The sequence below is a fragment of the Caretta caretta genome, chromosome 3 (genome assembly GCF_965140235.1).
Source record: "Caretta caretta isolate rCarCar2 chromosome 3, rCarCar1.hap1, whole genome shotgun sequence".
Classification (NCBI taxonomy): domain Eukaryota; kingdom Metazoa; phylum Chordata; order Testudines; family Cheloniidae; genus Caretta; species Caretta caretta.
In genome coordinates, this window is record NC_134208.1 from 185,712,696 (window position 1) to 185,856,874 (window position 144,179).

The window sequence follows — 144,179 nt, forward strand, 5'->3', positions numbered from 1 at the left end:
GCAGGACCTCTATGCCTAAACTGAGCTGGCCTAACCATTGGAACCCTTACTTCAACCGGCCTATGCATAGAACCCTAACCCTAACGCCAAGTGGCCTACCCGTAAGAATCCTAATGCTAGGGTGGGAATCCCTTCCCAGAGCAAGCCTATTTCAGCGTGGCTAACCCATAGGACCCATAACCCAACTCCCCTTGGTCTAGCAATGGGAACCCTACCCCTTAGTCCAAAGGGCCTAGCTAGGGAAACCCAACTAACGCTGACGCCAAGTGGGCTAAGGAGCCCTAACGCCTATCCCTAACTCCAACTGACCTACTCAGAGGAACTTTAACCCAATTGGCGGGGAGCCCTACCTTTTGCAAGCCTAACGCTCCCCAAAATTAGCAAATTTCTCCTGCAATCATCCTCCAAATGTAATTCCGATGCACTGCTGGCCATTTGGGAGAGATCCCTTCTTGAAAAATGCTCTCCATGAGACATTAGTTCCAGATAACAGCAAGGCACGAATGTCTCCAGGGATCGTTCTCTAAATGCTATCACGATGCACCGCTGGTGATTTGGCAGAGATCCGTTCCTGACAAGTCCTAGGCTTGAGACATTCACTCCAGATCACAGCTAGCTACTCATTGCTCCTCAAATCATCTTTCAAAATGCATTCGGATGAAAGCCTGGCATTACCGTTAATGAAAAATGCTGTTCATTTGACATTCCTTCCAGGTTACTGCTAGGGACGAAATTCTCGGGAATCTTCCTCAAGAAGTCGTAGGGATGCACTGCCGGCTACCTGGCAGAGAGCCCTTTAAGAAAATTGCTACAAATGAAAAATGCATTCCAGATCACAGCTAGGTGCAAATTTCTCCTGCAATCATCCTCCAAATGTCATTCGGCGGCTCTGCTGGTCATTTGGCAGAGATCCGTTCGTGAAAATAGCTCAAGATGAAACATTCCAGAGCAAAGCTTGGCACCAATGTCTCCAGGAATCGTCCCCCAAATGTCATTCGGAAGCCCTGCAGGTCATTTGGCAGCGATCCGTTCGTGAAAATATCATGTCGAAAAGCATTCCATGTCCCTGCTCGGGATGACTTTGCCCAAGGCAACTCGGACGCCTTGCTGCGCATTTGGGAGAGATCCATTCATGACAATTGCTAAACATGAGCCACTAACTCCAGATCCCTACTTGGCACATATTTCTTCTGGAATCGTACTCCAAATGGCTTTCGGGTGCACCACGGGCCATTTGGCAGAGATCCGTTCGTGAAAATAGCTAAACATGAGACAATCATTCTGGAGCTCAGCTAGGACTAATTTCTCCTGGAATCGTCCTCCAAATGCCGTTCGGATGCAGTGCTGGGAAGTTGGCAGCGAACCCTTCTTGAACGTTGCTAAACATGAGCTATTCCGTCCAGATCACTGCTTGGCAGGAATTTCTCATGGAACCGTCCTCCAAATGTCGTTACGATGCACTGCGTACCGTTTCCAGAGATCCAGCCAGGACAATTCCTAAAAATGAAATATTCAGTCCAGGTCACAGCTAGACACGAATATGCCCTGGCATCGTCCTCCAAGAGCCAGTCGGATACGCTGCTGGGCATCTGGCAGCTATCCATTCCTGAAAAATATTATTCATGTAGAAAAGCATTCCATGTCCCTGCTAGGGACGACTTTGTCCTAGAATCGACCTCCAAGTGCAAATCGGAGGCATTGCTGGTATTTGGCAGAGACCCTTCCTGAAAATTGCTAAACATGAGACATTCACTTCACATCACTGCTAGCCACCAATTTCTCCCGGAATCAGTCTCCAAATGCCGTTCGGATGCACTGCTTGCCATTTGGCAGAGCAGTAAAGAGTTTCGCTTGCTTAATCTAGTTCGAGGACCGACCACTTCTAAATAATCAGGATAGTAGCCCAATGGCGCTCATATGAAGAGTCCATGACAATTTGTCACAAGCACGGGTCACTAACGATTTTCTCTTTCTTTGTAAGTTCCACGGAACCGATCTTTCCCTAATGCTCAGGACCGTATCCTAACTGTTTTAAAATGAAAATGCTCCGAGAAACGAGTCACCCGCGGGGATCACTAACGAGTTTTGTTTTGTTTGTAACGTTCATGATGCCCTCTCTTCCAAATGACCAAGGGAAACCTAGTGGCTTTTAGATGACGAGTCCGTGACAAAGTTTGTCTCAAGTGCTGGTCAATAATGACTTTCTCTCTAGTTCTAATTTTCCCTAACCGCTCTACTGCAAATGACAGTAAGGACAGACTCCTAAATGCTTCAAAAAAGGAGGCTTTCAGAAGTATTTGCCAAACCCCTCGTGGTCAAGAATGAGTTTAACCTTTCTTTAGGACAGGATCCTAAAAGCTGTAATGTGAAGATTCCGCGACAAATTTATCCCCCGCTATGGTGAGCGAAGCGTTTTGCTTTGTTATTCATCTGCACGGAGCGAGCCTTCCAAATGAGGCTCCAGACTCCAAACTGTCTTAAGTTGAAGAGTCCATAAGAAATGTGTCACAAGCACCGATCAGTAAAGAGCTTCGCTTTCTTTTCAATGTCACCATGCGCTCCCTTCCAGATGATCTGGATAGACTCATAATGGCTTGAAGACTTGGATTCCGTGAGAAATTTCACAAAGCACTGGTCACTACTGACTTTCTCTTGGTTTATCACTTTCACTGACCGATAAAGCCCATCTCTTCAGGACCCTCTCGTAACGCCTTTTAAATGAAGAGTCACAGATAACTTTTCCTCCAGCAAGGATAAGTAATCAGGTTCTCTTTCTTTGCAGCTTTCTATGCCGAAGAATCAGGATAGTAGTATGATGGCTTTAAGATGAAGGCTGCATGAAACATTTGAGGATGAGAAAAGAGTTTTGCTTTCTCTGTCATTCTCACCAGCCGATCTCTTCTTAACGATGAGGACAGACTCTCAAGGGCTGTAAGGTGACGATTCCATGAGAAATTTGTCATAAGCATTCAGTAATAATTCCCTTCCCTTTGTTTCTAATTTTCTCCAACCGATCAAGCCCAAAAGCTCAGGACAGGATCCGAACAGCTTGAAAATTAAGATTCCATGAGAATTTTGTGCCCAGCCTTGATTAGGGCTGAGTTTTCCTTTCTTTGTACTTTTTACGAGCCCACGTCTTCTAGTGGCACAAGACAGTTGGAGTTAAGCTGTGGGTAGGACGCCACGTCCTCAGGGTTATTCCTGACCAAGTGTGGTTCCTGTGTGCAGGCCACATGCAGTTAGAGTTAGGGAAGGGCAGAGCTCCCAGCCCGCGGTTAGTGTTCTCAGCGCTAGGGTTAGGGTTCATACGGGTAGGAATCCCGATCCTAGTGTTTCCTCGACCACAGGAAACGTAAGCCTCCGTGCAAGTGGCCTTCCCGTGGGAACCCTAAGGCCCTAGGGTTCGGGCCTTACCCATAGCCACCCTAAGGCAAGGATACCCATCTGCAGGACCTCTATGCCTAAACTGAGCTGGCCTAACCATTGGAACCCTTACTTCAACTGGCCTATGCATAGAACCCTAACCCTAACGCCAAGTGGCCTACCCGTAAGAATCCTAATGCTAGGGTGGGAATCCCTTCCCAGAGCAAGCCTATTTCAGCGTGGCTAACCCATAGGACCCATAACCCAACTCCCCTTGGTCTAGCAATGGGAACCCTACCCCTTAGTCCAAAGGGCCTAGCTAGGGAAACCCAACTAACGCTGACGCCAAGTGGGCTAAGGAGCCCTAACGCCTATCCCTAACTCCAACTGACCTACTCAGAGGAACTTTAACCCAATTGGCGGGGAGCCCTACCTTTTGCAAGCCTAACGCTCCCCAAAATTAGCAAATTTCTCCTGCAATCATCCTCCAAATGTAATTCCGATGCACTGCTGGCCATTTGGGAGAGATCCCTTCTTGAAAAATGCTCTCCATGAGACATTAGTTCCAGATAACAGCAAGGCACGAATGTCTCCAGGGATCGTTCTCTAAATGCTATCACGATGCACCGCTGGTGATTTGGCAGAGATCCGTTCCTGACAAGTCCTAGGCTTGAGACATTCACTCCAGATCACAGCTAGCTACTCATTGCTCCTCAAATCATCTTTCAAAATGCATTCGGATGAAAGCCTGGCATTACCGTTAATGAAAAATGCTGTTCATTTGACATTCCTTCCAGGTTACTGCTAGGGACGAAATTCTCGGGAATCTTCCTCAAGAAGTCGTAGGGATGCACTGCCGGCTACCTGGCAGAGAGCCCTTTAAGAAAATTGCTACAAATGAAAAATGCATTCCAGATCACAGCTAGGTGCAAATTTCTCCTGCAATCATCCTCCAAATGTCATTCGGCGGCTCTGCTGGTCATTTGGCAGAGATCCGTTCGTGAAAATAGCTCAAGATGAAACATTCCAGAGCAAAGCTTGGCACCAATGTCTCCAGGAATCGTCCCCCAAATGTCATTCGGAAGCCCTGCAGGTCATTTGGCAGTGATCCGTTCGTGAAAATATCATGTCGAAAAGCATTCCATGTCCCTGCTCGGGATGACTTTGCCCAAGGCAACTCGGACGCCTTGCTGCGCATTTGGGAGAGATCCATTCATGACAATTGCTAAACATGAGCCACTAACTCCAGATCCCTACTTGGCACATATTTCTTCTGGAATCGTACTCCAAATGGCTTTCGGGTGCACCACGGGCCATTTGGCAGAGATCCGTTCGTGAAAATAGCTAAACATGAGACAATCATTCTGGAGCTCAGCTAGGACTAATTTCTCCTGGAATCGTCCTCCAAATGCCGTTCGGATGCAGTGCTGGGAAGTTGGCAGCGAACCCTTCTTGAACGTTGCTAAACATGAGCTATTCCGTCCAGATCACTGCTTGGCAGGAATTTCTCATGGAACCGTCCTCCAAATGTCGTTACGATGCACTGCGTACCGTTTCCAGAGATCCAGCCAGGACAATTCCTAAAAATGAAATATTCAGTCCAGGTCACAGCTAGACACGAATATGCCCTGGCATCGTCCTCCAAGAGCCAGTCGGATACGCTGCTGGGCATCTGGCAGCTATCCATTCCTGAAAAATATTATTCATGTAGAAAAGCATTCCATGTCCCTGCTAGGGACGACTTTGTCCTAGAATCGACCTCCAAGTGCAAATCGGAGGCATTGCTGGTATTTGGCAGAGACCCTTCCTGAAAATTGCTAAACATGAGACATTCACTTCACATCACTGCTAGCCACCAATTTCTCCTGGAATCATTCTCCAAATGCCGTTCGGATGCACTGCTTGCCATTTGGCAGAGCAGTAAAGAGTTTCGCTTGCTTAATCTAGTTCGAGGACCGACCACTTCTAAATAATCAGGATAGTAGCCCAATGGCGCTCATATGAAGAGTCCATGACAATTTGTCACAAGCACGGGTCACTAACGATTTTCTCTTTCTTTGTAAGTTCCACGGAACCAATCTTTCCCTAATGCTCAGGACCGTATCCTAACTGTTTTAAAATGAAAATGCTCCGAGAAACGAGTCACCCGCGGGGATCACTAACGAGTTTTGTTTTGTTTGTAACGTTCATGATGCCCTCTCTTCCAAATGACCAAGGGAAACCTAGTGGCTTTTAGATGACGAGTCCGTGACAAAGTTTGTCTCAAGTGCTGGTCAATAATGACTTTCTCTCTAGTTCTAATTTTCCCTAACCGCTCTACTGCAAATGACAGTAAGGACAGACTCCTAAATGCTTCAAAAAAGGAGGCTTTCAGAAGTATTTGCCAAACCCCTCGTGGTCAAGAATGAGTTTAACCTTTCTTTAGGACAGGATCCTAAAAGCTGTAATGTGAAGATTCCGCGACAAATTTATCCCCCGCTATGGTGAGCGAAGCGTTTTGCTTTGTTATTCATCTGCACGGAGCGAGCCTTCCAAATGAGGCTCCAGACTCCAAACTGTCTTAAGTTGAAGAGTCCATAAGAAATGTGTCACAAGCACCGATCAGTAAAGAGCTTCGCTTTCTTTTCAATGTCACCATGCGCTCCCTTCCAGATGATCTGGATAGACTCATAATGGCTTGAAGACTTGGATTCCGTGAGAAATTTCACAAAGCACTGGTCACTACTGACTTTCTCTTGGTTTATCACTTTCACTGACCGATAAAGCCCATCTCTTCAGGACCCTCTCGTAACGCCTTTTAAATGAAGAGTCACAGATAACTTTTCCTCCAGCAAGGATAAGTAATCAGGTTCTCTTTCTTTGCAGCTTTCTATGCCGAAGAATCAGGATAGTAGTATGATGGCTTTAAGATGAAGGCTGCATGAAACATTTGAGGATGAGAAAAGAGTTTTGCTTTCTCTGTCATTCTCACCAGCCGATCTCTTCTTAACGATGAGGACAGACTCTCAAGGGCTGTAAGGTGACGATTCCATGAGAAATTTGTCATAAGCATTCAGTAATAATTCCCTTCCCTTTGTTTCTAATTTTCTCCAACCGATCAAGCCCAAAAGCTCAGGACAGGATCCGAACAGCTTGAAAATTAAGATTCCATGAGAATTTTGTGCCCAGCCTTGATTAGGGCTGAGTTTTCCTTTCTTTGTACTTTTTACGAGCCCACGTCTTCTAGTGGCACAAGACAGTTGGAGTTAAGCTGTGGGTAGGACGCCACGTCCTCAGGGTTATTCCTGACCAAGTGTGGTTCCTGTGTGCAGGCCACATGCAGTTAGAGTTAGGGAAGGGCAGAGCTCCCAGCCCGCGGTTAGTGTTCTCAGCGCTAGGGTTAGGGTTCATACGGGTAGGAATCCCGATCCTAGTGTTTCCTCGACCACAGGAAACGTAAGCCTCCGTGCAAGTGGCCTTCCCGTGGGAACCCTAAGGCCCTAGGGTTCGGGCCTTACCCATAGCCACCCTAAGGCAAGGATACCCATCTGCAGGACCTCTATGCCTAAACTGAGCTGGCCTAACCATTGGAACCCTTACTTCAACCGGCCTATGCATAGAACCCTAACCCTAACGCCAAGTGGCCTACCCGTAAGAATCCTAATGCTAGGGTGGGAATCCCTTCCCAGAGCAAGCCTATTTCAGCGTGGCTAACCCATAGGACCCATAACCCAACTCCCCTTGGTCTAGCAATGGGAACCCTACCCCTTAGTCCAAAGGGCCTAGCTAGGGAAACCCAACTAACGCTGACGCCAAGTGGGCTAAGGAGCCCTAACGCCTATCCCTAACTCCAACTGACCTACTCAGAGGAACTTTAACCCAATTGGCGGGGAGCCCTACCTTTTGCAAGCCTAACGCTCCCCAAAATTAGCAAATTTCTCCTGCAATCATCCTCCAAATGTAATTCCGATGCACTGCTGGCCATTTGGAAGAGATCCCTTCTTGAAAAATGCTCTCCATGAGACATTAGTTCCAGATAACAGCAAGGCACGAATGTCTCCAGGGATCGTTCTCTAAATGCTATCACGATGCACCGCTGGTGATTTGGCAGAGATCCGTTCCTGACAAGTCCTAGGCTTGAGACATTCACTCCAGATCACAGCTAGCTACTCATTGCTCCTCAAATCATCTTTCAAAATGCATTCGGATGAAAGCCTGGCATTACCGTTAATGAAAAATGCTGTTCATTTGACATTCCTTCCAGGTTACTGCTAGGGACGAAATTCTCGGGAATCTTCCTCAAGAAGTCGTAGGGATGCACTGCCGGCTACCTGGCAGAGAGCCCTTTAAGAAAATTGCTACAAATGAAAAATGCATTCCAGATCACAGCTAGGTGCAAATTTCTCCTGCAATCATCCTCCAAATGTCATTCGGCGGCTCTGCTGGTCATTTGGCAGAGATCCGTTCGTGAAAATAGCTCAAGATGAAACATTCCAGAGCAAAGCTTGGCACCAATGTCTCCAGGAATCGTCCCCCAAATGTCATTCGGAAGCCCTGCAGGTCATTTGGCAGTGATCCGTTCGTGAAAATATCATGTCGAAAAGCATTCCATGTCCCTGCTCGGGATGACTTTGCCCAAGGCAACTCGGACGCCTTGCTGCGCATTTGGGAGAGATCCATTCATGACAATTGCTAAACATGAGCCACTAACTCCAGATCCCTACTTGGCACATATTTCTTCTGGAATCGTACTCCAAATGGCTTTCGGGTGCACCACGGGCCATTTGGCAGAGATCCGTTCGTGAAAATAGCTAAACATGAGACAATCATTCTGGAGCTCAGCTAGGACTAATTTCTCCTGGAATCGTCCTCCAAATGCCGTTCGGATGCAGTGCTGGGAAGTTGGCAGCGAACCCTTCTTGAACGTTGCTAAACATGAGCTATTCCGTCCAGATCACTGCTTGGCAGGAATTTCTCATGGAACCGTCCTCCAAATGTCGTTACGATGCACTGCGTACCGTTTCCAGAGATCCAGCCAGGACAATTCCTAAAAATGAAATATTCAGTCCAGGTCACAGCTAGACACGAATATGCCCTGGCATCGTCCTCCAAGAGCCAGTCGGATACGCTGCTGGGCATCTGGCAGCTATCCATTCCTGAAAAATATTATTCATGTAGAAAAGCATTCCATGTCCCTGCTAGGGACGACTTTGTCCTAGAATCGACCTCCAAGTGCAAATCGGAGGCATTGCTGGTATTTGGCAGAGACCCTTCCTGAAAATTGCTAAACATGAGACATTCACTTCACATCACTGCTAGCCACCAATTTCTCCCGGAATCAGTCTCCAAATGCCGTTCGGATGCACTGCTTGCCATTTGGCAGAGCAGTAAAGAGTTTCGCTTGCTTAATCTAGTTCGAGGACCGACCACTTCTAAATAATCAGGATAGTAGCCCAATGGCGCTCATATGAAGAGTCCATGACAATTTGTCACAAGCACGGGTCACTAACGATTTTCTCTTTCTTTGTAAGTTCCACGGAACCGATCTTTCCCTAATGCTCAGGACCGTATCCTAACTGTTTTAAAATGAAAATGCTCCGAGAAACGAGTCACCCGCGGGGATCACTAACGAGTTTTGTTTTGTTTGTAACGTTCATGATGCCCTCTCTTCCAAATGACCAAGGGAAACCTAGTGGCTTTTAGATGACGAGTCCGTGACAAAGTTTGTCTCAAGTGCTGGTCAATAATGACTTTCTCTCTAGTTCTAATTTTCCCTAACCGCTCTACTGCAAATGACAGTAAGGACAGACTCCTAAATGCTTCAAAAAAGGAGGCTTTCAGAAGTATTTGCCAAACCCCTCGTGGTCAAGAATGAGTTTAACCTTTCTTTAGGACAGGATCCTAAAAGCTGTAATGTGAAGATTCCGCGACAAATTTATCCCCCGCTACGGTGAGCGAAGCGTTTTGCTTTGTTATTCATCTGCACGGAGCGAGCCTTCCAAATGAGGCTCCAGACTCCAAACTGTCTTAAGTTGAAGAGTCCATAAGAAATGTGTCACAAGCACCGATCAGTAAAGAGCTTCGCTTTCTTTTCAATGTCACCATGCGCTCCCTTCCAGATGATCTGGATAGACTCATAATGGCTTGAAGACTTGGATTCCGTGAGAAATTTCACAAAGCACTGGTCACTACTGACTTTCTCTTGGTTTATCACTTTCACTGACCGATAAAGCCCATCTCTTCAGGACCCTCTCGTAACGCCTTTTAAATGAAGAGTCACAGATAACTTTTCCTCCAGCAAGGATAAGTAATCAGGTTCTCTTTCTTTGCAGCTTTCTATGCCGAAGAATCAGGATAGTAGTATGATGGCTTTAAGATGAAGGCTGCATGAAACATTTGAGGATGAGAAAAGAGTTTTGCTTTCTCTGTCATTCTCACCAGCCGATCTCTTCTTAACGATGAGGACAGACTCTCAAGGGCTGTAAGGTGACGATTCCATGAGAAATTTGTCATAAGCATTCAGTAATAATTCCCTTCCCTTTGTTTCTAATTTTCTCCAACCGATCAAGCCCAAAAGCTCAGGACAGGATCCGAACAGCTTGAAAATTAAGATTCCATGAGAATTTTGTGCCCAGCCTTGATTAGGGCTGAGTTTTCCTTTCTTTGTACTTTTTACGAGCCCACGTCTTCTAGTGGCACAAGACAGTTGGAGTTAAGCTGTGGGTAGGACGCCACGTCCTCAGGGTTATTCCTGACCAAGTGTGGTTCCTGTGTGCAGGCCACATGCAGTTAGAGTTAGGGAAGGGCAGAGCTCCCAGCCCGCGGTTAGTGTTCTCAGCGCTAGGGTTAGGGTTCATACGGGTAGGAATCCCGATCCTAGTGTTTCCTCGACCACAGGAAACGTAAGCCTCCGTGCAAGTGGCCTTCCCGTGGGAACCCTAAGGCCCTAGGGTTCGGGCCTTACCCATAGCCACCCTAAGGCAAGGATACCCATCTGCAGGACCTCTATGCCTAAACTGAGCTGGCCTAACCATTGGAACCCTTACTTCAACCGGCCTATGCATAGAACCCTAACCCTAACGCCAAGTGGCCTACCCGTAAGAATCCTAATGCTAGGGTGGGAATCCCTTCCCAGAGCAAGCCTATTTCAGCGTGGCTAACCCATAGGACCCATAACCCAACTCCCCTTGGTCTAGCAATGGGAACCCTACCCCTTAGTCCAAAGGGCCTAGCTAGGGAAACCCAACTAACGCTGACGCCAAGTGGGCTAAGGAGCCCTAACGCCTATCCCTAACTCCAACTGACCTACTCAGAGGAACTTTAACCCAATTGGCGGGGAGCCCTACCTTTTGCAAGCCTAACGCTCCCCAAAATTAGCAAATTTCTCCTGCAATCATCCTCCAAATGTAATTCCGATGCACTGCTGGCCATTTGGGAGAGATCCCTTCTTGAAAAATGCTCTCCATGAGACATTAGTTCCAGATAACAGCAAGGCACGAATGTCTCCAGGGATCGTTCTCTAAATGCTATCACGATGCACCGCTGGTGATTTGGCAGAGATCCGTTCCTGACAAGTCCTAGGCTTGAGACATTCACTCCAGATCACAGCTAGCTACTCATTGCTCCTCAAATCATCTTTCAAAATGCATTCGGATGAAAGCCTGGCATTACCGTTAATGAAAAATGCTGTTCATTTGACATTCCTTCCAGGTTACTGCTAGGGACGAAATTCTCGGGAATCTTCCTCAAGAAGTCGTAGGGATGCACTGCCGGCTACCTGGCAGAGAGCCCTTTAAGAAAATTGCTACAAATGAAAAATGCATTCCAGATCACAGCTAGGTGCAAATTTCTCCTGCAATCATCCTCCAAATGTCATTCGGCGGCTCTGCTGGTCATTTGGCAGAGATCCGTTCGTGAAAATAGCTCAAGATGAAACATTCCAGAGCAAAGCTTGGCACCAATGTCTCCAGGAATCGTCCCCCAAATGTCATTCGGAAGCCCTGCAGGTCATTTGGCAGTGATCCGTTCGTGAAAATATCATGTCGAAAAGCATTCCATGTCCCTGCTCGGGATGACTTTGCCCAAGGCAACTCGGACGCCTTGCTGCGCATTTGGGAGAGATCCATTCATGACAATTGCTAAACATGAGCCACTAACTCCAGATCCCTACTTGGCACATATTTCTTCTGGAATCGTACTCCAAATGGCTTTCGGGTGCACCACGGGCCATTTGGCAGAGATCCGTTCGTGAAAATAGCTAAACATGAGACAATCATTCTGGAGCTCAGCTAGGACTAATTTCTCCTGGAATCGTCCTCCAAATGCCGTTCGGATGCAGTGCTGGGAAGTTGGCAGCGAACCCTTCTTGAACGTTGCTAAACATGAGCTATTCCGTCCAGATCACTGCTTGGCAGGAATTTCTCATGGAACCGTCCTCCAAATGTCGTTACGATGCACTGCGTACCGTTTCCAGAGATCCAGCCAGGACAATTCCTAAAAATGAAATATTCAGTCCAGGTCACAGCTAGACACGAATATGCCCTGGCATCGTCCTCCAAGAGCCAGTCGGATACGCTGCTGGGCATCTGGCAGCTATCCATTCCTGAAAAATATTATTCATGTAGAAAAGCATTCCATGTCCCTGCTAGGGACGACTTTGTCCTAGAATCGACCTCCAAGTGCAAATCGGAGGCATTGCTGGTATTTGGCAGAGACCCTTCCTGAAAATTGCTAAACATGAGACATTCACTTCACATCACTGCTAGCCACCAATTTCTCCCGGAATCATTCTCCAAATGCCGTTCGGATGCACTGCTTGCCATTTGGCAGAGCAGTAAAGAGTTTCGCTTGCTTAATCTAGTTCGAGGACCGACCACTTCTAAATAATCAGGATAGTAGCCCAATGGCGCTCATATGAAGAGTCCATGACAATTTGTCACAAGCACGGGTCACTAACGATTTTCTCTTTCTTTGTAAGTTCCACGGAACCGATCTTTCCCTAATGCTCAGGACCGTATCCTAACTGTTTTAAAATGAAAATGCTCCGAGAAACGAGTCACCCGCGGGGATCACTAACGAGTTTTGTTTTGTTTGTAACGTTCATGATGCCCTCTCTTCCAAATGACCAAGGGAAACCTAGTGGCTTTTAGATGACGAGTCCGTGACAAAGTTTGTCTCAAGTGCTGGTCAATAATGACTTTCTCTCTAGTTCTAATTTTCCCTAACCGCTCTACTGCAAATGACAGTAAGGACAGACTCCTAAATGCTTCAAAAAAGGAGGCTTTCAGAAGTATTTGCCAAACCCCTCGTGGTCAAGAATGAGTTTAACCTTTCTTTAGGACAGGATCCTAAAAGCTGTAATGTGAAGATTCCGCGACAAATTTATCCCCCGCTATGGTGAGCGAAGCGTTTTGCTTTGTTATTCATCTGCACGGAGCGAGCCTTCCAAATGAGGCTCCAGACTCCAAACTGTCTTAAGTTGAAGAGTCCATAAGAAATGTGTCACAAGCACCGATCAGTAAAGAGCTTCGCTTTCTTTTCAATGTCACCATGCGCTCCCTTCCAGATGATCTGGATAGACTCATAATGGCTTGAAGACTTGGATTCCGTGAGAAATTTCACAAAGCACTGGTCACTACTGACTTTCTCTTGGTTTATCACTTTCACTGACCGATAAAGCCCATCTCTTCAGGACCCTCTCGTAACGCCTTTTAAATGAAGAGTCACAGATAACTTTTCCTCCAGCAAGGATAAGTAATCAGGTTCTCTTTCTTTGCAGCTTTCTATGCCGAAGAATCAGGATAGTAGTATGATGGCTTTAAGATGAAGGCTGCATGAAACATTTGAGGATGAGAAAAGAGTTTTGCTTTCTCTGTCATTCTCACCAGCCGATCTCTTCTTAACGATGAGGACAGACTCTCAAGGGCTGTAAGGTGACGATTCCATGAGAAATTTGTCATAAGCATTCAGTAATAATTCCCTTCCCTTTGTTTCTAATTTTCTCCAACCGATCAAGCCCAAAAGCTCAGGACAGGATCCGAACAGCTTGAAAATTAAGATTCCATGAGAATTTTGTGCCCAGCCTTGATTAGGGCTGAGTTTTCCTTTCTTTGTACTTTTTACGAGCCCACGTCTTCTAGTGGCACAAGACAGTTGGAGTTAAGCTGTGGGTAGGACGCCACGTCCTCAGGGTTATTCCTGACCAAGTGTGGTTCCTGTGTGCAGGCCACATGCAGTTAGAGTTAGGGAAGGGCAGAGCTCCCAGCCCGCGGTTAGTGTTCTCAGCGCTAGGGTTAGGGTTCATACGGGTAGGAATCCCGATCCTAGTGTTTCCTCGACCACAGGAAACGTAAGCCTCCGTGCAAGTGGCCTTCCCGTGGGAACCCTAAGGCCCTAGGGTTCGGGCCTTACCCATAGCCACCCTAAGGCAAGGATACCCATCTGCAGGACCTCTATGCCTAAACTGAGCTGGCCTAACCATTGGAACCCTTACTTCAACCGGCCTATGCATAGAACCCTAACCCTAACGCCAAGTGGCCTACCCGTAAGAATCCTAATGCTAGGGTGGGAATCCCTTCCCAGAGCAAGCCTATTTCAGCGTGGCTAACCCATAGGACCCATAACCCAACTCCCCTTGGTCTAGCAATGGGAACCCTACCCCTTAGTCCAAAGGGCCTAGCTAGGGAAACCCAACTAACGCTGACGCCAAGTGGGCTAAGGAGCCCTAACGCCTATCCCTAACTCCAACTGACCTACTCAGAGGAACTTTAACCCAATTGGCGGGGAGCCCTACCTTTTGCAAGCCTAACGCTCCCCAAAATTAGCAAATTTCTCCTGCAATCATCCTCCAAATGTAATTCCGATGCACTGCTGGCCATTTGGAAGAGATCCCTTCTTGAAAAATGCTCTCCATGAGACATTAGTTCCAGATAACAGCAAGGCACGAATGTCTCCAGGGATCGTTCTCTAAATGCTATCACGATGCACCGCTGGTGATTTGGCAGAGATCCGTTCCTGACAAGTCCTAGGCTTGAGACATTCACTCCAGATCACAGCTAGCTACTCATTGCTCCTCAAATCATCTTTCAAAATGCATTCGGATGAAAGCCTGGCATTACCGTTAATGAAAAATGCTGTTCATTTGACATTCCTTCCAGGTTACTGCTAGGGACGAAATTCTCGGGAATCTTCCTCAAGAAGTCGTAGGGATGCACTGCCGGCTACCTGGCAGAGAGCCCTTTAAGAAAATTGCTACAAATGAAAAATGCATTCCAGATCACAGCTAGGTGCAAATTTCTCCTGCAATCATCCTCCAAATGTCATTCGGCGGCTCTGCTGGTCATTTGGCAGAGATCCGTTCGTGAAAATAGCTCAAGATGAAACATTCCAGAGCAAAGCTTGGCACCAATGTCTCCAGGAATCGTCCCCCAAATGTCATTCGGAAGCCCTGCAGGTCATTTGGCAGCGATCCGTTCGTGAAAATATCATGTCGAAAAGCATTCCATGTCCCTGCTCGGGATGACTTTGCCCAAGGCAACTCGGACGCCTTGCTGCGCATTTGGGAGAGATCCATTCATGACAATTGCTAAACATGAGCCACTAACTCCAGATCCCTACTTGGCACATATTTCTTCTGGAATCGTACTCCAAATGGCTTTCGGGTGCACCACGGGCCATTTGGCAGAGATCCGTTCGTGAAAATAGCTAAACATGAGACAATCATTCTGGAGCTCAGCTAGGACTAATTTCTCCTGGAATCGTCCTCCAAATGCCGTTCGGATGCAGTGCTGGGAAGTTGGCAGCGAACCCTTCTTGAACGTTGCTAAACATGAGCTATTCCGTCCAGATCACTGCTTGGCAGGAATTTCTCATGGAACCGTCCTCCAAATGTCGTTACGATGCACTGCGTACCCTTTCCAGAGATCCAGCCAGGACAATTCCTAAAAATGAAATATTCAGTCCAGGTCACAGCTAGACACGAATATGCCCTGGCATCGTCCTCCAAGAGCCAGTCGGATACGCTGCTGGGCATCTGGCAGCTATCCATTCCTGAAAAATATTATTCATGTAGAAAAGCATTCCATGTCCCTGCTAGGGACGACTTTGTCCTAGAATCGACCTCCAAGTGCAAATCGGAGGCATTGCTGGTATTTGGCAGAGACCCTTCCTGAAAATTGCTAAACATGAGACATTCACTTCACATCACTGCTAGCCACCAATTTCTCCTGGAATCATTCTCCAAATGCCGTTCGGATGCACTGCTTGCCATTTGGCAGAGCAGTAAAGAGTTTCGCTTGCTTAATCTAGTTCGAGGACCGACCACTTCTAAATAATCAGGATAGTAGCCCAATGGCGCTCATATGAAGAGTCCATGACAATTTGTCACAAGCACGGGTCACTAACGATTTTCTCTTTCTTTGTAAGTTCCACGGAACCGATCTTTCCCTAATGCTCAGGACCGTATCCTAACTGTTTTAAAATGAAAATGCTCCGAGAAACGAGTCACCCGCGGGGATCACTAACGAGTTTTGTTTTGTTTGTAACGTTCATGATGCCCTCTCTTCCAAATGACCAAGGGAAACCTAGTGGCTTTTAGAGGACGAGTCCGTGACAAAGTTTGTCTCAAGTGCTGGTCAATAATGACTTTCTCTCTAGTTCTAATTTTCCCTAACCGCTCTACTGCAAATGACAGTAAGGACAGACTCCTAAATGCTTCAAAAAAGGAGGCTTTCAGAAGTATTTGCCAAACCCCTCGTGGTCAAGAATGAGTTTAACCTTTCTTTAGGACAGGATCCTAAAAGCTGTAATGTGAAGATTCCGCGACAAATTTATCCCCCGCTATGGTGAGCGAAGCGTTTTGCTTTGTTATTCATCTGCACGGAGCGAGCCTTCCAAATGAGGCTCCAGACTCCAAACTGTCTTAAGTTGAAGAGTCCATAAGAAATGTGTCACAAGCACCGATCAGTAAAGAGCTTCGCTTTCTTTTCAATGTCACCATGCGCTCCCTTCCAGATGATCTGGATAGACTCATAATGGCTTGAAGACTTGGATTCCGTGAGAAATTTCACAAAGCACTGGTCACTACTGACTTTCTCTTGGTTTATCACTTTCACTGACCGATAAAGCCCATCTCTTCAGGACCCTCTCGTAACGCCTTTTAAATGAAGAGTCACAGATAACTTTTCCTCCAGCAAGGATAAGTAATCAGGTTCTCTTTCTTTGCAGCTTTCTATGCCGAAGAATCAGGATAGTAGTATGATGGCTTTAAGATGAAGGCTGCATGAAACATTTGAGGATGAGAAAAGAGTTTTGCTTTCTCTGTCATTCTCACCAGCCGATCTCTTCTTAACGATGAGGACAGACTCTCAAGGGCTGTAAGGTGACGATTCCATGAGAAATTTGTCATAAGCATTCAGTAATAATTCCCTTCCCTTTGTTTCTAATTTTCTCCAACCGATCAAGCCCAAAAGCTCAGGACAGGATCCGAACAGCTTGAAAATTAAGATTCCATGAGAATTTTGTGCCCAGCCTTGATTAGGGCTGAGTTTTCCTTTCTTTGTACTTTTTACGAGCCCACGTCTTCTAGTGGCACAAGACAGTTGGAGTTAAGCTGTGGGTAGGACGCCACGTCCTCAGGGTTATTCCTGACCAAGTGTGGTTCCTGTGTGCAGGCCACATGCAGTTAGAGTTAGGGAAGGGCAGAGCTCCCAGCCCGCGGTTAGTGTTCTCAGCGCTAGGGTTAGGGTTCATACGGGTAGGAATCCCGATCCTAGTGTTTCCTCGACCACAGGAAACGTAAGCCTCCGTGCAAGTGGCCTTCCCGTGGGAACCCTAAGGCCCTAGGGTTCGGGCCTTACCCATAGCCACCCTAAGGCAAGGATACCCATCTGCAGGACCTCTATGCCTAAACTGAGCTGGCCTAACCATTGGAACCCTTACTTCAACCGGCCTATGCATAGAACCCTAACCCTAACGCCAAGTGGCCTACCCGTAAGAATCCTAATGCTAGGGTGGGAATCCCTTCCCAGAGCAAGCCTATTTCAGCGTGGCTAACCCATAGGACCCATAACCCAACTCCCCTTGGTCTAGCAATGGGAACCCTACCCCTTAGTCCAAAGGGCCTAGCTAGGGAAACCCAACTAACGCTGACGCCAAGTGGGCTAAGGAGCCCTAACGCCTATCCCTAACTCCAACTGACCTACTCAGAGGAACTTTAACCCAATTGGCGGGGAGCCCTACCTTTTGCAAGCCTAACGCTCCCCAAAATTAGCAAATTTCTCCTGCAATCATCCTCCAAATGTAATTCCGATGCACTGCTGGCCATTTGGAAGAGATCCCTTCTTGAAAAATGCTCTCCATGAGACATTAGTTCCAGATAACAGCAAGGCACGAATGTCTCCAGGGATCGTTCTCTAAATGCTATCACGATGCACCGCTGGTGATTTGGCAGAGATCCGTTCCTGACAAGTCCTAGGCTTGAGACATTCACTCCAGATCACAGCTAGCTACTCATTGCTCCTCAAATCATCTTTCAAAATGCATTCGGATGAAAGCCTGGCATTACCGTTAATGAAAAATGCTGTTCATTTGACATTCCTTCCAGGTTACTGCTAGGGACGAAATTCTCGGGAATCTTCCTCAAGAAGTCGTAGGGATGCACTGCCGGCTACCTGGCAGAGAGCCCTTTAAGAAAATTGCTACAAATGAAAAATGCATTCCAGATCACAGCTAGGTGCAAATTTCTCCTGCAATCATCCTCCAAATGTCATTCGGCGGCTCTGCTGGTCATTTGGCAGAGATCCGTTCGTGAAAATAGCTCAAGATGAAACATTCCAGAGCAAAGCTTGGCACCAATGTCTCCAGGAATCGTCCCCCAAATGTCATTCGGAAGCCCTGCAGGTCATTTGGCAGCGATCCGTTCGTGAAAATATCATGTCGAAAAGCATTCCATGTCCCTGCTAGGGATGACTTTGCCCAAGGCAACTCGGACGCCTTGCTGCGCATTTGGGAGAGATCCATTCATGACAATTGCTAAACATGAGCCACTAACTCCAGATCCCTACTTGGCACATATTTCTTCTGGAATCGTACTCCAAATGGCTTTCGGGTGCACCACGGGCCATTTGGCAGAGATCCGTTCGTGAAAATAGCTAAACATGAGACAATCATTCTGGAGCTCAGCTAGGACTAATTTCTCCTGGAATCGTCCTCCAAATGCCGTTCGGATGCAGTGCTGGGAAGTTGGCAGCGAACCCTTCTTGAACATTGCTAAACATGAGCTATTCCGTCCAGATCACTGCTTGGCAGGAATTTCTCATGGAACCGTCCTCCAAATGTCGTTACGATGCACTGCGTACCCTTTCCAGAGATCCAGCCAGGACAATTCCTAAAAATGAAATATTCAGTCCAGGTCACAGCTAGACACGAATATGCCCTGGCATCGTCCTCCAAGAGCCAGTCGGATACGCTGCTGGGCATCTGGCAGCTATCCATTCCTGAAAAATATTATTCATGTAGAAAAGCATTCCATGTCCCTGCTAGGGACGACTTTGTCCTAGAATCGACCTCCAAGTGCAAATCGGAGGCATTGCTGGTATTTGGCAGAGACCCTTCCTGAAAATTGCTAAACATGAGACATTCACTTCACATCACTGCTAGCCACCAATTTCTCCTGGAATCATTCTCCAAATGCCGTTCGGATGCACTGCTTGCCATTTGGCAGAGCAGTAAAGAGTTTCGCTTGCTTAATCTAGTTCGAGGACCGACCACTTCTAAATAATCAGGATAGTAGCCCAATGGCGCTCATATGAAGAGTCCATGACAATTTGTCACAAGCACGGGTCACTAACGATTTTCTCTTTCTTTGTAAGTTCCACGGAACCGATCTTTCCCTAATGCTCAGGACCGTATCCTAACTGTTTTAAAATGAAAATGCTCCGAGAAACGAGTCACCCGCGGGGATCACTAACGAGTTTTGTTTTGTTTGTAACGTTCATGATGCCCTCTCTTCCAAATGACCAAGGGAAACCTAGTGGCTTTTAGAGGACGAGTCCGTGACAAAGTTTGTCTCAAGTGCTGGTCAATAATGACTTTCTCTCTAGTTCTAATTTTCCCTAACCGCTCTACTGCAAATGACAGTAAGGACAGACTCCTAAATGCTTCAAAAAAGGAGGCTTTCAGAAGTATTTGCCAAACCCCTCGTGGTCAAGAATGAGTTTAACCTTTCTTTAGGACAGGATCCTAAAAGCTGTAATGTGAAGATTCCGCGACAAATTTATCCCCCGCTATGGTGAGCGAAGCGTTTTGCTTTGTTATTCATCTGCACGGAGCGAGCCTTCCAAATGAGGCTCCAGACTCCAAACTGTCTTAAGTTGAAGAGTCCATAAGAAATGTGTCACAAGCACCGATCAGTAAAGAGCTTCGCTTTCTTTTCAATGTCACCATGCGCTCCCTTCCAGATGATCTGGATAGACTCATAATGGCTTGAAGACTTGGATTCCGTGAGAAATTTCACAAAGCACTGGTCACTACTGACTTTCTCTTGGTTTATCACTTTCACTGACCGATAAAGCCCATCTCTTCAGGACCCTCTCGTAACGCCTTTTAAATGAAGAGTCACAGATAACTTTTCCTCCAGCAAGGATAAGTAATCAGGTTCTCTTTCTTTGCAGCTTTCTATGCCGAAGAATCAGGATAGTAGTATGATGGCTTTAAGATGAAGGCTGCATGAAACATTTGAGGATGAGAAAAGAGTTTTGCTTTCTCTGTCATTCTCACCAGCCGATCTCTTCTTAACGATGAGGACAGACTCTCAAGGGCTGTAAGGTGACGATTCCATGAGAAATTTGTCATAAGCATTCAGTAATAATTCCCTTCCCTTTGTTTCTAATTTTCTCCAACCGATCAAGCCCAAAAGCTCAGGACAGGATCCGAACAGCTTGAAAATTAAGATTCCATGAGAATTTTGTGCCCAGCCTTGATTAGGGCTGAGTTTTCCTTTCTTTGTACTTTTTACGAGCCCACGTCTTCTAGTGGCACAAGACAGTTGGAGTTAAGCTGTGGGTAGGACGCCACGTCCTCAGGGTTATTCCTGACCAAGTGTGGTTCCTGTGTGCAGGCCACATGCAGTTAGAGTTAGGGAAGGGCAGAGCTCCCAGCCCGCGGTTAGTGTTCTCAGCGCTAGGGTTAGGGTTCATACGGGTAGGAATCCCGATCCTAGTGTTTCCTCGACCACAGGAAACGTAAGCCTCCGTGCAAGTGGCCTTCCCGTGGGAACCCTAAGGCCCTAGGGTTCGGGCCTTACCCATAGCCACCCTAAGGCAAGGATACCCATCTGCAGGACCTCTATGCCTAAACTGAGCTGGCCTAACCATTGGAACCCTTACTTCAACCGGCCTATGCATAGAACCCTAACCCTAACGCCAAGTGGCCTACCCGTAAGAATCCTAATGCTAGGGTGGGAATCCCTTCCCAGAGCAAGCCTATTTCAGCGTGGCTAACCCATAGGACCCATAACCCAACTCCCCTTGGTCTAGCAATGGGAACCCTACCCCTTAGTCCAAAGGGCCTAGCTAGGGAAACCCAACTAACGCTGACGCCAAGTGGGCTAAGGAGCCCTAACGCCTATCCCTAACTCCAACTGACCTACTCAGAGGAACTTTAACCCAATTGGCGGGGAGCCCTACCTTTTGCAAGCCTAACGCTCCCCAAAATTAGCAAATTTCTCCTGCAATCATCCTCCAAATGTAATTCCGATGCACTGCTGGCCATTTGGAAGAGATCCCTTCTTGAAAAATGCTCTCCATGAGACATTAGTTCCAGATAACAGCAAGGCACGAATGTCTCCAGGGATCGTTCTCTAAATGCTATCACGATGCACCGCTGGTGATTTGGCAGAGATCCGTTCCTGACAAGTCCTAGGCTTGAGACATTCACTCCAGATCACAGCTAGCTACTCATTGCTCCTCAAATCATCTTTCAAAATGCATTCGGATGAAAGCCTGGCATTACCGTTAATGAAAAATGCTGTTCATTTGACATTCCTTCCAGGTTACTGCTAGGGACGAAATTCTCGGGAATCTTCCTCAAGAAGTCGTAGGGATGCACTGCCGGCTACCTGGCAGAGAGCCCTTTAAGAAAATTGCTACAAATGAAAAATGCATTCCAGATCACAGCTAGGTGCAAATTTCTCCTGCAATCATCCTCCAAATGTCATTCGGCGGCTCTGCTGGTCATTTGGCAGAGATCCGTTCGTGAAAATAGCTCAAGATGAAACATTCCAGAGCAAAGCTTGGCACCAATGTCTCCAGGAATCGTCCCCCAAATGTCATTCGGAAGCCCTGCAGGTCATTTGGCAGCGATCCGTTCGTGAAAATATCATGTCGAAAAGCATTCCATGTCCCTGCTAGGGATGACTTTGCCCAAGGCAACTCGGACGCCTTGCTGCGCATTTGGGAGAGATCCATTCATGACAATTGCTAAACATGAGCCACTAACTCCAGATCCCTACTTGGCACATATTTCTTCTGGAATCGTACTCCAAATGGCTTTCGGGTGCACCACGGGCCATTTGGCAGAGATCCGTTCGTGAAAATAGCTAAACATGAGACAATCATTCTGGAGCTCAGCTAGGACTAATTTCTCCTGGAATCGTCCTCCAAATGCCGTTCGGATGCAGTGCTGGGAAGTTGGCAGCGAACCCTTCTTGAACGTTGCTAAACATGAGCTATTCCGTCCAGATCACTGCTTGGCAGGAATTTCTCATGGAACCGTCCTCCAAATGTCGTTACGATGCACTGCGTACCCTTTCCAGAGATCCAGCCAGGACAATTCCTAAAAATGAAATATTCAGTCCAGGTCACAGCTAGACACGAATATGCCCTGGCATCGTCCTCCAAGAGCCAGTCGGATACGCTGCTGGGCATCTGGCAGCTATCCATTCCTGAAAAATATTATTCATGTAGAAAAGCATTCCATGTCCCTGCTAGGGACGACTTTGTCCTAGAATCGACCTCCAAGTGCAAATCGGAGGCATTGCTGGTATTTGGCAGAGACCCTTCCTGAAAATTGCTAAACATGAGACATTCACTTCACATCACTGCTAGCCACCAATTTCTCCTGGAATCATTCTCCAAATGCCGTTCGGATGCACTGCTTGCCATTTGGCAGAGCAGTAAAGAGTTTCGCTTGCTTAATCTAGTTCGAGGACCGACCACTTCTAAATAATCAGGATAGTAGCCCAATGGCGCTCATATGAAGAGTCCATGACAATTTGTCACAAGCACGGGTCACTAACGATTTTCTCTTTCTTTGTAAGTTCCACGGAACCGATCTTTCCCTAATGCTCAGGACCGTATCCTAACTGTTTTAAAATGAAAATGCTCCGAGAAACGAGTCACCCGCGGGGATCACTAACGAGTTTTGTTTTGTTTGTAACGTTCATGATGCCCTCTCTTCCAAATGACCAAGGGAAACCTAGTGGCTTTTAGATGACGAGTCCGTGACAAAGTTTGTCTCAAGTGCTGGTCAATAATGACTTTCTCTCTAGTTCTAATTTTCCCTAACCGCTCTACTGCAAATGACAGTAAGGACAGACTCCTAAATGCTTCAAAAAAGGAGGCTTTCAGAAGTATTTGCCAAACCCCTCGTGGTCAAGAATGAGTTTAACCTTTCTTTAGGACAGGATCCTAAAAGCTGTAATGTGAAGATTCCGCGACAAATTTATCCCCCGCTATGGTGAGCGAAGCGTTTTGCTTTGTTATTCATCTGCACGGAGCGAGCCTTCCAAATGAGGCTCCAGACTCCAAACTGTCTTAAGTTGAAGAGTCCATAAGAAATGTGTCACAAGCACCGATCAGTAAAGAGCTTCGCTTTCTTTTCAATGTCACCATGCGCTCCCTTCCAGATGATCTGGATAGACTCATAATGGCTTGAAGACTTGGATTCCGTGAGAAATTTCACAAAGCACTGGTCACTACTGACTTTCTCTTGGTTTATCACTTTCACTGACCGATAAAGCCCATCTCTTCAGGACCCTCTCGTAACGCCTTTTAAAGGAAGAGTCACAGATAACTTTTCCTCCAGCAAGGATAAGTAATCAGGTTCTCTTTCTTTGCAGCTTTCTATGCCGAAGAATCAGGATAGTAGTATGATGGCTTTAAGATGAAGGCTGCATGAAACATTTGAGGATGAGAAAAGAGTTTTGCTTTCTCTGTCATTCTCACCAGCCGATCTCTTCTTAACGATGAGGACAGACTCTCAAGGGCTGTAAGGTGACGATTCCATGAGAAATTTGTCATAAGCATTCAGTAATAATTCCCTTCCCTTTGTTTCTAATTTTCTCCAACCGATCAAGCCCAAAAGCTCAGGACAGGATCCGAACAGCTTGAAAATTAAGATTCCATGAGAATTTTGTGCCCAGCCTTGATTAGGGCTGAGTTTTCCTTTCTTTGTACTTTTTACGAGCCCACGTCTTCTAGTGGCACAAGACAGTTGGAGTTAAGCTGTGGGTAGGACGCCACGTCCTCAGGGTTATTCCTGACCAAGTGTGGTTCCTGTGTGCAGGCCACATGCAGTTAGAGTTAGGGAAGGGCAGAGCTCCCAGCCCGCGGTTAGTGTTCTCAGCGCTAGGGTTAGGGTTCATACGGGTAGGAATCCCGATCCTAGTGTTTCCTCGACCACAGGAAACGTAAGCCTCCGTGCAAGTGGCCTTCCCGTGGGAACCCTAAGGCCCTAGGGTTCGGGCCTTACCCATAGCCACCCTAAGGCAAGGATACCCATCTGCAGGACCTCTATGCCTAAACTGAGCTGGCCTAACCATTGGAACCCTTACTTCAACCGGCCTATGCATAGAACCCTAACCCTAACGCCAAGTGGCCTACCCGTAAGAATCCTAATGCTAGGGTGGGAATCCCTTCCCAGAGCAAGCCTATTTCAGCGTGGCTAACCCATAGGACCCATAACCCAACTCCCCTTGGTCTAGCAATGGGAACCCTACCCCTTAGTCCAAAGGGCCTAGCTAGGGAAACCCAACTAACGCTGACGCCAAGTGGGCTAAGGAGCCCTAACGCCTATCCCTAACTCCAACTGACCTACTCAGAGGAACTTTAACCCAATTGGCGGGGAGCCCTACCTTTTGCAAGCCTAACGCTCCCCAAAATTAGCAAATTTCTCCTGCAATCATCCTCCAAATGTAATTCCGATGCACTGCTGGCCATTTGGAAGAGATCCCTTCTTGAAAAATGCTCTCCATGAGACATTAGTTCCAGATAACAGCAAGGCACGAATGTCTCCAGGGATCGTTCTCTAAATGCTATCACGATGCACCGCTGGTGATTTGGCAGAGATCCGTTCCTGACAAGTCCTAGGCTTGAGACATTCACTCCAGATCACAGCTAGCTACTCATTGCTCCTCAAATCATCTTTCAAAATGCATTCGGATGAAAGCCTGGCATTACCGTTAATGAAAAATGCTGTTCATTTGACATTCCTTCCAGGTTACTGCTAGGGACGAAATTCTCGGGAATCTTCCTCAAGAAGTCGTAGGGATGCACTGCCGGCTACCTGGCAGAGAGCCCTTTAAGAAAATTGCTACAAATGAAAAATGCATTCCAGATCACAGCTAGGTGCAAATTTCTCCTGCAATCATCCTCCAAATGTCATTCGGCGGCTCTGCTGGTCATTTGGCAGAGATCCGTTCGTGAAAATAGCTCAAGATGAAACATTCCAGAGCAAAGCTTGGCACCAATGTCTCCAGGAATCGTCCCCCAAATGTCATTCGGAAGCCCTGCAGGTCATTTGGCAGCGATCCGTTCGTGAAAATATCATGTCGAAAAGCATTCCATGTCCCTGCTAGGGATGACTTTGCCCAAGGCAACTCGGACGCCTTGCTGCGCATTTGGGAGAGATCCATTCATGACAATTGCTAAACATGAGCCACTAACTCCAGATCCCTACTTGGCACATATTTCTTCTGGAATCGTACTCCAAATGGCTTTCGGGTGCACCACGGGCCATTTGGCAGAGATCCGTTCGTGAAAATAGCTAAACATGAGACAATCATTCTGGAGCTCAGCTAGGACTAATTTCTCCTGGAATCGTCCTCCAAATGCCGTTCGGATGCAGTGCTGGGAAGTTGGCAGCGAACCCTTCTTGAACGTTGCTAAACATGAGCTATTCCGTCCAGATCACTGCTTGGCAGGAATTTCTCATGGAACCGTCCTCCAAATGTCGTTACGATGCACTGCGTACCGTTTCCAGAGATCCAGCCAGGACAATTCCTAAAAATGAAATATTCAGTCCAGGTCACAGCTAGACACGAATATGCCCTGGCATCGTCCTCCAAGAGCCAGTCGGATACGCTGCTGGGCATCTGGCAGCTATCCATTCCTGAAAAATATTATTCATGTAGAAAAGCATTCCATGTCCCTGCTAGGGACGACTTTGTCCTAGAATCGACCTCCAAGTGCAAATCGGAGGCATTGCTGGTATTTGGCAGAGACCCTTCCTGAAAATTGCTAAACATGAGACATTCACTTCACATCACTGCTAGCCACCAATTTCTCCTGGAATCATTCTCCAAATGCCGTTCGGATGCACTGCTTGCCATTTGGCAGAGCAGTAAAGAGTTTCGCTTGCTTAATCTAGTTCGAGGACCGACCACTTCTAAATAATCAGGATAGTAGCCCAATGGCGCTCATATGAAGAGTCCATGACAATTTGTCACAAGCACGGGTCACTAACGATTTTCTCTTTCTTTGTAAGTTCCACGGAACCGATCTTTCCCTAATGCTCAGGACCGTATCCTAACTGTTTTAAAATGAAAATGCTCCGAGAAACGAGTCACCCGCGGGGATCACTAACGAGTTTTGTTTTGTTTGTAACGTTCATGATGCCCTCTCTTCCAAATGACCAAGGGAAACCTAGTGGCTTTTAGAGGACGAGTCCGTGACAAAGTTTGTCTCAAGTGCTGGTCAATAATGACTTTCTCTCTAGTTCTAATTTTCCCTAACCGCTCTACTGCAAATGACAGTAAGGACAGACTCCTAAATGCTTCAAAAAAGGAGGCTTTCAGAAGTATTTGCCAAACCCCTCGTGGTCAAGAATGAGTTTAACCTTTCTTTAGGACAGGATCCTAAAAGCTGTAATGTGAAGATTCCGCGACAAATTTATCCCCCGCTATGGTGAGCGAAGCGTTTTGCTTTGTTATTCATCTGCACGGAGCGAGCCTTCCAAATGAGGCTCCAGACTCCAAACTGTCTTAAGTTGAAGAGTCCATAAGAAATGTGTCACAAGCACCGATCAGTAAAGAGCTTCGCTTTCTTTTCAATGTCACCATGCGCTCCCTTCCAGATGATCTGGATAGACTCATAATGGCTTGAAGACTTGGATTCCGTGAGAAATTTCACAAAGCACTGGTCACTACTGACTTTCTCTTGGTTTATCACTTTCACTGACCGATAAAGCCCATCTCTTCAGGACCCTCTCGTAACGCCTTTTAAAGGAAGAGTCACAGATAACTTTTCCTCCAGCAATGATAAGTAATCAGGTTCTCTTTCTTTGCAGCTTTCTATGCCGAAGAATCAGGATAGTAGTATGATGGCTTTAAGATGAAGGCTGCATGAAACATTTGAGGATGAGAAAAGAGTTTTGCTTTCTCTGTCATTCTCACCAGCCGATCTCTTCTTAACGATGAGGACAGACTCTCAAGGGCTGTAAGGTGACGATTCCATGAGAAATTTGTCATAAGCATTCAGTAATAATTCCCTTCCCTTTGTTTCTAATTTTCTCCAACCGATCAAGCCCAAAAGCTCAGGACAGGATCCGAACAGCTTGAAAATTAAGATTCCATGAGAATTTTGTGCCCAGCCTTGATTAGGGCTGAGTTTTCCTTTCTTTGTACTTTTTACGAGCCCACGTCTTCTAGTGGCACAAGACAGTTGGAGTTAAGCTGTGGGTAGGACGCCACGTCCTCAGGGTTATTCCTGACCAAGTGTGGTTCCTGTGTGCAGGCCACATGCAGTTAGAGTTAGGGAAGGGCAGAGCTCCCAGCCCGCGGTTAGTGTTCTCAGCGCTAGGGTTAGGGTTCATACGGGTAGGAATCCCGATCCTAGTGTTTCCTCGACCACAGGAAACGTAAGCCTCCGTGCAAGTGGCCTTCCCGTGGGAACCCTAAGGCCCTAGGGTTCGGGCCTTACCCATAGCCACCCTAAGGCAAGGATACCCATCTGCAGGACCTCTATGCCTAAACTGAGCTGGCCTAACCATTGGAACCCTTACTTCAACCGGCCTATGCATAGAACCCTAACCCTAACGCCAAGTGGCCTACCCGTAAGAATCCTAATGCTAGGGTGGGAATCCCTTCCCAGAGCAAGCCTATTTCAGCGTGGCTAACCCATAGGACCCATAACCCAACTCCCCTTGGTCTAGCAATGGGAACCCTACCCCTTAGTCCAAAGGGCCTAGCTAGGGAAACCCAACTAACGCTGACGCCAAGTGGGCTAAGGAGCCCTAACGCCTATCCCTAACTCCAACTGACCTACTCAGAGGAACTTTAACCCAATTGGCGGGGAGCCCTACCTTTTGCAAGCCTAACGCTCCCCAAAATTAGCAAATTTCTCCTGCAATCATCCTCCAAATGTAATTCCGATGCACTGCTGGCCATTTGGAAGAGATCCCTTCTTGAAAAATGCTCTCCATGAGACATTAGTTCCAGATAACAGCAAGGCACGAATGTCTCCAGGGATCGTTCTCTAAATGCTATCACGATGCACCGCTGGTGATTTGGCAGAGATCCGTTCCTGACAAGTCCTAGGCTTGAGACATTCACTCCAGATCCCAGCTAGCTACTCATTGCTCCTCAAATCATCTTTCAAAATGCATTCGGATGAAAGCCTGGCATTACCGTTAATGAAAAATGCTGTTCATTTGACATTCCTTCCAGGTTACTGCTAGGGACGAAATTCTCGGGAATCTTCCTCAAGAAGTCGTAGGGATGCACTGCCGGCTACCTGGCAGAGAGCCCTTTAAGAAAATTGCTACAAATGAAAAATGCATTCCAGATCACAGCTAGGTGCAAATTTCTCCTGCAATCATCCTCCAAATGTCATTCGGCGGCTCTGCTGGTCATTTGGCAGAGATCCGTTCGTGAAAATAGCTCAAGATGAAACATTCCAGAGCAAAGCTTGGCACCAATGTCTCCAGGAATCGTCCCCCAAATGTCATTCGGAAGCCCTGCAGGTCATTTGGCAGCGATCCGTTCGTGAAAATATCATGTCGAAAAGCATTCCATGTCCCTGCTCGGGATGACTTTGCCCAAGGCAACTCGGACGCCTTGCTGCGCATTTGGGAGAGATCCATTCATGACAATTGCTAAACATGAGCCACTAACTCCAGATCCCTACTTGGCACATATTTCTTCTGGAATCGTACTCCAAATGGCTTTCGGGTGCACCACGGGCCATTTGGCAGAGATCCGTTCGTGAAAATAGCTAAACATGAGACAATCATTCTGGAGCTCAGCTAGGACTAATTTCTCCTGGAATCGTCCTCCAAATGCCGTTCGGATGCAGTGCTGGGAAGTTGGCAGCGAACCCTTCTTGAACGTTGCTAAACATGAGCTATTCCGTCCAGATCACTGCTTGGCAGGAATTTCTCATGGAACCGTCCTCCAAATGTCGTTACGATGCACTGCGTACCGTTTCCAGAGATCCAGCCAGGACAATTCCTAAAAATGAAATATTCAGTCCAGGTCACAGCTAGACACGAATATGCCCTGGCATCGTCCTCCAAGAGCCAGTCGGATACGCTGCTGGGCATCTGGCAGCTATCCATTCCTGAAAAATATTATTCATGTAGAAAAGCATTCCATGTCCCTGCTAGGGACGACTTTGTCCTAGAATCGACCTCCAAGTGCAAATCGGAGGCATTGCTGGTATTTGGCAGAGACCCTTCCTGAAAATTGCTAAACATGAGACATTCACTTCACATCACTGCTAGCCACCAATTTCTCCTGGAATCATTCTCCAAATGCCGTTCGGATGCACTGCTTGCCATTTGGCAGAGCAGTAAAGAGTTTCGCTTGCTTAATCTAGTTCGAGGACCGACCACTTCTAAATAATCAGGATAGTAGCCCAATGGCGCTCATATGAAGAGTCCATGACAATTTGTCACAAGCACGGGTCACTAACGATTTTCTCTTTCTTTGTAAGTTCCACGGAACCAATCTTTCCCTAATGCTCAGGACCGTATCCTAACTGTTTTAAAATGAAAATGCTCCGAGAAACGAGTCACCCGCGGGGATCACTAACGAGTTTTGTTTTGTTTGTAACGTTCATGATGCCCTCTCTTCCAAATGACCAAGGGAAACCTAGTGGCTTTTAGATGACGAGTCCGTGACAAAGTTTGTCTCAAGTGCTGGTCAATAATGACTTTCTCTCTAGTTCTAATTTTCCCTAACCGCTCTACTGCAAATGACAGTAAGGACAGACTCCTAAATGCTTCAAAAAAGGAGGCTTTCAGAAGTATTTGCCAAACCCCTCGTGGTCAAGAATGAGTTTAACCTTTCTTTAGGACAGGATCCTAAAAGCTGTAATGTGAAGATTCCGCGACAAATTTATCCCCCGCTATGGTGAGCGAAGCGTTTTGCTTTGTTATTCATCTGCACGGAGCGAGCCTTCCAAATGAGGCTCCAGACTCCAAACTGTCTTAAGTTGAAGAGTCCATAAGAAATGTGTCACAAGCACCGATCAGTAAAGAGCTTCGCTTTCTTTTCAATGTCACCATGCGCTCCCTTCCAGATGATCTGGATAGACTCATAATGGCTTGAAGACTTGGATTCCGTGAGAAATTTCACAAAGCACTGGTCACTACTGACTTTCTCTTGGTTTATCACTTTCACTGACCGATAAAGCCCATCTCTTCAGGACCCTCTCGTAACGCCTTTTAAAGGAAGAGTCACAGATAACTTTTCCTCCAGCAAGGATAAGTAATCAGGTTCTCTTTCTTTGCAGCTTTCTATGCCGAAGAATCAGGATAGTAGTATGATGGCTTTAAGATGAAGGCTGCATGAAACATTTGAGGATGAGAAAAGAGTTTTGCTTTCTCTGTCATTCTCACCAGCCGATCTCTTCTTAACGATGAGGACAGACTCTCAAGGGCTGTAAGGTGACGATTCCATGAGAAATTTGTCATAAGCATTCAGTAATAATTCCCTTCCCTTTGTTTCTAATTTTCTCCATCCGATCAAGCCCAAAAGCTCAGGACAGGATCCGAACAGCTTGAAAATTAAGATTCCATGAGAATTTTGTGCCCAGCCTTGATTAGGGCTAGGTTTTCCTTTCTTTGTACTTTTTACGAGCCCACGTCTTCTAGTGGCACAAGACAGTTGGAGTTAAGCTGTGGGTAGGACGCCACGTCCTCAGGGTTATTCCTGACCAAGTGTGGTTCCTGTGTGCAGGCCACATGCAGTTAGAGTTAGGGAAGGGCAGAGCTCCCAGCCCGCGGTTAGTGTTCTCAGCGCTAGGGTTAGGGTTCATACGGGTAGGAATCCCGATCCTAGTGTTTCCTCGACCACAGGAAACGTAAGCCTCCGTGCAAGTGGCCTTCCCGTGGGAACCCTAAGGCCCTAGGGTTCGGGCCTTACCCATAGCCACCCTAAGGCAAGGATACCCATCTGCAGGACCTCTATGCCTAAACTGAGCTGGCCTAACCATTGGAACCCTTACTTCAACCGGCCTATGCATAGAACCCTAACCCTAACGCCAAGTGGCCTACCCGTAAGAATCCTAATGCTAGGGTGGGAATCCCTTCCCAGAGCAAGCCTATTTCAGCGTGGCTAACCCATAGGACCCATAACCCAACTCCCCTTGGTCTAGCAATGGGAACCCTACCCCTTAGTCCAAAGGGCCTAGCTAGGGAAACCCAACTAACGCTGACGCCAAGTGGGCTAAGGAGCCCTAACGCCTATCCCTAACTCCAACTGACCTACTCAGAGGAACTTTAACCCAATTGGCGGGGAGCCCTACCTTTTGCAAGCCTAACGCTCCCCAAAATTAGCAAATTTCTCCTGCAATCATCCTCCAAATGTAATTCCGATGCACTGCTGGCCATTTGGGAGAGATCCCTTCTTGAAAAATGCTCTCCATGAGACATTAGTTCCAGATAACAGCAAGGCACGAATGTCTCCAGGGATCGTTCTCTAAATGCTATCACGATGCACCGCTGGTGATTTGGCAGAGATCCGTTCCTGACAAGTCCTAGGCTTGAGACATTCACTCCAGATCCCAGCTAGCTACTCATTGCTCCTCAAATCATCTTTCAAAATGCATTCGGATGAAAGCCTGGCATTACCGTTAATGAAAAATGCTGTTCATTTGACATTCCTTCCAGGTTACTGCTAGGGACGAAATTCTCGGGAATCTTCCTCAAGAAGTCGTAGGGATGCACTGCCGGCTACCTGGCAGAGAGCCCTTTAAGAAAATTGCTACAAATGAAAAATGCATTCCAGATCACAGCTAGGTGCAAATTTCTCCTGCAATCATCCTCCAAATGTCATTCGGCGGCTCTGCTGGTCATTTGGCAGAGATCCGTTCGTGAAAATAGCTCAAGATGAAACATTCCAGAGCAAAGCTTGGCACCAATGTCTCCAGGAATCGTCCCCCAAATGTCATTCGGAAGCCCTGCAGGTCATTTGGCAGCGATCCGTTCGTGAAAATATCATGTCGAAAAGCATTCCATGTCCCTGCTAGGGATGACTTTGCCCAAGGCAACTCGGACGCCTTGCTGCGCATTTGGGAGAGATCCATTCATGACAATTGCTAAACATGAGCCACTAACTCCAGATCCCTACTTGGCACATATTTCTTCTGGAATCGTACTCCAAATGGCTTTCGGGTGCACCACGGGCCATTTGGCAGAGATCCGTTCGTGAAAATAGCTAAACATGAGACAATCATTCTGGAGCTCAGCTAGGACTAATTTCTCCTGGAATCGTCCTCCAAATGCCGTTCGGATGCAGTGCTGGGAAGTTGGCAGCGAACCCTTCTTGAACGTTGCTAAACATGAGCTATTCCGTCCAGATCACTGCTTGGCAGGAATTTCTCATGGAACCGTCCTCCAAATGTCGTTACGATGCACTGCGTACCGTTTCCAGAGATCCAGCCAGGACAATTCCTAAAAATGAAATATTCAGTCCAGGTCACAGCTAGACACGAATATGCCCTGGCATCGTCCTCCAAGAGCCAGTCGGATACGCTGCTGGGCATCTGGCAGCTATCCATTCCTGAAAAATATTATTCATGTAGAAAAGCATTCCATGTCCCTGCTAGGGACGACTTTGTCCTAGAATCGACCTCCAAGTGCAAATCGGAGGCATTGCTGGTATTTGGCAGAGACCCTTCCTGAAAATTGCTAAACATGAGACATTCACTTCACATCACTGCTAGCCACCAATTTCTCCTGGAATCATTCTCCAAATGCCGTTCGGATGCACTGCTTGCCATTTGGCAGAGCAGTAAAGAGTTTCGCTTGCTTAATCTAGTTCGAGGACCGACCACTTCTAAATAATCAGGATAGTAGCCCAATGGCGCTCATATGAAGAGTCCATGACAATTTGTCACAAGCACGGGTCACTAACGATTTTCTCTTTCTTTGTAAGTTCCACGGAACCGATCTTTCCCTAATGCTCAGGACCGTATCCTAACTGTTTTAAAATGAAAATGCTCCGAGAAACGAGTCACCCGCGGGGATCACTAACGAGTTTTGTTTTGTTTGTAACGTTCATGATGCCCTCTCTTCCAAATGACCAAGGGAAACCTAGTGGCTTTTAGAGGACGAGTCCGTGACAAAGTTTGTCTCAAGTGCTGGTCAATAATGACTTTCTCTCTAGTTCTAATTTTCCCTAACCGCTCTACTGCAAATGACAGTAAGGACAGACTCCTAAATGCTTCAAAAAAGGAGGCTTTCAGAAGTATTTGCCAAACCCCTCGTGGTCAAGAATGAGTTTAACCTTTCTTTAGGACAGGATCCTAAAAGCTGTAATGTGAAGATTCCGCGACAAATTTATCCCCCGCTATGGTGAGCGAAGCGTTTTGCTTTGTTATTCATCTGCACGGAGCGAGCCTTCCAAATGAGGCTCCAGACTCCAAACTGTCTTAAGTTGAAGAGTCCATAAGAAATGTGTCACAAGCACCGATCAGTAAAGAGCTTCGCTTTCTTTTCAATGTCACCATGCGCTCCCTTCCAGATGATCTGGATAGACTCATAATGGCTTGAAGACTTGGATTCCGTGAGAAATTTCACAAAGCACTGGTCACTACTGACTTTCTCTTGGTTTATCACTTTCACTGACCGATAAAGCCCATCTCTTCAGGACCCTCTCGTAACGCCTTTTAAAGGAAGAGTCACAGATAACTTTTCCTCCAGCAAGGATAAGTAATCAGGTTCTCTTTCTTTGCAGCTTTCTATGCCGAAGAATCAGGATAGTAGTATGATGGCTTTAAGATGAAGGCTGCATGAAACATTTGAGGATGAGAAAAGAGTTTTGCTTTCTCTGTCATTCTCACCAGCCGATCTCTTCTTAACGATGAGGACAGACTCTCAAGGGCTGTAAGGTGACGATTCCATGAGAAATTTGTCATAAGCATTCAGTAATAATTCCCTTCCCTTTGTTTCTAATTTTCTCCAACCGATCAAGCCCAAAAGCTCAGGACAGGATCCGAACAGCTTGAAAATTAAGATTCCATGAGAATTTTGTGCCCAGCCTTGATTAGGGCTGAGTTTTCCTTTCTTTGTACTTTTTACGAGCCCACGTCTTCTAGTGGCACAAGACAGTTGGAGTTAAGCTGTGGGTAGGACGCCACGTCCTCAGGGTTATTCCTGACCAAGTGTGGTTCCTGTGTGCAGGCCACATGCAGTTAGAGTTAGGGAAGGGCAGAGCTCCCAGCCCGCGGTTAGTGTTCTCAGCGCTAGGGTTAGGGTTCATACGGGTAGGAATCCCGATCCTAGTGTTTCCTCGACCACAGGAAACGTAAGCCTCCGTGCAAGTGGCCTTCCCGTGGGAACCCTAAGGCCCTAGGGTTCGGGCCTTACCCATAGCCACCCTAAGGCAAGGATACCCATCTGCAGGACCTCTATGCCTAAACTGAGCTGGCCTAACCATTGGAACCCTTACTTCAACCGGCCTATGCATAGAACCCTAACCCTAACGCCAAGTGGCCTACCCGTAAGAATCCTAATGCTAGGGTGGGAATCCCTTCCCAGAGCAAGCCTATTTCAGCGTGGCTAACCCATAGGACCCATAACCCAACTCCCCTTGGTCTAGCAATGGGAACCCTACCCCTTAGTCCAAAGGGCCTAGCTAGGGAAACCCAACTAACGCTGACGCCAAGTGGGCTAAGGAGCCCTAACGCCTATCCCTAACTCCAACTGACCTACTCAGAGGAACTTTAACCCAATTGGCGGGGAGCCCTACCTTTTGCAAGCCTAACGCTCCCCAAAATTAGCAAATTTCTCCTGCAATCATCCTCCAAATGTAATTCCGATGCACTGCTGGCCATTTGGGAGAGATCCCTTCTTGAAAAATGCTCTCCATGAGACATTAGTTCCAGATAACAGCAAGGCACGAATGTCTCCAGGGATCGTTCTCTAAATGCTATCACGATGCACCGCTGGTGATTTGGCAGAGATCCGTTCCTGACAAGTCCTAGGCTTGAGACATTCACTCCGGATCCCAGCTAGCTACTCATTGCTCCTCAAATCATCTTTCAAAATGCATTCGGATGAAAGCCTGGCATTACCGTTAATGAAAAATGCTGTTCATTTGACATTCCTTCCAGGTTACTGCTAGGGACGAAATTCTCGGGAATCTTCCTCAAGAAGTCGTAGGGATGCACTGCCGGCTACCTGGCAGAGAGCCCTTTAAGAAAATTGCTACAAATGAAAAATGCATTCCAGATCACAGCTAGGTGCAAATTTCTCCTGCAATCATCCTCCAAATGTCATTCGGCGGCTCTGCTGGTCATTTGGCAGAGATCCGTTCGTGAAAATAGCTCAAGATGAAACATTCCAGAGCAAAGCTTGGCACCAATGTCTCCAGGAATCGTCCCCCAAATGTCATTCGGAAGCCCTGCAGGTCATTTGGCAGCGATCCGTTCGTGAAAATATCATGTCGAAAAGCATTCCATGTCCCTGCTAGGGATGACTTTGCCCAAGGCAACTCGGACGCCTTGCTGCGCATTTGGGAGAGATCCATTCATGACAATTGCTAAACATGAGCCACTAACTCCAGATCCCTACTTGGCACATATTTCTTCTGGAATCGTACTCCAAATGGCTTTCGGGTGCACCACGGGCCATTTGGCAGAGATCCGTTCGTGAAAATAGCTAAACATGAGACAATCATTCTGGAGCTCAGCTAGGACTAATTTCTCCTGGAATCGTCCTCCAAATGCCGTTCGGATGCAGTGCTGGGAAGTTGGCAGCGAACCCTTCTTGAACGTTGCTAAACATGAGCTATTCCGTCCAGATCACTGCTTGGCAGGAATTTCTCATGGAACCGTCCTCCAAATGTCGTTACGATGCACTGCGTACCGTTTCCAGAGATCCAGCCAGGACAATTCCTAAAAATGAAATATTCAGTCCAGGTCACAGCTAGACACGAATATGCCCTGGCATCGTCCTCCAAGAGCCAGTCGGATACGCTGCTGGGCATCTGGCAGCTATCCATTCCTGAAAAATATTATTCATGTAGAAAAGCATTCCATGTCCCTGCTAGGGACGACTTTGTCCTAGAATCGACCTCCAAGTGCAAATCGGAGGCATTGCTGGTATTTGGCAGAGACCCTTCCTGAAAATTGCTAAACATGAGACATTCACTTCACATCACTGCTAGCCACCAATTTCTCCTGGAATCATTCTCCAAATGCCGTTCGGATGCACTGCTTGCCATTTGGCAGAGCAGTAAAGAGTTTCGCTTGCTTAATCTAGTTCGAGGACCGACCACTTCTAAATAATCAGGATAGTAGCCCAATGGCGCTCATATGAAGAGTCCATGACAATTTGTCACAAGCACGGGTCACTAACGATTTTCTCTTTCTTTGTAAGTTCCACGGAACCAATCTTTCCCTAATGCTCAGGACCGTATCCTAACTGTTTTAAAATGAAAATGCTCCGAGAAACGAGTCACCCGCGGGGATCACTAACGAGTTTTGTTTTGTTTGTAACGTTCATGATGCCCTCTCTTCCAAATGACCAAGGGAAACCTAGTGGCTTTTAGAGGACGAGTCCGTGACAAAGTTTGTCTCAAGTGCTGGTCAATAATGACTTTCTCTCTAGTTCTAATTTTCCCTAACCGCTCTACTGCAAATGACAATAAGGACAGACTCCTAAATGCTTCAAAAAAGGAGGCTTTCAGAAGTATTTGCCAAACCCCTCGTGGTCAAGAATGAGTTTAACCTTTCTTTAGGACAGGATCCTAAAAGCTGTAATGTGAAGATTCCGCGACAAATTTATCCCCCGCTATGGTGAGCGAAGCGTTTTGCTTTGTTATTCATCTGCACGGAGCGAGCCTTCCAAATGAGGCTCCAGACTCCAAACTGTCTTAAGTTGAAGAGTCCATAAGAAATGTGTCACAAGCACCGATCAGTAAAGAGCTTCGCTTTCTTTTCAATGTCACCATGCGCTCCCTTCCAGATGATCTGGATAGACTCATAATGGCTTGAAGACTTGGATTCCGTGAGAAATTTCACAAAGCACTGGTCACTACTGACTTTCTCTTGGTTTATCACTTTCACTGACCGATAAAGCCCATCTCTTCAGGACCCTCTCGTAACGCCTTTTAAAGGAAGAGTCACAGATAACTTTTCCTCCAGCAAGGATAAGTAATCAGGTTCTCTTTCTTTGCAGCTTTCTATGCTGAAGAATCAGGATAGTAGTATGATGGCTTTAAGATGAAGGCTGCATGAAACATTTGAGGATGAGAAAAGAGTTTTGCTTTCTCTGTCATTCTCACCAGCCGATCTCTTCTTAACGATGAGGACAGACTCTCAAGGGCTGTAAGGTGACGATTCCATGAGAAATTTGTCATAAGCATTCAGTAATAATTCCCTTCCCTTTGTTTCTAATTTTCTCCAACCGATCAAGCCCAAAAGCTCAGGACAGGATCCGAACAGCTTGAAAATTAAGATTCCATGAGAATTTTGTGCCCAGCCTTGATTAGGGCTGAGTTTTCCTTTCTTTGTACTTTTTACGAGCCCACGTCTTCTAGTGGCACAAGACAGTTGGAGTTAAGCTGTGGGTAGGACGCCACGTCCTCAGGGTTATTCCTGACCAAGTGTGGTTCCTGTGTGCAGGCCACATGCAGTTAGAGTTAGGGAAGGGCAGAGCTCCCAGCCCGCGGTTAGTGTTCTCAGCGCTAGGGTTAGGGTTCATACGGGTAGGAATCCCGATCCTAGTGTTTCCTCGACCACAGGAAACGTAAGCCTCCGTGCAAGTGGCCTTCCCGTGGGAACCCTAAGGCCCTAGGGTTCGGGCCTTACCCATAGCCACCCTAAGGCAAGGATACCCATCTGCAGGACCTCTATGCCTAAACTGAGCTGGCCTAACCATTGGAACCCTTACTTCAACCGGCCTATGCATAGAACCCTAACCCTAACGCCAAGTGGCCTACCCGTAAGAATCCTAATGCTAGGGTGGGAATCCCTTCCCAGAGCAAGCCTATTTCAGCGTGGCTAACCCATAGGACCCATAACCCAACTCCCCTTGGTCTAGCAATGGGAACCCTACCCCTTAGTCCAAAGGGCCTAGCTAGGGAAACCCAACTAACGCTGACGCCAAGTGGGCTAAGGAGCCCTAACGCCTATCCCTAACTCCAACTGACCTACTCAGAGGAACTTTAACCCAATTGGCGGGGAGCCCTACCTTTTGCAAGCCTAACGCTCCCCAAAATTAGCAAATTTCTCCTGCAATCATCCTCCAAATGTAATTCCGATGCACTGCTGGCCATTTGGGAGAGATCCCTTCTTGAAAAATGCTCTCCATGAGACATTAGTTCCAGATAACAGCAAGGCACGAATGTCTCCAGGGATCGTTCTCTAAATGCTATCACGATGCACCGCTGGTGATTTGGCAGAGATCCGTTCCTGACAAGTCCTAGGCTTGAGACATTCACTCCGGATCACAGCTAGCTACTCATTGCTCCTCAAATCATCTTTCAAAATGCATTCGGATGAAAGCCTGGCATTACCGTTAATGAAAAATGCTGTTCATTTGACATTCCTTCCAGGTTACTGCTAGGGACGAAATTCTCGGGAATCTTCCTCAAGAAGTCGTAGGGATGCACTGCCGGCTACCTGGCAGAGAGCCCTTTAAGAAAATTGCTACAAATGAAAAATGCATTCCAGATCACAGCTAGGTGCAAATTTCTCCTGCAATCATCCTCCAAATGTCATTCGGCGGCTCTGCTGGTCATTTGGCAGAGATCCGTTCGTGAAAATAGCTCAAGATGAAACATTCCAGAGCAAAGCTTGGCACCAATGTCTCCAGGAATCGTCCCCCAAATGTCATTCGGAAGCCCTGCAGGTCATTTGGCAGCGATCCGTTCGTGAAAATATCATGTCGAAAAGCATTCCATGTCCCTGCTAGGGATGACTTTGCCCAAGGCAACTCGGACGCCTTGCTGCGCATTTGGGAGAGATCCATTCATGACAATTGCTAAACATGAGCCACTAACTCCAGATCCCTACTTGGCACATATTTCTTCTGGAATCGTACTCCAAATGGCTTTCGGGTGCACCACGGGCCATTTGGCAGAGATCCGTTCGTGAAAATAGCTAAACATGAGACAATCATTCTGGAGCTCAGCTAGGACTAATTTCTCCTGGAATCGTCCTCCAAATGCCGTTCGGATGCAGTGCTGGGAAGTTGGCAGCGAACCCTTCTTGAACGTTGCTAAACATGAGCTATTCCGTCCAGATCACTGCTTGGCAGGAATTTCTCATGGAACCGTCCTCCAAATGTCATTACGATGCACTGCGTACCGTTTCCAGAGATCCAGCCAGGACAATTCCTAAAAATGAAATATTCAGTCCAGGTCACAGCTAGACACGAATATGCCCTGGCATCGTCCTCCAAGAGCCAGTCGGATACGCTGCTGGGCATCTGGCAGCTATCCATTCCTGAAAAATATTATTCATGTAGAAAAGCATTCCATGTCCCTGCTAGGGACGACTTTGTCCTAGAATCGACCTCCAAGTGCAAATCGGAGGCATTGCTGGTATTTGGCAGAGACCCTTCCTGAAAATTGCTAAACATGAGACATTCACTTCACATCACTGCTAGCCACCAATTTCTCCTGGAATCATTCTCCAAATGCCGTTCGGATGCACTGCTTGCCATTTGGCAGAGCAGTAAAGAGTTTCGCTTGCTTAATCTAGTTCGAGGACCGACCACTTCTAAATAATCAGGATAGTAGCCCAATGGCGCTCATATGAAGAGTCCATGACAATTTGTCACAAGCACGGGTCACTAACGATTTTCTCTTTCTTTGTAAGTTCCACGGAACCAATCTTTCCCTAATGCTCAGGACCGTATCCTAACTGTTTTAAAATGAAAATGCTCCGAGAAACGAGTCACCCGCGGGGATCACTAACGAGTTTTGTTTTGTTTGTAACGTTCATGATGCCCTCTCTTCCAAATGACCAAGGGAAACCTAGTGGCTTTTAGAGGACGAGTCCGTGACAAAGTTTGTCTCAAGTGCTGGTCAATAATGACTTTCTCTCTAGTTCTAATTTTCCCTAACCGCTCTACTGCAAATGACAATAAGGACAGACTCCTAAATGCTTCAAAAAAGGAGGCTTTCAGAAGTATTTGCCAAACCCCTCGTGGTCAAGAATGAGTTTAACCTTTCTTTAGGACAGGATCCTAAAAGCTGTAATGTGAAGATTCCGCGACAAATTTATCCCCCGCTATGGTGAGCGAAGCGTTTTGCTTTGTTATTCATCTGCACGGAGCGAGCCTTCCAAATGAGGCTCCAGACTCCAAACTGTCTTAAGTTGAAGAGTCCATAAGAAATGTGTCACAAGCACCGATCAGTAAAGAGCTTCGCTTTCTTTTCAATGTCACCATGCGCTCCCTTCCAGATGATCTGGATAGACTCATAATGGCTTGAAGACTTGGATTCCGTGAGAAATTTCACAAAGCACTGGTCACTACTGACTTTCTCTTGGTTTATCACTTTCACTGACCGATAAAGCCCATCTCTTCAGGACCCTCTCGTAACGCCTTTTAAATGAAGAGTCACAGATAACTTTTCCTCCAGCAAGGATAAGTAATCAGGTTCTCTTTCTTTGCAGCTTTCTATGCCGAAGAATCAGGATAGTAGTATGATGGCTTTAAGATGAAGGCTGCATGAAACATTTGAGGATGAGAAAAGAGTTTTGCTTTCTCTGTCATTCTCACCAGCCGATCTCTTCTTAACGATGAGGACAGACTCTCAAGGGCTGTAAGGTGACGATTCCATGAGAAATTTGTCATAAGCATTCAGTAATAATTCCCTTCCCTTTGTTTCTAATTTTCTCCAACCGATCAAGCCCAAAAGCTCAGGACAGGATCCGAACAGCTTGAAAATTAAGATTCCATGAGAATTTTGTGCCCAGCCTTGATTAGGGCTGAGTTTTCCTTTCTTTGTACTTTTTACGAGCCCACGTCTTCTAGTGGCACAAGACAGTTGGAGTTAAGCTGTGGGTAGGACGCCACGTCCTCAGGGTTATTCCTGACCAAGTGTGGTTCCTGTGTGCAGGCCACATGCAGTTAGAGTTAGGGAAGGGCAGAGCTCCCAGCCCGCGGTTAGTGTTCTCAGCGCTAGGGTTAGGGTTCATACGGGTAGGAATCCCGATCCTAGTGTTTCCTCGACCACAGGAAACGTAAGCCTCCGTGCAAGTGGCCTTCCCGTGGGAACCCTAAGGCCCTAGGGTTCGGGCCTTACCCATAGCCACCCTAAGGCAAGGATACCCATCTGCAGGACCTCTATGCCTAAACTGAGCTGGCCTAACCATTGGAACCCTTACTTCAACCGGCCTATGCATAGAACCCTAACCCTAACGCCAAGTGGCCTACCCGTAAGAATCCTAATGCTAGGGTGGGAATCCCTTCCCAGAGCAAGCCTATTTCAGCGTGGCTAACCCATAGGACCCATAACCCAACTCCCCTTGGTCTAGCAATGGGAACCCTACCCCTTAGTCCAAAGGGCCTAGCTAGGGAAACCCAACTAACGCTGACGCCAAGTGGGCTAAGGAGCCCTAACGCCTATCCCTAACTCCAACTGACCTACTCAGAGGAACTTTAACCCAATTGGCGGGGAGCCCTACCTTTTGCAAGCCTAACGCTCCCCAAAATTAGCAAATTTCTCCTGCAATCATCCTCCAAATGTAATTCCGATGCACTGCTGGCCATTTGGGAGAGATCCCTTCTTGAAAAATGCTCTCCATGAGACATTAGTTCCAGATAACAGCAAGGCACGAATGTCTCCAGGGATCGTTCTCTAAATGCTATCACGATGCACCGCTGGTGATTTGGCAGAGATCCGTTCCTGACAAGTCCTAGGCTTGAGACATTCACTCCAGATCCCAGCTAGCTACTCATTGCTCCTCAAATCATCTTTCAAAATGCATTCGGATGAAAGCCTGGCATTACCGTTAATGAAAAATGCTGTTCATTTGACATTCCTTCCAGGTTACTGCTAGGGACGAAATTCTCGGGAATCTTCCTCAAGAAGTCGTAGGGATGCACTGCCGGCTACCTGGCAGAGAGCCCTTTAAGAAAATTGCTACAAATGAAAAATGCATTCCAGATCACAGCTAGGTGCAAATTTCTCCTGCAATCATCCTCCAAATGTCATTCGGCGGCTCTGCTGGTCATTTGGCAGAGATCCGTTCGTGAAAATAGCTCAAGATGAAACATTCCAGAGCAAAGCTTGGCACCAATGTCTCCAGGAATCGTCCCCCAAATGTCATTCGGAAGCCCTGCAGGTCATTTGGCAGCGATCCGTTCGTGAAAATATCATGTCGAAAAGCATTCCATGTCCCTGCTAGGGATGACTTTGCCCAAGGCAACTCGGACGCCTTGCTGCGCATTTGGGAGAGATCCATTCATGACAATTGCTAAACATGAGCCACTAACTCCAGATCCCTACTTGGCACATATTTCTTCTGGAATCGTACTCCAAATGGCTTTCGGGTGCACCACGGGCCATTTGGCAGAGATCCGTTCGTGAAAATAGCTAAACATGAGACAATCATTCTGGAGCTCAGCTAGGACTAATTTCTCCTGGAATCGTCCTCCAAATGCCGTTCGGATGCAGTGCTGGGAAGTTGGCAGCGAACCCTTCTTGAACGTTGCTAAACATGAGCTATTCCGTCCAGATCACTGCTTGGCAGGAATTTCTCATGGAACCGTCCTCCAAATGTCGTTACGATGCACTGCGTACCGTTTCCAGAGATCCAGCCAGGACAATTCCTAAAAATGAAATATTCAGTCCAGGTCACAGCTAGACACGAATATGCCCTGGCATCGTCCTCCAAGAGCCAGTCGGATACGCTGCTGGGCATCTGGCAGCTATCCATTCCTGAAAAATATTATTCATGTAGAAAAGCATTCCATGTCCCTGCTAGGGACGACTTTGTCCTAGAATCGACCTCCAAGTGCAAATCGGAGGCATTGCTGGTATTTGGCAGAGACCCTTCCTGAAAATTGCTAAACATGAGACATTCACTTCACATCACTGCTAGCCACCAATTTCTCCTGGAATCATTCTCCAAATGCCGTTCGGATGCACTGCTTGCCATTTGGCAGAGCAGTAAAGAGTTTCGCTTGCTTAATCTAGTTCGAGGACCGACCACTTCTAAATAATCAGGATAGTAGCCCAATGGCGCTCATATGAAGAGTCCATGACAATTTGTCACAAGCACGGGTCACTAACGATTTTCTCTTTCTTTGTAAGTTCCACGGAACCGATCTTTCCCTAATGCTCAGGACCGTATCCTAACTGTTTTAAAATGAAAATGCTCCGAGAAACGAGTCACCCGCGGGGATCACTAACGAGTTTTGTTTTGTTTGTAACGTTCATGATGCCCTCTCTTCCAAATGACCAAGGGAAACCTAGTGGCTTTTAGATGACGAGTCCGTGACAAAGTTTGTCTCAAGTGCTGGTCAATAATGACTTTCTCTCTAGTTCTAATTTTCCCTAACCGCTCTACTGCAAATGACAATAAGGACAGACTCCTAAATGCTTCAAAAAAGGAGGCTTTCAGAAGTATTTGCCAAACCCCTCGTGGTCAAGAATGAGTTTAACCTTTCTTTAGGACAGGATCCTAAAAGCTGTAATGTGAAGATTCCGCGACAAATTTATCCCCCGCTATGGTGAGCGAAGCGTTTTGCTTTGTTATTCATCTGCACGGAGCGAGCCTTCCAAATGAGGCTCCAGACTCCAAACTGTCTTAAGTTGAAGAGTCCATAAGAAATGTGTCACAAGCACCGATCAGTAAAGAGCTTCGCTTTCTTTTCAATGTCACCATGCGCTCCCTTCCAGATGATCTGGATAGACTCATAATGGCTTGAAGACTTGGATTCCGTGAGAAATTTCACAAAGCACTGGTCACTACTGACTTTCTCTTGGTTTATCACTTTCACTGACCGATAAAGCCCATCTCTTCAGGACCCTCTCGTAACGCCTTTTAAAGGAAGAGTCACAGATAACTTTTCCTCCAGCAAGGATAAGTAATCAGGTTCTCTTTCTTTGCAGCTTTCTATGCCGAAGAATCAGGATAGTAGTATGATGGCTTTAAGATGAAGGCTGCATGAAACATTTGAGGATGAGAAAAGAGTTTTGCTTTCTCTGTCATTCTCACCAGCCGATCTCTTCTTAACGATGAGGACAGACTCTCAAGGGCTGTAAGGTGACGATTCCATGAGAAATTTGTCATAAGCATTCAGTAATAATTCCCTTCCCTTTGTTTCTAATTTTCTCCAACCGATCAAGCCCAAAAGCTCAGGACAGGATCCGAACAGCTTGAAAATTAAGATTCCATGAGAATTTTGTGCCCAGCCTTGATTAGGGCTGAGTTTTCCTTTCTTTGTACTTTTTACGAGCCCACGTCTTCTAGTGGCACAAGACAGTTGGAGTTAAGCTGTGGGTAGGACGCCACGTCCTCAGGGTTATTCCTGACCAAGTGTGGTTCCTGTGTGCAGGCCACATGCAGTTAGAGTTAGGGAAGGGCAGAGCTCCCAGCCCGCGGTTAGTGTTCTCAGCGCTAGGGTTAGGGTTCATACGGGTAGGAATCCCGATCCTAGTGTTTCCTCGACCACAGGAAACGTAAGCCTCCGTGCAAGTGGCCTTCCCGTGGGAACCCTAAGGCCCTAGGGTTCGGGCCTTACCCATAGCCACCCTAAGGCAAGGATACCCATCTGCAGGACCTCTATGCCTAAACTGAGCTGGCCTAACCATTGGAACCCTTACTTCAACCGGCCTATGCATAGAACCCTAACCCTAACGCCAAGTGGCCTACCCGTAAGAATCCTAATGCTAGGGTGGGAATCCCTTCCCAGAGCAAGCCTATTTCAGCGTGGCTAACCCATAGGACCCATAACCCAACTCCCCTTGGTCTAGCAATGGGAACCCTACCCCTTAGTCCAAAGGGCCTAGCTAGGGAAACCCAACTAACGCTGACGCCAAGTGGGCTAAGGAGCCCTAACGCCTATCCCTAACTCCAACTGACCTACTCAGAGGAACTTTAACCCAATTGGCGGGGAGCCCTACCTTTTGCAAGCCTAACGCTCCCCAAAATTAGCAAATTTCTCCTGCAATCATCCTCCAAATGTAATTCCGATGCACTGCTGGCCATTTGGGAGAGATCCCTTCTTGAAAAATGCTCTCCATGAGACATTAGTTCCAGATAACAGCAAGGCACGAATGTCTCCAGGGATCGTTCTCTAAATGCTATCACGATGCACCGCTGGTGATTTGGCAGAGATCCGTTCCTGACAAGTCCTAGGCTTGAGACATTCACTCCAGATCCCAGCTAGCTACTCATTGCTCCTCAAATCATCTTTCAAAATGCATTCGGATGAAAGCCTGGCATTACCGTTAATGAAAAATGCTGTTCATTTGACATTCCTTCCAGGTTACTGCTAGGGACGAAATTCTCGGGAATCTTCCTCAAGAAGTCGTAGGGATGCACTGCCGGCTACCTGGCAGAGAGCCCTTTAAGAAAATTGCTACAAATGAAAAATGCATTCCAGATCACAGCTAGGTGCAAATTTCTCCTGCAATCATCCTCCAAATGTCATTCGGCGGCTCTGCTGGTCATTTGGCAGAGATCCGTTCGTGAAAATAGCTCAAGATGAAACATTCCAGAGCAAAGCTTGGCACCAATGTCTCCAGGAATCGTCCCCCAAATGTCATTCGGAAGCCCTGCAGGTCATTTGGCAGCGATCCGTTCGTGAAAATATCATGTCGAAAAGCATTCCATGTCCCTGCTAGGGATGACTTTGCCCAAGGCAACTCGGACGCCTTGCTGCGCATTTGGGAGAGATCCATTCATGACAATTGCTAAACATGAGCCACTAACTCCAGATCCCTACTTGGCACATATTTCTTCTGGAATCGTACTCCAAATGGCTTTCGGGTGCACCACGGGCCATTTGGCAGAGATCCGTTCGTGAAAATAGCTAAACATGAGACAATCATTCTGGAGCTCAGCTAGGACTAATTTCTCCTGGAATCGTCCTCCAAATGCCGTTCGGATGCAGTGCTGGGAAGTTGGCAGCGAACCCTTCTTGAACGTTGCTAAACATGAGCTATTCCGTCCAGATCACTGCTTGGCAGGAATTTCTCATGGAACCGTCCTCCAAATGTCGTTACGATGCACTGCGTACCGTTTCCAGAGATCCAGCCAGGACAATTCCTAAAAATGAAATATTCAGTCCAGGTCACAGCTAGACACGAATATGCCCTGGCATCGTCCTCCAAGAGCCAGTCGGATACGCTGCTGGGCATCTGGCAGCTATCCATTCCTGAAAAATATTATTCATGTAGAAAAGCATTCCATGTCCCTGCTAGGGACGACTTTGTCCTAGAATCGACCTCCAAGTGCAAATCGGAGGCATTGCTGGTATTTGGCAGAGACCCTTCCTGAAAATTGCTAAACATGAGACATTCACTTCACATCACTGCTAGCCACCAATTTCTCCTGGAATCATTCTCCAAATGCCGTTCGGATGCACTGCTTGCCATTTGGCAGAGCAGTAAAGAGTTTCGCTTGCTTAATCTAGTTCGAGGACCGACCACTTCTAAATAATCAGGATAGTAGCCCAATGGCGCTCATATGAAGAGTCCATGACAATTTGTCACAAGCACGGGTCACTAACGATTTTCTCTTTCTTTGTAAGTTCCACGGAACCGATCTTTCCCTAATGCTCAGGACCGTATCCTAACTGTTTTAAAATGAAAATGCTCCGAGAAACGAGTCACCCGCGGGGATCACTAACGAGTTTTGTTTTGTTTGTAACGTTCATGATGCCCTCTCTTCCAAATGACCAAGGGAAACCTAGTGGCTTTTAGAGGACGAGTCCGTGACAAAGTTTGTCTCAAGTGCTGGTCAATAATGACTTTCTCTCTAGTTCTAATTTTCCCTAACCGCTCTACTGCAAATGACAGTAAGGACAGACTCCTAAATGCTTCAAAAAAGGAGGCTTTCAGAAGTATTTGCCAAACCCCTCGTGGTCAAGAATGAGTTTAACCTTTCTTTAGGACAGGATCCTAAAAGCTGTAATGTGAAGATTCCGCGACAAATTTATCCCCCGCTATGGTGAGCGAAGCGTTTTGCTTTGTTATTCATCTGCACGGAGCGAGCCTTCCAAATGAGGCTCCAGACTCCAAACTGTCTTAAGTTGAAGAGTCCATAAGAAATGTGTCACAAGCACCGATCAGTAAAGAGCTTCGCTTTCTTTTCAATGTCACCATGCGCTCCCTTCCAGATGATCTGGATAGACTCATAATGGCTTGAAGACTTGGATTCCGTGAGAAATTTCACAAAGCACTGGTCACTACTGACTTTCTCTTGGTTTATCACTTTCACTGACCGATAAAGCCCATCTCTTCAGGACCCTCTCGTAACGCCTTTTAAAGGAAGAGTCACAGATAACTTTTCCTCCAGCAAGGATAAGTAATCAGGTTCTCTTTCTTTGCAGCTTTCTATGCCGAAGAATCAGGATAGTAGTATGATGGCTTTAAGATGAAGGCTGCATGAAACATTTGAGGATGAGAAAAGAGTTTTGCTTTCTCTGTCATTCTCACCAGCCGATCTCTTCTTAACGATGAGGACAGACTCTCAAGGGCTGTAAGGTGACGATTCCATGAGAAATTTGTCATAAGCATTCAGTAATAATTCCCTTCCCTTTGTTTCTAATTTTCTCCAACCGATCAAGCCCAAAAGCTCAGGACAGGATCCGAACAGCTTGAAAATTAAGATTCCATGAGAATTTTGTGCCCAGCCTTGATTAGGGCTGAGTTTTCCTTTCTTTGTACTTTTTACGAGCCCACGTCTTCTAGTGGCACAAGACAGTTGGAGTTAAGCTGTGGGTAGGACGCCACGTCCTCAGGGTTATTCCTGACCAAGTGTGGTTCCTGTGTGCAGGCCACATGCAGTTAGAGTTAGGGAAGGGCAGAGCTCCCAGCCCGCGGTTAGTGTTCTCAGCGCTAGGGTTAGGGTTCATACGGGTAGGAATCCCGATCCTAGTGTTTCCTCGACCACAGGAAACGTAAGCCTCCGTGCAAGTGGCCTTCCCGTGGGAACCCTAAGGCCCTAGGGTTCGGGCCTTACCCATAGCCACCCTAAGGCAAGGATACCCATCTGCAGGACCTCTATGCCTAAACTGAGCTGGCCTAACCATTGGAACCCTTACTTCAACCGGCCTATGCATAGAACCCTAACCCTAACGCCAAGTGGCCTACCCGTAAGAATCCTAATGCTAGGGTGGGAATCCCTTCCCAGAGCAAGCCTATTTCAGCGTGGCTAACCCATAGGACCCATAACCCAACTCCCCTTGGTCTAGCAATGGGAACCCTACCCCTTAGTCCAAAGGGCCTAGCTAGGGAAACCCAACTAACGCTGACGCCAAGTGGGCTAAGGAGCCCTAACGCCTATCCCTAACTCCAACTGACCTACTCAGAGGAACTTTAACCCAATTGGCGGGGAGCCCTACCTTTTGCAAGCCTAACGCTCCCCAAAATTAGCAAATTTCTCCTGCAATCATCCTCCAAATGTAATTCCGATGCACTGCTGGCCATTTGGGAGAGATCCCTTCTTGAAAAATGCTCTCCATGAGACATTAGTTCCAGATAACAGCAAGGCACGAATGTCTCCAGGGATCGTTCTCTAAATGCTATCACGATGCACCGCTGGTGATTTGGCAGAGATCCGTTCCTGACAAGTCCTAGGCTTGAGACATTCACTCCAGATCCCAGCTAGCTACTCATTGCTCCTCAAATCATCTTTCAAAATGCATTCGGATGAAAGCCTGGCATTACCGTTAATGAAAAATGCTGTTCATTTGACATTCCTTCCAGGTTACTGCTAGGGACGAAATTCTCGGGAATCTTCCTCAAGAAGTCGTAGGGATGCACTGCCGGCTACCTGGCAGAGAGCCCTTTAAGAAAATTGCTACAAATGAAAAATGCATTCCAGATCACAGCTAGGTGCAAATTTCTCCTGCAATCATCCTCCAAATGTCATTCGGCGGCTCTGCTGGTCATTTGGCAGAGATCCGTTCGTGAAAATAGCTCAAGATGAAACATTCCAGAGCAAAGCTTGGCACCAATGTCTCCAGGAATCGTCCCCCAAATGTCATTCGGAAGCCCTGCAGGTCATTTGGCAGCGATCCGTTCGTGAAAATATCATGTCGAAAAGCATTCCATGTCCCTGCTAGGGATGACTTTGCCCAAGGCAACTCGGACGCCTTGCTGCGCATTTGGGAGAGATCCATTCATGACAATTGCTAAACATGAGCCACTAACTCCAGATCCCTACTTGGCACATATTTCTTCTGGAATCGTACTCCAAATGGCTTTCGGGTGCACCACGGGCCATTTGGCAGAGATCCGTTCGTGAAAATAGCTAAACATGAGACAATCATTCTGGAGCTCAGCTAGGACTAATTTCTCCTGGAATCGTCCTCCAAATGCCGTTCGGATGCAGTGCTGGGAAGTTGGCAGCGAACCCTTCTTGAACGTTGCTAAACATGAGCTATTCCGTCCAGATCACTGCTTGGCAGGAATTTCTCATGGAACCGTCCTCCAAATGTCGTTACGATGCACTGCGTACCGTTTCCAGAGATCCAGCCAGGACAATTCCTAAAAATGAAATATTCAGTCCAGGTCACAGCTAGACACGAATATGCCCTGGCATCGTCCTCCAAGAGCCAGTCGGATACGCTGCTGGGCATCTGGCAGCTATCCATTCCTGAAAAATATTATTCATGTAGAAAAGCATTCCATGTCCCTGCTAGGGACGACTTTGTCCTAGAATCGACCTCCAAGTGCAAATCGGAGGCATTGCTGGTATTTGGCAGAGACCCTTCCTGAAAATTGCTAAACATGAGACATTCACTTCACATCACTGCTAGCCACCAATTTCTCCTGGAATCATTCTCCAAATGCCGTTCGGATGCACTGCTTGCCATTTGGCAGAGCAGTAAAGAGTTTCGCTTGCTTAATCTAGTTCGAGGACCGACCACTTCTAAATAATCAGGATAGTAGCCCAATGGCGCTCATATGAAGAGTCCATGACAATTTGTCACAAGCACGGGTCACTAACGATTTTCTCTTTCTTTGTAAGTTCCACGGAACCGATCTTTCCCTAATGCTCAGGACCGTATCCTAACTGTTTTAAAATGAAAATGCTCCGAGAAACGAGTCACCCGCGGGGATCACTAACGAGTTTTGTTTTGTTTGTAACGTTCATGATGCCCTCTCTTCCAAATGACCAAGGGAAACCTAGTGGCTTTTAGAGGACGAGTCCGTGACAAAGTTTGTCTCAAGTGCTGGTCAATAATGACTTTCTCTCTAGTTCTAATTTTCCCTAACCGCTCTACTGCAAATGACAGTAAGGACAGACTCCTAAATGCTTCAAAAAAGGAGGCTTTCAGAAGTATTTGCCAAACCCCTCGTGGTCAAGAATGAGTTTAACCTTTCTTTAGGACAGGATCCTAAAAGCTGTAATGTGAAGATTCCGCGACAAATTTATCCCCCGCTATGGTGAGCGAAGCGTTTTGCTTTGTTATTCATCTGCACGGAGCGAGCCTTCCAAATGAGGCTCCAGACTCCAAACTGTCTTAAGTTGAAGAGTCCATAAGAAATGTGTCACAAGCACCGATCAGTAAAGAGCTTCGCTTTCTTTTCAATGTCACCATGCGCTCCCTTCCAGATGATCTGGATAGACTCATAATGGCTTGAAGACTTGGATTCCGTGAGAAATTTCACAAAGCACTGGTCACTACTGACTTTCTCTTGGTTTATCACTTTCACTGACCGATAAAGCCCATCTCTTCAGGACCCTCTCGTAACGCCTTTTAAAGGAAGAGTCACAGATAACTTTTCCTCCAGCAAGGATAAGTAATCAGGTTCTCTTTCTTTGCAGCTTTCTATGCCGAAGAATCAGGATAGTAGTATGATGGCTTTAAGATGAAGGCTGCATGAAACATTTGAGGATGAGAAAAGAGTTTTGCTTTCTCTGTCATTCTCACCAGCCGATCTCTTCTTAACGATGAGGACAGACTCTCAAGGGCTGTAAGGTGACGATTCCATGAGAAATTTGTCATAAGCATTCAGTAATAATTCCCTTCCCTTTGTTTCTAATTTTCTCCAACCGATCAAGCCCAAAAGCTCAGGACAGGATCCGAACAGCTTGAAAATTAAGATTCCATGAGAATTTTGTGCCCAGCCTTGATTAGGGCTGAGTTTTCCTTTCTTTGTACTTTTTACGAGCCCACGTCTTCTAGTGGCACAAGACAGTTGGAGTTAAGCTGTGGGTAGGACGCCACGTCCTCAGGGTTATTCCTGACCAAGTGTGGTTCCTGTGTGCAGGCCACATGCAGTTAGAGTTAGGGAAGGGCAGAGCTCCCAGCCCGCGGTTAGTGTTCTCAGCGCTAGGGTTAGGGTTCATACGGGTAGGAATCCCGATCCTAGTGTTTCCTCGACCACAGGAAACGTAAGCCTCCGTGCAAGTGGCCTTCCCGTGGGAACCCTAAGGCCCTAGGGTTCGGGCCTTACCCATAGCCACCCTAAGGCAAGGATACCCATCTGCAGGACCTCTATGCCTAAACTGAGCTGGCCTAACCATTGGAACCCTTACTTCAACCGGCCTATGCATAGAACCCTAACCCTAACGCCAAGTGGCCTACCCGTAAGAATCCTAATGCTAGGGTGGGAATCCCTTCCCAGAGCAAGCCTATTTCAGCGTGGCTAACCCATAGGACCCATAACCCAACTCCCCTTGGTCTAGCAATGGGAACCCTACCCCTTAGTCCAAAGGGCCTAGCTAGGGAAACCCAACTAACGCTGACGCCAAGTGGGCTAAGGAGCCCTAACGCCTATCCCTAACTCCAACTGACCTACTCAGAGGAACTTTAACCCAATTGGCGGGGAGCCCTACCTTTTGCAAGCCTAACGCTCCCCAAAATTAGCAAATTTCTCCTGCAATCATCCTCCAAATGTAATTCCGATGCACTGCTGGCCATTTGGAAGAGATCCCTTCTTGAAAAATGCTCTCCATGAGACATTAGTTCCAGATAACAGCAAGGCACGAATGTCTCCAGGGATCGTTCTCTAAATGCTATCACGATGCACCGCTGGTGATTTGGCAGAGATCCGTTCCTGACAAGTCCTAGGCTTGAGACATTCACTCCAGATCACAGCTAGCTACTCATTGCTCCTCAAATCATCTTTCAAAATGCATTCGGATGAAAGCCTGGCATTACCGTTAATGAAAAATGCTGTTCATTTGACATTCCTTCCAGGTTACTGCTAGGGACGAAATTCTCGGGAATCTTCCTCAAGAAGTCGTAGGGATGCACTGCCGGCTACCTGGCAGAGAGCCCTTTAAGAAAATTGCTACAAATGAAAAATGCATTCCAGATCACAGCTAGGTGCAAATTTCTCCTGCAATCATCCTCCAAATGTCATTCGGCGGCTCTGCTGGTCATTTGGCAGAGATCCGTTCGTGAAAATAGCTCAAGATGAAACATTCCAGAGCAAAGCTTGGCACCAATGTCTCCAGGAATCGTCCCCCAAATGTCATTCGGAAGCCCTGCAGGTCATTTGGCAGCGATCCGTTCGTGAAAATATCATGTCGAAAAGCATTCCATGTCCCTGCTAGGGATGACTTTGCCCAAGGCAACTCGGACGCCTTGCTGCGCATTTGGGAGAGATCCATTCATGACAATTGCTAAACATGAGCCACTAACTCCAGATCCCTACTTGGCACATATTTCTTCTGGAATCGTACTCCAAATGGCTTTCGGGTGCACCACGGGCCATTTGGCAGAGATCCGTTCGTGAAAATAGCTAAACATGAGACAATCATTCTGGAGCTCAGCTAGGACTAATTTCTCCTGGAATCGTCCTCCAAATGCCGTTCGGATGCAGTGCTGGGAAGTTGGCAGCGAACCCTTCTTGAACGTTGCTAAACATGAGCTATTCCGTCCAGATCACTGCTTGGCAGGAATTTCTCATGGAACCGTCCTCCAAATGTCGTTACGATGCACAGCGTACCGTTTCCAGAGATCCAGCCAGGACAATTCCTAAAAATGAAATATTCAGTCCAGGTCACAGCTAGACATGAATATGCCCTGGCATCGTCCTCCAAGAGCCAGTCGGATACGCTGCTGGGCATCTGGCAGCTATCCATTCCTGAAAAATATTATTCATGTAGAAAAGCATTCCATGTCCCTGCTAGGGACGACTTTGTCCTAGAATCGACCTCCAAGTGCAAATCGGAGGCATTGCTGGTATTTGGCAGAGACCCTTCCTGAAAATTGCTAAACATGAGACATTCACTTCACATCACTGCTAGCCACCAATTTCTCCTGGAATCATTCTCCAAATGCCGTTCGGATGCACTGCTTGCCATTTGGCAGAGCAGTAAAGAGTTTCGCTTGCTTAATCTAGTTCGAGGACCGACCACTTCTAAATAATCAGGATAGTAGCCCAATGGCGCTCATATGAAGAGTCCATGACAATTTGTCACAAGCACGGGTCACTAACGATTTTCTCTTTCTTTGTAAGTTCCACGGAACCGATCTTTCCCTAATGCTCAGGACCGTATCCTAACTGTTTTAAAATGAAAATGCTCCGAGAAACGAGTCACCCGCGGGGATCACTAACGAGTTTTGTTTTGTTTGTAACGTTCATGATGCCCTCTCTTCCAAATGACCAAGGGAAACCTAGTGGCTTTTAGAGGACGAGTCCGTGACAAAGTTTGTCTCAAGTGCTGGTCAATAATGACTTTCTCTCTAGTTCTAATTTTCCCTAACCGCTCTACTGCAAATGACAATAAGGACAGACTCCTAAATGCTTCAAAAAAGGAGGCTTTCAGAAGTATTTGCCAAACCCCTCGTGGTCAAGAATGAGTTTAACCTTTCTTTAGGACAGGATCCTAAAAGCTGTAATGTGAAGATTCCGCGACAAATTTATCCCCCGCTATGGTGAGCGAAGCGTTTTGCTTTGTTATTCATCTGCACGGAGCGAGCCTTCCAAATGAGGCTCCAGACTCCAAACTGTCTTAAGTTGAAGAGTCCATAAGAAATGTGTCACAAGCACCGATCAGTAAAGAGCTTCGCTTTCTTTTCAATGTCACCATGCGCTCCCTTCCAGATGATCTGGATAGACTCATAATGGCTTGAAGACTTGGATTCCGTGAGAAATTTCACAAAGCACTGGTCACTACTGACTTTCTCTTGGTTTATCACTTTCACTGACCGATAAAGCCCATCTCTTCAGGACCCTCTCGTAACGCCTTTTAAATGAAGAGTCACAGATAACTTTTCCTCCAGCAAGGATAAGTAATCAGGTTCTCTTTCTTTGCAGCTTTCTATGCCGAAGAATCAGGATAGTAGTATGATGGCTTTAAGATGAAGGCTGCATGAAACATTTGAGGATGAGAAAAGAGTTTTGCTTTCTCTGTCATTCTCACCAGCCGATCTCTTCTTAACGATGAGGACAGACTCTCAAGGGCTGTAAGGTGACGATTCCATGAGAAATTTGTCATAAGCATTCAGTAATAATTCCCTTCCCTTTGTTTCTAATTTTCTCCAACCGATCAAGCCCAAAAGCTCAGGACAGGATCCGAACAGCTTGAAAATTAAGATTCCATGAGAATTTTGTGCCCAGCCTTGATTAGGGCTGAGTTTTCCTTTCTTTGTACTTTTTACGAGCCCACGTCTTCTAGTGGCACAAGACAGTTGGAGTTAAGCTGTGGGTAGGACGCCACGTCCTCAGGGTTATTCCTGACCAAGTGTGGTTCCTGTGTGCAGGCCACATGCAGTTAGAGTTAGGGAAGGGCAGAGCTCCCAGCCCGCGGTTAGTGTTCTCAGCGCTAGGGTTAGGGTTCATACGGGTAGGAATCCCGATCCTAGTGTTTCCTCGACCACAGGAAACGTAAGCCTCCGTGCAAGTGGCCTTCCCGTGGGAACCCTAAGGCCCTAGGGTTCGGGCCTTACCCATAGCCACCCTAAGGCAAGGATACCCATCTGCAGGACCTCTATGCCTAAACTGAGCTGGCCTAACCATTGGAACCCTTACTTCAACCGGCCTATGCATAGAACCCTAACCCTAACGCCAAGTGGCCTACCCGTAAGAATCCTAATGCTAGGGTGGGAATCCCTTCCCAGAGCAAGCCTATTTCAGCGTGGCTAACCCATAGGACCCATAACCCAACTCCCCTTGGTCTAGCAATGGGAACCCTACCCCTTAGTCCAAAGGGCCTAGCTAGGGAAACCCAACTAACGCTGACGCCAAGTGGGCTAAGGAGCCCTAACGCCTATCCCTAACTCCAACTGACCTACTCAGAGGAACTTTAACCCAATTGGCGGGGAGCCCTACCTTTTGCAAGCCTAACGCTCCCCAAAATTAGCAAATTTCTCCTGCAATCATCCTCCAAATGTAATTCCGATGCACTGCTGGCCATTTGGAAGAGATCCCTTCTTGAAAAATGCTCTCCATGAGACATTAGTTCCAGATAACAGCAAGGCACGAATGTCTCCAGGGATCGTTCTCTAAATGCTATCACGATGCACCGCTGGTGATTTGGCAGAGATCCGTTCCTGACAAGTCCTAGGCTTGAGACATTCACTCCAGATCACAGCTAGCTACTCATTGCTCCTCAAATCATCTTTCAAAATGCATTCGGATGAAAGCCTGGCATTACCGTTAATGAAAAATGCTGTTCATTTGACATTCCTTCCAGGTTACTGCTAGGGACGAAATTCTCGGGAATCTTCCTCAAGAAGTCGTAGGGATGCACTGCCGGCTACCTGGCAGAGAGCCCTTTAAGAAAATTGCTACAAATGAAAAATGCATTCCAGATCACAGCTAGGTGCAAATTTCTCCTGCAATCATCCTCCAAATGTCATTCGGCGGCTCTGCTGGTCATTTGGCAGAGATCCGTTCGTGAAAATAGCTCAAGATGAAACATTCCAGAGCAAAGCTTGGCACCAATGTCTCCAGGAATCGTCCCCCAAATGTCATTCGGAAGCCCTGCAGGTCATTTGGCAGTGATCCGTTCGTGAAAATATCATGTCGAAAAGCATTCCATGTCCCTGCTAGGGATGACTTTGCCCAAGGCAACTCGGACGCCTTGCTGCGCATTTGGGAGAGATCCATTCATGACAATTGCTAAACATGAGCCACTAACTCCAGATCCCTACTTGGCACATATTTCTTCTGGAATCGTACTCCAAATGGCTTTCGGGTGCACCACGGGCCATTTGGCAGAGATCCGTTCGTGAAAATAGCTAAACATGAGACAATCATTCTGGAGCTCAGCTAGGACTAATTTCTCCTGGAATCGTCCTCCAAATGCCGTTCGGATGCAGTGCTGGGAAGTTGGCAGCAAACCCTTCTTGAACGTTGCTAAACATGAGCTATTCCGTCCAGATCACTGCTTGGCAGGAATTTCTCATGGAACCGTCCTCCAAATGTCGTTACGATGCACTGCGTACCGTTTCCAGAGATCCAGCCAGGACAATTCCTAAAAATGAAATATTCAGTCCAGGTCACAGCTAGACACGAATATGCCCTGGCATCGTCCTCCAAGAGCCAGTCGGATACGCTGCTGGGCATCTGGCAGCTATCCATTCCTGAAAAATATTATTCATGTAGAAAAGCATTCCATGTCCCTGCTAGGGACGACTTTGTCCTAGAATCGACCTCCAAGTGCAAATCGGAGGCATTGCTGGTATTTGGCAGAGACCCTTCCTGAAAATTGCTAAACATGAGACATTCACTTCACATCACTGCTAGCCACCAATTTCTCCTGGAATCATTCTCCAAATGCCGTTCGGATGCACTGCTTGCCATTTGGCAGAGCAGTAAAGAGTTTCGCTTGCTTAATCTAGTTCGAGGACCGACCACTTCTAAATAATCAGGATAGTAGCCCAATGGCGCTCATATGAAGAGTCCATGACAATTTGTCACAAGCACGGGTCACTAACGATTTTCTCTTTCTTTGTAAGTTCCACGGAACCGATCTTTCCCTAATGCTCAGGACCGTATCCTAACTGTTTTAAAATGAAAATGCTCCGAGAAACGAGTCACCCGCGGGGATCACTAACGAGTTTTGTTTTGTTTGTAACGTTCATGATGCCCTCTCTTCCAAATGACCAAGGGAAACCTAGTGGCTTTTAGATGACGAGTCCGTGACAAAGTTTGTCTCAAGTGCTGGTCAATAATGACTTTCTCTCTAGTTCTAATTTTCCCTAACCGCTCTACTGCAAATGACAGTAAGGACAGACTCCTAAATGCTTCAAAAAAGGAGGCTTTCAGAAGTATTTGCCAAACCCCTCGTGGTCAAGAATGAGTTTAACCTTTCTTTAGGACAGGATCCTAAAAGCTGTAATGTGAAGATTCCGCGACAAATTTATCCCCCGCTATGGTGAGCGAAGCGTTTTGCTTTGTTATTCATCTGCACGGAGCGAGCCTTCCAAATGAGGCTCCAGACTCCAAACTGTCTTAAGTTGAAGAGTCCATAAGAAATGTGTCACAAGCACCGATCAGTAAAGAGCTTCGCTTTCTTTTCAATGTCACCATGCGCTCCCTTCCAGATGATCTGGATAGACTCATAATGGCTTGAAGACTTGGATTCCGTGAGAAATTTCACAAAGCACTGGTCACTACTGACTTTCTCTTGGTTTATCACTTTCACTGACCGATAAAGCCCATCTCTTCAGGACCCTCTCGTAACGCCTTTTAAATGAAGAGTCACAGATAACTTTTCCTCCAGCAAGGATAAGTAATCAGGTTCTCTTTCTTTGCAGCTTTCTATGCCGAAGAATCAGGATAGTAGTATGATGGCTTTAAGATGAAGGCTGCATGAAACATTTGAGGATGAGAAAAGAGTTTTGCTTTCTCTGTCATTCTCACCAGCCGATCTCTTCTTAACGATGAGGACAGACTCTCAAGGGCTGTAAGGTGACGATTCCATGAGAAATTTGTCATAAGCATTCAGTAATAATTCCCTTCCCTTTGTTTCTAATTTTCTCCAACCGATCAAGCCCAAAAGCTCAGGACAGGATCCGAACAGCTTGAAAATTAAGATTCCATGAGAATTTTGTGCCCAGCCTTGATTAGGGCTGAGTTTTCCTTTCTTTGTACTTTTTACGAGCCCACGTCTTCTAGTGGCACAAGACAGTTGGAGTTAAGCTGTGGGTAGGACGCCACGTCCTCAGGGTTATTCCTGACCAAGTGTGGTTCCTGTGTGCAGGCCACATGCAGTTAGAGTTAGGGAAGGGCAGAGCTCCCAGCCCGCGGTTAGTGTTCTCAGCGCTAGGGTTAGGGTTCATACGGGTAGGAATCCCGATCCTAGTGTTTCCTCGACCACAGGAAACGTAAGCCTCCGTGCAAGTGGCCTTCCCGTGGGAACCCTAAGGCCCTAGGGTTCGGGCCTTACCCATAGCCACCCTAAGGCAAGGATACCCATCTGCAGGACCTCTATGCCTAAACTGAGCTGGCCTAACCATTGGAACCCTTACTTCAACCGGCCTATGCATAGAACCCTAACCCTAACGCCAAGTGGCCTACCCGTAAGAATCCTAATGCTAGGGTGGGAATCCCTTCCCAGAGCAAGCCTATTTCAGCGTGGCTAACCCATAGGACCCATAACCCAACTCCCCTTGGTCTAGCAATGGGAACCCTACCCCTTAGTCCAAAGGGCCTAGCTAGGGAAACCCAACTAACGCTGACGCCAAGTGGGCTAAGGAGCCCTAACGCCTATCCCTAACTCCAACTGACCTACTCAGAGGAACTTTAACCCAATTGGCGGGGAGCCCTACCTTTTGCAAGCCTAACGCTCCCCAAAATTAGCAAATTTCTCCTGCAATCATCCTCCAAATGTAATTCCGATGCACTGCTGGCCATTTGGGAGAGATCCCTTCTTGAAAAATGCTCTCCATGAGACATTAGTTCCAGATAACAGCAAGGCACGAATGTCTCCAGGGATCGTTCTCTAAATGCTATCACGATGCACCGCTGGTGATTTGGCAGAGATCCGTTCCTGACAAGTCCTAGGCTTGAGACATTCACTCCAGATCACAGCTAGCTACTCATTGCTCCTCAAATCATCTTTCAAAATGCATTCGGATGAAAGCCTGGCATTACCGTTAATGAAAAATGCTGTTCATTTGACATTCCTTCCAGGTTACTGCTAGGGACGAAATTCTCGGGAATCTTCCTCAAGAAGTCGTAGGGATGCACTGCCGGCTACCTGGCAGAGAGCCCTTTAAGAAAATTGCTACAAATGAAAAATGCATTCCAGATCACAGCTAGGTGCAAATTTCTCCTGCAATCATCCTCCAAATGTCATTCGGCGGCTCTGCTGGTCATTTGGCAGAGATCCGTTCGTGAAAATAGCTCAAGATGAAACATTCCAGAGCAAAGCTTGGCACCAATGTCTCCAGGAATCGTCCCCCAAATGTCATTCGGAAGCCCTGCAGGTCATTTGGCAGCGATCCGTTCGTGAAAATATCATGTCGAAAAGCATTCCATGTCCCTGCTAGGGATGACTTTGCCCAAGGCAACTCGGACGCCTTGCTGCGCATTTGGGAGAGATCCATTCATGACAATTGCTAAACATGAGCCACTAACTCCAGATCCCTACTTGGCACATATTTCTTCTGGAATCGTACTCCAAATGGCTTTCGGGTGCACCACGGGCCATTTGGCAGAGATCCGTTTGTGAAAATAGCTAAACATGAGACAATCATTCTGGAGCTCAGCTAGGACTAATTTCTCCTGGAATCGTCCTCCAAATGCCGTTCGGATGCAGTGCTGGGAAGTTGGCAGCGAACCCTTCTTGAACGTTGCTAAACATGAGCTATTCCGTCCAGATCACTGCTTGGCAGGAATTTCTCATGGAACCGTCCTCCAAATGTCGTTACGATGCACTGCGTACCCTTTCCAGAGATCCAGCCAGGACAATTCCTAAAAATGAAATATTCAGTCCAGGTCACAGCTAGACACGAATATGCCCTGGCATCGTCCTCCAAGAGCCAGTCGGATACGCTGCTGGGCATCTGGCAGCTATCCATTCCTGAAAAATATTATTCATGTAGAAAAGCATTCCATGTCCCTGCTAGGGACGACTTTGTCCTAGAATCGACCTCCAAGTGCAAATCGGAGGCATTGCTGGTATTTGGCAGAGACCCTTCCTGAAAATTGCTAAACATGAGACATTCACTTCACATCACTGCTAGCCACCAATTTCTCCTGGAATCATTCTCCAAATGCCGTTCGGATGCACTGCTTGCCATTTGGCAGAGCAGTAAAGAGTTTCGCTTGCTTAATCTAGTTCGAGGACCGACCACTTCTAAATAATCAGGATAGTAGCCCAATGGCGCTCATATGAAGAGTCCATGACAATTTGTCACAAGCACGGGTCACTAACGATTTTCTCTTTCTTTGTAAGTTCCACGGAACCGATCTTTCCCTAATGCTCAGGACCGTATCCTAACTGTTTTAAAATGAAAATGCTCCGAGAAACGAGTCACCCGCGGGGATCACTAACGAGTTTTGTTTTGTTTGTAACGTTCATGATGCCCTCTCTTCCAAATGACCAAGGGAAACCTAGTGGCTTTTAGAGGACGAGTCCGTGACAAAGTTTGTCTCAAGTGCTGGTCAATAATGACTTTCTCTCTAGTTCTAATTTTCCCTAACCGCTCTACTGCAAATGACAGTAAGGACAGACTCCTAAATGCTTCAAAAAAGGAGGCTTTCAGAAGTATTTGCCAAACCCCTCGTGGTCAAGAATGAGTTTAACCTTTCTTTAGGACAGGATCCTAAAAGCTGTAATGTGAAGATTCCGCGACAAATTTATCCCCCGCTATGGTGAGCGAAGCGTTTTGCTTTGTTATTCATCTGCACGGAGCGAGCCTTCCAAATGAGGCTCCAGACTCCAAACTGTCTTAAGTTGAAGAGTCCATAAGAAATGTGTCACAAGCACCGATCAGTAAAGAGCTTCGCTTTCTTTTCAATGTCACCATGCGCTCCCTTCCAGATGATCTGGATAGACTCATAATGGCTTGAAGACTTGGATTCCGTGAGAAATTTCACAAAGCACTGGTCACTACTGACTTTCTCTTGGTTTATCACTTTCACTGACCGATAAAGCCCATCTCTTCAGGACCCTCTCGTAACGCCTTTTAAAGGAAGAGTCACAGATAACTTTTCCTCCAGCAAGGATAAGTAATCAGGTTCTCTTTCTTTGCAGCTTTCTATGCCGAAGAATCAGGATAGTAGTATGATGGCTTTAAGATGAAGGCTGCATGAAACATTTGAGGATGAGAAAAGAGTTTTGCTTTCTCTGTCATTCTCACCAGCCGATCTCTTCTTAACGATGAGGACAGACTCTCAAGGGCTGTAAGGTGACGATTCCATGAGAAATTTGTCATAAGCATTCAGTAATAATTCCCTTCCCTTTGTTTCTAATTTTCTCCAACCGATCAAGCCCAAAAGCTCAGGACAGGATCCGAACAGCTTGAAAATTAAGATTCCATGAGAATTTTGTGCCCAGCCTTGATTAGGGCTGAGTTTTCCTTTCTTTGTACTTTTTACGAGCCCACGTCTTCTAGTGGCACAAGACAGTTGGAGTTAAGCTGTGGGTAGGACGCCACGTCCTCAGGGTTATTCCTGACCAAGTGTGGTTCCTGTGTGCAGGCCACATGCAGTTAGAGTTAGGGAAGGGCAGAGCTCCCAGCCCGCGGTTAGTGTTCTCAGCGCTAGGGTTAGGGTTCATACGGGTAGGAATCCCGATCCTAGTGTTTCCTCGACCACAGGAAACGTAAGCCTCCGTGCAAGTGGCCTTCCCGTGGGAACCCTAAGGCCCTAGGGTTCGGGCCTTACCCATAGCCACCCTAAGGCAAGGATACCCATCTGCAGGACCTCTATGCCTAAACTGAGCTGGCCTAACCATTGGAACCCTTACTTCAACCGGCCTATGCATAGAACCCTAACCCTAACGCCAAGTGGCCTACCCGTAAGAATCCTAATGCTAGGGTGGGAATCCCTTCCCAGAGCAAGCCTATTTCAGCGTGGCTAACCCATAGGACCCATAACCCAACTCCCCTTGGTCTAGCAATGGGAACCCTACCCCTTAGTCCAAAGGGCCTAGCTAGGGAAACCCAACTAACGCTGACGCCAAGTGGGCTAAGGAGCCCTAACGCCTATCCCTAACTCCAACTGACCTACTCAGAGGAACTTTAACCCAATTGGCGGGGAGCCCTACCTTTTGCAAGCCTAACGCTCCCCAAAATTAGCAAATTTCTCCTGCAATCATCCTCCAAATGTAATTCCGATGCACTGCTGGCCATTTGGAAGAGATCCCTTCTTGAAAAATGCTCTCCATGAGACATTAGTTCCAGATAACAGCAAGGCACGAATGTCTCCAGGGATCGTTCTCTAAATGCTATCACGATGCACCGCTGGTGATTTGGCAGAGATCCGTTCCTGACAAGTCCTAGGCTTGAGACATTCACTCCAGATCACAGCTAGCTACTCATTGCTCCTCAAATCATCTTTCAAAATGCATTCGGATGAAAGCCTGGCATTACCGTTAATGAAAAATGCTGTTCATTTGACATTCCTTCCAGGTTACTGCTAGGGACGAAATTCTCGGGAATCTTCCTCAAGAAGTCGTAGGGATGCACTGCCGGCTACCTGGCAGAGAGCCCTTTAAGAAAATTGCTACAAATGAAAAATGCATTCCAGATCACAGCTAGGTGCAAATTTCTCCTGCAATCATCCTCCAAATGTCATTCGGCGGCTCTGCTGGTCATTTGGCAGAGATCCGTTCGTGAAAATAGCTCAAGATGAAACATTCCAGAGCAAAGCTTGGCACCAATGTCTCCAGGAATCGTCCCCCAAATGTCATTCGGAAGCCCTGCAGGTCATTTGGCAGCGATCCGTTCGTGAAAATATCATGTCGAAAAGCATTCCATGTCCCTGCTAGGGATGACTTTGCCCAAGGCAACTCGGACGCCTTGCTGCGCATTTGGGAGAGATCCATTCATGACAATTGCTAAACATGAGCCACTAACTCCAGATCCCTACTTGGCACATATTTCTTCTGGAATCGTACTCCAAATGGCTTTCGGGTGCACCACGGGCCATTTGGCAGAGATCCGTTCGTGAAAATAGCTAAACATGAGACAATCATTCTGGAGCTCAGCTAGGACTAATTTCTCCTGGAATCGTCCTCCAAATGCCGTTCGGATGCAGTGCTGGGAAGTTGGCAGCGAACCCTTCTTGAACGTTGCTAAACATGAGCTATTCCGTCCAGATCACTGCTTGGCAGGAATTTCTCATGGAACCGTCCTCCAAATGTCGTTACGATGCACTGCGTACCGTTTCCAGAGATCCAGCCAGGACAATTCCTAAAAATGAAATATTCAGTCCAGGTCACAGCTAGACACGAATATGCCCTGGCATCGTCCTCCAAGAGCCAGTCGGATACGCTGCTGGGCATCTGGCAGCTATCCATTCCTGAAAAATATTATTCATGTAGAAAAGCATTCCATGTCCCTGCTAGGGACGACTTTGTCCTAGAATCGACCTCCAAGTGCAAATCGGAGGCATTGCTGGTATTTGGCAGAGACCCTTCCTGAAAATTGCTAAACATGAGACATTCACTTCACATCACTGCTAGCCACCAATTTCTCCTGGAATCATTCTCCAAATGCCGTTCGGATGCACTGCTTGCCATTTGGCAGAGCAGTAAAGAGTTTCGCTTGCTTAATCTAGTTCGAGGACCGACCACTTCTAAATAATCAGGATAGTAGCCCAATGGCGCTCATATGAAGAGTCCATGACAATTTGTCACAAGCACGGGTCACTAACGATTTTCTCTTTCTTTGTAAGTTCCACGGAACCGATCTTTCCCTAATGCTCAGGACCGTATCCTAACTGTTTTAAAATGAAAATGCTCCGAGAAACGAGTCACCCGCGGGGATCACTAACGAGTTTTGTTTTGTTTGTAACGTTCATGATGCCCTCTCTTCCAAATGACCAAGGGAAACCTAGTGGCTTTTAGATGACGAGTCCGTGACAAAGTTTGTCTCAAGTGCTGGTCAATAATGACTTTCTCTCTAGTTCTAATTTTCCCTAACCGCTCTACTGCAAATGACAGTAAGGACAGACTCCTAAATGCTTCAAAAAAGGAGGCTTTCAGAAGTATTTGCCAAACCCCTCGTGGTCAAGAATGAGTTTAACCTTTCTTTAGGACAGGATCCTAAAAGCTGTAATGTGAAGATTCCGCGACAAATTTATCCCCCGCTATGGTGAGCGAAGCGTTTTGCTTTGTTATTCATCTGCACGGAGCGAGCCTTCCAAATGAGGCTCCAGACTCCAAACTGTCTTAAGTTGAAGAGTCCATAAGAAATGTGTCACAAGCACCGATCAGTAAAGAGCTTCGCTTTCTTTTCAATGTCACCATGCGCTCCCTTCCAGATGATCTGGATAGACTCATAATGGCTTGAAGACTTGGATTCCGTGAGAAATTTCACAAAGCACTGGTCACTACTGACTTTCTCTTGGTTTATCACTTTCACTGACCGATAAAGCCCATCTCTTCAGGACCCTCTCGTAACGCCTTTTAAAGGAAGAGTCACAGATAACTTTTCCTCCAGCAAGGATAAGTAATCAGGTTCTCTTTCTTTGCAGCTTTCTATGCCGAAGAATCAGGATAGTAGTATGATGGCTTTAAGATGAAGGCTGCATGAAACATTTGAGGATGAGAAAAGAGTTTTGCTTTCTCTGTCATTCTCACCAGCCGATCTCTTCTTAACGATGAGGACAGACTCTCAAGGGCTGTAAGGTGACGATTCCATGAGAAATTTGTCATAAGCATTCAGTAATAATTCCCTTCCCTTTGTTTCTAATTTTCTCCAACCGATCAAGCCCAAAAGCTCAGGACAGGATCCGAACAGCTTGAAAATTAAGATTCCATGAGAATTTTGTGCCCAGCCTTGATTAGGGCTGAGTTTTCCTTTCTTTGTACTTTTTACGAGCCCACGTCTTCTAGTGGCACAAGACAGTTGGAGTTAAGCTGTGGGTAGGACGCCACGTCCTCAGGGTTATTCCTGACCAAGTGTGGTTCCTGTGTGCAGGCCACATGCAGTTAGAGTTAGGGAAGGGCAGAGCTCCCAGCCCGCGGTTAGTGTTCTCAGCGCTAGGGTTAGGGTTCATACGGGTAGGAATCCCGATCCTAGTGTTTCCTCGACCACAGGAAACGTAAGCCTCCGTGCAAGTGGCCTTCCCGTGGGAACCCTAAGGCCCTAGGGTTCGGGCCTTACCCATAGCCACCCTAAGGCAAGGATACCCATCTGCAGGACCTCTATGCCTAAACTGAGCTGGCCTAACCATTGGAACCCTTACTTCAACCGGCCTATGCATAGAACCCTAACCCTAACGCCAAGTGGCCTACCCGTAAGAATCCTAATGCTAGGGTGGGAATCCCTTCCCAGAGCAAGCCTATTTCAGCGTGGCTAACCCATAGGACCCATAACCCAACTCCCCTTGGTCTAGCAATGGGAACCCTACCCCTTAGTCCAAAGGGCCTAGCTAGGGAAACCCAACTAACGCTGACGCCAAGTGGGCTAAGGAGCCCTAACGCCTATCCCTAACTCCAACTGACCTACTCAGAGGAACTTTAACCCAATTGGCGGGGAGCCCTACCTTTTGCAAGCCTAACGCTCCCCAAAATTAGCAAATTTCTCCTGCAATCATCCTCCAAATGTAATTCCGATGCGCTGCTGGCCATTTGGAAGAGATCCCTTCTTGAAAAATGCTCTCCATGAGACATTAGTTCCAGATAACAGCAAGGCACGAATGTCTCCAGGGATCGTTCTCTAAATGCTATCACGATGCACCGCTGGTGATTTGGCAGAGATCCGTTCCTGACAAGTCCTAGGCTTGAGACATTCACTCCAGATCACAGCTAGCTACTCATTGCTCCTCAAATCATCTTTCAAAATGCATTCGGATGAAAGCCTGGCATTACCGTTAATGAAAAATGCTGTTCATTTGACATTCCTTCCAGGTTACTGCTAGGGACGAAATTCTCGGGAATCTTCCTCAAGAAGTCGTAGGGATGCACTGCCGGCTACCTGGCAGAGAGCCCTTTAAGAAAATTGCTACAAATGAAAAATGCATTCCAGATCACAGCTAGGTGCAAATTTCTCCTGCAATCATCCTCCAAATGTCATTCGGCGGCTCTGCTGGTCATTTGGCAGAGATCCGTTCGTGAAAATAGCTCAAGATGAAACATTCCAGAGCAAAGCTTGGCACCAATGTCTCCAGGAATCGTCCCCCAAATGTCATTCGGAAGCCCTGCAGGTCATTTGGCAGCGATCCGTTCGTGAAAATATCATGTCGAAAAGCATTCCATGTCCCTGCTAGGGATGACTTTGCCCAAGGCAACTCGGACGCCTTGCTGCGCATTTGGGAGAGATCCATTCATGACAATTGCTAAACATGAGCCACTAACTCCAGATCCCTACTTGGCACATATTTCTTCTGGAATCGTACTCCAAATGGCTTTCGGGTGCACCATGGGCCATTTGGCAGAGATCCGTTCGTGAAAATAGCTAAACATGAGACAATCATTCTGGAGCTCAGCTAGGACTAATTTCTCCTGGAATCGTCCTCCAAATGCCGTTCGGATGCAGTGCTGGGAAGTTGGCAGCGAACCCTTCTTGAACGTTGCTAAACATGAGCTATTCCGTCCAGATCACTGCTTGGCAGGAATTTCTCATGGAACCGTCCTCCAAATGTCGTTACGATGCACTGCGTACCGTTTCCAGAGATCCAGCCAGGACAATTCCTAAAAATGAAATATTCAGTCCAGGTCACAGCTAGACACGAATATGCCCTGGCATCGTCCTCCAAGAGCCAGTCGGATACGCTGCTGGGCATCTGGCAGCTATCCATTCCTGAAAAATATTATTCATGTAGAAAAGCATTCCATGTCCCTGCTAGGGACGACTTTGTCCTAGAATCGACCTCCAAGTGCAAATCGGAGGCATTGCTGGTATTTGGCAGAGACCCTTCCTGAAAATTGCTAAACATGAGACATTCACTTCACATCACTGCTAGCCACCAATTTCTCCTGGAATCATTCTCCAAATGCCGTTCGGATGCACTGCTTGCCATTTGGCAGAGCAGTAAAGAGTTTCGCTTGCTTAATCTAGTTCGAGGACCGACCACTTCTAAATAATCAGGATAGTAGCCCAATGGCGCTCATATGAAGAGTCCATGACAATTTGTCACAAGCACGGGTCACTAACGATTTTCTCTTTCTTTGTAAGTTCCACGGAACCAATCTTTCCCTAATGCTCAGGACCGTATCCTAACTGTTTTAAAATGAAAATGCTCCGAGAAACGAGTCACCCGCGGGGATCACTAACGAGTTTTGTTTTGTTTGTAACGTTCATGATGCCCTCTCTTCCAAATGACCAAGGGAAACCTAGTGGCTTTTAGATGACGAGTCCGTGACAAAGTTTGTCTCAAGTGCTGGTCAATAATGACTTTCTCTCTAGTTCTAATTTTCCCTAACCGCTCTACTGCAAATGACAGTAAGGACAGACTCCTAAATGCTTCAAAAAAGGAGGCTTTCAGAAGTATTTGCCAAACCCCTCGTGGTCAAGAATGAGTTTAACCTTTCTTTAGGACAGGATCCTAAAAGCTGTAATGTGAAGATTCCGCGACAAATTTATCCCCCGCTATGGTGAGCGAAGCGTTTTGCTTTGTTATTCATCTGCACGGAGCGAGCCTTCCAAATGAGGCTCCAGACTCCAAACTGTCTTAAGTTGAAGAGTCCATAAGAAATGTGTCACAAGCACCGATCAGTAAAGAGCTTCGCTTTCTTTTCAATGTCACCATGCGCTCCCTTCCAGATGATCTGGATAGACTCATAATGGCTTGAAGACTTGGATTCCGTGAGAAATTTCACAAAGCACTGGTCACTACTGACTTTCTCTTGGTTTATCACTTTCACTGACCGATAAAGCCCATCTCTTCAGGACCCTCTCGTAACGCCTTTTAAAGGAAGAGTCACAGATAACTTTTCCTCCAGCAAGGATAAGTAATCAGGTTCTCTTTCTTTGCAGCTTTCTATGCCGAAGAATCAGGATAGTAGTATGATGGCTTTAAGATGAAGGCTGCATGAAACATTTGAGGATGAGAAAAGAGTTTTGCTTTCTCTGTCATTCTCACCAGCCGATCTCTTCTTAACGATGAGGACAGACTCTCAAGGGCTGTAAGGTGACGATTCCATGAGAAATTTGTCATAAGCATTCAGTAATAATTCCCTTCCCTTTGTTTCTAATTTTCTCCAACCGATCAAGCCCAAAAGCTCAGGACAGGATCCGAACAGCTTGAAAATTAAGATTCCATGAGAATTTTGTGCCCAGCCTTGATTAGGGCTGAGTTTTCCTTTCTTTGTACTTTTTACGAGCCCACGTCTTCTAGTGGCACAAGACAGTTGGAGTTAAGCTGTGGGTAGGACGCCACGTCCTCAGGGTTATTCCTGACCAAGTGTGGTTCCTGTGTGCAGGCCACATGCAGTTAGAGTTAGGGAAGGGCAGAGCTCCCAGCCCGCGGTTAGTGTTCTCAGCGCTAGGGTTAGGGTTCATACGGGTAGGAATCCCGATCCTAGTGTTTCCTCGACCACAGGAAACGTAAGCCTCCGTGCAAGTGGCCTTCCCGTGGGAACCCTAAGGCCCTAGGGTTCGGGCCTTACCCATAGCCACCCTAAGGCAAGGATACCCATCTGCAGGACCTCTATGCCTAAACTGAGCTGGCCTAACCATTGGAACCCTTACTTCAACCGGCCTATGCATAGAACCCTAACCCTAACGCCAAGTGGCCTACCCGTAAGAATCCTAATGCTAGGGTGGGAATCCCTTCCCAGAGCAAGCCTATTTCAGCGTGGCTAACCCATAGGACCCATAACCCAACTCCCCTTGGTCTAGCAATGGGAACCCTACCCCTTAGTCCAAAGGGCCTAGCTAGGGAAACCCAACTAACGCTGACGCCAAGTGGGCTAAGGAGCCCTAACGCCTATCCCTAACTCCAACTGACCTACTCAGAGGAACTTTAACCCAATTGGCGGGGAGCCCTACCTTTTGCAAGCCTAACGCTCCCCAAAATTAGCAAATTTCTCCTGCAATCATCCTCCAAATGTAATTCCGATGCGCTGCTGGCCATTTGGAAGAGATCCCTTCTTGAAAAATGCTCTCCATGAGACATTAGTTCCAGATAACAGCAAGGCACGAATGTCTCCAGGGATCGTTCTCTAAATGCTATCACGATGCACCGCTGGTGATTTGGCAGAGATCCGTTCCTGACAAGTCCTAGGCTTGAGACATTCACTCCAGATCACAGCTAGCTACTCATTGCTCCTCAAATCATCTTTCAAAATGCATTCGGATGAAAGCCTGGCATTACCGTTAATGAAAAATGCTGTTCATTTGACATTCCTTCCAGGTTACTGCTAGGGACGAAATTCTCGGGAATCTTTCTCAAGAAGTCGTAGGGATGCACTGCCGGCTACCTGGCAGAGAGCCCTTTAAGAAAATTGCTACAAATGAAAAATGCATTCCAGATCACAGCTAGGTGCAAATTTCTCCTGCAATCATCCTCCAAATGTCATTCGGCGGCTCTGCTGGTCATTTGGCAGAGATCCGTTCGTGAAAATAGCTCAAGATGAAACATTCCAGAGCAAAGCTTGGCACCAATGTCTCCAGGAATCGTCCCCCAAATGTCATTCGGAAGCCCTGCAGGTCATTTGGCAGCGATCCGTTCGTGAAAATATCATGTCGAAAAGCATTCCATGTCCCTGCTAGGGATGACTTTGCCCAAGGCAACTCGGACGCCTTGCTGCGCATTTGGGAGAGATCCATTCATGACAATTGCTAAACATGAGCCACTAACTCCAGATCCCTACTTGGCACATATTTCTTCTGGAATCGTACTCCAAATGGCTTTCGGGTGCACCACGGGCCATTTGGCAGAGATCCGTTCGTGAAAATAGCTAAACATGAGACAATCATTCTGGAGCTCAGCTAGGACTAATTTCTCCTGGAATCGTCCTCCAAATGCCGTTCGGATGCAGTGCTGGGAAGTTGGCAGCGAACCCTTCTTGAACGTTGCTAAACATGAGCTATTCCGTCCAGATCACTGCTTGGCAGGAATTTCTCATGGAACCGTCCTCCAAATGTCGTTACGATGCACTGCGTACCCTTTCCAGAGATCCAGCCAGGACAATTCCTAAAAATGAAATATTCAGTCCAGGTCACAGCTAGACACGAATATGCCCTGGCATCGTCCTCCAAGAGCCAGTCGGATACGCTGCTGGGCATCTGGCAGCTATCCATTCCTGAAAAATATTATTCATGTAGAAAAGCATTCCATGTCCCTGCTAGGGACGACTTTGTCCTAGAATCGACCTCCAAGTGCAAATCGGAGGCATTGCTGGTATTTGGCAGAGACCCTTCCTGAAAATTGCTAAACATGAGACATTCACTTCACATCACTGCTAGCCACCAATTTCTCCTGGAATCATTCTCCAAATGCCGTTCGGATGCACTGCTTGCCATTTGGCAGAGCAGTAAAGAGTTTCGCTTGCTTAATCTAGTTCGAGGACCGACCACTTCTAAATAATCAGGATAGTAGCCCAATGGCGCTCATATGAAGAGTCCATGACAATTTGTCACAAGCACGGGTCACTAACGATTTTCTCTTTCTTTGTAAGTTCCACGGAACCGATCTTTCCCTAATGCTCAGGACCGTATCCTAACTGTTTTAAAATGAAAATGCTCCGAGAAACGAGTCACCCGCGGGGATCACTAACGAGTTTTGTTTTGTTTGTAACGTTCATGATGCCCTCTCTTCCAAATGACCAAGGGAAACCTAGTGGCTTTTAGATGACGAGTCCGTGACAAAGTTTGTCTCAAGTGCTGGTCAATAATGACTTTCTCTCTAGTTCTAATTTTCCCTAACCGCTCTACTGCAAATGACAGTAAGGACAGACTCCTAAATGCTTCAAAAAAGGAGGCTTTCAGAAGTATTTGCCAAACCCCTCGTGGTCAAGAATGAGTTTAACCTTTCTTTAGGACAGGATCCTAAAAGCTGTAATGTGAAGATTCCGCGACAAATTTATCCCCCGCTATGGTGAGCGAAGCGTTTTGCTTTGTTATTCATCTGCACGGAGCGAGCCTTCCAAATGAGGCTCCAGACTCCAAACTGTCTTAAGTTGAAGAGTCCATAAGAAATGTGTCACAAGCACCGATCAGTAAAGAGCTTCGCTTTCTTTTCAATGTCACCATGCGCTCCCTTCCAGATGATCTGGATAGACTCATAATGGCTTGAAGACTTGGATTCCGTGAGAAATTTCACAAAGCACTGGTCACTACTGACTTTCTCTTGGTTTATCACTTTCACTGACCGATAAAGCCCATCTCTTCAGGACCCTCTCGTAACGCCTTTTAAAGGAAGAGTCACAGATAACTTTTCCTCCAGCAATGATAAGTAATCAGGTTCTCTTTCTTTGCAGCTTTCTATGCCGAAGAATCAGGATAGTAGTATGATGGCTTTAAGATGAAGGCTGCATGAAACATTTGAGGATGAGAAAAGAGTTTTGCTTTCTCTGTCATTCTCACCAGCCGATCTCTTCTTAACGATGAGGACAGACTCTCAAGGGCTGTAAGGTGACGATTCCATGAGAAATTTGTCATAAGCATTCAGTAATAATTCCCTTCCCTTTGTTTCTAATTTTCTCCAACCGATCAAGCCCAAAAGCTCAGGACAGGATCCGAACAGCTTGAAAATTAAGATTCCATGAGAATTTTGTGCCCAGCCTTGATTAGGGCTGAGTTTTCCTTTCTTTGTACTTTTTACGAGCCCACGTCTTCTAGTGGCACAAGACAGTTGGAGTTAAGCTGTGGGTAGGACGCCACGTCCTCAGGGTTATTCCTGACCAAGTGTGGTTCCTGTGTGCAGGCCACATGCAGTTAGAGTTAGGGAAGGGCAGAGCTCCCAGCCCGCGGTTAGTGTTCTCAGCGCTAGGGTTAGGGTTCATACGGGTAGGAATCCCGATCCTAGTGTTTCCTCGACCACAGGAAACGTAAGCCTCCGTGCAAGTGGCCTTCCCGTGGGAACCCTAAGGCCCTAGGGTTCGGGCCTTACCCATAGCCACCCTAAGGCAAGGATACCCATCTGCAGGACCTCTATGCCTAAACTGAGCTGGCCTAACCATTGGAACCCTTACTTCAACCGGCCTATGCATAGAACCCTAACCCTAACGCCAAGTGGCCTACCCGTAAGAATCCTAATGCTAGGGTGGGAATCCCTTCCCAGAGCAAGCCTATTTCAGCGTGGCTAACCCATAGGACCCATAACCCAACTCCCCTTGGTCTAGCAATGGGAACCCTACCCCTTAGTCCAAAGGGCCTAGCTAGGGAAACCCAACTAACGCTGACGCCAAGTGGGCTAAGGAGCCCTAACGCCTATCCCTAACTCCAACTGACCTACTCAGAGGAACTTTAACCCAATTGGCGGGGAGCCCTACCTTTTGCAAGCCTAACGCTCCCCAAAATTAGCAAATTTCTCCTGCAATCATCCTCCAAATGTAATTCCGATGCACTGCTGGCCATTTGGGAGAGATCCCTTCTTGAAAAATGCTCTCCATGAGACATTAGTTCCAGATAACAGCAAGGCACGAATGTCTCCAGGGATCGTTCTCTAAATGCTATCACGATGCACCGCTGGTGATTTGGCAGAGATCCGTTCCTGACAAGTCCTAGGCTTGAGACATTCACTCCAGATCACAGCTAGCTACTCATTGCTCCTCAAATCATCTTTCAAAATGCATTCGGATGAAAGCCTGGCATTACCGTTAATGAAAAATGCTGTTCATTTGACATTCCTTCCAGGTTACTGCTAGGGACGAAATTCTCGGGAATCTTCCTCAAGAAGTCGTAGGGATGCACTGCCGGCTACCTGGCAGAGAGCCCTTTAAGAAAATTGCTACAAATGAAAAATGCATTCCAGATCACAGCTAGGTGCAAATTTCTCCTGCAATCATCCTCCAAATGTCATTCGGCGGCTCTGCTGGTCATTTGGCAGAGATCCGTTCGTGAAAATAGCTCAAGATGAAACATTCCAGAGCAAAGCTTGGCACCAATGTCTCCAGGAATCGTCCCCCAAATGTCATTCGGAAGCCCTGCAGGTCATTTGGCAGCGATCCGTTCGTGAAAATATCATGTCGAAAAGCATTCCATGTCCCTGCTAGGGATGACTTTGCCCAAGGCAACTCGGACGCCTTGCTGCGCATTTGGGAGAGATCCATTCATGACAATTGCTAAACATGAGCCACTAACTCCAGATCCCTACTTGGCACATATTTCTTCTGGAATCGTACTCCAAATGGCTTTCGGGTGCACCACGGGCCATTTGGCAGAGATCCGTTCGTGAAAATAGCTAAACATGAGACAATCATTCTGGAGCTCAGCTAGGACTAATTTCTCCTGGAATCGTCCTCCAAATGCCGTTCGGATGCAGTGCTGGGAAGTTGGCAGCGAACCCTTCTTGAACGTTGCTAAACATGAGCTATTCCGTCCAGATCACTGCTTGGCAGGAATTTCTCATGGAACCGTCCTCCAAATGTCGTTACGATGCACTGCGTACCGTTTCCAGAGATCCAGCCAGGACAATTCCTAAAAATGAAATATTCAGTCCAGGTCACAGCTAGACACGAATATGCCCTGGCATCGTCCTCCAAGAGCCAGTCGGATACGCTGCTGGGCATCTGGCAGCTATCCATTCCTGAAAAATATTATTCATGTAGAAAAGCATTCCATGTCCCTGCTAGGGACGACTTTGTCCTAGAATCGACCTCCAAGTGCAAATCGGAGGCATTGCTGGTATTTGGCAGAGACCCTTCCTGAAAATTGCTAAACATGAGACATTCACTTCACATCACTGCTAGCCACCAATTTCTCCTGGAATCATTCTCCAAATGCCGTTCGGATGCACTGCTTGCCATTTGGCAGAGCAGTAAAGAGTTTCGCTTGCTTAATCTAGTTCGAGGACCGACCACTTCTAAATAATCAGGATAGTAGCCCAATGGCGCTCATATGAAGAGTCCATGACAATTTGTCACAAGCACGGGTCACTAACGATTTTCTCTTTCTTTGTAAGTTCCACGGAACCGATCTTTCCCTAATGCTCAGGACCGTATCCTAACTGTTTTAAAATGAAAATGCTCCGAGAAACGAGTCACCCGCGGGGATCACTAACGAGTTTTGTTTTGTTTGTAACGTTCATGATGCCCTCTCTTCCAAATGACCAAGGGAAACCTAGTGGCTTTTAGAGGACGAGTCCGTGACAAAGTTTGTCTCAAGTGCTGGTCAATAATGACTTTCTCTCTAGTTCTAATTTTCCCTAACCGCTCTACTGCAAATGACAGTAAGGACAGACTCCTAAATGCTTCAAAAAAGGAGGCTTTCAGAAGTATTTGCCAAACCCCTCGTGGTCAAGAATGAGTTTAACCTTTCTTTAGGACAGGATCCTAAAAGCTGTAATGTGAAGATTCCGCGACAAATTTATCCCCCGCTATGGTGAGCGAAGCGTTTTGCTTTGTTATTCATCTGCACGGAGCGAGCCTTCCAAATGAGGCTCCAGACTCCAAACTGTCTTAAGTTGAAGAGTCCATAAGAAATGTGTCACAAGCACCGATCAGTAAAGAGCTTCGCTTTCTTTTCAATGTCACCATGCGCTCCCTTCCAGATGATCTGGATAGACTCATAATGGCTTGAAGACTTGGATTCCGTGAGAAATTTCACAAAGCACTGGTCACTACTGACTTTCTCTTGGTTTATCACTTTCACTGACCGATAAAGCCCATCTCTTCAGGACCCTCTCGTAACGCCTTTTAAATGAAGAGTCACAGATAACTTTTCCTCCAGCAAGGATAAGTAATCAGGTTCTCTTTCTTTGCAGCTTTCTATGCCGAAGAATCAGGATAGTAGTATGATGGCTTTAAGATGAAGGCTGCATGAAACATTTGAGGATGAGAAAAGAGTTTTGCTTTCTCTGTCATTCTCACCAGCCGATCTCTTCTTAACGATGAGGACAGACTCTCAAGGGCTGTAAGGTGACGATTCCATGAGAAATTTGTCATAAGCATTCAGTAATAATTCCCTTCCCTTTGTTTCTAATTTTCTCCAACCGATCAAGCCCAAAAGCTCAGGACAGGATCCGAACAGCTTGAAAATTAAGATTCCATGAGAATTTTGTGCCCAGCCTTGATTAGGGCTGAGTTTTCCTTTCTTTGTACTTTTTACGAGCCCACGTCTTCTAGTGGCACAAGACAGTTGGAGTTAAGCTGTGGGTAGGACGCCACGTCCTCAGGGTTATTCCTGACCAAGTGTGGTTCCTGTGTGCAGGCCACATGCAGTTAGAGTTAGGGAAGGGCAGAGCTCCCAGCCCGCGGTTAGTGTTCTCAGCGCTAGGGTTAGGGTTCATACGGGTAGGAATCCCGATCCTAGTGTTTCCTCGACCACAGGAAACGTAAGCCTCCGTGCAAGTGGCCTTCCCGTGGGAACCCTAAGGCCCTAGGGTTCGGGCCTTACCCATAGCCACCCTAAGGCAAGGATACCCATCTGCAGGACCTCTATGCCTAAACTGAGCTGGCCTAACCATTGGAACCCTTACTTCAACCGGCCTATGCATAGAACCCTAACCCTAACGCCAAGTGGCCTACCCGTAAGAATCCTAATGCTAGGGTGGGAATCCCTTCCCAGAGCAAGCCTATTTCAGCGTGGCTAACCCATAGGACCCATAACCCAACTCCCCTTGGTCTAGCAATGGGAACCCTACCCCTTAGTCCAAAGGGCCTAGCTAGGGAAACCCAACTAACGCTGACGCCAAGTGGGCTAAGGAGCCCTAACGCCTATCCCTAACTCCAACTGACCTACTCAGAGGAACTTTAACCCAATTGGCGGGGAGCCCTACCTTTTGCAAGCCTAACGCTCCCCAAAATTAGCAAATTTCTCCTGCAATCATCCTCCAAATGTAATTCCGATGCACTGCTGGCCATTTGGGAGAGATCCCTTCTTGAAAAATGCTCTCCATGAGACATTAGTTCCAGATAACAGCAAGGCACGAATGTCTCCAGGGATCGTTCTCTAAATGCTATCACGATGCACCGCTGGTGATTTGGCAGAGATCCGTTCCTGACAAGTCCTAGGCTTGAGACATTCACTCCAGATCACAGCTAGCTACTCATTGCTCCTCAAATCATCTTTCAAAATGCATTCGGATGAAAGCCTGGCATTACCGTTAATGAAAAATGCTGTTCATTTGACATTCCTTCCAGGTTACTGCTAGGGACGAAATTCTCGGGAATCTTCCTCAAGAAGTCGTAGGGATGCACTGCCGGCTACCTGGCAGAGAGCCCTTTAAGAAAATTGCTACAAATGAAAAATGCATTCCAGATCACAGCTAGGTGCAAATTTCTCCTGCAATCATCCTCCAAATGTCATTCGGCGGCTCTGCTGGTCATTTGGCAGAGATCCGTTCGTGAAAATAGCTCAAGATGAAACATTCCAGAGCAAAGCTTGGCACCAATGTCTCCAGGAATCGTCCCCCAAATGTCATTCGGAAGCCCTGCAGGTCATTTGGCAGCGATCCGTTCGTGAAAATATCATGTCGAAAAGCATTCCATGTCCCTGCTAGGGATGACTTTGCCCAAGGCAACTCGGACGCCTTGCTGCGCATTTGGGAGAGATCCATTCATGACAATTGCTAAACATGAGCCACTAACTCCAGATCCCTACTTGGCACATATTTCTTCTGGAATCGTACTCCAAATGGCTTTCGGGTGCACCACGGGCCATTTGGCAGAGATCCGTTCGTGAAAATAGCTAAACATGAGACAATCATTCTGGAGCTCAGCTAGGACTAATTTCTCCTGGAATCGTCCTCCAAATGCCGTTCGGATGCAGTGCTGGGAAGTTGGCAGCGAACCCTTCTTGAACGTTGCTAAACATGAGCTATTCCGTCCAGATCACTGCTTGGCAGGAATTTCTCATGGAACCGTCCTCCAAATGTCGTTACGATGCACTGCGTACCGTTTCCAGAGATCCAGCCAGGACAATTCCTAAAAATGAAATATTCAGTCCAGGTCACAGCTAGACACGAATATGCCCTGGCATCGTCCTCCAAGAGCCAGTCGGATACGCTGCTGGGCATCTGGCAGCTATCCATTCCTGAAAAATATTATTCATGTAGAAAAGCATTCCATGTCCCTGCTAGGGACGACTTTGTCCTAGAATCGACCTCCAAGTGCAAATCGGAGGCATTGCTGGTATTTGGCAGAGACCCTTCCTGAAAATTGCTAAACATGAGACATTCACTTCACATCACTGCTAGCCACCAATTTCTCCTGGAATCATTCTCCAAATGCCGTTCGGATGCACTGCTTGCCATTTGGCAGAGCAGTAAAGAGTTTCGCTTGCTTAATCTAGTTCGAGGACCGACCACTTCTAAATAATCAGGATAGTAGCCCAATGGCGCTCATATGAAGAGTCCATGACAATTTGTCACAAGCACGGGTCACTAACGATTTTCTCTTTCTTTGTAAGTTCCACGGAACCGATCTTTCCCTAATGCTCAGGACCGTATCCTAACTGTTTTAAAATGAAAATGCTCCGAGAAACGAGTCACCCGCGGGGATCACTAACGAGTTTTGTTTTGTTTGTAACGTTCATGATGCCCTCTCTTCCAAATGACCAAGGGAAACCTAGTGGCTTTTAGAGGACGAGTCCGTGACAAAGTTTGTCTCAAGTGCTGGTCAATAATGACTTTCTCTCTAGTTCTAATTTTCCCTAACCGCTCTACTGCAAATGACAATAAGGACAGACTCCTAAATGCTTCAAAAAAGGAGGCTTTCAGAAGTATTTGCCAAACCCCTCGTGGTCAAGAATGAGTTTAACCTTTCTTTAGGACAGGATCCTAAAAGCTGTAATGTGAAGATTCCGCGACAAATTTATCCCCCGCTATGGTGAGCGAAGCGTTTTGCTTTGTTATTCATCTGCACGGAGCGAGCCTTCCAAATGAGGCTCCAGACTCCAAACTGTCTTAAGTTGAAGAGTCCATAAGAAATGTGTCACAAGCACCGATCAGTAAAGAGCTTCGCTTTCTTTTCAATGTCACCATGCGCTCCCTTCCAGATGATCTGGATAGACTCATAATGGCTTGAAGACTTGGATTCCGTGAGAAATTTCACAAAGCACTGGTCACTACTGACTTTCTCTTGGTTTATCACTTTCACTGACCGATAAAGCCCATCTCTTCAGGACCCTCTCGTAACGCCTTTTAAAGGAAGAGTCACAGATAACTTTTCCTCCAGCAAGGATAAGTAATCAGGTTCTCTTTCTTTGCAGCTTTCTATGCCGAAGAATCAGGATAGTAGTATGATGGCTTTAAGATGAAGGCTGCATGAAACATTTGAGGATGAGAAAAGAGTTTTGCTTTCTCTGTCATTCTCACCAGCCGATCTCTTCTTAACGATGAGGACAGACTCTCAAGGGCTGTAAGGTGACGATTCCATGAGAAATTTGTCATAAGCATTCAGTAATAATTCCCTTCCCTTTGTTTCTAATTTTCTCCAACCGATCAAGCCCAAAAGCTCAGGACAGGATCCGAACAGCTTGAAAATTAAGATTCCATGAGAATTTTGTGCCCAGCCTTGATTAGGGCTAGGTTTTCCTTTCTTTGTACTTTTTACGAGCCCACGTCTTCTAGTGGCACAAGACAGTTGGAGTTAAGCTGTGGGTAGGACGCCACGTCCTCAGGGTTATTCCTGACCAAGTGTGGTTCCTGTGTGCAGGCCACATGCAGTTAGAGTTAGGGAAGGGCAGAGCTCCCAGCCCGCGGTTAGTGTTCTCAGCGCTAGGGTTAGGGTTCATACGGGTAGGAATCCCGATCCTAGTGTTTCCTCGACCACAGGAAACGTAAGCCTCCGTGCAAGTGGCCTTCCCGTGGGAACCCTAAGGCCCTAGGGTTCGGGCCTTACCCATAGCCACCCTAAGGCAAGGATACCCATCTGCAGGACCTCTATGCCTAAACTGAGCTGGCCTAACCATTGGAACCCTTACTTCAACCGGCCTATGCATAGAACCCTAACCCTAACGCCAAGTGGCCTACCCGTAAGAATCCTAATGCTAGGGTGGGAATCCCTTCCCAGAGCAAGCCTATTTCAGCGTGGCTAACCCATAGGACCCATAACCCAACTCCCCTTGGTCTAGCAATGGGAACCCTACCCCTTAGTCCAAAGGGCCTAGCTAGGGAAACCCAACTAACGCTGACGCCAAGTGGGCTAAGGAGCCCTAACGCCTATCCCTAACTCCAACTGACCTACTCAGAGGAACTTTAACCCAATTGGCGGGGAGCCCTACCTTTTGCAAGCCTAACGCTCCCCAAAATTAGCAAATTTCTCCTGCAATCATCCTCCAAATGTAATTCCGATGCACTGCTGGCCATTTGGGAGAGATCCCTTCTTGAAAAATGCTCTCCATGAGACATTAGTTCCAGATAACAGCAAGGCACGAATGTCTCCAGGGATCGTTCTCTAAATGCTATCACGATGCACCGCTGGTGATTTGGCAGAGATCCGTTCCTGACAAGTCCTAGGCTTGAGACATTCACTCCAGATCACAGCTAGCTACTCATTGCTCCTCAAATCATCTTTCAAAATGCATTCGGATGAAAGCCTGGCATTACCGTTAATGAAAAATGCTGTTCATTTGACATTCCTTCCAGGTTACTGCTAGGGACGAAATTCTCGGGAATCTTCCTCAAGAAGTCGTAGGGATGCACTGCCGGCTACCTGGCAGAGAGCCCTTTAAGAAAATTGCTACAAATGAAAAATGCATTCCAGATCACAGCTAGGTGCAAATTTCTCCTGCAATCATCCTCCAAATGTCATTCGGCGGCTCTGCTGGTCATTTCGCAGAGATCCGTTCGTGAAAATAGCTCAAGATGAAACATTCCAGAGCAAAGCTTGGCACCAATGTCTCCAGGAATCGTCCCCCAAATGTCATTCGGAAGCCCTGCAGGTCATTTGGCAGCGATCCGTTCGTGAAAATATCATGTCGAAAAGCATTCCATGTCCCTGCTAGGGATGACTTTGCCCAAGGCAACTCGGACGCCTTGCTGCGCATTTGGGAGAGATCCATTCATGACAATTGCTAAACATGAGCCACTAACTCCAGATCCCTACTTGGCACATATTTCTTCTGGAATCGTACTCCAAATGGCTTTCGGGTGCACCACGGGCCATTTGGCAGAGATCCGTTCGTGAAAATAGCTAAACATGAGACAATCATTCTGGAGCTCAGCTAGGACTAATTTCTCCTGGAATCGTCCTCCAAATGCCGTTCGGATGCAGTGCTGGGAAGTTGGCAGCGAACCCTTCTTGAACGTTGCTAAACATGAGCTATTCCGTCCAGATCACTGCTTGGCAGGAATTTCTCATGGAACCGTCCTCCAAATGTCGTTACGATGCACTGCGTACCGTTTCCAGAGATCCAGCCAGGACAATTCCTAAAAATGAAATATTCAGTCCAGGTCACAGCTAGACACGAATATGCCCTGGCATCGTCCTCCAAGAGCCAGTCGGATACGCTGCTGGGCATCTGGCAGCTATCCATTCCTGAAAAATATTATTCATGTAGAAAAGCATTCCATGTCCCTGCTAGGGACGACTTTGTCCTAGAATCGACCTCCAAGTGCAAATCGGAGGCATTGCTGGTATTTGGCAGAGACCCTTCCTGAAAATTGCTAAACATGAGACATTCACTTCACATCACTGCTAGCCACCAATTTCTCCTGGAATCATTCTCCAAATGCCGTTCGGATGCACTGCTTGCCATTTGGCAGAGCAGTAAAGAGTTTCGCTTGCTTAATCTAGTTCGAGGACCGACCACTTCTAAATAATCAGGATAGTAGCCCAATGGCGCTCATATGAAGAGTCCATGACAATTTGTCACAAGCACGGGTCACTAACGATTTTCTCTTTCTTTGTAAGTTCCACGGAACCGATCTTTCCCTAATGCTCAGGACCGTATCCTAACTGTTTTAAAATGAAAATGCTCCGAGAAACGAGTCACCCGCGGGGATCACTAACGAGTTTTGTTTTGTTTGTAACGTTCATGATGCCCTCTCTTCCAAATGACCAAGGGAAACCTAGTGGCTTTTAGAGGACGAGTCCGTGACAAAGTTTGTCTCAAGTGCTGGTCAATAATGACTTTCTCTCTAGTTCTAATTTTCCCTAACCGCTCTACTGCAAATGACAATAAGGACAGACTCCTAAATGCTTCAAAAAAGGAGGCTTTCAGAAGTATTTGCCAAACCCCTCGTGGTCAAGAATGAGTTTAACCTTTCTTTAGGACAGGATCCTAAAAGCTGTAATGTGAAGATTCCGCGACAAATTTATCCCCCGCTATGGTGAGCGAAGCGTTTTGCTTTGTTATTCATCTGCACGGAGCGAGCCTTCCAAATGAGGCTCCAGACTCCAAACTGTCTTAAGTTGAAGAGTCCATAAGAAATGTGTCACAAGCACCGATCAGTAAAGAGCTTCGCTTTCTTTTCAATGTCACCATGCGCTCCCTTCCAGATGATCTGGATAGACTCATAATGGCTTGAAGACTTGGATTCCGTGAGAAATTTCACAAAGCACTGGTCACTACTGACTTTCTCTTGGTTTATCACTTTCACTGACCGATAAAGCCCATCTCTTCAGGACCCTCTCGTAACGCCTTTTAAAGGAAGAGTCACAGATAACTTTTCCTCCAGCAAGGATAAGTAATCAGGTTCTCTTTCTTTGCAGCTTTCTATGCCGAAGAATCAGGATAGTAGTATGATGGCTTTAAGATGAAGGCTGCATGAAACATTTGAGGATGAGAAAAGAGTTTTGCTTTCTCTGTCATTCTCACCAGCCGATCTCTTCTTAACGATGAGGACAGACTCTCAAGGGCTGTAAGGTGACGATTCCATGAGAAATTTGTCATAAGCATTCAGTAATAATTCCCTTCCCTTTGTTTCTAATTTTCTCCATCCGATCAAGCCCAAAAGCTCAGGACAGGATCCGAACAGCTTGAAAATTAAGATTCCATGAGAATTTTGTGCCCAGCCTTGATTAGGGCTAGGTTTTCCTTTCTTTGTACTTTTTACGAGCCCACGTCTTCTAGTGGCACAAGACAGTTGGAGTTAAGCTGTGGGTAGGACGCCACGTCCTCAGGGTTATTCCTGACCAAGTGTGGTTCCTGTGTGCAGGCCACATGCAGTTAGAGTTAGGGAAGGGCAGAGCTCCCAGCCCGCGGTTAGTGTTCTCAGCGCTAGGGTTAGGGTTCATACGGGTAGGAATCCCGATCCTAGTGTTTCCTCGACCACAGGAAACGTAAGCCTCCGTGCAAGTGGCCTTCCCGTGGGAACCCTAAGGCCCTAGGGTTCGGGCCTTACCCATAGCCACCCTAAGGCAAGGATACCCATCTGCAGGACCTCTATGCCTAAACTGAGCTGGCCTAACCATTGGAACCCTTACTTCAACCGGCCTATGCATAGAACCCTAACCCTAACGCCAAGTGGCCTACCCGTAAGAATCCTAATGCTAGGGTGGGAATCCCTTCCCAGAGCAAGCCTATTTCAGCGTGGCTAACCCATAGGACCCATAACCCAACTCCCCTTGGTCTAGCAATGGGAACCCTACCCCTTAGTCCAAAGGGCCTAGCTAGGGAAACCCAACTAACGCTGACGCCAAGTGGGCTAAGGAGCCCTAACGCCTATCCCTAACTCCAACTGACCTACTCAGAGGAACTTTAACCCAATTGGCGGGGAGCCCTACCTTTTGCAAGCCTAACGCTCCCCAAAATTAGCAAATTTCTCCTGCAATCATCCTCCAAATGTAATTCCGATGCACTGCTGGCCATTTGGAAGAGATCCCTTCTTGAAAAATGCTCTCCATGAGACATTAGTTCCAGATAACAGCAAGGCACGAATGTCTCCAGGGATCGTTCTCTAAATGCTATCACGATGCACCGCTGGTGATTTGGCAGAGATCCGTTCCTGACAAGTCCTAGGCTTGAGACATTCACTCCAGATCACAGCTAGCTACTCATTGCTCCTCAAATCATCTTTCAAAATGCATTCGGATGAAAGCCTGGCATTACCGTTAATGAAAAATGCTGTTCATTTGACATTCCTTCCAGGTTACTGCTAGGGACGAAATTCTCGGGAATCTTCCTCAAGAAGTCGTAGGGATGCACTGCCGGCTACCTGGCAGAGAGCCCTTTAAGAAAATTGCTACAAATGAAAAATGCATTCCAGATCACAGCTAGGTGCAAATTTCTCCTGCAATCATCCTCCAAATGTCATTCGGCGGCTCTGCTGGTCATTTGGCAGAGATCCGTTCGTGAAAATAGCTCAAGATGAAACATTCCAGAGCAAAGCTTGGCACCAATGTCTCCAGGAATCGTCCCCCAAATGTCATTCGGAAGCCCTGCAGGTCATTTGGCAGCGATCCGTTCGTGAAAATATCATGTCGAAAAGCATTCCATGTCCCTGCTCGGGATGACTTTGCCCAAGGCAACTCGGACGCCTTGCTGCGCATTTGGGAGAGATCCATTCATGACAATTGCTAAACATGAGCCACTAACTCCAGATCCCTACTTGGCACATATTTCTTCTGGAATCGTACTCCAAATGGCTTTCGGGTGCACCACGGGCCATTTGGCAGAGATCCGTTCGTGAAAATAGCTAAACATGAGACAATCATTCTGGAGCTCAGCTAGGACTAATTTCTCCTGGAATCGTCCTCCAAATGCCGTTCGGATGCAGTGCTGGGAAGTTGGCAGCGAACCCTTCTTGAACGTTGCTAAACATGAGCTATTCCGTCCAGATCACTGCTTGGCAGGAATTTCTCATGGAACCGTCCTCCAAATGTCGTTACGATGCACTGCGTACCCTTTCCAGAGATCCAGCCAGGACAATTCCTAAAAATGAAATATTCAGTCCAGGTCACAGCTAGACACGAATATGCCCTGGCATCGTCCTCCAAGAGCCAGTCGGATACGCTGCTGGGCATCTGGCAGCTATCCATTCCTGAAAAATATTATTCATGTAGAAAAGCATTCCATGTCCCTGCTAGGGACGACTTTGTCCTAGAATCGACCTCCAAGTGCAAATCGGAGGCATTGCTGGTATTTGGCAGAGACCCTTCCTGAAAATTGCTAAACATGAGACATTCACTTCACATCACTGCTAGCCACCAATTTCTCCTGGAATCATTCTCCAAATGCCGTTCGGATGCACTGCTTGCCATTTGGCAGAGCAGTAAAGAGTTTCGCTTGCTTAATCTAGTTCGAGGACCGACCACTTCTAAATAATCAGGATAGTAGCCCAATGGCGCTCATATGAAGAGTCCATGACAATTTGTCACAAGCACGGGTCACTAACGATTTTCTCTTTCTTTGTAAGTTCCACGGAACCGATCTTTCCCTAATGCTCAGGACCGTATCCTAACTGTTTTAAAATGAAAATGCTCCGAGAAACGAGTCACCCGCGGGGATCACTAACGAGTTTTGTTTTGTTTGTAACGTTCATGATGCCCTCTCTTCCAAATGACCAAGGGAAACCTAGTGGCTTTTAGATGACGAGTCCGTGACAAAGTTTGTCTCAAGTGCTGGTCAATAATGACTTTCTCTCTAGTTCTAATTTTCCCTAACCGCTCTACTGCAAATGACAGTAAGGACAGACTCCTAAATGCTTCAAAAAAGGAGGCTTTCAGAAGTATTTGCCAAACCCCTCGTGGTCAAGAATGAGTTTAACCTTTCTTTAGGACAGGATCCTAAAAGCTGTAATGTGAAGATTCCGCGACAAATTTATCCCCCGCTATGGTGAGCGAAGCGTTTTGCTTTGTTATTCATCTGCACGGAGCGAGCCTTCCAAATGAGGCTCCAGACTCCAAACTGTCTTAAGTTGAAGAGTCCATAAGAAATGTGTCACAAGCACCGATCAGTAAAGAGCTTCGCTTTCTTTTCAATGTCACCATGCGCTCCCTTCCAGATGATCTGGATAGACTCATAATGGCTTGAAGACTTGGATTCCGTGAGAAATTTCACAAAGCACTGGTCACTACTGACTTTCTCTTGGTTTATCACTTTCACTGACCGATAAAGCCCATCTCTTCAGGACCCTCTCGTAACGCCTTTTAAATGAAGAGTCACAGATAACTTTTCCTCCAGCAAGGATAAGTAATCAGGTTCTCTTTCTTTGCAGCTTTCTATGCCGAAGAATCAGGATAGTAGTATGATGGCTTTAAGATGAAGGCTGCATGAAACATTTGAGGATGAGAAAAGAGTTTTGCTTTCTCTGTCATTCTCACCAGCCGATCTCTTCTTAACGATGAGGACAGACTCTCAAGGGCTGTAAGGTGACGATTCCATGAGAAATTTGTCATAAGCATTCAGTAATAATTCCCTTCCCTTTGTTTCTAATTTTCTCCAACCGATCAAGCCCAAAAGCTCAGGACAGGATCCGAACAGCTTGAAAATTAAGATTCCATGAGAATTTTGTGCCCAGCCTTGATTAGGGCTGAGTTTTCCTTTCTTTGTACTTTTTACGAGCCCACGTCTTCTAGTGGCACAAGACAGTTGGAGTTAAGCTGTGGGTAGGACGCCACGTCCTCAGGGTTATTCCTGACCAAGTGTGGTTCCTGTGTGCAGGCCACATGCAGTTAGAGTTAGGGAAGGGCAGAGCTCCCAGCCCGCGGTTAGTGTTCTCAGCGCTAGGGTTAGGGTTCATACGGGTAGGAATCCCGATCCTAGTGTTTCCTCGACCACAGGAAACGTAAGCCTCCGTGCAAGTGGCCTTCCCGTGGGAACCCTAAGGCCCTAGGGTTCGGGCCTTACCCATAGCCACCCTAAGGCAAGGATACCCATCTGCAGGACCTCTATGCCTAAACTGAGCTGGCCTAACCATTGGAACCCTTACTTCAACCGGCCTATGCATAGAACCCTAACCCTAACGCCAAGTGGCCTACCCGTAAGAATCCTAATGCTAGGGTGGGAATCCCTTCCCAGAGCAAGCCTATTTCAGCGTGGCTAACCCATAGGACCCATAACCCAACTCCCCTTGGTCTAGCAATGGGAACCCTACCCCTTAGTCCAAAGGGCCTAGCTAGGGAAACCCAACTAACGCTGACGCCAAGTGGGCTAAGGAGCCCTAACGCCTATCCCTAACTCCAACTGACCTACTCAGAGGAACTTTAACCCAATTGGCGGGGAGCCCTACCTTTTGCAAGCCTAACGCTCCCCAAAATTAGCAAATTTCTCCTGCAATCATCCTCCAAATGTAATTCCGATGCACTGCTGGCCATTTGGGAGAGATCCCTTCTTGAAAAATGCTCTCCATGAGACATTAGTTCCAGATAACAGCAAGGCACGAATGTCTCCAGGGATCGTTCTCTAAATGCTATCACGATGCACCGCTGGTGATTTGGCAGAGATCCGTTCCTGACAAGTCCTAGGCTTGAGACATTCACTCCAGATCACAGCTAGCTACTCATTGCTCCTCAAATCATCTTTCAAAATGCATTCGGATGAAAGCCTGGCATTACCGTTAATGAAAAATGCTGTTCATTTGACATTCCTTCCAGGTTACTGCTAGGGACGAAATTCTCGGGAATCTTCCTCAAGAAGTCGTAGGGATGCACTGCCGGCTACCTGGCAGAGAGCCCTTTAAGAAAATTGCTACAAATGAAAAATGCATTCCAGATCACAGCTAGGTGCAAATTTCTCCTGCAATCATCCTCCAAATGTCATTCGGCGGCTCTGCTGGTCATTTGGCAGAGATCCGTTCGTGAAAATAGCTCAAGATGAAACATTCCAGAGCAAAGCTTGGCACCAATGTCTCCAGGAATCGTCCCCCAAATGTCATTCGGAAGCCCTGCAGGTCATTTGGCAGCGATCCGTTCGTGAAAATATCATGTTGAAAAGCATTCCATGTCCCTGCTAGGGATGACTTTGCCCAAGGCAACTCGGACGCCTTGCTGCGCATTTGGGAGAGATCCATTCATGACAATTGCTAAACATGAGCCACTAACTCCAGATCCCTACTTGGCACATATTTCTTCTGGAATCGTACTCCAAATGGCTTTCGGGTGCACCACGGGCCATTTGGCAGAGATCCGTTCGTGAAAATAGCTAAACATGAGACAATCATTCTGGAGCTCAGCTAGGACTAATTTCTCCTGGAATCGTCCTCCAAATGCCGTTCGGATGCAGTGCTGGGAAGTTGGCAGCGAACCCTTCTTGAACGTTGCTAAACATGAGCTATTCCGTCCAGATCACTGCTTGGCAGGAATTTCTCATGGAACCGTCCTCCAAATGTCGTTACGATGCACTGCGTACCGTTTCCAGAGATCCAGCCAGGACAATTCCTAAAAATGAAATATTCAGTCCAGGTCACAGCTAGACACGAATATGCCCTGGCATCGTCCTCCAAGAGCCAGTCGGATACGCTGCTGGGCATCTGGCAGCTATCCATTCCTGAAAAATATTATTCATGTAGAAAAGCATTCCATGTCCCTGCTAGGGACGACTTTGTCCTAGAATCGACCTCCAAGTGCAAATCGGAGGCATTGCTGGTATTTGGCAGAGACCCTTCCTGAAAATTGCTAAACATGAGACATTCACTTCACATCACTGCTAGCCACCAATTTCTCCTGGAATCATTCTCCAAATGCCGTTCGGATGCACTGCTTGCCATTTGGCAGAGCAGTAAAGAGTTTCGCTTGCTTAATCTAGTTCGAGGACCGACCACTTCTAAATAATCAGGATAGTAGCCCAATGGCGCTCATATGAAGAGTCCATGACAATTTGTCACAAGCACGGGTCACTAACGATTTTCTCTTTCTTTGTAAGTTCCACGGAACCGATCTTTCCCTAATGCTCAGGACCGTATCCTAACTGTTTTAAAATGAAAATGCTCCGAGAAACGAGTCACCCGCGGGGATCACTAACGAGTTTTGTTTTGTTTGTAACGTTCATGATGCCCTCTCTTCCAAATGACCAAGGGAAACCTAGTGGCTTTTAGAGGACGAGTCCGTGACAAAGTTTGTCTCAAGTGCTGGTCAATAATGACTTTCTCTCTAGTTCTAATTTTCCCTAACCGCTCTACTGCAAATGACAGTAAGGACAGACTCCTAAATGCTTCAAAAAAGGAGGCTTTCAGAAGTATTTGCCAAACCCCTCGTGGTCAAGAATGAGTTTAACCTTTCTTTAGGACAGGATCCTAAAAGCTGTAATGTGAAGATTCCGCGACAAATTTATCCCCCGCTATGGTGAGCGAAGCGTTTTGCTTTGTTATTCATCTGCACGGAGCGAGCCTTCCAAATGAGGCTCCAGACTCCAAACTGTCTTAAGTTGAAGAGTCCATAAGAAATGTGTCACAAGCACCGATCAGTAAAGAGCTTCGCTTTCTTTTCAATGTCACCATGCGCTCCCTTCCAGATGATCTGGATAGACTCATAATGGCTTGAAGACTTGGATTCCGTGAGAAATTTCACAAAGCACTGGTCACTACTGACTTTCTCTTGGTTTATCACTTTCACTGACCGATAAAGCCCATCTCTTCAGGACCCTCTCGTAACGCCTTTTAAATGAAGAGTCACAGATAACTTTTCCTCCAGCAAGGATAAGTAATCAGGTTCTCTTTCTTTGCAGCTTTCTATGCCGAAGAATCAGGATAGTAGTATGATGGCTTTAAGATGAAGGCTGCATGAAACATTTGAGGATGAGAAAAGAGTTTTGCTTTCTCTGTCATTCTCACCAGCCGATCTCTTCTTAACGATGAGGACAGACTCTCAAGGGCTGTAAGGTGACGATTCCATGAGAAATTTGTCATAAGCATTCAGTAATAATTCCCTTCCCTTTGTTTCTAATTTTCTCCATCCGATCAAGCCCAAAAGCTCAGGACAGGATCCGAACAGCTTGAAAATTAAGATTCCATGAGAATTTTGTGCCCAGCCTTGATTAGGGCTGAGTTTTCCTTTCTTTGTACTTTTTACGAGCCCACGTCTTCTAGTGGCACAAGACAGTTGGAGTTAAGCTGTGGGTAGGACGCCACGTCCTCAGGGTTATTCCTGACCAAGTGTGGTTCCTGTGTGCAGGCCACATGCAGTTAGAGTTAGGGAAGGGCAGAGCTCCCAGCCCGCGGTTAGTGTTCTCAGCGCTAGGGTTAGGGTTCATACGGGTAGGAATCCCGATCCTAGTGTTTCCTCGACCACAGGAAACGTAAGCCTCCGTGCAAGTGGCCTTCCCGTGGGAACCCTAAGGCCCTAGGGTTCGGGCCTTACCCATAGCCACCCTAAGGCAAGGATACCCATCTGCAGGACCTCTATGCCTAAACTGAGCTGGCCTAACCATTGGAACCCTTACTTCAACCGGCCTATGCATAGAACCCTAACCCTAACGCCAAGTGGCCTACCCGTAAGAATCCTAATGCTAGGGTGGGAATCCCTTCCCAGAGCAAGCCTATTTCAGCGTGGCTAACCCATAGGACCCATAACCCAACTCCCCTTGGTCTAGCAATGGGAACCCTACCCCTTAGTCCAAAGGGCCTAGCTAGGGAAACCCAACTAACGCTGACGCCAAGTGGGCTAAGGAGCCCTAACGCCTATCCCTAACTCCAACTGACCTACTCAGAGGAACTTTAACCCAATTGGCGGGGAGCCCTACCTTTTGCAAGCCTAACGCTCCCCAAAATTAGCAAATTTCTCCTGCAATCATCCTCCAAATGTAATTCCGATGCACTGCTGGCCATTTGGGAGAGATCCCTTCTTGAAAAATGCTCTCCATGAGACATTAGTTCCAGATAACAGCAAGGCACGAATGTCTCCAGGGATCGTTCTCTAAATGCTATCACGATGCACCGCTGGTGATTTGGCAGAGATCCGTTCCTGACAAGTCCTAGGCTTGAGACATTCACTCCAGATCCCAGCTAGCTACTCATTGCTCCTCAAATCATCTTTCAAAATGCATTCGGATGAAAGCCTGGCATTACCGTTAATGAAAAATGCTGTTCATTTGACATTCCTTCCAGGTTACTGCTAGGGACGAAATTCTCGGGAATCTTCCTCAAGAAGTCGTAGGGATGCACTGCCGGCTACCTGGCAGAGAGCCCTTTAAGAAAATTGCTACAAATGAAAAATGCATTCCAGATCACAGCTAGGTGCAAATTTCTCCTGCAATCATCCTCCAAATGTCATTCGGCGGCTCTGCTGGTCATTTGGCAGAGATCCGTTCGTGAAAATAGCTCAAGATGAAACATTCCAGAGCAAAGCTTGGCACCAATGTCTCCAGGAATCGTCCCCCAAATGTCATTCGGAAGCCCTGCAGGTCATTTGGCAGCGATCCGTTCGTGAAAATATCATGTCGAAAAGCATTCCATGTCCCTGCTAGGGATGACTTTGCCCAAGGCAACTCGGACGCCTTGCTGCGCATTTGGGAGAGATCCATTCATGACAATTGCTAAACATGAGCCACTAACTCCAGATCCCTACTTGGCACATATTTCTTCTGGAATCGTACTCCAAATGGCTTTCGGGTGCACCACGGGCCATTTGGCAGAGATCCGTTCGTGAAAATAGCTAAACATGAGACAATCATTCTGGAGCTCAGCTAGGACTAATTTCTCCTGGAATCGTCCTCCAAATGCCGTTCGGATGCAGTGCTGGGAAGTTGGCAGCGAACCCTTCTTGAACGTTGCTAAACATGAGCTATTCCGTCCAGATCACTGCTTGGCAGGAATTTCTCATGGAACCGTCCTCCAAATGTCGTTACGATGCACTGCGTACCGTTTCCAGAGATCCAGCCAGGACAATTCCTAAAAATGAAATATTCAGTCCAGGTCACAGCTAGACACGAATATGCCCTGGCATCGTCCTCCAAGAGCCAGTCGGATACGCTGCTGGGCATCTGGCAGCTATCCATTCCTGAAAAATATTATTCATGTAGAAAAGCATTCCATGTCCCTGCTAGGGACGACTTTGTCCTAGAATCGACCTCCAAGTGCAAATCGGAGGCATTGCTGGTATTTGGCAGAGACCCTTCCTGAAAATTGCTAAACATGAGACATTCACTTCACATCACTGCTAGCCACCAATTTCTCCTGGAATCATTCTCCAAATGCCGTTCGGATGCACTGCTTGCCATTTGGCAGAGCAGTAAAGAGTTTCGCTTGCTTAATCTAGTTCGAGGACCGACCACTTCTAAATAATCAGGATAGTAGCCCAATGGCGCTCATATGAAGAGTCCATGACAATTTGTCACAAGCACGGGTCACTAACGATTTTCTCTTTCTTTGTAAGTTCCACGGAACCGATCTTTCCCTAATGCTCAGGACCGTATCCTAACTGTTTTAAAATGAAAATGCTCCGAGAAACGAGTCACCCGCGGGGATCACTAACGAGTTTTGTTTTGTTTGTAACGTTCATGATGCCCTCTCTTCCAAATGACCAAGGGAAACCTAGTGGCTTTTAGAGGACGAGTCCGTGACAAAGTTTGTCTCAAGTGCTGGTCAATAATGACTTTCTCTCTAGTTCTAATTTTCCCTAACCGCTCTACTGCAAATGACAGTAAGGACAGACTCCTAAATGCTTCAAAAAAGGAGGCTTTCAGAAGTATTTGCCAAACCCCTCGTGGTCAAGAATGAGTTTAACCTTTCTTTAGGACAGGATCCTAAAAGCTGTAATGTGAAGATTCCGCGACAAATTTATCCCCCGCTATGGTGAGCGAAGCGTTTTGCTTTGTTATTCATCTGCACGGAGCGAGCCTTCCAAATGAGGCTCCAGACTCCAAACTGTCTTAAGTTGAAGAGTCCATAAGAAATGTGTCACAAGCACCGATCAGTAAAGAGCTTCGCTTTCTTTTCAATGTCACCATGCGCTCCCTTCCAGATGATCTGGATAGACTCATAATGGCTTGAAGACTTGGATTCCGTGAGAAATTTCACAAAGCACTGGTCACTACTGACTTTCTCTTGGTTTATCACTTTCACTGACCGATAAAGCCCATCTCTTCAGGACCCTCTCGTAACGCCTTTTAAAGGAAGAGTCACAGATAACTTTTCCTCCAGCAAGGATAAGTAATCAGGTTCTCTTTCTTTGCAGCTTTCTATGCCGAAGAATCAGGATAGTAGTATGATGGCTTTAAGATGAAGGCTGCATGAAACATTTGAGGATGAGAAAAGAGTTTTGCTTTCTCTGTCATTCTCACCAGCCGATCTCTTCTTAACGATGAGGACAGACTCTCAAGGGCTGTAAGGTGACGATTCCATGAGAAATTTGTCATAAGCATTCAGTAATAATTCCCTTCCCTTTGTTTCTAATTTTCTCCAACCGATCAAGCCCAAAAGCTCAGGACAGGATCCGAACAGCTTGAAAATTAAGATTCCATGAGAATTTTGTGCCCAGCCTTGATTAGGGCTGAGTTTTCCTTTCTTTGTACTTTTTACGAGCCCACGTCTTCTAGTGGCACAAGACAGTTGGAGTTAAGCTGTGGGTAGGACGCCACGTCCTCAGGGTTATTCCTGACCAAGTGTGGTTCCTGTGTGCAGGCCACATGCAGTTAGAGTTAGGGAAGGGCAGAGCTCCCAGCCCGCGGTTAGTGTTCTCAGCGCTAGGGTTAGGGTTCATACGGGTAGGAATCCCGATCCTAGTGTTTCCTCGACCACAGGAAACGTAAGCCTCCGTGCAAGTGGCCTTCCCGTGGGAACCCTAAGGCCCTAGGGTTCGGGCCTTACCCATAGCCACCCTAAGGCAAGGATACCCATCTGCAGGACCTCTATGCCTAAACTGAGCTGGCCTAACCATTGGAACCCTTACTTCAACCGGCCTATGCATAGAACCCTAACCCTAACGCCAAGTGGCCTACCCGTAAGAATCCTAATGCTAGGGTGGGAATCCCTTCCCAGAGCAAGCCTATTTCAGCGTGGCTAACCCATAGGACCCATAACCCAACTCCCCTTGGTCTAGCAATGGGAACCCTACCCCTTAGTCCAAAGGGCCTAGCTAGGGAAACCCAACTAACGCTGACGCCAAGTGGGCTAAGGAGCCCTAACGCCTATCCCTAACTCCAACTGACCTACTCAGAGGAACTTTAACCCAATTGGCGGGGAGCCCTACCTTTTGCAAGCCTAACGCTCCCCAAAATTAGCAAATTTCTCCTGCAATCATCCTCCAAATGTAATTCCGATGCACTGCTGGCCATTTGGAAGAGATCCCTTCTTGAAAAATGCTCTCCATGAGACATTAGTTCCAGATAACAGCAAGGCACGAATGTCTCCAGGGATCGTTCTCTAAATGCTATCACGATGCACCGCTGGTGATTTGGCAGAGATCCGTTCCTGACAAGTCCTAGGCTTGAGACATTCACTCCAGATCACAGCTAGCTACTCATTGCTCCTCAAATCATCTTTCAAAATGCATTCGGATGAAAGCCTGGCATTACCGTTAATGAAAAATGCTGTTCATTTGACATTCCTTCCAGGTTACTGCTAGGGACGAAATTCTCGGGAATCTTCCTCAAGAAGTCGTAGGGATGCACTGCCGGCTACCTGGCAGAGAGCCCTTTAAGAAAATTGCTACAAATGAAAAATGCATTCCAGATCACAGCTAGGTGCAAATTTCTCCTGCAATCATCCTCCAAATGTCATTCGGCGGCTCTGCTGGTCATTTGGCAGAGATCCGTTCGTGAAAATAGCTCAAGATGAAACATTCCAGAGCAAAGCTTGGCACCAATGTCTCCAGGAATCGTCCCCCAAATGTCATTCGGAAGCCCTGCAGGTCATTTGGCAGCGATCCGTTCGTGAAAATATCATGTCGAAAAGCATTCCATGTCCCTGCTAGGGATGACTTTGCCCAAGGCAACTCGGACGCCTTGCTGCGCATTTGGGAGAGATCCATTCATGACAATTGCTAAACATGAGCCACTAACTCCAGATCCCTACTTGGCACATATTTCTTCTGGAATCGTACTCCAAATGGCTTTCGGGTGCACCACGGGCCATTTGGCAGAGATCCGTTCGTGAAAATAGCTAAACATGAGACAATCATTCTGGAGCTCAGCTAGGACTAATTTCTCCTGGAATCGTCCTCCAAATGCCGTTCGGATGCAGTGCTGGGAAGTTGGCAGCGAACCCTTCTTGAACGTTGCTAAACATGAGCTATTCCGTCCAGATCACTGCTTGGCAGGAATTTCTCATGGAACCGTCCTCCAAATGTCGTTACGATGCACTGCGTACCGTTTCCAGAGATCCAGCCAGGACAATTCCTAAAAATGAAATATTCAGTCCAGGTCACAGCTAGACACGAATATGCCCTGGCATCGTCCTCCAAGAGCCAGTCGGATACGCTGCTGGGCATCTGGCAGCTATCCATTCCTGAAAAATATTATTCATGTAGAAAAGCATTCCATGTCCCTGCTAGGGACGACTTTGTCCTAGAATCGACCTCCAAGTGCAAATCGGAGGCATTGCTGGTATTTGGCAGAGACCCTTCCTGAAAATTGCTAAACATGAGACATTCACTTCACATCACTGCTAGCCACCAATTTCTCCTGGAATCATTCTCCAAATGCCGTTCGGATGCACTGCTTGCCATTTGGCAGAGCAGTAAAGAGTTTCGCTTGCTTAATCTAGTTCGAGGACCGACCACTTCTAAATAATCAGGATAGTAGCCCAATGGCGCTCATATGAAGAGTCCATGACAATTTGTCACAAGCACGGGTCACTAACGATTTTCTCTTTCTTTGTAAGTTCCACGGAACCGATCTTTCCCTAATGCTCAGGACCGTATCCTAACTGTTTTAAAATGAAAATGCTCCGAGAAACGAGTCACCCGCGGGGATCACTAATGAGTTTTGTTTTGTTTGTAACGTTCATGATGCCCTCTCTTCCAAATGACCAAGGGAAACCTAGTGGCTTTTAGATGACGAGTCCGTGACAAAGTTTGTCTCAAGTGCTGGTCAATAATGACTTTCTCTCTAGTTCTAATTTTCCCTAACCGCTCTACTGCAAATGACAATAAGGACAGACTCCTAAATGCTTCAAAAAAGGAGGCTTTCAGAAGTATTTGCCAAACCCCTCGTGGTCAAGAATGAGTTTAACCTTTCTTTAGGACAGGATCCTAAAAGCTGTAATGTGAAGATTCCGCGACAAATTTATCCCCCGCTATGGTGAGCGAAGCGTTTTGCTTTGTTATTCATCTGCACGGAGCGAGCCTTCCAAATGAGGCTCCAGACTCCAAACTGTCTTAAGTTGAAGAGTCCATAAGAAATGTGTCACAAGCACCGATCAGTAAAGAGCTTCGCTTTCTTTTCAATGTCACCATGCGCTCCCTTCCAGATGATCTGGATAGACTCATAATGGCTTGAAGACTTGGATTCCGTGAGAAATTTCACAAAGCACTGGTCACTACTGACTTTCTCTTGGTTTATCACTTTCACTGACCGATAAAGCCCATCTCTTCAGGACCCTCTCGTAACGCCTTTTAAATGAAGAGTCACAGATAACTTTTCCTCCAGCAAGGATAAGTAATCAGGTTCTCTTTCTTTGCAGCTTTCTATGCCGAAGAATCAGGATAGTAGTATGATGGCTTTAAGATGAAGGCTGCATGAAACATTTGAGGATGAGAAAAGAGTTTTGCTTTCTCTGTCATTCTCACCAGCCGATCTCTTCTTAACGATGAGGACAGACTCTCAAGGGCTGTAAGGTGACGATTCCATGAGAAATTTGTCATAAGCATTCAGTAATAATTCCCTTCCCTTTGTTTCTAATTTTCTCCAACCGATCAAGCCCAAAAGCTCAGGACAGGATCCGAACAGCTTGAAAATTAAGATTCCATGAGAATTTTGTGCCCAGCCTTGATTAGGGCTGAGTTTTCCTTTCTTTGTACTTTTTACGAGCCCACGTCTTCTAGTGGCACAAGACAGTTGGAGTTAAGCTGTGGGTAGGACGCCACGTCCTCAGGGTTATTCCTGACCAAGTGTGGTTCCTGTGTGCAGGCCACATGCAGTTAGAGTTAGGGAAGGGCAGAGCTCCCAGCCCGCGGTTAGTGTTCTCAGCGCTAGGGTTAGGGTTCATACGGGTAGGAATCCCGATCCTAGTGTTTCCTCGACCACAGGAAACGTAAGCCTCCGTGCAAGTGGCCTTCCCGTGGGAACCCTAAGGCCCTAGGGTTCGGGCCTTACCCATAGCCACCCTAAGGCAAGGATACCCATCTGCAGGACCTCTATGCCTAAACTGAGCTGGCCTAACCATTGGAACCCTTACTTCAACCGGCCTATGCATAGAACCCTAACCCTAACGCCAAGTGGCCTACCCGTAAGAATCCTAATGCTAGGGTGGGAATCCCTTCCCAGAGCAAGCCTATTTCAGCGTGGCTAACCCATAGGACCCATAACCCAACTCCCCTTGGTCTAGCAATGGGAACCCTACCCCTTAGTCCAAAGGGCCTAGCTAGGGAAACCCAACTAACGCTGACGCCAAGTGGGCTAAGGAGCCCTAACGCCTATCCCTAACTCCAACTGACCTACTCAGAGGAACTTTAACCCAATTGGCGGGGAGCCCTACCTTTTGCAAGCCTAACGCTCCCCAAAATTAGCAAATTTCTCCTGCAATCATCCTCCAAATGTAATTCCGATGCACTGCTGGCCATTTGGGAGAGATCCCTTCTTGAAAAATGCTCTCCATGAGACATTAGTTCCAGATAACAGCAAGGCACGAATGTGTCCAGGGATCGTTCTCTAAATGCTATCACGATGCACCGCTGGTGATTTGGCAGAGATCCGTTCCTGACAAGTCCTAGGCTTGAGACATTCACTCCAGATCACAGCTAGCTACTCATTGCTCCTCAAATCATCTTTCAAAATGCATTCGGATGAAAGCCTGGCATTACCGTTAATGAAAAATGCTGTTCATTTGACATTCCTTCCAGGTTACTGCTAGGGACGAAATTCTCGGGAATCTTCCTCAAGAAGTCGTAGGGATGCACTGCCGGCTACCTGGCAGAGAGCCCTTTAAGAAAATTGCTACAAATGAAAAATGCATTCCAGATCACAGCTAGGTGCAAATTTCTCCTGCAATCATCCTCCAAATGTCATTCGGCGGCTCTGCTGGTCATTTGGCAGAGATCCGTTCGTGAAAATAGCTCAAGATGAAACATTCCAGAGCAAAGCTTGGCACCAATGTCTCCAGGAATCGTCCCCCAAATGTCATTCGGAAGCCCTGCAGGTCATTTGGCAGCGATCCGTTCGTGAAAATATCATGTCGAAAAGCATTCCATGTCCCTGCTAGGGATGACTTTGCCCAAGGCAACTCGGACGCCTTGCTGCGCATTTGGGAGAGATCCATTCATGACAATTGCTAAACATGAGCCACTAACTCCAGATCCCTACTTGGCACATATTTCTTCTGGAATCGTACTCCAAATGGCTTTCGGGTGCACCACGGGCCATTTGGCAGAGATCCGTTCGTGAAAATAGCTAAACATGAGACAATCATTCTGGAGCTCAGCTAGGACTAATTTCTCCTGGAATCGTCCTCCAAATGCCGTTCGGATGCAGTGCTGGGAAGTTGGCAGCGAACCCTTCTTGAACGTTGCTAAACATGAGCTATTCCGTCCAGATCACTGCTTGGCAGGAATTTCTCATGGAACCGTCCTCCAAATGTCGTTACGATGCACTGCGTACCGTTTCCAGAGATCCAGCCAGGACAATTCCTAAAAATGAAATATTCAGTCCAGGTCACAGCTAGACACGAATATGCCCTGGCATCGTCCTCCAAGAGCCAGTCGGATACGCTGCTGGGCATCTGGCAGCTATCCATTCCTGAAAAATATTATTCATGTAGAAAAGCATTCCATGTCCCTGCTAGGGACGACTTTGTCCTAGAATCGACCTCCAAGTGCAAATCGGAGGCATTGCTGGTATTTGGCAGAGACCCTTCCTGAAAATTGCTAAACATGAGACATTCACTTCACATCACTGCTAGCCACCAATTTCTCCTGGAATCATTCTCCAAATGCCGTTCGGATGCACTGCTTGCCATTTGGCAGAGCAGTAAAGAGTTTCGCTTGCTTAATCTAGTTCGAGGACCGACCACTTCTAAATAATCAGGATAGTAGCCCAATGGCGCTCATATGAAGAGTCCATGACAATTTGTCACAAGCACGGGTCACTAACGATTTTCTCTTTCTTTGTAAGTTCCACGGAACCGATCTTTCCCTAATGCTCAGGACCGTATCCTAACTGTTTTAAAATGAAAATGCTCCGAGAAACGAGTCACCCGCGGGGATCACTAACGAGTTTGTTTTGTTTGTAACGTTCATGATGCCCTCTCTTCCAAATGACCAAGGGAAACCTAGTGGCTTTTAGATGACGAGTCCGTGACAAAGTTTGTCTCAAGTGCTGGTCAATAATGACTTTCTCTCTAGTTCTAATTTTCCCTAACCGCTCTACTGCAAATGACAGTAAGGACAGACTCCTAAATGCTTCAAAAAAGGAGGCTTTCAGAAGTATTTGCCAAACCCCTCGTGGTCAAGAATGAGTTTAACCTTTCTTTAGGACAGGATCCTAAAAGCTGTAATGTGAAGATTCCGCGACAAATTTATCCCCCGCTATGGTGAGCGAAGCGTTTTGCTTTGTTATTCATCTGCACGGAGCGAGCCTTCCAAATGAGGCTCCAGACTCCAAACTGTCTTAAGTTGAAGAGTCCATAAGAAATGTGTCACAAGCACCGATCAGTAAAGAGCTTCGCTTTCTTTTCAATGTCACCATGCGCTCCCTTCCAGATGATCTGGATAGACTCATAATGGCTTGAAGACTTGGATTCCGTGAGAAATTTCACAAAGCACTGGTCACTACTGACTTTCTCTTGGTTTATCACTTTCACTGACCGATAAAGCCCATCTCTTCAGGACCCTCTCGTAACGCCTTTTAAATGAAGAGTCACAGATAACTTTTCCTCCAGCAAGGATAAGTAATCAGGTTCTCTTTCTTTGCAGCTTTCTATGCCGAAGAATCAGGATAGTAGTATGATGGCTTTAAGATGAAGGCTGCATGAAACATTTGAGGATGAGAAAAGAGTTTTGCTTTCTCTGTCATTCTCACCAGCCGATCTCTTCTTAACGATGAGGACAGACTCTCAAGGGCTGTAAGGTGACGATTCCATGAGAAATTTGTCATAAGCATTCAGTAATAATTCCCTTCCCTTTGTTTCTAATTTTCTCCATCCGATCAAGCCCAAAAGCTCAGGACAGGATCCGAACAGCTTGAAAATTAAGATTCCATGAGAATTTTGTGCCCAGCCTTGATTAGGGCTGAGTTTTCCTTTCTTTGTACTTTTTACGAGCCCACGTCTTCTAGTGGCACAAGACAGTTGGAGTTAAGCTGTGGGTAGGACGCCACGTCCTCAGGGTTATTCCTGACCAAGTGTGGTTCCTGTGTGCAGGCCACATGCAGTTAGAGTTAGGGAAGGGCAGAGCTCCCAGCCCGCGGTTAGTGTTCTCAGCGCTAGGGTTAGGGTTCATACGGGTAGGAATCCCGATCCTAGTGTTTCCTCGACCACAGGAAACGTAAGCCTCCGTGCAAGTGGCCTTCCCGTGGGAACCCTAAGGCCCTAGGGTTCGGGCCTTACCCATAGCCACCCTAAGGCAAGGATACCCATCTGCAGGACCTCTATGCCTAAACTGAGCTGGCCTAACCATTGGAACCCTTACTTCAACCGGCCTATGCATAGAACCCTAACCCTAACGCCAAGTGGCCTACCCGTAAGAATCCTAATGCTAGGGTGGGAATCCCTTCCCAGAGCAAGCCTATTTCAGCGTGGCTAACCCATAGGACCCATAACCCAACTCCCCTTGGTCTAGCAATGGGAACCCTACCCCTTAGTCCAAAGGGCCTAGCTAGGGAAACCCAACTAACGCTGACGCCAAGTGGGCTAAGGAGCCCTAACGCCTATCCCTAACTCCAACTGACCTACTCAGAGGAACTTTAACCCAATTGGCGGGGAGCCCTACCTTTTGCAAGCCTAACGCTCCCCAAAATTAGCAAATTTCTCCTGCAATCATCCTCCAAATGTAATTCCGATGCACTGCTGGCCATTTGGGAGAGATCCCTTCTTGAAAAATGCTCTCCATGAGACATTAGTTCCAGATAACAGCAAGGCACGAATGTCTCCAGGGATCGTTCTCTAAATGCTATCACGATGCACCGCTGGTGATTTGGCAGAGATCCGTTCCTGACAAGTCCTAGGCTTGAGACATTCACTCCAGATCACAGCTAGCTACTCATTGCTCCTCAAATCATCTTTCAAAATGCATTCGGATGAAAGCCTGGCATTACCGTTAATGAAAAATGCTGTTCATTTGACATTCCTTCCAGGTTACTGCTAGGGACGAAATTCTCGGGAATCTTCCTCAAGAAGTCGTAGGGATGCACTGCCGGCTACCTGGCAGAGAGCCCTTTAAGAAAATTGCTACAAATGAAAAATGCATTCCAGATCACAGCTAGGTGCAAATTTCTCCTGCAATCATCCTCCAAATGTCATTCGGCGGCTCTGCTGGTCATTTGGCAGAGATCCGTTCGTGAAAATAGCTCAAGATGAAACATTCCAGAGCAAAGCTTGGCACCAATGTCTCCAGGAATCGTCCCCCAAATGTCATTCGGAAGCCCTGCAGGTCATTTGGCAGCGATCCGTTCGTGAAAATATCATGTCGAAAAGCATTCCATGTCCCTGCTAGGGATGACTTTGCCCAAGGCAACTCGGACGCCTTGCTGCGCATTTGGGAGAGATCCATTCATGACAATTGCTAAACATGAGCCACTAACTCCAGATCCCTACTTGGCACATATTTCTTCTGGAATCGTACTCCAAATGGCTTTCGGGTGCACCACGGGCCATTTGGCAGAGATCCGTTCGTGAAAATAGCTAAACATGAGACAATCATTCTGGAGCTCAGCTAGGACTAATTTCTCCTGGAATCGTCCTCCAAATGCCGTTCGGATGCAGTGCTGGGAAGTTGGCAGCGAACCCTTCTTGAACGTTGCTAAACATGAGCTATTCCGTCCAGATCACTGCTTGGCAGGAATTTCTCATGGAACCGTCCTCCAAATGTCGTTACGATGCACTGCGTACCGTTTCCAGAGATCCAGCCAGGACAATTCCTAAAAATGAAATATTCAGTCCAGGTCACAGCTAGACACGAATATGCCCTGGCATCGTCCTCCAAGAGCCAGTCGGATACGCTGCTGGGCATCTGGCAGCTATCCATTCCTGAAAAATATTATTCATGTAGAAAAGCATTCCATGTCCCTGCTAGGGACGACTTTGTCCTAGAATCGACCTCCAAGTGCAAATCGGAGGCATTGCTGGTATTTGGCAGAGACCCTTCCTGAAAATTGCTAAACATGAGACATTCACTTCACATCACTGCTAGCCACCAATTTCTCCTGGAATCATTCTCCAAATGCCGTTCGGATGCACTGCTTGCCATTTGGCAGAGCAGTAAAGAGTTTCGCTTGCTTAATCTAGTTCGAGGACTGACCACTTCTAAATAATCAGGATAGTAGCCCAATGGCGCTCATATGAAGAGTCCATGACAATTTGTCACAAGCACGGGTCACTAACGATTTTCTCTTTCTTTGTAAGTTCCACGGAACCGATCTTTCCCTAATGCTCAGGACCGTATCCTAACTGTTTTAAAATGAAAATGCTCCGAGAAACGAGTCACCCGCAGGGATCACTAACGAGTTTTGTTTTGTTTGTAACGTTCATGATGCCCTCTCTTCCAAATGACCAAGGGAAACCTAGTGGCTTTTAGATGACGAATCCGTGACAAAGTTTGTCTCAAGTGCTGGTCAATAATGACTTTCTCTCTAGTTCTAATTTTCCCTAACCGCTCTACTGCAAATGACAGTAAGGACAGACTCCTAAATGCTTCAAAAAAGGAGGCTTTCAGAAGTATTTGCCAAACCCCTCGTGGTCAAGAATGAGTTTAACCTTTCTTTAGGACAGGATCCTAAAAGCTGTAATGTGAAGATTCCGCGACAAATTTATCCCCCGCTATGGTGAGCGAAGCGTTTTGCTTTGTTATTCATCTGCACGGAGCGAGCCTTCCAAATGAGGCTCCAGACTCCAAACTGTCTTAAGTTGAAGAGTCCATAAGAAATGTGTCACAAGCACCGATCAGTAAAGAGCTTCGCTTTCTTTTCAATGTCACCATGCGCTCCCTTCCAGATGATCTGGATAGACTCATAATGGCTTGAAGACTTGGATTCCGTGAGAAATTTCACAAAGCACTGGTCACTACTGACTTTCTCTTGGTTTATCACTTTCACTGACCGATAAAGCCCATCTCTTCAGGACCCTCTCGTAACGCCTTTTAAAGGAAGAGTCACAGATAACTTTTCCTCCAGCAATGATAAGTAATCAGGTTCTCTTTCTTTGCAGCTTTCTATGCCGAAGAATCAGGATAGTAGTATGATGGCTTTAAGATGAAGGCTGCATGAAACATTTGAGGATGAGAAAAGAGTTTTGCTTTCTCTGTCATTCTCACCAGCCGATCTCTTCTTAACGATGAGGACAGACTCTCAAGGGCTGTAAGGTGACGATTCCATGAGAAATTTGTCATAAGCATTCAGTAATAATTCCCTTCCCTTTGTTTCTAATTTTCTCCATCCGATCAAGCCCAAAAGCTCAGGACAGGATCCGAACAGCTTGAAAATTAAGATTCCATGAGAATTTTGTGCCCAGCCTTGATTAGGGCTGAGTTTTCCTTTCTTTGTACTTTTTACGAGCCCACGTCTTCTAGTGGCACAAGACAGTTGGAGTTAAGCTGTGGGTAGGACGCCACGTCCTCAGGGTTATTCCTGACCAAGTGTGGTTCCTGTGTGCAGGCCACATGCAGTTAGAGTTAGGGAAGGGCAGAGCTCCCAGCCCGCGGTTAGTGTTCTCAGCGCTAGGGTTAGGGTTCATACGGGTAGGAATCCCGATCCTAGTGTTTCCTCGACCACAGGAAACGTAAGCCTCCGTGCAAGTGGCCTTCCCGTGGGAACCCTAAGGCCCTAGGGTTCGGGCCTTACCCATAGCCACCCTAAGGCAAGGATACCCATCTGCAGGACCTCTATGCCTAAACTGAGCTGGCCTAACCATTGGAACCCTTACTTCAACCGGCCTATGCATAGAACCCTAACCCTAACGCCAAGTGGCCTACCCGTAAGAATCCTAATGCTAGGGTGGGAATCCCTTCCCAGAGCAAGCCTATTTCAGCGTGGCTAACCCATAGGACCCATAACCCAACTCCCCTTGGTCTAGCAATGGGAACCCTACCCCTTAGTCCAAAGGGCCTAGCTAGGGAAACCCAACTAACGCTGACGCCAAGTGGGCTAAGGAGCCCTAACGCCTATCCCTAACTCCAACTGACCTACTCAGAGGAACTTTAACCCAATTGGCGGGGAGCCCTACCTTTTGCAAGCCTAACGCTCCCCAAAATTAGCAAATTTCTCCTGCAATCATCCTCCAAATGTAATTCCGATGCACTGCTGGCCATTTGGAAGAGATCCCTTCTTGAAAAATGCTCTCCATGAGACATTAGTTCCAGATAACAGCAAGGCACGAATGTCTCCAGGGATCGTTCTCTAAATGCTATCACGATGCACCGCTGGTGATTTGGCAGAGATCCGTTCCTGACAAGTCCTAGGCTTGAGACATTCACTCCAGATCACAGCTAGCTACTCATTGCTCCTCAAATCATCTTTCAAAATGCATTCGGATGAAAGCCTGGCATTACCGTTAATGAAAAATGCTGTTCATTTGACATTCCTTCCAGGTTACTGCTAGGGACGAAATTCTCGGGAATCTTCCTCAAGAAGTCGTAGGGATGCACTGCCGGCTACCTGGCAGAGAGCCCTTTAAGAAAATTGCTACAAATGAAAAATGCATTCCAGATCACAGCTAGGTGCAAATTTCTCCTGCAATCATCCTCCAAATGTCATTCGGCGGCTCTGCTGGTCATTTGGCAGAGATCCGTTCGTGAAAATAGCTCAAGATGAAACATTCCAGAGCAAAGCTTGGCACCAATGTCTCCAGGAATCGTCCCCCAAATGTCATTCGGAAGCCCTGCAGGTCATTTGGCAGCGATCCGTTCGTGAAAATATCATGTCGAAAAGCATTCCATGTCCCTGCTAGGGATGACTTTGCCCAAGGCAACTCGGACGCCTTGCTGCGCATTTGGGAGAGATCCATTCATGACAATTGCTAAACATGAGCCACTAACTCCAGATCCCTACTTGGCACATATTTCTTCTGGAATCGTACTCCAAATGGCTTTCGGGTGCACCACGGGCCATTTGGCAGAGATCCGTTCGTGAAAATAGCTAAACATGAGACAATCATTCTGGAGCTCAGCTAGGACTAATTTCTCCTGGAATCGTCCTCCAAATGCCGTTCGGATGCAGTGCTGGGAAGTTGGCAGCGAACCCTTCTTGAACGTTGCTAAACATGAGCTATTCCGTCCAGATCACTGCTTGGCAGGAATTTCTCATGGAACCGTCCTCCAAATGTCGTTACGATGCACTGCGTACCGTTTCCAGAGATCCAGCCAGGACAATTCCTAAAAATGAAATATTCAGTCCAGGTCACAGCTAGACACGAATATGCCCTGGCATCGTCCTCCAAGAGCCAGTCGGATACGCTGCTGGGCATCTGGCAGCTATCCATTCCTGAAAAATATTATTCATGTAGAAAAGCATTCCATGTCCCTGCTAGGGACGACTTTGTCCTAGAATCGACCTCCAAGTGCAAATCGGAGGCATTGCTGGTATTTGGCAGAGACCCTTCCTGAAAATTGCTAAACATGAGACATTCACTTCACATCACTGCTAGCCACCAATTTCTCCTGGAATCATTCTCCAAATGCCGTTCGGATGCACTGCTTGCCATTTGGCAGAGCAGTAAAGAGTTTCGCTTGCTTAATCTAGTTCGAGGACCGACCACTTCTAAATAATCAGGATAGTAGCCCAATGGCGCTCATATGAAGAGTCCATGACAATTTGTCACAAGCACGGGTCACTAACGATTTTCTCTTTCTTTGTAAGTTCCACGGAACCGATCTTTCCCTAATGCTCAGGACCGTATCCTAACTGTTTTAAAATGAAAATGCTCCGAGAAACGAGTCACCCGCGGGGATCACTAACGAGTTTTGTTTTGTTTGTAACGTTCATGATGCCCTCTCTTCCAAATGACCAAGGGAAACCTAGTGGCTTTTAGAGGACGAGTCCGTGACAAAGTTTGTCTCAAGTGCTGGTCAATAATGACTTTCTCTCTAGTTCTAATTTTCCCTAACCGCTCTACTGCAAATGACAGTAAGGACAGACTCCTAAATGCTTCAAAAAAGGAGGCTTTCAGAAGTATTTGCCAAACCCCTCGTGGTCAAGAATGAGTTTAACCTTTCTTTAGGACAGGATCCTAAAAGCTGTAATGTGAAGATTCCGCGACAAATTTATCCCCCGCTATGGTGAGCGAAGCGTTTTGCTTTGTTATTCATCTGCACGGAGCGAGCCTTCCAAATGAGGCTCCAGACTCCAAACTGTCTTAAGTTGAAGAGTCCATAAGAAATGTGTCACAAGCACCGATCAGTAAAGAGCTTCGCTTTCTTTTCAATGTCACCATGCGCTCCCTTCCAGATGATCTGGATAGACTCATAATGGCTTGAAGACTTGGATTCCGTGAGAAATTTCACAAAGCACTGGTCACTACTGACTTTCTCTTGGTTTATCACTTTCACTGACCGATAAAGCCCATCTCTTCAGGACCCTCTCGTAACGCCTTTTAAAGGAAGAGTCACAGATAACTTTTCCTCCAGCAATGATAAGTAATCAGGTTCTCTTTCTTTGCAGCTTTCTATGCCGAAGAATCAGGATAGTAGTATGATGGCTTTAAGATGAAGGCTGCATGAAACATTTGAGGATGAGAAAAGAGTTTTGCTTTCTCTGTCATTCTCACCAGCCGATCTCTTCTTAACGATGAGGACAGACTCTCAAGGGCTGTAAGGTGACGATTCCATGAGAAATTTGTCATAAGCATTCAGTAATAATTCCCTTCCCTTTGTTTCTAATTTTCTCCAACCGATCAAGCCCAAAAGCTCAGGACAGGATCCGAACAGCTTGAAAATTAAGATTCCATGAGAATTTTGTGCCCAGCCTTGATTAGGGCTGAGTTTTCCTTTCTTTGTACTTTTTACGAGCCCACGTCTTCTAGTGGCACAAGACAGTTGGAGTTAAGCTGTGGGTAGGACGCCACGTCCTCAGGGTTATTCCTGACCAAGTGTGGTTCCTGTGTGCAGGCCACATGCAGTTAGAGTTAGGGAAGGGCAGAGCTCCCAGCCCGCGGTTAGTGTTCTCAGCGCTAGGGTTAGGGTTCATACGGGTAGGAATCCCGATCCTAGTGTTTCCTCGACCACAGGAAACGTAAGCCTCCGTGCAAGTGGCCTTCCCGTGGGAACCCTAAGGCCCTAGGGTTCGGGCCTTACCCATAGCCACCCTAAGGCAAGGATACCCATCTGCAGGACCTCTATGCCTAAACTGAGCTGGCCTAACCATTGGAACCCTTACTTCAACCGGCCTATGCATAGAACCCTAACCCTAACGCCAAGTGGCCTACCCGTAAGAATCCTAATGCTAGGGTGGGAATCCCTTCCCAGAGCAAGCCTATTTCAGCGTGGCTAACCCATAGGACCCATAACCCAACTCCCCTTGGTCTAGCAATGGGAACCCTACCCCTTAGTCCAAAGGGCCTAGCTAGGGAAACCCAACTAACGCTGACGCCAAGTGGGCTAAGGAGCCCTAACGCCTATCCCTAACTCCAACTGACCTACTCAGAGGAACTTTAACCCAATTGGCGGGGAGCCCTACCTTTTGCAAGCCTAACGCTCCCCAAAATTAGCAAATTTCTCCTGCAATCATCCTCCAAATGTAATTCCGATGCACTGCTGGCCATTTGGAAGAGATCCCTTCTTGAAAAATGCTCTCCATGAGACATTAGTTCCAGATAACAGCAAGGCACGAATGTCTCCAGGGATCGTTCTCTAAATGCTATCACGATGCACCGCTGGTGATTTGGCAGAGATCCGTTCCTGACAAGTCCTAGGCTTGAGACATTCACTCCAGATCACAGCTAGCTACTCATTGCTCCTCAAATCATCTTTCAAAATGCATTCGGATGAAAGCCTGGCATTACCGTTAATGAAAAATGCTGTTCATTTGACATTCCTTCCAGGTTACTGCTAGGGACGAAATTCTCGGGAATCTTCCTCAAGAAGTCGTAGGGATGCACTGCCGGCTACCTGGCAGAGAGCCCTTTAAGAAAATTGCTACAAATGAAAAATGCATTCCAGATCACAGCTAGGTGCAAATTTCTCCTGCAATCATCCTCCAAATGTCATTCGGCGGCTCTGCTGGTCATTTGGCAGAGATCCGTTCGTGAAAATAGCTCAAGATGAAACATTCCAGAGCAAAGCTTGGCACCAATGTCTCCAGGAATCGTCCCCCAAATGTCATTCGGAAGCCCTGCAGGTCATTTGGCAGCGATCCGTTCGTGAAAATATCATGTCGAAAAGCATTCCATGTCCCTGCTAGGGATGACTTTGCCCAAGGCAACTCGGACGCCTTGCTGCGCATTTGGGAGAGATCCATTCATGACAATTGCTAAACATGAGCCACTAACTCCAGATCCCTACTTGGCACATATTTCTTCTGGAATCGTACTCCAAATGGCTTTCGGGTGCACCACGGGCCATTTGGCAGAGATCCGTTCGTGAAAATAGCTAAACATGAGACAATCATTCTGGAGCTCAGCTAGGACTAATTTCTCCTGGAATCGTCCTCCAAATGCCGTTCGGATGCAGTGCTGGGAAGTTGGCAGCGAACCCTTCTTGAACGTTGCTAAACATGAGCTATTCCGTCCAGATCACTGCTTGGCAGGAATTTCTCATGGAACCGTCCTCCAAATGTCGTTACGATGCACTGCGTACCGTTTCCAGAGATCCAGCCAGGACAATTCCTAAAAATGAAATATTCAGTCCAGGTCACAGCTAGACACGAATATGCCCTGGCATCGTCCTCCAAGAGCCAGTCGGATACGCTGCTGGGCATCTGGCAGCTATCCATTCCTGAAAAATATTATTCATGTAGAAAAGCATTCCATGTCCCTGCTAGGGACGACTTTGTCCTAGAATCGACCTCCAAGTGCAAATCGGAGGCATTGCTGGTATTTGGCAGAGACCCTTCCTGAAAATTGCTAAACATGAGACATTCACTTCACATCACTGCTAGCCACCAATTTCTCCTGGAATCATTCTCCAAATGCCGTTCGGATGCACTGCTTGCCATTTGGCAGAGCAGTAAAGAGTTTCGCTTGCTTAATCTAGTTCGAGGACCGACCACTTCTAAATAATCAGGATAGTAGCCCAATGGCGCTCATATGAAGAGTCCATGACAATTTGTCACAAGCACGGGTCACTAACGATTTTCTCTTTCTTTGTAAGTTCCACGGAACCGATCTTTCCCTAATGCTCAGGACCGTATCCTAACTGTTTTAAAATGAAAATGCTCCGAGAAACGAGTCACCCGCGGGGATCACTAACGAGTTTTGTTTTGTTTGTAACGTTCATGATGCCCTCTCTTCCAAATGACCAAGGGAAACCTAGTGGCTTTTAGATGACGAGTCCGTGACAAAGTTTGTCTCAAGTGCTGGTCAATAATGACTTTCTCTCTAGTTCTAATTTTCCCTAACCGCTCTACTGCAAATGACAATAAGGACAGACTCCTAAATGCTTCAAAAAAGGAGGCTTTCAGAAGTATTTGCCAAACCCCTCGTGGTCAAGAATGAGTTTAACCTTTCTTTAGGACAGGATCCTAAAAGCTGTAATGTGAAGATTCCGCGACAAATTTATCCCCCGCTATGGTGAGCGAAGCGTTTTGCTTTGTTATTCATCTGCACGGAGCGAGCCTTCCAAATGAGGCTCCAGACTCCAAACTGTCTTAAGTTGAAGAGTCCATAAGAAATGTGTCACAAGCACCGATCAGTAAAGAGCTTCGCTTTCTTTTCAATGTCACCATGCGCTCCCTTCCAGATGATCTGGATAGACTCATAATGGCTTGAAGACTTGGATTCCGTGAGAAATTTCACAAAGCACTGGTCACTACTGACTTTCTCTTGGTTTATCACTTTCACTGACCGATAAAGCCCATCTCTTCAGGACCCTCTCGTAACGCCTTTTAAATGAAGAGTCACAGATAACTTTTCCTCCAGCAAGGATAAGTAATCAGGTTCTCTTTCTTTGCAGCTTTCTATGCCGAAGAATCAGGATAGTAGTATGATGGCTTTAAGATGAAGGCTGCATGAAACATTTGAGGATGAGAAAAGAGTTTTGCTTTCTCTGTCATTCTCACCAGCCGATCTCTTCTTAACGATGAGGACAGACTCTCAAGGGCTGTAAGGTGACGATTCCATGAGAAATTTGTCATAAGCATTCAGTAATAATTCCCTTCCCTTTGTTTCTAATTTTCTCCAACCGATCAAGCCCAAAAGCTCAGGACAGGATCCGAACAGCTTGAAAATTAAGATTCCATGAGAATTTTGTGCCCAGCCTTGATTAGGGCTGAGTTTTCCTTTCTTTGTACTTTTTACGAGCCCACGTCTTCTAGTGGCACAAGACAGTTGGAGTTAAGCTGTGGGTAGGACGCCACGTCCTCAGGGTTATTCCTGACCAAGTGTGGTTCCTGTGTGCAGGCCACATGCAGTTAGAGTTAGGGAAGGGCAGAGCTCCCAGCCCGCGGTTAGTGTTCTCAGCGCTAGGGTTAGGGTTCATACGGGTAGGAATCCCGATCCTAGTGTTTCCTCGACCACAGGAAACGTAAGCCTCCGTGCAAGTGGCCTTCCCGTGGGAACCCTAAGGCCCTAGGGTTCGGGCCTTACCCATAGCCACCCTAAGGCAAGGATACCCATCTGCAGGACCTCTATGCCTAAACTGAGCTGGCCTAACCATTGGAACCCTTACTTCAACCGGCCTATGCATAGAACCCTAACCCTAACGCCAAGTGGCCTACCCGTAAGAATCCTAATGCTAGGGTGGGAATCCCTTCCCAGAGCAAGCCTATTTCAGCGTGGCTAACCCATAGGACCCATAACCCAACTCCCCTTGGTCTAGCAATGGGAACCCTACCCCTTAGTCCAAAGGGCCTAGCTAGGGAAACCCAACTAACGCTGACGCCAAGTGGGCTAAGGAGCCCTAACGCCTATCCCTAACTCCAACTGACCTACTCAGAGGAACTTTAACCCAATTGGCGGGGAGCCCTACCTTTTGCAAGCCTAACGCTCCCCAAAATTAGCAAATTTCTCCTGCAATCATCCTCCAAATGTAATTCCGATGCACTGCTGGCCATTTGGGAGAGATCCCTTCTTGAAAAATGCTCTCCATGAGACATTAGTTCCAGATAACAGCAAGGCACGAATGTCTCCAGGGATCGTTCTCTAAATGCTATCACGATGCACCGCTGGTGATTTGGCAGAGATCCGTTCCTGACAAGTCCTAGGCTTGAGACATTCACTCCAGATCACAGCTAGCTACTCATTGCTCCTCAAATCATCTTTCAAAATGCATTCGGATGAAAGCCTGGCATTACCGTTAATGAAAAATGCTGTTCATTTGACATTCCTTCCAGGTTACTGCTAGGGACGAAATTCTCGGGAATCTTCCTCAAGAAGTCGTAGGGATGCACTGCCGGCTACCTGGCAGAGAGCCCTTTAAGAAAATTGCTACAAATGAAAAATGCATTCCAGATCACAGCTAGGTGCAAATTTCTCCTGCAATCATCCTCCAAATGTCATTCGGCGGCTCTGCTGGTCATTTGGCAGAGATCCGTTCGTGAAAATAGCTCAAGATGAAACATTCCAGAGCAAAGCTTGGCACCAATGTCTCCAGGAATCGTCCCCCAAATGTCATTCGGAAGCCCTGCAGGTCATTTGGCAGCGATCCGTTCGTGAAAATATCATGTCGAAAAGCATTCCATGTCCCTGCTAGGGATGACTTTGCCCAAGGCAACTCGGACGCCTTGCTGCGCATTTGGGAGAGATCCATTCATGACAATTGCTAAACATGAGCCACTAACTCCAGATCCCTACTTGGCACATATTTCTTCTGGAATCGTACTCCAAATGGCTTTCGGGTGCACCACGGGCCATTTGGCAGAGATCCGTTCGTGAAAATAGCTAAACATGAGACAATCATTCTGGAGCTCAGCTAGGACTAATTTCTCCTGGAATCGTCCTCCAAATGCCGTTCGGATGCAGTGCTGGGAAGTTGGCAGCGAACCCTTCTTGAACGTTGCTAAACATGAGCTATTCCGTCCAGATCACTGCTTGGCAGGAATTTCTCATGGAACCGTCCTCCAAATGTCGTTACGATGCACTGCGTACCGTTTCCAGAGATCCAGCCAGGACAATTCCTAAAAATGAAATATTCAGTCCAGGTCACAGCTAGACACGAATATGCCCTGGCATCGTCCTCCAAGAGCCAGTCGGATACGCTGCTGGGCATCTGGCAGCTATCCATTCCTGAAAAATATTATTCATGTAGAAAAGCATTCCATGTCCCTGCTAGGGACGACTTTGTCCTAGAATCGACCTCCAAGTGCAAATCGGAGGCATTGCTGGTATTTGGCAGAGACCCTTCCTGAAAATTGCTAAACATGAGACATTCACTTCACATCACTGCTAGCCACCAATTTCTCCTGGAATCATTCTCCAAATGCCGTTCGGATGCACTGCTTGCCATTTGGCAGAGCAGTAAAGAGTTTCGCTTGCTTAATCTAGTTCGAGGACCGACCACTTCTAAATAATCAGGATAGTAGCCCAATGGCGCTCATATGAAGAGTCCATGACAATTTGTCACAAGCACGGGTCACTAACGATTTTCTCTTTCTTTGTAAGTTCCACGGAACCGATCTTTCCCTAATGCTCAGGACCGTATCCTAACTGTTTTAAAATGAAAATGCTCCGAGAAACGAGTCACCCGCGGGGATCACTAACGAGTTTTGTTTTGTTTGTAACGTTCATGATGCCCTCTCTTCCAAATGACCAAGGGAAACCTAGTGGCTTTTAGATGACGAGTCCGTGACAAAGTTTGTCTCAAGTGCTGGTCAATAATGACTTTCTCTCTAGTTCTAATTTTCCCTAACCGCTCTACTGCAAATGACAATAAGGACAGACTCCTAAATGCTTCAAAAAAGGAGGCTTTCAGAAGTATTTGCCAAACCCCTCGTGGTCAAGAATGAGTTTAACCTTTCTTTAGGACAGGATCCTAAAAGCTGTAATGTGAAGATTCCGCGACAAATTTATCCCCCGCTATGGTGAGCGAAGCGTTTTGCTTTGTTATTCATCTGCACGGAGCGAGCCTTCCAAATGAGGCTCCAGACTCCAAACTGTCTTAAGTTGAAGAGTCCATAAGAAATGTGTCACAAGCACCGATCAGTAAAGAGCTTCGCTTTCTTTTCAATGTCACCATGCGCTCCCTTCCAGATGATCTGGATAGACTCATAATGGCTTGAAGACTTGGATTCCGTGAGAAATTTCACAAAGCACTGGTCACTACTGACTTTCTCTTGGTTTATCACTTTCACTGACCGATAAAGCCCATCTCTTCAGGACCCTCTCGTAACGCCTTTTAAATGAAGAGTCACAGATAACTTTTCCTCCAGCAAGGATAAGTAATCAGGTTCTCTTTCTTTGCAGCTTTCTATGCCGAAGAATCAGGATAGTAGTATGATGGCTTTAAGATGAAGGCTGCATGAAACATTTGAGGATGAGAAAAGAGTTTTGCTTTCTCTGTCATTCTCACCAGCCGATCTCTTCTTAACGATGAGGACAGACTCTCAAGGGCTGTAAGGTGACGATTCCATGAGAAATTTGTCATAAGCATTCAGTAATAATTCCCTTCCCTTTGTTTCTAATTTTCTCCAACCGATCAAGCCCAAAAGCTCAGGACAGGATCCGAACAGCTTGAAAATTAAGATTCCATGAGAATTTTGTGCCCAGCCTTGATTAGGGCTGAGTTTTCCTTTCTTTGTACTTTTTACGAGCCCACGTCTTCTAGTGGCACAAGACAGTTGGAGTTAAGCTGTGGGTAGGACGCCACGTCCTCAGGGTTATTCCTGACCAAGTGTGGTTCCTGTGTGCAGGCCACATGCAGTTAGAGTTAGGGAAGGGCAGAGCTCCCAGCCCGCGGTTAGTGTTCTCAGCGCTAGGGTTAGGGTTCATACGGGTAGGAATCCCGATCCTAGTGTTTCCTCGACCACAGGAAACGTAAGCCTCCGTGCAAGTGGCCTTCCCGTGGGAACCCTAAGGCCCTAGGGTTCGGGCCTTACCCATAGCCACCCTAAGGCAAGGATACCCATCTGCAGGACCTCTATGCCTAAACTGAGCTGGCCTAACCATTGGAACCCTTACTTCAACCGGCCTATGCATAGAACCCTAACCCTAACGCCAAGTGGCCTACCCGTAAGAATCCTAATGCTAGGGTGGGAATCCCTTCCCAGAGCAAGCCTATTTCAGCGTGGCTAACCCATAGGACCCATAACCCAACTCCCCTTGGTCTAGCAATGGGAACCCTACCCCTTAGTCCAAAGGGCCTAGCTAGGGAAACCCAACTAACGCTGACGCCAAGTGGGCTAAGGAGCCCTAACGCCTATCCCTAACTCCAACTGACCTACTCAGAGGAACTTTAACCCAATTGGCGGGGAGCCCTACCTTTTGCAAGCCTAACGCTCCCCAAAATTAGCAAATTTCTCCTGCAATCATCCTCCAAATGTAATTCCGATGCACTGCTGGCCATTTGGGAGAGATCCCTTCTTGAAAAATGCTCTCCATGAGACATTAGTTCCAGATAACAGCAAGGCACGAATGTCTCCAGGGATCGTTCTCTAAATGCTATCACGATGCACCGCTGGTGATTTGGCAGAGATCCGTTCCTGACAAGTCCTAGGCTTGAGACATTCACTCCAGATCACAGCTAGCTACTCATTGCTCCTCAAATCATCTTTCAAAATGCATTCGGATGAAAGCCTGGCATTACCGTTAATGAAAAATGCTGTTCATTTGACATTCCTTCCAGGTTACTGCTAGGGACGAAATTCTCGGGAATCTTCCTCAAGAAGTCGTAGGGATGCACTGCCGGCTACCTGGCAGAGAGCCCTTTAAGAAAATTGCTACAAATGAAAAATGCATTCCAGATCACAGCTAGGTGCAAATTTCTCCTGCAATCATCCTCCAAATGTCATTCGGCGGCTCTGCTGGTCATTTGGCAGAGATCCGTTCGTGAAAATAGCTCAAGATGAAACATTCCAGAGCAAAGCTTGGCACCAATGTCTCCAGGAATCGTCCCCCAAATGTCATTCGGAAGCCCTGCAGGTCATTTGGCAGCGATCCGTTCGTGAAAATATCATGTCGAAAAGCATTCCATGTCCCTGCTAGGGATGACTTTGCCCAAGGCAACTCGGACGCCTTGCTGCGCATTTGGGAGAGATCCATTCATGACAATTGCTAAACATGAGCCACTAACTCCAGATCCCTACTTGGCACATATTTCTTCTGGAATCGTACTCCAAATGGCTTTCGGGTGCACCACGGGCCATTTGGCAGAGATCCGTTCGTGAAAATAGCTAAACATGAGACAATCATTCTGGAGCTCAGCTAGGACTAATTTCTCCTGGAATCGTCCTCCAAATGCCGTTCGGATGCAGTGCTGGGAAGTTGGCAGCGAACCCTTCTTGAACGTTGCTAAACATGAGCTATTCCGTCCAGATCACTGCTTGGCAGGAATTTCTCATGGAACCGTCCTCCAAATGTCGTTACGATGCACTGCGTACCGTTTCCAGAGATCCAGCCAGGACAATTCCTAAAAATGAAATATTCAGTCCAGGTCACAGCTAGACACGAATATGCCCTGGCATCGTCCTCCAAGAGCCAGTCGGATACGCTGCTGGGCATCTGGCAGCTATCCATTCCTGAAAAATATTATTCATGTAGAAAAGCATTCCATGTCCCTGCTAGGGACGACTTTGTCCTAGAATCGACCTCCAAGTGCAAATCGGAGGCATTGCTGGTATTTGGCAGAGACCCTTCCTGAAAATTGCTAAACATGAGACATTCACTTCACATCACTGCTAGCCACCAATTTCTCCTGGAATCATTCTCCAAATGCCGTTCGGATGCACTGCTTGCCATTTGGCAGAGCAGTAAAGAGTTTCGCTTGCTTAATCTAGTTCGAGGACCGACCACTTCTAAATAATCAGGATAGTAGCCCAATGGCGCTCATATGAAGAGTCCATGACAATTTGTCACAAGCACGGGTCACTAACGATTTTCTCTTTCTTTGTAAGTTCCACGGAACCGATCTTTCCCTAATGCTCAGGACCGTATCCTAACTGTTTTAAAATGAAAATGCTCCGAGAAACGAGTCACCCGCGGGGATCACTAACGAGTTTTGTTTTGTTTGTAACGTTCATGATGCCCTCTCTTCCAAATGACCAAGGGAAACCTAGTGGCTTTTAGATGACGAGTCCGTGACAAAGTTTGTCTCAAGTGCTGGTCAATAATGACTTTCTCTCTAGTTCTAATTTTCCCTAACCACTCTACTGCAAATGACAATAAGGACAGACTCCTAAATGCTTCAAAAAAGGAGGCTTTCAGAAGTATTTGCCAAACCCCTCGTGGTCAAGAATGAGTTTAACCTTTCTTTAGGACAGGATCCTAAAAGCTGTAATGTGAAGATTCCGCGACAAATTTATCCCCCGCTATGGTGAGCGAAGCGTTTTGCTTTGTTATTCATCTGCACGGAGCGAGCCTTCCAAATGAGGCTCCAGACTCCAAACTGTCTTAAGTTGAAGAGTCCATAAGAAATGTGTCACAAGCACCGATCAGTAAAGAGCTTCGCTTTCTTTTCAATGTCACCATGCGCTCCCTTCCAGATGATCTGGATAGACTCATAATGGCTTGAAGACTTGGATTCCGTGAGAAATTTCACAAAGCACTGGTCACTACTGACTTTCTCTTGGTTTATCACTTTCACTGACCGATAAAGCCCATCTCTTCAGGACCCTCTCGTAACGCCTTTTAAAGGAAGAGTCACAGATAACTTTTCCTCCAGCAAGGATAAGTAATCAGGTTCTCTTTCTTTGCAGCTTTCTATGCCGAAGAATCAGGATAGTAGTATGATGGCTTTAAGATGAAGGCTGCATGAAACATTTGAGGATGAGAAAAGAGTTTTGCTTTCTCTGTCATTCTCACCAGCCGATCTCTTCTTAACGATGAGGACAGACTCTCAAGGGCTGTAAGGTGACGATTCCATGAGAAATTTGTCATAAGCATTCAGTAATAATTCCCTTCCCTTTGTTTCTAATTTTCTCCAACCGATCAAGCCCAAAAGCTCAGGACAGGATCCGAACAGCTTGAAAATTAAGATTCCATGAGAATTTTGTGCCCAGCCTTGATTAGGGCTGAGTTTTCCTTTCTTTGTACTTTTTACGAGCCCACGTCTTCTAGTGGCACAAGACAGTTGGAGTTAAGCTGTGGGTAGGACGCCACGTCCTCAGGGTTATTCCTGACCAAGTGTGGTTCCTGTGTGCAGGCCACATGCAGTTAGAGTTAGGGAAGGGCAGAGCTCCCAGCCCGCGGTTAGTGTTCTCAGCGCTAGGGTTAGGGTTCATACGGGTAGGAATCCCGATCCTAGTGTTTCCTCGACCACAGGAAACGTAAGCCTCCGTGCAAGTGGCCTTCCCGTGGGAACCCTAAGGCCCTAGGGTTCGGGCCTTACCCATAGCCACCCTAAGGCAAGGATACCCATCTGCAGGACCTCTATGCCTAAACTGAGCTGGCCTAACCATTGGAACCCTTACTTCAACCGGCCTATGCATAGAACCCTAACCCTAACGCCAAGTGGCCTACCCGTAAGAATCCTAATGCTAGGGTGGGAATCCCTTCCCAGAGCAAGCCTATTTCAGCGTGGCTAACCCATAGGACCCATAACCCAACTCCCCTTGGTCTAGCAATGGGAACCCTACCCCTTAGTCCAAAGGGCCTAGCTAGGGAAACCCAACTAACGCTGACGCCAAGTGGGCTAAGGAGCCCTAACGCCTATCCCTAACTCCAACTGACCTACTCAGAGGAACTTTAACCCAATTGGCGGGGAGCCCTACCTTTTGCAAGCCTAACGCTCCCCAAAATTAGCAAATTTCTCCTGCAATCATCCTCCAAATGTAATTCCGATGCACTGCTGGCCATTTGGGAGAGATCCCTTCTTGAAAAATGCTCTCCATGAGACATTAGTTCCAGATAACAGCAAGGCACGAATGTCTCCAGGGATCGTTCTCTAAATGCTATCACGATGCACCGCTGGTGATTTGGCAGAGATCCGTTCCTGACAAGTCCTAGGCTTGAGACATTCACTCCAGATCACAGCTAGCTACTCATTGCTCCTCAAATCATCTTTCAAAATGCATTCGGATGAAAGCCTGGCATTACCGTTAATGAAAAATGCTGTTCATTTGACATTCCTTCCAGGTTACTGCTAGGGACGAAATTCTCGGGAATCTTCCTCAAGAAGTCGTAGGGATGCACTGCCGGCTACCTGGCAGAGAGCCCTTTAAGAAAATTGCTACAAATGAAAAATGCATTCCAGATCACAGCTAGGTGCAAATTTCTCCTGCAATCATCCTCCAAATGTCATTCGGCGGCTCTGCTGGTCATTTGGCAGAGATCCGTTCGTGAAAATAGCTCAAGATGAAACATTCCAGAGCAAAGCTTGGCACCAATGTCTCCAGGAATCGTCCCCCAAATGTCATTCGGAAGCCCTGCAGGTCATTTGGCAGCGATCCGTTCGTGAAAATATCATGTCGAAAAGCATTCCATGTCCCTGCTAGGGATGACTTTGCCCAAGGCAACTCGGACGCCTTGCTGCGCATTTGGGAGAGATCCATTCATGACAATTGCTAAACATGAGCCACTAACTCCAGATCCCTACTTGGCACATATTTCTTCTGGAATCGTACTCCAAATGGCTTTCGGGTGCACCACGGGCCATTTGGCAGAGATCCGTTCGTGAAAATAGCTAAACATGAGACAATCATTCTGGAGCTCAGCTAGGACTAATTTCTCCTGGAATCGTCCTCCAAATGCCGTTCGGATGCAGTGCTGGGAAGTTGGCAGCGAACCCTTCTTGAACGTTGCTAAACATGAGCTATTCCGTCCAGATCACTGCTTGGCAGGAATTTCTCATGGAACCGTCCTCCAAATGTCGTTACGATGCACTGCGTACCGTTTCCAGAGATCCAGCCAGGACAATTCCTAAAAATGAAATATTCAGTCCAGGTCACAGCTAGACACGAATATGCCCTGGCATCGTCCTCCAAGAGCCAGTCGAATACGCTGCTGGGCATCTGGCAGCTATCCATTCCTGAAAAATATTATTCATGTAGAAAAGCATTCCATGTCCCTGCTAGGGACGACTTTGTCCTAGAATCGACCTCCAAGTGCAAATCGGAGGCATTGCTGGTATTTGGCAGAGACCCTTCCTGAAAATTGCTAAACATGAGACATTCACTTCACATCACTGCTAGCCACCAATTTCTCCTGGAATCATTCTCCAAATGCCGTTCGGATGCACTGCTTGCCATTTGGCAGAGCAGTAAAGAGTTTCGCTTGCTTAATCTAGTTCGAGGACCGACCACTTCTAAATAATCAGGATAGTAGCCCAATGGCGCTCATATGAAGAGTCCATGACAATTTGTCACAAGCACGGGTCACTAACGATTTTCTCTTTCTTTGTAAGTTCCACGGAACCGATCTTTCCCTAATGCTCAGGACCGTATCCTAACTGTTTTAAAATGAAAATGCTCCGAGAAACGAGTCACCCGCGGGGATCACTAACGAGTTTTGTTTTGTTTGTAACGTTCATGATGCCCTCTCTTCCAAATGACCAAGGGAAACCTAGTGGCTTTTAGATGACGAGTCCGTGACAAAGTTTGTCTCAAGTGCTGGTCAATAATGACTTTCTCTCTAGTTCTAATTTTCCCTAACCGCTCTACTGCAAATGACAGTAAGGACAGACTCCTAAATGCTTCAAAAAAGGAGGCTTTCAGAAGTATTTGCCAAACCCCTCGTGGTCAAGAATGAGTTTAACCTTTCTTTAGGACAGGATCCTAAAAGCTGTAATGTGAAGATTCCGCGACAAATTTATCCCCCGCTATGGTGAGCGAAGCGTTTTGCTTTGTTATTCATCTGCACGGAGCGAGCCTTCCAAATGAGGCTCCAGACTCCAAACTGTCTTAAGTTGAAGAGTCCATAAGAAATGTGTCACAAGCACCGATCAGTAAAGAGCTTCGCTTTCTTTTCAATGTCACCATGCGCTCCCTTCCAGATGATCTGGATAGACTCATAATGGCTTGAAGACTTGGATTCCGTGAGAAATTTCACAAAGCACTGGTCACTACTGACTTTCTCTTGGTTTATCACTTTCACTGACCGATAAAGCCCATCTCTTCAGGACCCTCTCGTAACGCCTTTTAAAGGAAGAGTCACAGATAACTTTTCCTCCAGCAATGATAAGTAATCAGGTTCTCTTTCTTTGCAGCTTTCTATGCCGAAGAATCAGGATAGTAGTATGATGGCTTTAAGATGAAGGCTGCATGAAACATTTGAGGATGAGAAAAGAGTTTTGCTTTCTCTGTCATTCTCACCAGCCGATCTCTTCTTAACGATGAGGACAGACTCTCAAGGGCTGTAAGGTGACGATTCCATGAGAAATTTGTCATAAGCATTCAGTAATAATTCCCTTCCCTTTGTTTCTAATTTTCTCCATCCGATCAAGCCCAAAAGCTCAGGACAGGATCCGAACAGCTTGAAAATTAAGATTCCATGAGAATTTTGTGCCCAGCCTTGATTAGGGCTGAGTTTTCCTTTCTTTGTACTTTTTACGAGCCCACGTCTTCTAGTGGCACAAGACAGTTGGAGTTAAGCTGTGGGTAGGACGCCACGTCCTCAGGGTTATTCCTGACCAAGTGTGGTTCCTGTGTGCAGGCCACATGCAGTTAGAGTTAGGGAAGGGCAGAGCTCCCAGCCCGCGGTTAGTGTTCTCAGCGCTAGGGTTAGGGTTCATACGGGTAGGAATCCCGATCCTAGTGTTTCCTCGACCACAGGAAACGTAAGCCTCCGTGCAAGTGGCCTTCCCGTGGGAACCCTAAGGCCCTAGGGTTCGGGCCTTACCCATAGCCACCCTAAGGCAAGGATACCCATCTGCAGGACCTCTATGCCTAAACTGAGCTGGCCTAACCATTGGAACCCTTACTTCAACCGGCCTATGCATAGAACCCTAACCCTAACGCCAAGTGGCCTACCCGTAAGAATCCTAATGCTAGGGTGGGAATCCCTTCCCAGAGCAAGCCTATTTCAGCGTGGCTAACCCATAGGACCCATAACCCAACTCCCCTTGGTCTAGCAATGGGAACCCTACCCCTTAGTCCAAAGGGCCTAGCTAGGGAAACCCAACTAACGCTGACGCCAAGTGGGCTAAGGAGCCCTAACGCCTATCCCTAACTCCAACTGACCTACTCAGAGGAACTTTAACCCAATTGGCGGGGAGCCCTACCTTTTGCAAGCCTAACGCTCCCCAAAATTAGCAAATTTCTCCTGCAATCATCCTCCAAATGTAATTCCGATGCACTGCTGGCCATTTGGAAGAGATCCCTTCTTGAAAAATGCTCTCCATGAGACATTAGTTCCAGATAACAGCAAGGCACGAATGTCTCCAGGGATCGTTCTCTAAATGCTATCACGATGCACCGCTGGTGATTTGGCAGAGATCCGTTCCTGACAAGTCCTAGGCTTGAGACATTCACTCCAGATCACAGCTAGCTACTCATTGCTCCTCAAATCATCTTTCAAAATGCATTCGGATGAAAGCCTGGCATTACCGTTAATGAAAAATGCTGTTCATTTGACATTCCTTCCAGGTTACTGCTAGGGACGAAATTCTCGGGAATCTTCCTCAAGAAGTCGTAGGGATGCACTGCCGGCTACCTGGCAGAGAGCCCTTTAAGAAAATTGCTACAAATGAAAAATGCATTCCAGATCACAGCTAGGTGCAAATTTCTCCTGCAATCATCCTCCAAATGTCATTCGGCGGCTCTGCTGGTCATTTGGCAGAGATCCGTTCGTGAAAATAGCTCAAGATGAAACATTCCAGAGCAAAGCTTGGCACCAATGTCTCCAGGAATCGTCCCCCAAATGTCATTCGGAAGCCCTGCAGGTCATTTGGCAGCGATCCGTTCGTGAAAATATCATGTCGAAAAGCATTCCATGTCCCTGCTAGGGATGACTTTGCCCAAGGCAACTCGGACGCCTTGCTGCGCATTTGGGAGAGATCCATTCATGACAATTGCTAAACATGAGCCACTAACTCCAGATCCCTACTTGGCACATATTTCTTCTGGAATCGTACTCCAAATGGCTTTCGGGTGCACCACGGGCCATTTGGCAGAGATCCGTTCGTGAAAATAGCTAAACATGAGACAATCATTCTGGAGCTCAGCTAGGACTAATTTCTCCTGGAATCGTCCTCCAAATGCCGTTCGGATGCAGTGCTGGGAAGTTGGCAGCGAACCCTTCTTGAACGTTGCTAAACATGAGCTATTCCGTCCAGATCACTGCTTGGCAGGAATTTCTCATGGAACCGTCCTCCAAATGTCGTTACGATGCACTGCGTACCGTTTCCAGAGATCCAGCCAGGACAATTCCTAAAAATGAAATATTCAGTCCAGGTCACAGCTAGACACGAATATGCCCTGGCATCGTCCTCCAAGAGCCAGTCGGATACGCTGCTGGGCATCTGGCAGCTATCCATTCCTGAAAAATATTATTCATGTAGAAAAGCATTCCATGTCCCTGCTAGGGACGACTTTGTCCTAGAATCGACCTCCAAGTGCAAATCGGAGGCATTGCTGGTATTTGGCAGAGACCCTTCCTGAAAATTGCTAAACATGAGACATTCACTTCACATCACTGCTAGCCACCAATTTCTCCTGGAATCATTCTCCAAATGCCGTTCGGATGCACTGCTTGCCATTTGGCAGAGCAGTAAAGAGTTTCGCTTGCTTAATCTAGTTCGAGGACCGACCACTTCTAAATAATCAGGATAGTAGCCCAATGGCGCTCATATGAAGAGTCCATGACAATTTGTCACAAGCACGGGTCACTAACGATTTTCTCTTTCTTTGTAAGTTCCACGGAACCGATCTTTCCCTAATGCTCAGGACCGTATCCTAACTGTTTTAAAATGAAAATGCTCCGAGAAACGAGTCACCCGCGGGGATCACTAACGAGTTTTGTTTTGTTTGTAACGTTCATGATGCCCTCTCTTCCAAATGACCAAGGGAAACCTAGTGGCTTTTAGAGGACGAGTCCGTGACAAAGTTTGTCTCAAGTGCTGGTCAATAATGACTTTCTCTCTAGTTCTAATTTTCCCTAACCGCTCTACTGCAAATGACAGTAAGGACAGACTCCTAAATGCTTCAAAAAAGGAGGCTTTCAGAAGTATTTGCCAAACCCCTCGTGGTCAAGAATGAGTTTAACCTTTCTTTAGGACAGGATCCTAAAAGCTGTAATGTGAAGATTCCGCGACAAATTTATCCCCCGCTATGGTGAGCGAAGCGTTTTGCTTTGTTATTCATCTGCACGGAGCGAGCCTTCCAAATGAGGCTCCAGACTCCAAACTGTCTTAAGTTGAAGAGTCCATAAGAAATGTGTCACAAGCACCGATCAGTAAAGAGCTTCGCTTTCTTTTCAATGTCACCATGCGCTCCCTTCCAGATGATCTGGATAGACTCATAATGGCTTGAAGACTTGGATTCCGTGAGAAATTTCACAAAGCACTGGTCACTACTGACTTTCTCTTGGTTTATCACTTTCACTGACCGATAAAGCCCATCTCTTCAGGACCCTCTCGTAACGCCTTTTAAATGAAGAGTCACAGATAACTTTTCCTCCAGCAATGATAAGTAATCAGGTTCTCTTTCTTTGCAGCTTTCTATGCCGAAGAATCAGGATAGTAGTATGATGGCTTTAAGATGAAGGCTGCATGAAACATTTGAGGATGAGAAAAGAGTTTTGCTTTCTCTGTCATTCTCACCAGCCGATCTCTTCTTAACGATGAGGACAGACTCTCAAGGGCTGTAAGGTGACGATTCCATGAGAAATTTGTCATAAGCATTCAGTAATAATTCCCTTCCCTTTGTTTCTAATTTTCTCCAACCGATCAAGCCCAAAAGCTCAGGACAGGATCCGAACAGCTTGAAAATTAAGATTCCATGAGAATTTTGTGCCCAGCCTTGATTAGGGCTGAGTTTTCCTTTCTTTGTACTTTTTACGAGCCCACGTCTTCTAGTGGCACAAGACAGTTGGAGTTAAGCTGTGGGTAGGACGCCACGTCCTCAGGGTTATTCCTGACCAAGTGTGGTTCCTGTGTGCAGGCCACATGCAGTTAGAGTTAGGGAAGGGCAGAGCTCCCAGCCCGCGGTTAGTGTTCTCAGCGCTAGGGTTAGGGTTCATACGGGTAGGAATCCCGATCCTAGTGTTTCCTCGACCACAGGAAACGTAAGCCTCCGTGCAAGTGGCCTTCCCGTGGGAACCCTAAGGCCCTAGGGTTCGGGCCTTACCCATAGCCACCCTAAGGCAAGGATACCCATCTGCAGGACCTCTATGCCTAAACTGAGCTGGCCTAACCATTGGAACCCTTACTTCAACCGGCCTATGCATAGAACCCTAACCCTAACGCCAAGTGGCCTACCCGTAAGAATCCTAATGCTAGGGTGGGAATCCCTTCCCAGAGCAAGCCTATTTCAGCGTGGCTAACCCATAGGACCCATAACCCAACTCCCCTTGGTCTAGCAATGGGAACCCTACCCCTTAGTCCAAAGGGCCTAGCTAGGGAAACCCAACTAACGCTGACGCCAAGTGGGCTAAGGAGCCCTAACGCCTATCCCTAACTCCAACTGACCTACTCAGAGGAACTTTAACCCAATTGGCGGGGAGCCCTACCTTTTGCAAGCCTAACGCTCCCCAAAATTAGCAAATTTCTCCTGCAATCATCCTCCAAATGTAATTCCGATGCACTGCTGGCCATTTGGAAGAGATCCCTTCTTGAAAAATGCTCTCCATGAGACATTAGTTCCAGATAACAGCAAGGCACGAATGTCTCCAGGGATCGTTCTCTAAATGCTATCACGATGCACCGCTGGTGATTTGGCAGAGATCCGTTCCTGACAAGTCCTAGGCTTGAGACATTCACTCCAGATCACAGCTAGCTACTCATTGCTCCTCAAATCATCTTTCAAAATGCATTCGGATGAAAGCCTGGCATTACCGTTAATGAAAAATGCTGTTCATTTGACATTCCTTCCAGGTTACTGCTAGGGACGAAATTCTCGGGAATCTTCCTCAAGAAGTCGTAGGGATGCACTGCCGGCTACCTGGCAGAGAGCCCTTTAAGAAAATTGCTACAAATGAAAAATGCATTCCAGATCACAGCTAGGTGCAAATTTCTCCTGCAATCATCCTCCAAATGTCATTCGGCGGCTCTGCTGGTCATTTGGCAGAGATCCGTTCGTGAAAATAGCTCAAGATGAAACATTCCAGAGCAAAGCTTGGCACCAATGTCTCCAGGAATCGTCCCCCAAATGTCATTCGGAAGCCCTGCAGGTCATTTGGCAGCGATCCGTTCGTGAAAATATCATGTCGAAAAGCATTCCATGTCCCTGCTAGGGATGACTTTGCCCAAGGCAACTCGGACGCCTTGCTGCGCATTTGGGAGAGATCCATTCATGACAATTGCTAAACATGAGCCACTAACTCCAGATCCCTACTTGGCACATATTTCTTCTGGAATCGTACTCCAAATGGCTTTCGGGTGCACCACGGGCCATTTGGCAGAGATCCGTTCGTGAAAATAGCTAAACATGAGACAATCATTCTGGAGCTCAGCTAGGACTAATTTCTCCTGGAATCGTCCTCCAAATGCCGTTCGGATGCAGTGCTGGGAAGTTGGCAGCGAACCCTTCTTGAACGTTGCTAAACATGAGCTATTCCGTCCAGATCACTGCTTGGCAGGAATTTCTCATGGAACCGTCCTCCAAATGTCGTTACGATGCACTGCGTACCGTTTCCAGAGATCCAGCCAGGACAATTCCTAAAAATGAAATATTCAGTCCAGGTCACAGCTAGACACGAATATGCCCTGGCATCGTCCTCCAAGAGCCAGTCGGATACGCTGCTGGGCATCTGGCAGCTATCCATTCCTGAAAAATATTATTCATGTAGAAAAGCATTCCATGTCCCTGCTAGGGACGACTTTGTCCTAGAATCGACCTCCAAGTGCAAATCGGAGGCATTGCTGGTATTTGGCAGAGACCCTTCCTGAAAATTGCTAAACATGAGACATTCACTTCACATCACTGCTAGCCACCAATTTCTCCTGGAATCATTCTCCAAATGCCGTTCGGATGCACTGCTTGCCATTTGGCAGAGCAGTAAAGAGTTTCGCTTGCTTAATCTAGTTCGAGGACCGACCACTTCTAAATAATCAGGATAGTAGCCCAATGGCGCTCATATGAAGAGTCCATGACAATTTGTCACAAGCACGGGTCACTAACGATTTTCTCTTTCTTTGTAAGTTCCACGGAACCGATCTTTCCCTAATGCTCAGGACCGTATCCTAACTGTTTTAAAATGAAAATGCTCCGAGAAACGAGTCACCCGCGGGGATCACTAACGAGTTTTGTTTTGTTTGTAACGTTCATGATGCCCTCTCTTCCAAATGACCAAGGGAAACCTAGTGGCTTTTAGATGACGAGTCCGTGACAAAGTTTGTCTCAAGTGCTGGTCAATAATGACTTTCTCTCTAGTTCTAATTTTCCCTAACCGCTCTACTGCAAATGACAATAAGGACAGACTCCTAAATGCTTCAAAAAAGGAGGCTTTCAGAAGTATTTGCCAAACCCCTCGTGGTCAAGAATGAGTTTAACCTTTCTTTAGGACAGGATCCTAAAAGCTGTAATGTGAAGATTCCGCGACAAATTTATCCCCCGCTATGGTGAGCGAAGCGTTTTGCTTTGTTATTCATCTGCACGGAGCGAGCCTTCCAAATGAGGCTCCAGACTCCAAACTGTCTTAAGTTGAAGAGTCCATAAGAAATGTGTCACAAGCACCGATCAGTAAAGAGCTTCGCTTTCTTTTCAATGTCACCATGCGCTCCCTTCCAGATGATCTGGATAGACTCATAATGGCTTGAAGACTTGGATTCCGTGAGAAATTTCACAAAGCACTGGTCACTACTGACTTTCTCTTGGTTTATCACTTTCACTGACCGATAAAGCCCATCTCTTCAGGACCCTCTCGTAACGCCTTTTAAATGAAGAGTCACAGATAACTTTTCCTCCAGCAATGATAAGTAATCAGGTTCTCTTTCTTTGCAGCTTTCTATGCCGAAGAATCAGGATAGTAGTATGATGGCTTTAAGATGAAGGCTGCATGAAACATTTGAGGATGAGAAAAGAGTTTTGCTTTCTCTGTCATTCTCACCAGCCGATCTCTTCTTAACGATGAGGACAGACTCTCAAGGGCTGTAAGGTGACGATTCCATGAGAAATTTGTCATAAGCATTCAGTAATAATTCCCTTCCCTTTGTTTCTAATTTTCTCCAACCGATCAAGCCCAAAAGCTCAGGACAGGATCCGAACAGCTTGAAAATTAAGATTCCATGAGAATTTTGTGCCCAGCCTTGATTAGGGCTGAGTTTTCCTTTCTTTGTACTTTTTACGAGCCCACGTCTTCTAGTGGCACAAGACAGTTGGAGTTAAGCTGTGGGTAGGACGCCACGTCCTCAGGGTTATTCCTGACCAAGTGTGGTTCCTGTGTGCAGGCCACATGCAGTTAGAGTTAGGGAAGGGCAGAGCTCCCAGCCCGCGGTTAGTGTTCTCAGCGCTAGGGTTAGGGTTCATACGGGTAGGAATCCCGATCCTAGTGTTTCCTCGACCACAGGAAACGTAAGCCTCCGTGCAAGTGGCCTTCCCGTGGGAACCCTAAGGCCCTAGGGTTCGGGCCTTACCCATAGCCACCCTAAGGCAAGGATACCCATCTGCAGGACCTCTATGCCTAAACTGAGCTGGCCTAACCATTGGAACCCTTACTTCAACCGGCCTATGCATAGAACCCTAACCCTAACGCCAAGTGGCCTACCCGTAAGAATCCTAATGCTAGGGTGGGAATCCCTTCCCAGAGCAAGCCTATTTCAGCGTGGCTAACCCATAGGACCCATAACCCAACTCCCCTTGGTCTAGCAATGGGAACCCTACCCCTTAGTCCAAAGGGCCTAGCTAGGGAAACCCAACTAACGCTGACGCCAAGTGGGCTAAGGAGCCCTAACGCCTATCCCTAACTCCAACTGACCTACTCAGAGGAACTTTAACCCAATTGGCGGGGAGCCCTACCTTTTGCAAGCCTAACGCTCCCCAAAATTAGCAAATTTCTCCTGCAATCATCCTCCAAATGTAATTCCGATGCACTGCTGGCCATTTGGGAGAGATCCCTTCTTGAAAAATGCTCTCCATGAGACATTAGTTCCAGATAACAGCAAGGCACGAATGTCTCCAGGGATCGTTCTCTAAATGCTATCACGATGCACCGCTGGTGATTTGGCAGAGATCCGTTCCTGACAAGTCCTAGGCTTGAGACATTCACTCCAGATCACAGCTAGCTACTCATTGCTCCTCAAATCATCTTTCAAAATGCATTCGGATGAAAGCCTGGCATTACCGTTAATGAAAAATGCTGTTCATTTGACATTCCTTCCAGGTTACTGCTAGGGACGAAATTCTCGGGAATCTTCCTCAAGAAGTCGTAGGGATGCACTGCCGGCTACCTGGCAGAGAGCCCTTTAAGAAAATTGCTACAAATGAAAAATGCATTCCAGATCACAGCTAGGTGCAAATTTCTCCTGCAATCATCCTCCAAATGTCATTCGGCGGCTCTGCTGGTCATTTGGCAGAGATCCGTTCGTGAAAATAGCTCAAGATGAAACATTCCAGAGCAAAGCTTGGCACCAATGTCTCCAGGAATCGTCCCCCAAATGTCATTCGGAAGCCCTGCAGGTCATTTGGCAGCGATCCGTTCGTGAAAATATCATGTCGAAAAGCATTCCATGTCCCTGCTAGGGATGACTTTGCCCAAGGCAACTCGGACGCCTTGCTGCGCATTTGGGAGAGATCCATTCATGACAATTGCTAAACATGAGCCACTAACTCCAGATCCCTACTTGGCACATATTTCTTCTGGAATCGTACTCCAAATGGCTTTCGGGTGCACCACGGGCCATTTGGCAGAGATCCGTTCGTGAAAATAGCTAAACATGAGACAATCATTCTGGAGCTCAGCTAGGACTAATTTCTCCTGGAATCGTCCTCCAAATGCCGTTCGGATGCAGTGCTGGGAAGTTGGCAGCGAACCCTTCTTGAACGTTGCTAAACATGAGCTATTCCGTCCAGATCACTGCTTGGCAGGAATTTCTCATGGAACCGTCCTCCAAATGTCGTTACGATGCACTGCGTACCGTTTCCAGAGATCCAGCCAGGACAATTCCTAAAAATGAAATATTCAGTCCAGGTCACAGCTAGACACGAATATGCCCTGGCATCGTCCTCCAAGAGCCAGTCGGATACGCTGCTGGGCATCTGGCAGCTATCCATTCCTGAAAAATATTATTCATGTAGAAAAGCATTCCATGTCCCTGCTAGGGACGACTTTGTCCTAGAATCGACCTCCAAGTGCAAATCGGAGGCATTGCTGGTATTTGGCAGAGACCCTTCCTGAAAATTGCTAAACATGAGACATTCACTTCACATCACTGCTAGCCACCAATTTCTCCTGGAATCATTCTCCAAATGCCGTTCGGATGCACTGCTTGCCATTTGGCAGAGCAGTAAAGAGTTTCGCTTGCTTAATCTAGTTCGAGGACCGACCACTTCTAAATAATCAGGATAGTAGCCCAATGGCGCTCATATGAAGAGTCCATGACAATTTGTCACAAGCACGGGTCACTAACGATTTTCTCTTTCTTTGTAAGTTCCACGGAACCGATCTTTCCCTAATGCTCAGGACCGTATCCTAACTGTTTTAAAATGAAAATGCTCCGAGAAACGAGTCACCCGCGGGGATCACTAACGAGTTTTGTTTTGTTTGTAACGTTCATGATGCCCTCTCTTCCAAATGACCAAGGGAAACCTAGTGGCTTTTAGATGACGAGTCCGTGACAAAGTTTGTCTCAAGTGCTGGTCAATAATGACTTTCTCTCTAGTTCTAATTTTCCCTAACCGCTCTACTGCAAATGACAATAAGGACAGACTCCTAAATGCTTCAAAAAAGGAGGCTTTCAGAAGTATTTGCCAAACCCCTCGTGGTCAAGAATGAGTTTAACCTTTCTTTAGGACAGGATCCTAAAAGCTGTAATGTGAAGATTCCGCGACAAATTTATCCCCCGCTATGGTGAGCGAAGCGTTTTGCTTTGTTATTCATCTGCACGGAGCGAGCCTTCCAAATGAGGCTCCAGACTCCAAACTGTCTTAAGTTGAAGAGTCCATAAGAAATGTGTCACAAGCACCGATCAGTAAAGAGCTTCGCTTTCTTTTCAATGTCACCATGCGCTCCCTTCCAGATGATCTGGATAGACTCATAATGGCTTGAAGACTTGGATTCCGTGAGAAATTTCACAAAGCACTGGTCACTACTGACTTTCTCTTGGTTTATCACTTTCACTGACCGATAAAGCCCATCTCTTCAGGACCCTCTCGTAACGCCTTTTAAATGAAGAGTCACAGATAACTTTTCCTCCAGCAAGGATAAGTAATCAGGTTCTCTTTCTTTGCAGCTTTCTATGCCGAAGAATCAGGATAGTAGTATGATGGCTTTAAGATGAAGGCTGCATGAAACATTTGAGGATGAGAAAAGAGTTTTGCTTTCTCTGTCATTCTCACCAGCCGATCTCTTCTTAACGATGAGGACAGACTCTCAAGGGCTGTAAGGTGACGATTCCATGAGAAATTTGTCATAAGCATTCAGTAATAATTCCCTTCCCTTTGTTTCTAATTTTCTCCAACCGATCAAGCCCAAAAGCTCAGGACAGGATCCGAACAGCTTGAAAATTAAGATTCCATGAGAATTTTGTGCCCAGCCTTGATTAGGGCTGAGTTTTCCTTTCTTTGTACTTTTTACGAGCCCACGTCTTCTAGTGGCACAAGACAGTTGGAGTTAAGCTGTGGGTAGGACGCCACGTCCTCAGGGTTATTCCTGACCAAGTGTGGTTCCTGTGTGCAGGCCACATGCAGTTAGAGTTAGGGAAGGGCAGAGCTCCCAGCCCGCGGTTAGTGTTCTCAGCGCTAGGGTTAGGGTTCATACGGGTAGGAATCCCGATCCTAGTGTTTCCTCGACCACAGGAAACGTAAGCCTCCGTGCAAGTGGCCTTCCCGTGGGAACCCTAAGGCCCTAGGGTTCGGGCCTTACCCATAGCCACCCTAAGGCAAGGATACCCATCTGCAGGACCTCTATGCCTAAACTGAGCTGGCCTAACCATTGGAACCCTTACTTCAACCGGCCTATGCATAGAACCCTAACCCTAACGCCAAGTGGCCTACCCGTAAGAATCCTAATGCTAGGGTGGGAATCCCTTCCCAGAGCAAGCCTATTTCAGCGTGGCTAACCCATAGGACCCATAACCCAACTCCCCTTGGTCTAGCAATGGGAACCCTACCCCTTAGTCCAAAGGGCCTAGCTAGGGAAACCCAACTAACGCTGACGCCAAGTGGGCTAAGGAGCCCTAACGCCTATCCCTAACTCCAACTGACCTACTCAGAGGAACTTTAACCCAATTGGCGGGGAGCCCTACCTTTTGCAAGCCTAACGCTCCCCAAAATTAGCAAATTTCTCCTGCAATCATCCTCCAAATGTAATTCCGATGCACTGCTGGCCATTTGGGAGAGATCCCTTCTTGAAAAATGCTCTCCATGAGACATTAGTTCCAGATAACAGCAAGGCACGAATGTCTCCAGGGATCGTTCTCTAAATGCTATCACGATGCACCGCTGGTGATTTGGCAGAGATCCGTTCCTGACAAGTCCTAGGCTTGAGACATTCACTCCAGATCACAGCTAGCTACTCATTGCTCCTCAAATCATCTTTCAAAATGCATTCGGATGAAAGCCTGGCATTACCGTTAATGAAAAATGCTGTTCATTTGACATTCCTTCCAGGTTACTGCTAGGGACGAAATTCTCGGGAATCTTCCTCAAGAAGTCGTAGGGATGCACTGCCGGCTACCTGGCAGAGAGCCCTTTAAGAAAATTGCTACAAATGAAAAATGCATTCCAGATCACAGCTAGGTGCAAATTTCTCCTGCAATCATCCTCCAAATGTCATTCGGCGGCTCTGCTGGTCATTTGGCAGAGATCCATTCGTGAAAATAGCTCAAGATGAAACATTCCAGAGCAAAGCTTGGCACCAATGTCTCCAGGAATCGTCCCCCAAATGTCATTCGGAAGCCCTGCAGGTCATTTGGCAGCGATCCGTTCGTGAAAATATCATGTCGAAAAGCATTCCATGTCCCTGCTAGGGATGACTTTGCCCAAGGCAACTCGGACGCCTTGCTGCGCATTTGGGAGAGATCCATTCATGACAATTGCTAAACATGAGCCACTAACTCCAGATCCCTACTTGGCACATATTTCTTCTGGAATCGTACTCCAAATGGCTTTCGGGTGCACCACGGGCCATTTGGCAGAGATCCGTTCGTGAAAATAGCTAAACATGAGACAATCATTCTGGAGCTCAGCTAGGACTAATTTCTCCTGGAATCGTCCTCCAAATGCCGTTCGGATGCAGTGCTGGGAAGTTGGCAGCGAACCCTTCTTGAACGTTGCTAAACATGAGCTATTCCGTCCAGATCACTGCTTGGCAGGAATTTCTCATGGAACCGTCCTCCAAATGTCGTTACGATGCACTGCGTACCGTTTCCAGAGATCCAGCCAGGACAATTCCTAAAAATGAAATATTCAGTCCAGGTCACAGCTAGACACGAATATGCCCTGGCATCGTCCTCCAAGAGCCAGTCGGATACGCTGCTGGGCATCTGGCAGCTATCCATTCCTGAAAAATATTATTCATGTAGAAAAGCATTCCATGTCCCTGCTAGGGACGACTTTGTCCTAGAATCGACCTCCAAGTGCAAATCGGAGGCATTGCTGGTATTTGGCAGAGACCCTTCCTGAAAATTGCTAAACATGAGACATTCACTTCACATCACTGCTAGCCACCAATTTCTCCTGGAATCATTCTCCAAATGCCGTTCGGATGCACTGCTTGCCATTTGGCAGAGCAGTAAAGAGTTTCGCTTGCTTAATCTAGTTCGAGGACCGACCACTTCTAAATAATCAGGATAGTAGCCCAATGGCGCTCATATGAAGAGTCCATGACAATTTGTCACAAGCACGGGTCACTAACGATTTTCTCTTTCTTTGTAAGTTCCACGGAACCGATCTTTCCCTAATGCTCAGGACCGTATCCTAACTGTTTTAAAATGAAAATGCTCCGAGAAACGAGTCACCCGCGGGGATCACTAACGAGTTTTGTTTTGTTTGTAACGTTCATGATGCCCTCTCTTCCAAATGACCAAGGGAAACCTAGTGGCTTTTAGATGACGAGTCCGTGACAAAGTTTGTCTCAAGTGCTGGTCAATAATGACTTTCTCTCTAGTTCTAATTTTCCCTAACCGCTCTACTGCAAATGACAGTAAGGACAGACTCCTAAATGCTTCAAAAAAGGAGGCTTTCAGAAGTATTTGCCAAACCCCTCGTGGTCAAGAATGAGTTTAACCTTTCTTTAGGACAGGATCCTAAAAGCTGTAATGTGAAGATTCCGCGACAAATTTATCCCCCGCTATGGTGAGCGAAGCGTTTTGCTTTGTTATTCATCTGCACGGAGCGAGCCTTCCAAATGAGGCTCCAGACTCCAAACTGTCTTAAGTTGAAGAGTCCATAAGAAATGTGTCACAAGCACCGATCAGTAAAGAGCTTCGCTTTCTTTTCAATGTCACCATGCGCTCCCTTCCAGATGATCTGGATAGACTCATAATGGCTTGAAGACTTGGATTCCGTGAGAAATTTCACAAAGCACTGGTCACTACTGACTTTCTCTTGGTTTATCACTTTCACTGACCGATAAAGCCCATCTCTTCAGGACCCTCTCGTAACGCCTTTTAAAGGAAGAGTCACAGATAACTTTTCCTCCAGCAATGATAAGTAATCAGGTTCTCTTTCTTTGCAGCTTTCTATGCCGAAGAATCAGGATAGTAGTATGATGGCTTTAAGATGAAGGCTGCATGAAACATTTGAGGATGAGAAAAGAGTTTTGCTTTCTCTGTCATTCTCACCAGCCGATCTCTTCTTAACGATGAGGACAGACTCTCAAGGGCTGTAAGGTGATGATTCCATGAGAAATTTGTCATAAGCATTCAGTAATAATTCCCTTCCCTTTGTTTCTAATTTTCTCCATCCGATCAAGCCCAAAAGCTCAGGACAGGATCCGAACAGCTTGAAAATTAAGATTCCATGAGAATTTTGTGCCCAGCCTTGATTAGGGCTGAGTTTTCCTTTCTTTGTACTTTTTACGAGCCCACGTCTTCTAGTGGCACAAGACAGTTGGAGTTAAGCTGTGGGTAGGACGCCACGTCCTCAGGGTTATTCCTGACCAAGTGTGGTTCCTGTGTGCAGGCCACATGCAGTTAGAGTTAGGGAAGGGCAGAGCTCCCAGCCCGCGGTTAGTGTTCTCAGCGCTAGGGTTAGGGTTCATACGGGTAGGAATCCCGATCCTAGTGTTTCCTCGACCACAGGAAACGTAAGCCTCCGTGCAAGTGGCCTTCCCGTGGGAACCCTAAGGCCCTAGGGTTCGGGCCTTACCCATAGCCACCCTAAGGCAAGGATACCCATCTGCAGGACCTCTATGCCTAAACTGAGCTGGCCTAACCATTGGAACCCTTACTTCAACCGGCCTATGCATAGAACCCTAACCCTAACGCCAAGTGGCCTACCCGTAAGAATCCTAATGCTAGGGTGGGAATCCCTTCCCAGAGCAAGCCTATTTCAGCGTGGCTAACCCATAGGACCCATAACCCAACTCCCCTTGGTCTAGCAATGGGAACCCTACCCCTTAGTCCAAAGGGCCTAGCTAGGGAAACCCAACTAACGCTGACGCCAAGTGGGCTAAGGAGCCCTAACGCCTATCCCTAACTCCAACTGACCTACTCAGAGGAACTTTAACCCAATTGGCGGGGAGCCCTACCTTTTGCAAGCCTAACGCTCCCCAAAATTAGCAAATTTCTCCTGCAATCATCCTCCAAATGTAATTCCGATGCACTGCTGGCCATTTGGAAGAGATCCCTTCTTGAAAAATGCTCTCCATGAGACATTAGTTCCAGATAACAGCAAGGCACGAATGTCTCCAGGGATCGTTCTCTAAATGCTATCACGATGCACCGCTGGTGATTTGGCAGAGATCCGTTCCTGACAAGTCCTAGGCTTGAGACATTCACTCCAGATCACAGCTAGCTACTCATTGCTCCTCAAATCATCTTTCAAAATGCATTCGGATGAAAGCCTGGCATTACCGTTAATGAAAAATGCTGTTCATTTGACATTCCTTCCAGGTTACTGCTAGGGACGAAATTCTCGGGAATCTTCCTCAAGAAGTCGTAGGGATGCACTGCCGGCTACCTGGCAGAGAGCCCTTTAAGAAAATTGCTACAAATGAAAAATGCATTCCAGATCACAGCTAGGTGCAAATTTCTCCTGCAATCATCCTCCAAATGTCATTCGGCGGCTCTGCTGGTCATTTGGCAGAGATCCGTTCGTGAAAATAGCTCAAGATGAAACATTCCAGAGCAAAGCTTGGCACCAATGTCTCCAGGAATCGTCCCCCAAATGTCATTCGGAAGCCCTGCAGGTCATTTGGCAGCGATCCGTTCGTGAAAATATCATGTCGAAAAGCATTCCATGTCCCTGCTAGGGATGACTTTGCCCAAGGCAACTCGGACGCCTTGCTGCGCATTTGGGAGAGATCCATTCATGACAATTGCTAAACATGAGCCACTAACTCCAGATCCCTACTTGGCACATATTTCTTCTGGAATCGTACTCCAAATGGCTTTCGGGTGCACCACGGGCCATTTGGCAGAGATCCGTTCGTGAAAATAGCTAAACATGAGACAATCATTCTGGATCTCAGCTAGGACTAATTTCTCCTGGAATCGTCCTCCAAATGCCGTTCGGATGCAGTGCTGGGAAGTTGGCAGCGAACCCTTCTTGAACGTTGCTAAACATGAGCTATTCCGTCCAGATCACTGCTTGGCAGGAATTTCTCATGGAACCGTCCTCCAAATGTCGTTACGATGCACTGCGTACCGTTTCCAGAGATCCAGCCAGGACAATTCCTAAAAATGAAATATTCAGTCCAGGTCACAGCTAGACACGAATATGCCCTGGCATCGTCCTCCAAGAGCCAGTCGGATACGCTGCTGGGCATCTGGCAGCTATCCATTCCTGAAAAATATTATTCATGTAGAAAAGCATTCCATGTCCCTGCTAGGGACGACTTTGTCCTAGAATCGACCTCCAAGTGCAAATCGGAGGCATTGCTGGTATTTGGCAGAGACCCTTCCTGAAAATTGCTAAACATGAGACATTCACTTCACATCACTGCTAGCCACCAATTTCTCCTGGAATCATTCTCCAAATGCCGTTCGGATGCACTGCTTGCCATTTGGCAGAGCAGTAAAGAGTTTCGCTTGCTTAATCTAGTTCGAGGACCGACCACTTCTAAATAATCAGGATAGTAGCCCAATGGCGCTCATATGAAGAGTCCATGACAATTTGTCACAAGCACGGGTCACTAACGATTTTCTCTTTCTTTGTAAGTTCCACGGAACCGATCTTTCCCTAATGCTCAGGACCGTATCCTAACTGTTTTAAAATGAAAATGCTCCGAGAAACGAGTCACCCGCGGGGATCACTAATGAGTTTTGTTTTGTTTGTAACGTTCATGATGCCCTCTCTTCCAAATGACCAAGGGAAACCTAGTGGCTTTTAGATGACGAGTCCGTGACAAAGTTTGTCTCAAGTGCTGGTCAATAATGACTTTCTCTCTAGTTCTAATTTTCCCTAACCGCTCTACTGCAAATGACAATAAGGACAGACTCCTAAATGCTTCAAAAAAGGAGGCTTTCAGAAGTATTTGCCAAACCCCTCGTGGTCAAGAATGAGTTTAACCTTTCTTTAGGACAGGATCCTAAAAGCTGTAATGTGAAGATTCCGCGACAAATTTATCCCCCGCTATGGTGAGCGAAGCGTTTTGCTTTGTTATTCATCTGCACGGAGCGAGCCTTCCAAATGAGGCTCCAGACTCCAAACTGTCTTAAGTTGAAGAGTCCATAAGAAATGTGTCACAAGCACCGATCAGTAAAGAGCTTCGCTTTCTTTTCAATGTCACCATGCGCTCCCTTCCAGATGATCTGGATAGACTCATAATGGCTTGAAGACTTGGATTCCGTGAGAAATTTCACAAAGCACTGGTCACTACTGACTTTCTCTTGGTTTATCACTTTCACTGACCGATAAAGCCCATCTCTTCAGGACCCTCTCGTAACGCCTTTTAAAGGAAGAGTCACAGATAACTTTTCCTCCAGCAATGATAAGTAATCAGGTTCTCTTTCTTTGCAGCTTTCTATGCCGAAGAATCAGGATAGTAGTATGATGGCTTTAAGATGAAGGCTGCATGAAACATTTGAGGATGAGAAAAGAGTTTTGCTTTCTCTGTCATTCTCACCAGCCGATCTCTTCTTAACGATGAGGACAGACTCTCAAGGGCTGTAAGGTGACGATTCCATGAGAAATTTGTCATAAGCATTCAGTAATAATTCCCTTCCCTTTGTTTCTAATTTTCTCCAACCGATCAAGCCCAAAAGCTCAGGACAGGATCCGAACAGCTTGAAAATTAAGATTCCATGAGAATTTTGTGCCCAGCCTTGATTAGGGCTGAGTTTTCCTTTCTTTGTACTTTTTACGAGCCCACGTCTTCTAGTGGCACAAGACAGTTGGAGTTAAGCTGTGGGTAGGACGCCACGTCCTCAGGGTTATTCCTGACCAAGTGTGGTTCCTGTGTGCAGGCCACATGCAGTTAGAGTTAGGGAAGGGCAGAGCTCCCAGCCCGCGGTTAGTGTTCTCAGCGCTAGGGTTAGGGTTCATACGGGTAGGAATCCCGATCCTAGTGTTTCCTCGACCACAGGAAACGTAAGCCTCCGTGCAAGTGGCCTTCCCGTGGGAACCCTAAGGCCCTAGGGTTCGGGCCTTACCCATAGCCACCCTAAGGCAAGGATACCCATCTGCAGGACCTCTATGCCTAAACTGAGCTGGCCTAACCATTGGAACCCTTACTTCAACCGGCCTATGCATAGAACCCTAACCCTAACGCCAAGTGGCCTACCCGTAAGAATCCTAATGCTAGGGTGGGAATCCCTTCCCAGAGCAAGCCTATTTCAGCGTGGCTAACCCATAGGACCCATAACCCAACTCCCCTTGGTCTAGCAATGGGAACCCTACCCCTTAGTCCAAAGGGCCTAGCTAGGGAAACCCAACTAACGCTGACGCCAAGTGGGCTAAGGAGCCCTAACGCCTATCCCTAACTCCAACTGACCTACTCAGAGGAACTTTAACCCAATTGGCGGGGAGCCCTACCTTTTGCAAGCCTAACGCTCCCCAAAATTAGCAAATTTCTCCTGCAATCATCCTCCAAATGTAATTCCGATGCACTGCTGGCCATTTGGAAGAGATCCCTTCTTGAAAAATGCTCTCCATGAGACATTAGTTCCAGATAACAGCAAGGCACGAATGTCTCCAGGGATCGTTCTCTAAATGCTATCACGATGCACCGCTGGTGATTTGGCAGAGATCCGTTCCTGACAAGTCCTAGGCTTGAGACATTCACTCCAGATCACAGCTAGCTACTCATTGCTCCTCAAATCATCTTTCAAAATGCATTCGGATGAAAGCCTGGCATTACCGTTAATGAAAAATGCTGTTCATTTGACATTCCTTCCAGGTTACTGCTAGGGACGAAATTCTCGGGAATCTTCCTCAAGAAGTCGTAGGGATGCACTGCCGGCTACCTGGCAGAGAGCCCTTTAAGAAAATTGCTACAAATGAAAAATGCATTCCAGATCACAGCTAGGTGCAAATTTCTCCTGCAATCATCCTCCAAATGTCATTCGGCGGCTCGGCTGGTCATTTGGCAGAGATCCGTTCGTGAAAATAGCTCAAGATGAAACATTCCAGAGCAAAGCTTGGCACCAATGTCTCCAGGAATCGTCCCCCAAATGTCATTCGGAAGCCCTGCAGGTCATTTGGCAGCGATCCGTTCGTGAAAATATCATGTCGAAAAGCATTCCATGTCCCTGCTAGGGATGACTTTGCCCAAGGCAACTCGGACGCCTTGCTGCGCATTTGGGAGAGATCCATTCATGACAATTGCTAAACATGAGCCACTAACTCCAGATCCCTACTTGGCACATATTTCTTCTGGAATCGTACTCCAAATGGCTTTCGGGTGCACCACGGGCCATTTGGCAGAGATCCGTTCGTGAAAATAGCTAAACATGAGACAATCATTCTGGAGCTCAGCTAGGACTAATTTCTCCTGGAATCGTCCTCCAAATGCCGTTCGGATGCAGTGCTGGGAAGTTGGCAGCGAACCCTTCTTGAACGTTGCTAAACATGAGCTATTCCGTCCAGATCACTGCTTGGCAGGAATTTCTCATGGAACCGTCCTCCAAATGTCGTTACGATGCACTGCGTACCGTTTCCAGAGATCCAGCCAGGACAATTCCTAAAAATGAAATATTCAGTCCAGGTCACAGCTAGACACGAATATGCCCTGGCATCGTCCTCCAAGAGCCAGTCGGATACGCTGCTGGGCATCTGGCAGCTATCCATTCCTGAAAAATATTATTCATGTAGAAAAGCATTCCATGTCCCTGCTAGGGACGACTTTGTCCTAGAATCGACCTCCAAGTGCAAATCGGAGGCATTGCTGGTATTTGGCAGAGACCCTTCCTGAAAATTGCTAAACATGAGACATTCACTTCACATCACTGCTAGCCACCAATTTCTCCTGGAATCATTCTCCAAATGCCGTTCGGATGCACTGCTTGCCATTTGGCAGAGCAGTAAAGAGTTTCGCTTGCTTAATCTAGTTCGAGGACCGACCACTTCTAAATAATCAGGATAGTAGCCCAATGGCGCTCATATGAAGAGTCCATGACAATTTGTCACAAGCACGGGTCACTAACGATTTTCTCTTTCTTTGTAAGTTCCACGGAACCGATCTTTCCCTAATGCTCAGGACCGTATCCTAACTGTTTTAAAATGAAAATGCTCCGAGAAACGAGTCACCCGCGGGGATCACTAACGAGTTTTGTTTTGTTTGTAACGTTCATGATGCCCTCTCTTCCAAATGACCAAGGGAAACCTAGTGGCTTTTAGAGGACGAGTCCGTGACAAAGTTTGTCTCAAGTGCTGGTCAATAATGACTTTCTCTCTAGTTCTAATTTTCCCTAACCGCTCTACTGCAAATGACAGTAAGGACAGACTCCTAAATGCTTCAAAAAAGGAGGCTTTCAGAAGTATTTGCCAAACCCCTCGTGGTCAAGAATGAGTTTAACCTTTCTTTAGGACAGGATCCTAAAAGCTGTAATGTGAAGATTCCGCGACAAATTTATCCCCCGCTATGGTGAGCGAAGCGTTTTGCTTTGTTATTCATCTGCACGGAGCGAGCCTTCCAAATGAGGCTCCAGACTCCAAACTGTCTTAAGTTGAAGAGTCCATAAGAAATGTGTCACAAGCACCGATCAGTAAAGAGCTTCGCTTTCTTTTCAATGTCACCATGCGCTCCCTTCCAGATGATCTGGATAGACTCATAATGGCTTGAAGACTTGGATTCCGTGAGAAATTTCACAAAGCACTGGTCACTACTGACTTTCTCTTGGTTTATCACTTTCACTGACCGATAAAGCCCATCTCTTCAGGACCCTCTCGTAACGCCTTTTAAAGGAAGAGTCACAGATAACTTTTCCTCCAGCAATGATAAGTAATCAGGTTCTCTTTCTTTGCAGCTTTCTATGCCGAAGAATCAGGATAGTAGTATGATGGCTTTAAGATGAAGGCTGCATGAAACATTTGAGGATGAGAAAAGAGTTTTGCTTTCTCTGTCATTCTCACCAGCCGATCTCTTCTTAACGATGAGGACAGACTCTCAAGGGCTGTAAGGTGACGATTCCATGAGAAATTTGTCATAAGCATTCAGTAATAATTCCCTTCCCTTTGTTTCTAATTTTCTCCAACCGATCAAGCCCAAAAGCTCAGGACAGGATCCGAACAGCTTGAAAATTAAGATTCCATGAGAATTTTGTGCCCAGCCTTGATTAGGGCTGAGTTTTCCTTTCTTTGTACTTTTTACGAGCCCACGTCTTCTAGTGGCACAAGACAGTTGGAGTTAAGCTGTGGGTAGGACGCCACGTCCTCAGGGTTATTCCTGACCAAGTGTGGTTCCTGTGTGCAGGCCACATGCAGTTAGAGTTAGGGAAGGGCAGAGCTCCCAGCCCGCGGTTAGTGTTCTCAGTGCTAGGGTTAGGGTTCATACGGGTAGGAATCCCGATCCTAGTGTTTCCTCGACCACAGGAAACGTAAGCCTCCGTGCAAGTGGCCTTCCCGTGGGAACCCTAAGGCCCTAGGGTTCGGGCCTTACCCATAGCCACCCTAAGGCAAGGATACCCATCTGCAGGACCTCTATGCCTAAACTGAGCTGGCCTAACCATTGGAACCCTTACTTCAACCGGCCTATGCATAGAACCCTAACCCTAACGCCAAGTGGCCTACCCGTAAGAATCCTAATGCTAGGGTGGGAATCCCTTCCCAGAGCAAGCCTATTTCAGCGTGGCTAACCCATAGGACCCATAACCCAACTCCCCTTGGTCTAGCAATGGGAACCCTACCCCTTAGTCCAAAGGGCCTAGCTAGGGAAACCCAACTAACGCTGACGCCAAGTGGGCTAAGGAGCCCTAACGCCTATCCCTAACTCCAACTGACCTACTCAGAGGAACTTTAACCCAATTGGCGGGGAGCCCTACCTTTTGCAAGCCTAACGCTCCCCAAAATTAGCAAATTTCTCCTGCAATCATCCTCCAAATGTAATTCCGATGCACTGCTGGCCATTTGGAAGAGATCCCTTCTTGAAAAATGCTCTCCATGAGACATTAGTTCCAGATAACAGCAAGGCACGAATGTCTCCAGGGATCGTTCTCTAAATGCTATCACGATGCACCGCTGGTGATTTGGCAGAGATCCGTTCCTGACAAGTCCTAGGCTTGAGACATTCACTCCAGATCCCAGCTAGCTACTCATTGCTCCTCAAATCATCTTTCAAAATGCATTCGGATGAAAGCCTGGCATTACCGTTAATGAAAAATGCTGTTCATTTGACATTCCTTCCAGGTTACTGCTAGGGACGAAATTCTCGGGAATCTTCCTCAAGAAGTCGTAGGGATGCACTGCCGGCTACCTGGCAGAGAGCCCTTTAAGAAAATTGCTACAAATGAAAAATGCATTCCAGATCACAGCTAGGTGCAAATTTCTCCTGCAATCATCCTCCAAATGTCATTCGGCGGCTCTGCTGGTCATTTGGCAGAGATCCGTTCGTGAAAATAGCTCAAGATGAAACATTCCAGAGCAAAGCTTGGCACCAATGTCTCCAGGAATCGTCCCCCAAATGTCATTCGGAAGCCCTGCAGGTCATTTGGCAGCGATCCGTTCGTGAAAATATCATGTCGAAAAGCATTCCATGTCCCTGCTAGGGATGACTTTGCCCAAGGCAACTCGGACGCCTTGCTGCGCATTTGGGAGAGATCCATTCATGACAATTGCTAAACATGAGCCACTAACTCCAGATCCCTACTTGGCACATATTTCTTCTGGAATCGTACTCCAAATGGCTTTCGGGTGCACCACGGGCCATTTGGCAGAGATCTGTTCGTGAAAATAGCTAAACATGAGACAATCATTCTGGAGCTCAGCTAGGACTAATTTCTCCTGGAATCGTCCTCCAAATGCCGTTCGGATGCAGTGCTGGGAAGTTGGCAGCGAACCCTTCTTGAACGTTGCTAAACATGAGCTATTCCGTCCAGATCACTGCTTGGCAGGAATTTCTCATGGAACCGTCCTCCAAATGTCGTTACGATGCACTGCGTACCGTTTCCAGAGATCCAGCCAGGACAATTCCTAAAAATGAAATATTCAGTCCAGGTCACAGCTAGACACGAATATGCCCTGGCATCGTCCTCCAAGAGCCAGTCGGATACGCTGCTGGGCATCTGGCAGCTATCCATTCCTGAAAAATATTATTCATGTAGAAAAGCATTCCATGTCCCTGCTAGGGACGACTTTGTCCTAGAATCGACCTCCAAGTGCAAATCGGAGGCATTGCTGGTATTTGGCAGAGACCCTTCCTGAAAATTGCTAAACATGAGACATTCACTTCACATCACTGCTAGCCACCAATTTCTCCTGGAATCATTCTCCAAATGCCGTTCGGATGCACTGCTTGCCATTTGGCAGAGCAGTAAAGAGTTTCGCTTGCTTAATCTAGTTCGAGGACCGACCACTTCTAAATAATCAGGATAGTAGCCCAATGGCGCTCATATGAAGAGTCCATGACAATTTGTCACAAGCACGGGTCACTAACGATTTTCTCTTTCTTTGTAAGTTCCACGGAACCGATCTTTCCCTAATGCTCAGGACCGTATCCTAACTGTTTTAAAATGAAAATGCTCCGAGAAATGAGTCACCCGCGGGGATCACTAACGAGTTTTGTTTTGTTTGTAACGTTCATGATGCCCTCTCTTCCAAATGACCAAGGGAAACCTAGTGGCTTTTAGATGACGAGTCCGTGACAAAGTTTGTCTCAAGTGCTGGTCAATAATGACTTTCTCTCTAGTTCTAATTTTCCCTAACCGCTCTACTGCAAATGACAGTAAGGACAGACTCCTAAATGCTTCAAAAAAGGAGGCTTTCAGAAGTATTTGCCAAACCCCTCGTGGTCAAGAATGAGTTTAACCTTTCTTTAGGACAGGATCCTAAAAGCTGTAATGTGAAGATTCCGCGACAAATTTATCCCCCGCTATGGTGAGCGAAGCGTTTTGCTTTGTTATTCATCTGCACGGAGCGAGCCTTCCAAATGAGGCTCCAGACTCCAAACTGTCTTAAGTTGAAGAGTCCATAAGAAATGTGTCACAAGCACCGATCAGTAAAGAGCTTCGCTTTCTTTTCAATGTCACCATGCGCTCCCTTCCAGATGATCTGGATAGACTCATAATGGCTTGAAGACTTGGATTCCGTGAGAAATTTCACAAAGCACTGGTCACTACTGACTTTCTCTTGGTTTATCACTTTCACTGACCGATAAAGCCCATCTCTTCAGGACCCTCTCGTAACGCCTTTTAAAGGAAGAGTCACAGATAACTTTTCCTCCAGCAAGGATAAGTAATCAGGTTCTCTTTCTTTGCAGCTTTCTATGCCGAAGAATCAGGATAGTAGTATGATGGCTTTAAGATGAAGGCTGCATGAAACATTTGAGGATGAGAAAAGAGTTTTGCTTTCTCTGTCATTCTCACCAGCCG